This window comes from Wyeomyia smithii, chromosome 2 (genome assembly GCF_029784165.1).
Source record: "Wyeomyia smithii strain HCP4-BCI-WySm-NY-G18 chromosome 2, ASM2978416v1, whole genome shotgun sequence".
Taxonomy (NCBI): Eukaryota; Metazoa; Arthropoda; class Insecta; order Diptera; family Culicidae; genus Wyeomyia; species Wyeomyia smithii.
In genome coordinates this window covers 186,882,004-186,992,990 of record NC_073695.1, presented here as the reverse complement: position 1 = coordinate 186,992,990, position 110,987 = coordinate 186,882,004, and the positions used below count along the sequence as shown (strand labels likewise).

At 40.6% G+C, this 110,987-nt stretch overlaps 4 protein-coding genes across 22 annotated transcripts; 2 read left to right on the top strand and 2 right to left on the bottom strand.

The window, feature by feature from the left end:
- Nucleotides 1-17,086: 17,086 nt before the first annotated feature.
- On the bottom strand, nt 17,087-46,166 carry LOC129725828 (histone-lysine N-methyltransferase 2C-like). 12 transcript variants are annotated; one of them, XM_055682103.1, is made up of 18 exons: nt 45,402-46,166; nt 43,137-43,749; nt 42,570-43,076; nt 42,266-42,512; nt 39,255-42,203; nt 38,395-38,906; nt 37,716-38,056; nt 37,443-37,645; nt 34,484-36,487; nt 32,814-32,952; nt 30,539-32,649; nt 30,348-30,466; nt 29,933-30,284; nt 29,264-29,608; nt 27,952-28,071; nt 19,080-27,236; nt 18,296-19,015; nt 17,087-18,240 (listed from the first exon to the last, which is right to left on the bottom strand). In XM_055682103.1, the coding sequence occupies exons 2-18, from the start codon at nt 43,274-43,276 to the stop codon at nt 17,965-17,967; spliced, it is 19,242 nt and encodes a 6,413-aa protein (XP_055538078.1). In that variant the 5' UTR covers nt 43,277-43,749; nt 45,402-46,166; the 3' UTR covers nt 17,087-17,964. The 12 variants fall into 12 exon arrangements, with proteins under 12 accessions (XP_055538078.1, XP_055538068.1, XP_055538070.1 ...); XM_055682093.1 differs by having other exon boundaries at nt 43,137-43,569; XM_055682095.1 differs by having other exon boundaries at nt 29,264-29,578; nt 43,137-43,569.
- Nucleotides 46,167-53,711: 7,545 nt separating this feature from the next.
- Nucleotides 53,712-55,199, top strand: LOC129724039 (eukaryotic translation initiation factor 2 subunit 1-like). The gene is made up of 3 exons (XM_055678628.1): nt 53,712-53,869; nt 54,102-54,581; nt 54,766-55,199. The coding sequence occupies exons 2-3, from the start codon at nt 54,121-54,123 to the stop codon at nt 54,851-54,853; spliced, it is 549 nt and encodes a 182-aa protein (XP_055534603.1). The 5' UTR covers nt 53,712-53,869; nt 54,102-54,120; the 3' UTR covers nt 54,854-55,199.
- A 1,286-nt stretch (nt 55,200-56,485) lies between these two features.
- LOC129724037 (eukaryotic translation initiation factor 2 subunit 1-like) lies at nt 56,486-58,373 on the top strand. The gene is made up of 4 exons (XM_055678627.1): nt 56,486-56,638; nt 56,871-57,353; nt 57,538-57,770; nt 57,824-58,373. The coding sequence occupies exons 2-4, from the start codon at nt 56,890-56,892 to the stop codon at nt 58,147-58,149; spliced, it is 1,023 nt and encodes a 340-aa protein (XP_055534602.1). The 5' UTR covers nt 56,486-56,638; nt 56,871-56,889; the 3' UTR covers nt 58,150-58,373.
- A 5,022-nt stretch (nt 58,374-63,395) lies between these two features.
- On the bottom strand, nt 63,396-106,550 carry LOC129724816 (uncharacterized). 8 transcript variants are annotated; one of them, XM_055680018.1, is made up of 4 exons: nt 83,102-83,443; nt 66,138-66,501; nt 64,089-66,073; nt 63,770-64,030 (listed from the first exon to the last, which is right to left on the bottom strand). In XM_055680018.1, the coding sequence occupies exons 1-4, from the start codon at nt 83,139-83,141 to the stop codon at nt 63,957-63,959; spliced, it is 2,463 nt and encodes an 820-aa protein (XP_055535993.1). In that variant the 5' UTR covers nt 83,142-83,443; the 3' UTR covers nt 63,770-63,956. The 8 variants fall into 8 exon arrangements, with proteins under 8 accessions (XP_055535987.1, XP_055535991.1, XP_055535992.1 ...); XM_055680012.1 differs by lacking the exon at nt 83,102-83,443 and adding an exon at nt 105,864-106,550 and having other exon boundaries at nt 63,396-66,073; XM_055680016.1 differs by lacking the exon at nt 83,102-83,443 and adding an exon at nt 83,700-83,724 and having other exon boundaries at nt 63,396-66,073.
- Between the last annotated feature and the right edge of the window lie 4,437 nt (nt 106,551-110,987).

Genomic DNA, 110,987 nt, shown 5'->3' with positions numbered 1-110,987 from the left:
CCTTACTGTATTACTTTTCAAGTGATTATCAAGTAAGGATAAGGCACTGTCTCCTTGGCAACTGTGGTTGTATATTGATTTTAATCGCGCGTAATAAAACGTCCCATGAATTTTAAATTGTGTCACTTTTCCACGTATTGAGCTCCGATGTTGACGTTATGAATTCCCGAATGTCCACTCCAATTTGATCCGAAAACTTTGTGACCCCACAACCTGTATCGTGATTCACTGAACAAATATTGATTTCGTTTCTATTTTATAAACATACCGACAACGACATCACTTGTCTTCCCCAAGTAGATAAACAATTAGCGTGATTTACACGTGTCACTCAATTTGGGAAAACATTAGTACGATCAACCTAACGCCGACGCTCTGTCTGGTAGTCCACATAGAGATACGCTAAAAATGCCGATGCGAAATGTACACCGATGTTCTGATTTATCGGTATGGCCGTCAAGGGAAATGCTGTCAACTGTGGACACTAAATATTTGATTGCGAAGGTGATCAATCAGTCGCTACAAGCTTTGTGTTTACGAATGTTTACCTATTGTCAGCTAACGACACACGAAAAATATATTCGTAGAAAAGGTTGCAGTTTTTGGTTCATTATTTGCAAACCAATTGCAACCTTTATCAGGCCACATAATTTATTATATCCTGTCGAATACAACTGACAGCAACAGCAATAGTAAATCAATCAGGGTTCAATTAACCTCGCGACTGAAGGTCAACTCTGTGCACAACAGCAATGAATTGAATAGATTCTGAAAATTATACCAACGCAGACAGCTGACGATAAGTTATCATGTGGGGTGCCGACCTCAGGTAACTTTAGTTTTTTGTCAATCTTGCTTCAGTTTGTTCGGTAATTAGTTTGTTTGGCGAGCGTTTAGTTACCTTTTCTCTTTTTTCGAGACATCAAACAATACGGATTAGTTAGCAAAACAAACGACAGCTCAAGAAAAATTGATTTATTGGCACAGAATAAAAATTCGTAGGTATAACTTAATTTAGACTTGGGGATTGGTAGAGTTGAAAAGTAAACCACGTGGGCTTCTTGAACTTTTCGTTTCATTATTGTCATCGAACATCATCCATCAGATCAAGAAGACAAATTAGAAAATTCATCAGTACAATCAATTACTGAACATATACATCAAAATTGAATCCAATCCAATCAAAGGTAAGTGAGCAAACGTCTCATTACAAAAAGATTGTTTCTATTATAAAGCATTCTCTGGTAGACTAATCAGTAAAAAACCACTTTCAGTAATGAAGACATCATTCATACATGATTTGCTTGGATGTTATCTCACATACCACCAATAAGTATCGTCACTGATGCGAGAAGAAATCCATTGGTAGATCATTACGCAGGGCATTATTCGGCAGTTTATGATTTGTTTGTTTTGCCTTACTTACTTGATTGTTATTTTTTGTGACCCAGTCGAACGAAAAGCTATCCGATGTGCACTTAACCCTCTAGTGCCCAAGCCCGCCTTTAGACGGGCTCCGATAAAATCACTATAAATCTATCATAAATACCTAAAACATATTTAGATTTATAATGATTTTACCGAAGCCCATCTAAAAGCGGACTTGGAAACTGGATGGTTAAGAAAAGCCATAAGGCACTGTTCCATTATTGATCGAATGATTAGGTTCTCTAAATAAATGAAATACAAAATATGTTTACTATTGTGATTTCTGAAATCCAAAATATGTTTACCATTGTGATTTCTTCATAAAACCGTGGTGTTTGGAAGAAGGGTTATATTATTTAGGATATAATAATTTGAAAGAAATCCAAGAGCCAACACACAGTTTCAAAAATGTAACATCACAACGCAGAATAAACATTCAAACAGTGAATCATGAAAAACTTTATTATAATTGTTTGTATACGTACTTCAACATGAACAGCTAGCATTTTTCTAAATCCGCGAATCAACAATCAATACGAGCTACACCTACTAACCAATTAAAATATGCCGGAGCACAGGCGTAGCCAGAGGGGGGCAGGGGGGGGGGGGCTTGCCCCCCCCCCTAAATGTTGACATTGGTGCAGAATTTTGTTTCCAATAATTCTAATAGCACAAAACGACATCTTTAGCCCATAGAAACATCTGTGTTAAGTAACAGCCAGATCAAAAATAATTGATTGAAATGCTTGCGCTATCTTGCGTGGGATTGCACAGGTTTTTCAGTTGATCCACCAAGGATATTGCAGCGGCAAAAGTACCGGGCAATCCGCCTGCAGCTTGGAGTATTGAAACCGAGCTGTGACAATTCCTTACCTTGATTCTCTTGTAACCTCACTGGAAACACGGTTCGATGAAGATAGTGCACCTGCCTACGCGTTGTCCTTGCTGCATCCCGCTAACGTAATACGCATGTCGTTGGAAGAGTTCAAGTGCAAAACCGAAAATTTCGTAATTTTTTATGAAGTTGACAATTTTGTTGGAGAGGTGGAAGTTTTGTATTAACATTGCAGCAGTATGAGAGCAGATCGTAAGAACTTGGAAGAGTTGGATCTTATAGACCTGCTAGCTAAAGCCCGTTTTTTCTTCCCTGCGACTGAGAAAGCAGTTAAAATTGCACTTGCTCTACCATGGAAACATGCACGATTGAACGCTCGTTCAGCACATTACGTCGGGTGAAAACCTGGCTGAGATCAACAATATTTGAACAGCGGTTGAGTGCTCTCTGCTTGCTGAGTGTTCATCGGCAGATGGTCAACAACAATCGTGAAAAGACACATGAACCGCTTCCGGAACGTTTGACGTTTGATGCCCGAAGATTTTATTGAGAATCTTGACTGTGTCTTCAATCTTCACGTCCTTGGTAAGCTTTGACAGGATGTAGTTGAGATAGCGGCTGTGCGAATGGGTGTCTAGCTTCCGGAGAAGTAAACGTACCTTCGCCGCATCATTCAGCTGGCCTTTATCGTTCTCGAAAAGGTCCTGGTAGCGGTTAAACAACAACGTCCGAACGTAACGATGATGTTCGAAGAGAGAGACCCCAAACTCTGCTCCGGGGTTTGATACTGACGCTGCTGCTGTTGGACCGCTATCCGCTGTAAAATTTGGGCCATCTTGTGAATCATATCTTGAACTCCCGGTTGCGGCTTGGACAAAGAATAATCAAATTTTCCACTCTGATGTCAAGGACAACTTTTCACTAGTTGCCTTGATGTAACAATCACTAAAGACTAGTATTTATTTCTAATTTTCAAAACACACTAAAGTCGCTTTTTACCCCAGGAATACGTGCCGCGTAAAAAAACGCGTAAATTCCGGAATCCGCGTAAGAAACGCGTAAATTTCGAAATCCGCGTAAAAAATCCGCGTGAATTCCGGAATCCACGTGAATAAAGCCGCGTAAAAACAACCGCGTAAAAAGCGACCTTAGTGTACCATTTTTTTACTTCTAAAATTTTAAAGAGTTTCCCCCCCCCCCCTATTTGAAATTCTGGCTACGCCCATGTGCCGGAGGGTGTGTTTTAGTTTTTGGAACTTCAATTGCAATTAGAAAAAAAACCTGAGTACCACCCAAAAGTTACGTAATTAACTTGCCAGATGACCGCTCGCAAATACCTCCGCTTGGTGACACAATTAGTACGAGCCACTGATGGAATGTGTACGCCGAAAGCTGCGAAACGAACCCAATTTATTGGAGCCAATCGAAAGGCTCGGATCTGCAGCACGGAAAAAGTTTTCCACTGCGCTATGGCTCTAAATCAACAGACCATCCGGCAACTGATGTGCATTGCAGAGCTATACCACATCAGTGGCAGTCGGTGGTTCCAAAAAGGGGCCGCACGAGAAAGTTTTCAGTTGGTTCGTTTTTTTTGCTGTAGGATAACTATATATAAAATGGGCCAACATGTTGGAAATTGCGGGGCGAAGAACGAGATAATTGAACACTTTATTTGCTGCGTTTTGGCAGCGGAAAGCACTTTCGCCAATTCGGTTCGATGACCAGACATTTCTGAGTAGTTCTTCGCTTCTTTTATGATAGGACTTGGCTGCTCCTAAAGGATGAGCGCATTACAAATTAAGAAAATAAAAGCGACGATAATGATGACAGATTTGCAAAAGAGGTTAGCTTAATCGGGTAATAAATCTGTTGATACTGCAACTTGGTGAGCCATACGGGAATGCACGAGTATCATAATGGGCACTTTACCAAATAGTATATTTCTGTTTTCTGAGCCTCTTGGTGGAACTTATTTGTGATAGAAAATTTCAAAAGTATTGATAGAATTCCCGGTTTTGTGTTATTATGTTACCAGCTTATAACCTCCTCTACTGCACCTTCCAGTTCAAATACGGCTACATTATACTACTCATGAATTATTACCAATGATGTTTTTCATACTAAAACCTGAATTGTAAATGAAGAATGAATGTTGTCAGTTGCATAATAGCGTAGCAACAAATGACAGAGAAGAGTTTTACAATATCAAAAGTAAGAATAAGTTTTGATTGATTGTACGTGTATTAAAACTGCTCCTACAAGTTATTGTTTTGCAAGTGATTTCTGTTGGCAAATTTGCTGAAAAGTGAAAATAAGTGTTCTTTAATTAATCATTTACATGATAAAAGTGAAGTTTAAGTGTTATTCGCATGAAAGTGATAGATTTATTTATGTTTCAAAATTGAAAAGCCAGCAGGGTTTTGTTGGTGTGAGTGCAGCCGTCGCGCTGGTTAGCGCTGCGTTATGAACGACAGCTTTTGGAGAGCGGGGAACGTCATTGTTACCATATCGCAGGCAAGGAAAGCAATTATAAGATAAGTACCAGATTCAATAATACATTGATATTAATAGTGTTTTGTGTAAAAAAGGACAGTTTTATGTGCATTAGTGTACATTAATCATATTTCGGTGGAGTGTAGGGAGACAAGATTTATTTGCCTGCGTGGACATGTGTAGAATCGGTGCGGTTGTTACTCGGCGGTGGTATGTGTGTTGGCGCGAATGAAGTGGTAAATGTGGAAACGAATATATTTAACGCTTGTTGTTTGACACGTGGCTAGTTCGCATTGGCAATGGGCTACGTTCATATAGTGCAGAGTCTATGTTTATAATAAGTGTCCCGCAAAGATGAAACCAAAGGAACCAAATCAGTGTCAAACGAGAGTACCAATCGAGCAATGTAAATAAACAAGGTGATAGTGTTAGGAGTGGATGAAAAGTGTTGTAATTGAGCGTAATTAAGAATATGTGGTTTTCCGAAGTTTTACTTACACATTTCAATCCAACATTAAACCTGTATACTGGTTCACTCAAATTTAACAAAACATTACCGGTGTAATCTTTTAAAACTGTGTACCTTGTGAAGAAGTTCAAAAAATGATATTCGCTTATGCATGGTGAAAAACAGAACTGGTATAGTTCTTGGCAACAAACGGCACAAAAGCTGTGTTGCCGAAACGATAGATTTTCTCTTCGCGCGACTCTATATGCACTAGCGAACCTATACATTAGAGAAATGACAAGACACTCACCGTTAAGGCAACTGTCAACATCAAAACGGATAACGGCAATGCAAAATGATACAACTCGCCCGTTTTGATGTTGACAGTTGCCTTAACGGTGAGTGTCTTGTCATTTCTCTAATGTATAGGTTCGCTAATATGCACATAGACTCTGATATAGTGGGCATCGCGTTGCCATCTAAGATTGTTTGGGATAGCGATGAAAAATATCGAACGTAATCGTTGATGATGGCATAGAATGTTTTCGAGTTTTTATCGATATTATCGATAAATTTCCGATGGCTTTTGACATTTTCAATCGGACCTCTCTGACTTTGATAACAGAGTGCGCGGGTTACAGGAGCAGGGATGGTTTTCGTTTACTTCTGATTTTTTCTTAAGTCTGCTTGACTATTGGAGGGCTGGGAGCAGCATTTCATGTTCCTATATGATGCTTTTCAGATGCAGGAGGTGGTTCGCATGCTTTGTGCCACCTGCGACATTTCGATGGTTGTCGTTAGCACTAGGACTTAGCGATGTTATCGATGAGAAGCGGTTGTCTATGTTAATGATGGGTACCGACAACTTTCCCATAATATAATGGAAATTATGGGTTTATGGATAATGGGAGTTTGACTTTCGATGATTATTTATTCAGCCTGAATCATGATTGGCTTGGTCTTGTCAATAATTTTAAAACTTTTGATTAGTATATACATCTACACCTGATGATTGAGCTTAATGTTTTAGATGCACCAAGCTTTGCCATTTTTTTTTTCATTATAAGGTAATGAGTAGCTCAACTTAGTAATGAGCCAACATGACGCTTAGTAGGTATACTTCGAATCCGTCATCTACCACGGTTTTGCACGGTCAGGCTTCAAGTAGGATTTATCAGCAAAACATGTTCTCATCTCGAGAGCAATGGTGTGGTTTGTGGAAGCTGGTGGTATAGTGCAGTGATAAAACAAGAAATCTTATGCTTCACTTTTTCGATTTTTCTAGCTTTTGGGCTGTTTATGTTTTGAATATTATGTTCCAATAATGACTAGGTCGGCATTTTGTTAACAAACTTAAGACTCTATATTGGTCAATATGGAAATTTGCATTTTTCAATTATTAAGGCTTTGTATGCATGGAACTTTGCCAATTTTTCTATTTAAAAGGCAACATTCGCATCGACAACTAAGAGAGAATCGGCATGAAATGTCGTGTCCCCGAGTGTCTGCGTGGAGGGGATAGAGCGGTCGTGCATAGTGCTTCGATGTAAACCGCGTTTCCGGCTCGGGAGAATTTTACTTATATGAACGTTTTCGGAATATAGTAATTTCGAGGGCTATACCCAGATACTTGTTCATGTCTCGCTGTGATTGTTTGACCGAAGATTTCGTCCGGTCGATAAATATCGCGATCGAATAAATATCGCAAAGAATCGCGTCGGCCGACTTGCGTTCGTTTCTTCGAAAGTACTCGGGATTGACAAATAGCTGATTGCTACGAGTAGCATAGGCTACATCGCGTGCGTCGTACGCAGAGGATCGCGATGTTTGGCAAGAAATATACTCATGGTTAGTTTTCGTAATAAGCGCGCAACATTGTTATATTCTGTTTTCAGATGTGTTTTTCGCGGGATCAACAATAAAGTATCACGTCAACATTTTACCTTACAACTTCCTTTTTTGACCTGCATTCGGATGCGGCCGGCGCTGGTATTGCCTGATATAAAGATTAAGGTCGCCAGTTTTTACACATTGAGGATGCATGTTGGTCCCAAGCATCATCTGTTGGTTCTCTGTGTAATTACAGCTGATCTGGCAATAACGGAGTAGCAACCGCGGGCGGTCAATCATGCTCATGCTCATGCTCATGCTAAAACCTGAATTGTAAATGAAGTAGATTTCCATTAATTGCGATACGTGACGTTTTTCAAATTTGTTTTCATATTATTTTTTGAATAAATTACCATCAATATATCTTCTGAAAACCGACTTCATCGGATGAGGTTTGTAAAAAGCGCCAAGTGCCAATTTAGGGCCATCCCCAACACCACGTGATCATTAAGAGGGCGACGGGAGAGTATGTCAAAACACACTGCGAGGGAGTGAAGGGGATTCTTGAGTAAACCATGTGATTTTTATTTTTTCTGACCATTGTATTTTGTTGTTTTCACCAATCGTCCAAAATTATCTTTATTTTTACAAAAAAAAAACATTCATGGTCGATTTAGCGCCAGAGAGGCGTAGGTATCAGCAAAAATTGAAAAGTGCTTGAAGTTTTTACCTGCAACTAACGTAAACGTTCCATTTTAAACAACAACTTTATCAGATCGGTACAGCATGAAGCATTGCTGGTCTAAAAATCAATTTCTATTAATGGAATTTCTATTAATGAGAGAATATAAACATCTCGTATATTTGATGCACTTTGCTTGTATACTCTCAATGTGCTCTTTGAAAATAAGTATATTATCGTAAATTAGTCCAAACTACTTAACCTAGTCAGACCAACTTAAAATAACCCCATTCATCTTGACAACGTGATTATTGTTTGGCTTGAGGATAGAAGCCTTAGTCTCATGGGGGAAAATTATCATTTCAGTTTGAGAAGCATTAGGAGAGATTTTCACCTTTTGCAATAAGGAAGAGAAAATGTCTAAACTTTTTTGCAACCGACTTCATATGACACGAAGATTTTTTCTTTTTACGGAAATGCTTGTGTTATCGCAGAACAGTAACTTTGTGCATCCTGAAGATAAATCAGGAAGATCTGAAGTAAATATATTGTACAGGACTGGACCTAAGACTGAACCTTGAGGCGCACCTGCTCTTACAGGAAATCTATCAGATTTTGAATTCTGGTAGAAAACCTGCAGAGGTCGATCAGTTAGATATTTTTTTTAAATTTTGGTTAGAAAAAATTGGAACATTAAAAGTTTGCAATTTCGCGATCAAACCTTTATGCCAAACACTGTCGAATGCTTTTTCTATGCCTAAAAGAGCAGCTCCAGTGGAATAACCTTCAGATTTGTTAGCTGGTATTATATTTGAAACTCTGAGCAATTGATGAGTAGTGGAATGCCCATGGCGAAATCCAAACTGTTCATCTGCAAAAATTAAATTTTCATTGATGTGTGACACCATCCTGTTAAGAGAAATTCCTTCAAAAAGTTTACTTATCGAAGAATGCAAACTGATTGGTCGATAACTTGAAGCCTCAACTGGATTCTTATCCAGCTCTAAAATTGGAGTGATTTTTGCATTTTTTCATAATTTGGGAAAATATGCAATTTTGAAACAGCTATTGAAAATTTTTACTAAAACTTCCATTGTCCTCTCAGGGAGAAGTTTGAATAATATGTTAAAGTTTCCATCGTCACCAGGTGCGTTCATGTTTTTGAAATTTTCAGTCTCATTCAATTATTTTGCATTTAGTTTCAATTATTTCTGCAGGGAAGAAATCCTTGGAAGAAATTAAATTACACTATGGTCGCTATTTACACGGTTTTTTCACGCGCCTTTTTTACGCGGATTCCGGAATTCACGCGGTTTTTTTTTTTAGCGGATTCCGGAATTTACGCGGTTTTTTTACGCGGCACGTATCCCTCGCGTAAAAAGCGACTTTAGTGTATATTGACGTGTGACTTCATCTTCAATTAGACTCACAAAATTCAAATTCGAATTATGAACACTCTCAAACTGCTGAGCGAGTCTTAGAGTCGTTTGTTCATTGGATACAAGAAAACGTTCACCATCTTTTAAAACTGGAAAAAGCTTTGGAGGTTTCTTAACCCCAATGTCCAAATTAGCTTTTGGACGGACTTCGAAAAAATCAGTATGAAGCTTTATAAACATTTTTTAAGTTTTTATTGAAGCTTTTTAGAGGTTTAACTGAAGGCCGTCTGAAGGCGGCACTGGGCACTAGAGGGTTAAGAATCTTTGACAGTTTCCAAAAGGATTTTGAATATGGTTTCAATTTTTCAACTTAAGTCTCAAAATTTTGGTTTCTCAGAAGAGTAAATCTAGTTTTAATTTCTTTTTGTAAATCTTTATAAAAAGTTTTAAAAACAGGGTCACGAGAACGTTAATATTGACGTCTGCGAACATTTTTCAAACGAATTAGAAGTTGAAGTTTTTCGTCAATTATAGGTGAATCCGATTTTACTTGTGCTTTTGAAACAGAATTGCACATTTTAGTGCTTCCAAAGCGGAAGTTTTATATCTTTCCCAATTGGGTTGTTTAGCTATATCAGTTTTTTATGTCATCTGAAAGAACTGCACTTTCTAAGCAAAACGTGATTTTCAAAAATTTTCTATCGTTATCCTTCGCTTTTTAAATCACGATTTAAAGCTGCTCGAAATCGCTACAATGACAGTTCGCCCATATACCAACTGTCATTGTAGCGATTTAGAGCGAGTTTTTTATTCTTCATTCAAAATCGAAGAATGATGATATAAAGTTTTAAAAAATCCCGTTTTGCTCAGAAAATTACACTCTTTCAGATGATTTATAAAAATCAGAAATCCGTGAATAGCTAAACAACCCAATTAGCCTTTTGATAATTAAAAACAGAGCTCATAGATTTTAAAACTGATTCATGTGATATATAAAAAAAATTTAAAGATGGTCGTAATCAAACCAACATTCACTGCATACATGACTTCGATCTGTTAGTGCCAAATCGATCATTCATGGATTACTTACAGGAGAAAAACATACAGGACTATTCGGAGACAAAACAGAATAATATCCCGAGGAACAATCATTGAACAAAACTTTGCCACAGGAATTACTTTGAGAATTATTCCATGACCGATGTTTAGCGTTAAAATCGCCGATTATAAAAAATTTTGTACGATTTCTGGTATGTTTTTGTAAATCACATTCAAAATAATTTTAGTTCTCGCGTGTGCATTGAAATAGTAAATATTTTGCGGCAATAAATAAAATCCCAAGTTCAATTCCCAAAGTTTCAATAACTTTCGTCTCAAGATGAGGAAGAACACGATGTTTGATTCTGCGATGCATCTCCACCGCCGGATCCCTGAATTGTATCCTATCTGTGAACCACGTAATTGGGATCATATTTTAATTCCATGGTGCTTATTACGTGAGTCACCCAACGGTGAAATCAGCAGTCCTATTACCGGACTGAGTAAGAAAAACGTCGCAAAGTGACATCTACCGTGAAATCTGGGTTATTGGTGGTTATTACGGGAGTCACTTCACGGTGAAATATATTTCTCTCTCACGCTCACTTCACTTTTTTAGACCTATTCCCGATTCCACCTCAAGAGAGGTGACAAAAATCACCTCCGTGAGGTGAGATTGACATCAAAGTGAAATTGAGAATAGGACAAGTGGAATGAGATTGTTTCCCAGCTCAAAAATCCCAGAAAGTCGTTTTTTTTTGTTTTTTAGATAACACCAGATCTTGACGTGTTCTGCATTTCTAAGACATTCGGCATCAAAAAAAAATGTTATTTTCGGTATCGAAAATTTCCTGAACTAGTTTGCATTTTTTTCATCGGACAAAAAAATGAAAATTTTACCGCTTTAAGGCACGGATCAAATTCTGATTCGTTTCGTTACTGAAGAATAAATCCAACATTTACCATTCGATCACAAATCAATCAACTTGAAAACTTATGGCATCTTCGTGGAATCATTTCACCTTTCAAAATGGTCGTGGAATAATTCCACGCGAAACGTCGCTTTTTCCGTTCTCATTTCACTGATATGACACTCATAATAACCCAGATTCCGCAGCAGATGTCACTTTGCGACGTTTTTCTCACTTACGTGAGTCCCGTAATAGGATTTTGTTCACTTCACTCTGATTTCACCGTGAAGTGACTCCCGTAATAAGCACCTCTGTAAAAGGCAATTGGCACAGCGAAAATACTTACTCTCTTTCACAGTACATGTATAATTTTTGTTAGAACAGCTGCCGCAAATGAGGCATTTCTAGGCCATGTTACAAAATTTAGATCCACGGCCATATCGTTGGCAAATACGGCATTGAGTGATATGCTTTTCTCCTCCGCCAAATTTTCTATACGTTGCACGGATTCAATTCTGGCAATCCAGGAGTTGTGGAATGGACACCATACAACGGAGCAGAATTCTAAGATAGACCGCACTAGAGAGAAATACAGCGATCTGAGACAAAACGGATCACGAAACTCGTTGGCTATCTTAAACATGAATCCGAGTTGTCGATTAGCTTTAGCGATGATCTCGTTGTAGTGCAGTTTGAAAGATAGCGCAGTATCCAAAATAACTCCTAGGTCTCGATTTTGCGTCACTCTAGATAGAGGCTGACCGGACATAGTATAATCAAATAAGATTGGCTTCCTTGTCCGATAGAAGGAGATGACACTACATTTCTGAACGCTTACAGAAAGAAGGTTTCTAGAGCACCATAGGCTGAAAATATTCACCAGTTGCTGGAGCTCAACGCAGTCCGCATAATTTGTCACGACTTTATAGAGTTTAACGTCATCGGCGTGCAATTTACGGCAACCTTCCGGAAGTAACAAAGAAATATCATTGATGAATATCTTGAAGAGTAGCGGTCCTAGGTTGCTACCTTGCGGGACTCCAAAGGCATTCGTGAACTGTGCAGAAAACTCACTTTCTATCTTCACACAGAGTGTTGGATTCATCAAGTAGGAACCAAGCCATTGCACGAGAGTAGATGAAACTCCAAGTTTTCCAAGTTTAGCCAAAAGTACCCTGTGGTCTACTCGATCGAACGCCGCTTTTTGATCGGTGTATACTGCATCTATTTGAACGCCGTTACTCATATTTCTCAAGCAAGTTGAAGAGAATTCGGCTTAATTAGTCGTAATCGAGCGTGATGCCTCTGTAGTTTTTCACGTCACGTCTATCACCTTTCTTATACACGTGAAACATAATGAAGGATTTCCAACTGGAGGGAAACACGCGTTGTCGAAGAGATAAATTGAACAGGAGGCATAGCGGATGAATAAGGACAGAGGCACATCGTTTCAGAACGTATGACGGAATTCCATCAGGGCCAACAGCGAAGGATGATTTCAGTTTATCAATGGCAGTAGTGATGTGACGGCTTGTTATTTCAAGCAGATTGAAATCAATAACATATCTAGGAAGGTAACTTAAAGCAGTATCAACCTGGGCATCGGAAGCAGTATGCTCATGAAAATTGTGATGAAAGCTACGGGTAAATAGAGTACATTTTTCAAGCAATGTGCTGCCGTGACAATCACCAAGAAACATCTACTGGGAAACCATCTTCTTTACGCTTAGAATTCACGAACGACCAAAATATTCGTGGATTCCGTCTGAGGTTACCCTGCATTCTGGAGGTGTACCGTTTGTAAAGGAAGCGGTTATATTTTCTGTATAACTTGCTGATTTCATTGAATCGATGCTTCGAAATTGGACAACGCGCTTTACAATAATGTCGCAACGCCGTGGAACGCTGTTTCTTGAGATGCCGAAGACGGGGATTAGACCAAGCGAGTTTTCTTAGAGGTCTTCGAGGAGGAACAATACGGTAGATTGCTGATTTGATAGCACAGTTAAAGTACTCAATAGTATCATTTATAGGTGGGGAGGATTCCAAGAATTGCCCATCGGTGCGAGAGAAAGCAATACTTAACGATTAAAAATCAGCTCTACAAAAATTAAGACATGGAAAGTCACCAATGTTCTCAAATTGTACGGGTGCAGTTACATCTATCGTTAGATCTAATGCAGGGTGATTCGTATCAAGCGGCAGTAAGGACTCACTCGCTTCAGTGAGTTCACATGAAGTGGCGTCATTCACTAGCACCAGATCTAGTAAACGATCGTAGTCGTTAGTAGCGTGGTTCACTTGGGTCAGGTTGTTTAAACTAAACCCGTCTAGCAAAGCGGAACAGGCAACAGATAATCGTGAATGAATCAGATCAATTGAAGGAATGCCATCGCTCCCACGTTTCCAAATTACGCCCGGCTGATTGTAGTCTCCAAATAGAAACGATAGATCATTTTGGTCTAAGCGAGAGGTAACGGAGCTGATAGAGTTGATATGGTTTTCGACAGCGGTCATATCGGATCTACGATCGGGAGGAAGATAGACTACTCCCAAACTAATGCTGCGAGTTGGCATGGAGATTCTAATCCAGAGCTGTTCAATGGTGTCACTTATAGGAGTCGGGTCAACACAGCTATTAAGGCGTTTAGATACAGCTATCAGTACACCAACACCACGCGACTTGCAGCTGTTATGACGATTACGATCGCAGCGATAGACAGTGAATAAACTGCCAAGAAGTTGTGCGGAGTCAATACGATCGTCGAGCCAGGTCTCGGTTAATACAATAATGTCGTGGTCACATTCAGTAGCCGTCAAGAAAAAGTCGTCAATTTTGGTACGAAGTCCACGAACATTTTGGTAGTAAATCCGAAGTCCAGAGGAATGGTTATCAGCCGCAAGGCTACGTTCTGCGAACACTGGCGGCGGGACGTCAGGTTGCCGAAGACTGAAAGTGCATTACGGATCAGCGGAGGGAACTGAAGTTACTTCCATAGTACGTGAGCTAGTGCATCCCAGTGTTCCGCTAGTAGGTAGTGCAGTGTCGGGTGACATTCAGCAATCTTTTCTTTGATTACTGAATATACGGTAATAAACTGTCAAAATGAAAAAAAATTATGTTTGTTGTCCAATTTTTTAGCGCGCACTAAGTGAAAATTTGTGATGTTGAGTATGAGATTATTTAAATAAATGGTTCTGGAGCTTATAGGGCCTGAACGTCAACCATTGAGACGTGGAGGAAGTTATGGTGAATGGAATAATTAATTATTCTTGTTTATTTTTAAGTTCAGTGGAGGGAGATGGCGAAAGGTCATCGGATGGACGGATCGGACTTCGGCGACTCATTACTCGAAAATCAATCTTATCTTTGTGATATGAAGGTAAAAGTTAAATAAATAATGAACAAAAAATCAACTTTCCCTAAGTACCACAGAGCAAGGGCCAAGCTTATGGATTCTCTCCGGAAACAGAAAGTGACGTTTACAATGCAAATAAGGGATGTGCTTGCTAGCCGCAACCCCGCGCTTGTAATACCCATTTACGACTTTTTAAGAGATATCAAGTATCGAATTTGATTATCTCTATGCTTTTTCTCCTAATTTCTCCCAACACAACAATCTTAAAAAGTTTCACGCTAATTTCATTTTTTTTCTTCTTTCTTTCGTTCATCTTTTTTATAGAAACATGAATCATCGCTTCTTTTTGAGAGACATGATCCACCGAACTCAGATATAAGTTTTGATTTCAAAGAGATAAGGAACCATCACCCTCAACGAATAGTAGTAAGGATTAGTATTTAGTTATAAAGAGAAAAACTTTGATGTTAATGTTAGTCGTAGACTTAAATGACATGTATTTTTAAATTGTATTTTTAAAAGAGAAAAGATGGGGGGTTTTTATGCCTGTTTGAGGAGGAGCAGTCGGGATACAGTCTCTACTCAAGCTGGCTTTTCCTTACTCCAAATGATATTCGGCCCCGTTATGCTTCGCGGTTGGGCCTAAATAAATATTAGAGTTAAAAAAAAATCAACTTTCAACGTGTCTCAAAATTTATACAAAGAATTCCCACTGAACTGATATTGCAGTAATCTGACGGACGGTTGCTGAAACTTATCAGCAAAGTGCTGTCAAAATATTCGATATCCGACATTACTGAATGTTCGGGAATGCTTTGAACATTGCTGGAAATTCAGTAAAAGTCCGTCAAACATGAATGACATTTTACATTGCTGAAAATTCAGCAAAGTAGCGTCAAAATGAATGACATGTCATATTGCTGAAACGTTCAGTAATATTTCATTGCTGAAATGATTACTTAAGTTTCAGCGTGGCAAAATTCAGTAAAAGTTTACTGAATTTCAGTTAAGAAAGTTTGGTGTGAGACCCTTTCGAGAGTTGTAACAAAAACATCATATCAAGAAGACTGGCATCTCTAGATCGATCCCATACAAATGACAAGCGTCAAATCAAACAGCCCACTCCAGCTAATAAAGGTGGAAGTTTGCTATGAAAGTGCTGGTAATACATCGCTGCAAAGAGAGAGTGTGCGTATGTGGTAGTCCAGCCTGTACGTTCGGCTTGCATTCGCATCGCCAGCACACATACTAACATGCGTCAGTTCCACTTTTACTCAAAAGACTGCGCTGCCAAAACTGTCGCTCAATCTCAGGCAGAGTTCCCAGTCTTCTTGATATGATGTTTTTGGTTGTAACGAGAGTCGGACAATTATGCTGGTGCAACTTATTTTACAACGCAATAAATCACTGTAGACTAGTAAAACACAGTAAATTTCACTATCTTCGGATTGCAGGCACTCAGATACTACACTTTAGCACGACAAAACCCGAAAAATAACAACCGGTGATATGGTAATATAATCAAAATAACGGAGCTAAATCACGGCGATGTAAACAAACTGAACAGCGTTGCCAAAAACAAAAAAGCGTTGTGGTTTGAGGGGTTATATACCTTTTTAGTTTTCAAAAAACCGAAAAAAAAATATTGTATTATCTTCAAATACAACATCTTGAGAACATTTTCACACATTTTCATAAAGATCTGAGCAATAGGAAGAAAGTTAGAGCGATTTGCAGCGCGCCTCGCCACGGCTGCATAAGCTTAACTTGAAACTTTACACGCGATTATCTCGGAATAGTGTTTTCCGAAAAATGACTTTGCCGTGATCCTGATTGCGGGAAAACTACTGAACCGATTTTCTTCATCTTTTTTTTTAAATTTTCATTATCAAATTCGCCGGTCCTTGAACGATCGCTTTTTGAAACATACAGTTACATTTTGCTGCAAAAAAAAATTTAATGCAATTTTTAGCGCTCAAAACGTGCATTTTTTGGGAAATACGTTCCCGTTTGCACTGAAAACAAAACACTCATAAAAGCGTTCGTTCAAGGACCAGGCACACTTCTAAACTAATGAAATAATATAAGTTTTTTGATTTCGGTTGACCGGCTGAGTCTCTATCAGGATCACCGCAAGCCTCTGCAAAAAAATAGCGTTTCGGGGAAACGGCCATTACTCCAGTAATAATTGGTGTATCTCAAAATCGAACGTATTTTTTTGTTGTTGATAAACTGTACTTTCAGAAAAATACCCCTTTTATGCAATGAAAAAGGTGCTATGCACTTAAAAATAGATTCAAACATCCCTCATTTTTCTCGACCAAAAAGGTATATAACCCCTTAAGGGACTTATTACAGAAGACAAGGCGGGCGGCGAATTACTCGCCTGGCCAATTTTGGTATTACAGATGACGAGTCGGCTAGATTCCGGACGAGTAGCTCGTCTGCGAAACTGCTCGACTCGATCGTGACTCAGCTGTCGCCAACCAAGTTTCACTTGCGTTTCCTAATACCGATGAGATATATGCAGGTGAGGAAGAAAAAGGTCTGTTTAGTAGCGAGAAATAGACGAAAAAGCCCCAAACTTTACGTATACATAACTTAACAGTGCACAAAGTGCCAACGAAATTGTTCGAACAGCGTAATCAAAGGCGTGGTGATAGTATATTATACACAAGAAAAAAATGCTTGAACTATTCAGTTTAATATCGCGTGCATTAAAGCTTATTTACAAAACCTGGTGGAATACAAATACACTTGTGATTGCTCGGACCACAATTGCGCACCTACTTCTACTTGCTACCTGGTTGGATACTTCTCCTTAGAAGTCCGAAGAAATCAATCAATATCGCGAATATCTTGCTCCCACCTGTTTACCAACAACCTTCTTCATAGTATACAAAATATATATATATATTGCAAAATATTTGTCTGAAAATATAGACATATTTCCATTGTGATTCAGTGTTTGTTTTTCTCCCTCTGCTCGTTTGTTTATTGTTCCAAGTACTTTTGTAGCCCCTAAGTATACTTTCTAATAGTTGTCATAGCTTAATCCCAGATTTTATCCGTGTATTTACTTCAAATTTAAAATATACTACGCCTATCTACCGAAGTTTCACTATGCTTGTCTACGTTTTCTATTAATCCACTAATTAGATGTATCGCCCTTCTAAGACTGCTTACTTAGGTGCTTCTAGCTAAAGCATTTTCTTGTGACAGACATTTTTGCTACTGTTTTTACTGAAGAGAACGAACGAAAAATTGCTACTCGGTAACCGACACAATAGAAATGAATAAATTCTTCATACTTCTCGCACTATTGCGTACAAAGAACATTGCTCCAACATAATTCCACTTAAGACTAGCTCATTTTCTTGCTTGCAAATAAACAACTTGTCTTGTCATATCATAGCTGTGACTTTTTACTTAAAACTACGTTGATTAATCTAAACGAATAAGAATATTTAACAGCGATACAACTAAATAAATCTGCAACTATTAAATACACTGTGAAAATTTAAAAAATATAGTACACAATATGTATCATTTGTCCGAGACCTAATTCATCCATTTCTTGCAGTTGGGAGCACCGCACATACAGGAAATCTTATGCGCGTCATCTTCAATATCAAACTTGTAGTCATATGACAGTTCTTCGCCACGGTTGATGCGTCGTTTAGCAAAGATGATGATGCGGAGCTCTCTTTCGACTTCGACGATTTCCGTTACGCAGTTCGGATTGCACGAGTGATTGATGTAACGAGCCAATCCACCAGAAAGTGTCGCATCAACTACGCGTTCCTCGTCCAGTCGGAACATGTAGATACCGCGATTCTATAGAAACAAAAAGATAGGCATTTCGTTTGCAAACAGTACTCTACTCTCTTACCCTCGCTTCATACTGCTTTTCCCGAAGCTCTGAAACTTCTGTACGAATGACTTCCCCGATATACTCAATCACCATAGTATGCTTTTCTAAGTCTCGAGCAGCATACAATCCCAAACCTTGAATCTTCGAACGTGCTAGGAATACATTATTACGCCACTCGAGCTTCATTTTTTTGTATTGCGAACTTTTGGAATGTACAAATTGTTTGCTGTACGGACAGGCTACTTCTCCGGCAGGAGAACTAGTCGGAACGAATGCTGGACGCTGACTGACAGATCCAGTCCGCTGGGTATGAGGTTTCTTCCAGGTAAGTGTATGTTTCAGTTTAGGTTCTGTTCGAGCTGCTCCGGAAGGATTGATCGCCAACGGAAGTTCCAGCAAAGGATTTCTACCGTACTTAAAACGATAGTCAGTTAGCGTCTCAATGCCTGGCAAACTTTCCAAAATTCGCACCACAGCTGGTTCGGTCAGACCGAATAAGTCTTCTCCGGAAACATACTTTGGGAATAGCTGAACAATGTGGTTTTCCTTCCGAAGGACAGCCATTGGTTCCAAAATCCGTTGCCAAACGGCCTTGGGAGTATTATCCCTCAGTTCGATATCTTCTTCTGCAGGTTCTTGAACCAGCACTCGAAACTCGGGTCTGCCACAAACGTCCGCTATGGAACATACATAGCGACAGCGTTTATTGGGTCGTCGCATGGACCAGTAGAATCGCATCTGAAAATAAACAATTTTGGTTTTGTCAAGTAACGGTCTAAAAAGGACAAAATAGTATACTTACGATTTTGTATCCAATTGGATATATATAGTTTGGCGTATGGAAGTTCTGCAGCTGGTGAGGTAATAATTGGCCCACGTTTAAAAAGATCAAACTTCCAACCCGTAAGAGATTGTTGGATTCGGAATGATGCATCACAGAAGCCACCTGTCGACTCTCATCTCTATCAACGTACACCCGCCGCTGAACGCTAAGTGTCGTCAATTCGGAATCTTTTTCTGTTTTCGATGCATGTGACTGACACATCGTTGTTTTATTCTTGTAAAAAACACAATTATCCTTCATAGCGCAACTGAGATGGTACACATTAGCGCATCGGGTCTTGAAACACTTGATTGTTGCGCCCAGGTTATTGCAGAAGGCACATACAGAGCTAAGGCTTTGCTGTAGAGCATTCTCTAGGTTCATTAAAGCACCGTTGATCGTTTCGTATACCCCATCCGACCAGAGAGCGCAATTCAAATGGACCCATTTATCTACGTCATAATTCAGCAATCGCGACGGGCCATCTGCCACCCCATCGCCAATGGTATGACAGAAAATACAGCGACGTGTGTCATCAGGCATTCTCGGAGTCGGTGTTACAGTGATGTTCATTCGAAACAGCATCTCAGTAATTTCCTTTTCTGTTGCTTTTTTATAACGATGAATAATAAAGCAATTTGATGCAAAGAATTTATACTTGACACCTCTAAACTGCTTCAACGGCGGACCTATTTCTTTATCCGCTTCATCGAACTTCTTTTTTCGCTCATTTATTAACGAATCCCGACTGTCGACGGATTTGAAGCTAGCCATGCTTACATCAGCATCATCCATCATTTCTTGTTTAACATCTGTATTGTTAATGCTGAGGTTGTCATCCATATCGAGATCAAACTTCAAAGAAAGGCTTTCACGAAGCTTACTTGCTTCACTACCAAGAAGTTTATCCTCGAGAATATTTGTAGGTCGCCATTGAAACTGACGATAACACACTTTACCGCAGAAATAGAGTTCTTCGGATTCCAACTCCTGATTGCTGTTATTGGTTAGCAAAGGAAATTCCGACGGTTTTGCAGTGATTAATGTGTTTAGTATAACTACATCACAATGCCGACAAAATTTGGCAGCCCCATTTAAAATAGTTTGAATATCAATCGGAGCACCTTCTTTCCCATCGCGTCCTTTCGTCCTATACAACCCAAGCTTTTGACTAGGGGGAGTAGTAGTACGCTCTACGATTTTATATGCCATAGGTGGTGGAATTTCTAGAATGTTGGCTAGGTCTCGTAGCACACCAATAATGTCCTCTGCAGCAGAAGATGTTAAAGTTAATGTTACTGTAACATTGCTAGAATCCTTCAGAGGTGTCGGTGGTCCGAATCTGGATTTAATTCCCAAAGGTTCCTTCGTACCTTCGTTTTCTTTATTACTACCAGGAAGTACGCAGCTAACGGACCTGTCAGCACTAAGCGAGATTCCTTTCTTGAGTCGAATCGGAATAGGTGCCACAATTGGAATCATTGGCGACATTCTCTTGTAAACCGTTGTTTGCTCATCTTCGCTACTTTCTTCTTTTATGACACGTAGACCAGGGAAATGGATAGGTGAATCCCAGCGAACATTTTCCGGACTGGAAGTGCTAACGATTGTATCCGGCGAATCCAAATCACGGTCCTTGACAAAGTCATACCGATAGCGTTCATCTGTTTCGAATTTGATTGGTGGAAACTCTTGGTCATAGAAACCTCTCTGGGTTGAAACAGGTACAGGTTCCGGTGGAGGTTCTTTCATTCCGAAAGGTTTAGTATTATAAAAATCGGCCACATTGGGAATTTGCGCGTTCCCGAATGAACCGAACAGGTCACCCGTTGCAATAGAATAGTCCTTAACATTAGTAAACTTGCTCAGTTCACCAGTACCGAACAATTGACAAACTCCGTAGTTGCGTGGTAAAAGAGGTTCAAGAATTTGCATCGGAGGAAGCTGTCGAAGTTGAAGCATCAGCTGATCGATATACGTATCATAGTCTTCTTCGAATTTGGCCGACTTTCTCGGTTTCTTTTTCGCTTGGTGTTGCTCTTTGTTAGAAAGGATCTGCATTTGACGACGATTTTTCTGATACTCTCGTCGCTTTTTCTTTTTCAACTCATGTGCAATTTCAGCTGCTGTTTTCGCTACAACTTCCGCCGCTGGTTCCGTTATTTCCTGTTTATTCGGAGTTAGTTGAGGTTCACGTTTTATAGAATCAGTTGGGGTCGAAACAGGGGATGTGAATACTGGAGACGGAGCAGTTGTTAACTCTTCTGTAAGCTCTTTCTTTACCTCCAAAGGAGTACCAGGTTTTGGCATTTGAGGTGGCGGTGGTTGAAATTGTTGTTGTTGTTGTTGTTCAGAAGGTCTCATAACCGAAGCCTGAACTGGTGTGGGTTCTCTTTTAATAAAAGTCACACTACCTACTTCAGTCGACGGTAGTGGAGGTTGTTGCGGTTGATGTATCTGTTGTTGCAAAGGTTGCGTAATTTGAGTAACCGTCATTTGACCACATTCGGTTTTGACCGTACTCTGCACTGTAATTTGTTGACTGATAGAGCACGCCGCGGCTGCAGCAGAGGCAGCAGCCGCTTGCATCATTTCCTCTTTTTTTATACTAGCAGCCAGCATATTTGCAGCAAGATTTGGAGTTGGATGACTGGCCGATATCGACACAGGCGATGGTTTAGAAACGAACGACGTTTCTCTTGATACCAACTTATTGCTTGTGGTTGTTTTCTGGTGAGACTCAGGAGTAATCGTTGCACCACTGGTAGTCGTGATGGTAACTGCCTGCGTGCTGATTATTTGAATAGCAGGAGGATTTGCTGAAGGTGGAATTACCGGTCGCGCCAATTGAGCTTCTAACGAACTAACTACGCCAAGGCTAGGGGCCCTTTGGTTTGTCATCAAGCTGGGAACTGGACGAGACATCTGCGGTGGCGTTGGTGAAGGCGTTGAAGTGGATCCAGTGTTCTGAAGAAGTTGCTTAAGCAAAACATTTTGACTGTCCGATTCCGACTTTGCTCCTGATGGAGTGGTCATTGTAGAAAATTTGCACCCTCCTCCCATCTGACTGGTAGATGAGCTGACGGAACAAGTGGATGAAATGTTACTATCTTCTGCACTGTCTACTGGTTCGCTTTTAACCACACTAGAAGCTTCAAGACTTAAACGTTTACCAACCGCCTGAGTAATTGTCTCTCGCGGGAATCCGACAGGGACTTCATCAGTTGATTTTGAACGACGAAATGATGGACTTTGGAGCTGATTCTGCAACAAAGTAGACATTGTTGTGGTGTTTGTTTTCATTGGTTGAGAGAGTGTTGCGCTCAAAATGCTGGTTGTTGTAGTTGACATTATTGAAGAGGTGCCGCTAATCAGTTGAGTGCTTGGGCCAGCACTTGAAATTACACCCGGGCGGGAAGTCATGATCAATCCTGGTGGTTGATTCGTTATAGTTGAAACCTCACTAAAATTAACTATCCTAGTTTGAGGTTGCTGCAGAGTACTACTTAGAATACTTGCTATACTGCTAGTGCTACTGCTATCCACACTACTTTTTGGTACTTCCGATGATGGAATGCGCGTTTGACTTTGAATTATGACACCTCCTTGTTGAATCGACTGATGCTGCATTTGTTGATGTTGCTGTTGCTGTAGTTGGAATTGCTGATTTTGTTGTTGCATTTTCAATTGCTGCTGTTGTTGCTGTTGCTGTAACTGTTGCTGATGTTGTTGATGCTGAGGCTGTTGCTGTTGAGCCAGCACAACTAATTGCTGCTGATGTTGGTGCTTCTGCGCTTGTGTTTGGTTTATGTGTTTTTGCATAGACGCACGTACCTGTTTAACGACTAGAATGTTACTACCACTAGAAGATACAGCAGGCGAAATTCGTCCAATTTGCAACTGTTGATTGAGTAGCTTTGTGCCAGGCATAGATGAAATTGATGCTGTAATTGCTCCTGGCTCTGATTTACTGGCATTTGACGCATTGGCCACAGCAGCCGCTGGGAGAATTGTTTTCCCCGAAACGGTTTTCAATATGCTTGCGATAGTTTCTGGTTTGCTCATGTTATCTCCCTTAGGTGGAATCACGGTATCGAAAGTGATGGTAGAAATTGTGTTAGCACCAGTTGATGGCGCCGTTGAAATAACAGTTCCACTAGGCTCAGATTTGAGTTGTCCAACCGATGATGTAACCGTAGTTGAATTGATCGACGACATAATAGAGCGTACTTGTTGCGACACGTTCATTGCATTTATAGTGAGTTCGTTCGGTTGAGACAATGGAGATAATTGGGGCATGGCTGAAACCAGTCGTTGTCCTGCTAGTCCCAAAATTGGACTCTTAGAATTCTCACGTGATTTGGATATAACGTGAACCGGAATTACGCTATGTTTTTTAGTCTCTCCGGAGTGAGAATCGTTCGAGCCTTCTTGGGACGCCATAGGGGGTTCCACCTCTGATACCGTAGTTTCTGCTCTCGATGCGTCATCGACACATCCTGCGTCAACCTTATCAATCCCCGATAGTTGTTCCACATCTTCTTGACCAATGGAACTATCCGGAGAAATAGAGTCATCTTCAAATATTTTTGTCGGCAATGAGGTGTCTTGGGTAACTGTCAGCGAGGATAGCTTTGCATAACTTAAGCTCGGTGATGGAGCTTTTGGTTTAGATTTCGCAATTACATTATCAATTTGACTGGATGATCCCTGTGTTGTTATTTGTTGCATTTTAAGTTGCGATGTATGTGGTCCCTGGCTGTGATGCTGTTGTTGATGTGGTTGCAGATTGTTCGGCGTTCTCGGAAAAGTTTTTGTAATGAAGGCGGAGGACTGCGGCAGATTTAAGGACGATAGAGTCACAATGCTAGTGGTGTTAATTTTCTGGCCAGCTACGGAAATCACTGTACCAGATGGTTGATTTTTTGAGATATTGGACAAGGAGATTGCTGTTGAATTAACAATCTTTTTAGATTGACTCTGCTTTTGTTGGTTAGAGGAGCCTTCTGCCGGCGTTTTCGGTGGGGTGGCGGTCATCGGAAAACTTTTCAGTATCGGTACAGAAATGGTAGTGTTCCCAATAGATAATTTAGCTGTTGTCTCTGTAGCATCTTTTACAAGTTTCTTGTGTGCTGCTGACACAGTTGTAACAATTGGTGGTCGGTTTTGTAGTAATGTCTGTTGAATAGAAATGCGTCCAGGATAGGTTATAGGCTTTGGGCTTTGCTGAAGACCTACTGAAATAACACTGGTATCCTTAGAAGGAGTCTTCATTCCTATTTTCGCATTATCATTCCCAATTGGCTCTTTACCTTCCTCATCAGATTTTGTATCTGAATCTTTAGGACGACTATCAATCATAGCCTCGAAATCTTCTGTGGTGGCAATATTTCGTTCATTATTTTGTCCCTTCTCACTACTCTCGACTGATACGAATCGAACACCTGAGTGCTCACCGTCCTTCATGATGGCTGTTTTGTTTAAGTCACTCTTGTCACTATCTTTTCCATTGTCAACGCAGTCAACTACAACATCTTGCACAAACAAATCATAATCACTGCTTACAATTTGTGCACCAAGTGGACTTGCACCAATCTCATAACCCGAGTGACTAAATGACTCCATGATGTCATCTCCCTCAGCAGCTGGTTGAGCAACCGAGCTTAGCGAAACTTCCTTTGCAACAAGTCTCTTATCATTCTCATCATCATAATCGAGCACTCTTTGTTTCTCATCAGGACTGCTATCAATAACGACGATATCATCTACGGAACTTTCCCTGGTTGCTGGTTGTCCAGACTTTTGGACAATAGTTAGTCGGTTTCGCATCATCGCTGCAACAGCTTTTTTGGCGGCATCAACCTGCTGCGCTCCCGCCATGGATCCAGAGCTGCTAGCAGACTGAGAGGATTGTTTGCTGACATACGGCTGCTGCTGCGGCTGTTGCTGTTGTTGATGTTGCTGCAGATGACCCATTGGATTGGGAGCCTTCTGATTTCTAGCGTTACCCCACATAGGGGAACCTCCACGAAGACCAAGTTTGATGTATCCATATTTTCCGAAACATGGTAGCATAGGAACTGGATTTCCTGCAATGTTACCTCCACCTCCTCCACCGCTACCATTATTTCCGTTATTATTGCCAGGACCACCGGACGAAGATTCCATCGAATCCTGTTGCATATATTGATTGGACGCACTTGGAGGACGTCTAATCATTTGAGACTGAGCTGTTTGCTGTTGCTGCTGTGGTTGTTGTGGTGGTGGCTGTTGCTGCTGCTGTTGCTGGTAATATAGCATGGGACTCGGCGGCATAGGTGAGGATGATGGTGTGTTACTTCCACCTTGACTCAAAAGTGGCGAAGGTGGTTGCTGATGAACAGGACTCTGTTTAGCAAAATTCATTTGTTGTTGACTCTGTTGCTGCATCTGGTTAAGCTGCTGTTGAATATGTTGTTGTTGATGCTGCTGCTGTAACTGTTGTTGCATTTGTAGTTGCTGAGGATGCTGCTGAGATAGTTGTTGTTGCTGCATCATCTGCGGCAATTGCTGTTGTTGTTGTTGCTGTTGAATGATTTGCTGTTGCTGTTGAAACTGTTGTTGCATCATTTGCTGACGCTGCTGTTGTATTTGCTGCATTCGTTGTTGCTGCTGTTGTATCATTTGTATATTTTGCTGCTGCTGTTGCTGTTGCTGCTGCTGCTGCTGGGGTGTACCAGGTGACATGATCGGTTGAGGACTTCCAAGTGGGGAGTTGTAACCTGGCTGCATTGGTCTTATGCTGGGATTTTGTTGCATTATTTGATGTTGTTGTTGCTGTTGCTGTTGCTGCTGTTGTAATGCATTGGTCATACGCATTCGCACATTTGGATCATTTGGTATAATCTGTGGACGAACGAAGCGATTTTGTGGTTGTTGCCCCATCATCTGATTTTGAACAACGATATTTTGTTGTGGATATTGTCCACCCGGACTGGTTACCATCCGACCTTGGGCAATTTGCTGACCGGATACCCGATGTTGTGGAGAAGTCATTCTTGGAGCTGGTGAAGTCAGTCTTCCAGGTATTGATGGCGACGGGGAGGGGCCCGGACTGAACGGATTATCATCGGCGGCTTGCGAATGCGGTGTTCCAATACGTGGTGATTGCTGCATCGTGTTGTACGGAGACATTGCACTGTTCGAGTTTGTATGCTGACTAGGACTTTGCATAACAGAATTGACACTAGCTGGGCCTGGACTTTGAGACATGAGCGGACCAGGAGAATGCAGTGGACTTTGATTAGGTTGAAGAATTGGGTTATTCAACGGTGATTGCGCCGGCGCTTGATGGATAATATTTTGCTGTGAGCTTGGCGATGGGGACATCAATGGCGAAGGAGGTGCAATTTGTGCTGGAGAACTTCCAGGTGCCGATGCCAAGTTGGCCTGAATCTTCGCTTGCTGTTTGGTTTTATATTCCTGAATAAGAAGAGTGTGTTGTCTTTGTTGCTTTCTAGCATTATCTAATTGTTTTTGAACAATTGCATGATCCGATGTTATTTGTGTCAATTCTTTCATGTCGGCCTCGGAAAGCTCGTTTCCAACTTTTTTCAACTGACGCTGTTTGGTATTCAACTGTTTTTTCACCTTTCTAAGCTTACCAATCTCAGTTTCATAGAATTTAAGTTGATTAGTCAACGAAGTGTTTTGTTGATTCATCCAATTTTCGTAAGTGACCTGAATCTGGCGCTCCTGATCGTTAGTAATATTTTCGGGTGGAACAGGCGGTGCCGGCTGTAGATTTGCCTGATATGTTTGAATAGGTTTATGCACTGGTTCCGCAGCTTGTATAGGTTGAGTACCGCTTGTGCTCGGAGTCATTGGACCAGCCGCTTTATTGAGAGGATTGATTAAATTAGCAATCGCTCCTCCTGGTACCGGAGTCTGAGGACGCCATTGTGGATTAATTCGCTGCTGCTGCATAATATACTGACCGCCAGTAGGAGATTGAATTTGACCCGGTTGTGGTTGTTGTATATGCGGTGGCAGCTGACCAGGGTTTTGTCCTGGAAGTAAATTTTGCTGCACTACTCGCATGCCTTGCTGTTGTTGCGGCTGCTGCTGCTGCTGATTATTCAGCAGAGTTTCGTAATCCTGCAAATAGAACAAAACAACCTTGTAGATTCAGAGTTTTTGTTGATTTACATTCAAACAAAACTAGAAAACTAGCAAAATAAAAACTAAATAAAATATTATATAATTTCTTCAATGCAACATAATTTAATTATATATTCGCCATTGGTAGGTATATTCCGCAAGGAAAACGCATAAGTAATTTTTGTATAGAATGATATAACAAATTTATCAGAGAGTCGATGAAAAGAGATTTTACTTTGAATGCGTAATTAATTATCTGAATTGGTGAAGACTTGATGAATTTTGGGGTGAGTTGCTTTATCACACAAATACGTGTGCCTTCCATGACTATGAAATTGCTTATTTCCATCGTTGCTAACGCGATCACTGTGATATATTTTTTCCGTTTTACAGGGGCTCGTGAGTTAAGAATTTGGGAGTGCTATAAGAGACTGCTGGAGTTAGTATTGATCAGCATCTTGTCTATTGATTTTCATTCAGTGACGATAAAAATAATATCGTTTGAAATCTAAATTTGATATATTATAGCTTACACAATTTTAACTGGTAATGCAACTGCGTAATAAAATAGCACACTATTTACAAATAAAATGTTTAAACAAAAGCAAACCTCGAACTATTTCAAGCTACTAACAAAGAAAAGTATTTCCAGTGTTTGGAAAGGCAGAGATGCACGCATTAAATCGAGTTTTGCCCACAGCAAAACTCTTACCTGTTCGCTTAACATATTCGATTGCAGGGTGTTGTGATTGGTGACATCGTTGATTGCCAGCTGACCGGCCTGCTCTCGTTTTTCTTGTTCCAGTAAATCTTCCAACAGCAGTCTTTGCTCCTGTAACAGTTTGAATTTCTTTCTCAGTGTTGAGAGTAAACATTTGTCTGTAGTTATTAGTAGAAGCAAGCAAAACCACAACGGTGCAAAAGGAGCACACGCAATACAAAAGAAAAAATCGTGATCTAAAAAACGCACGTGCATCTGTGTCATTATTCGTAATGCTATCACTACTGCTGATGATGATGTGCGTATTTTTGTGCAAATCTGTTATTACTACATGACAAGCAGATGCATTCGAATCAGCCAAAAGGGGAAGTATTTTTCGGAAAAGTCAGATTCTTTTATTCCTGTTAAAAAACTTTGAAATAATTTAGGAACGGTTTCAGTATTTTTCTTGTGTACTATTTTCTACATTATTGTGGAAGTGAACCTGAAAAATGATTAAACAAAACTCATTCTAGTCATTGAGTTAAACAATTTAAAGCATGATAAAGATATTTCAATCAGAATTCCCTAGACTTATAGAATATAAGGCAATTTTTTTCTTTGGCCTTCGAACTTTTTGCAGCAAAAAGGAACTTTCGTTTATTAACGACCAATAAGACGACTAGCTTTGTACTAGCAAGTTATGGTTGAACTCAAACAGCGTTGTAAATGCTTATGTTTTCTCTTTGTAGAAAACATTTCAACGTAAATTTACAGATGTTACACAGTTCAAAAGGATTTCGAAAGTTTCAAGCTCATAGATCTAAATCTGAGGCTAAATTTCAACTAAATGGTAACTTGAACCACTTTCCGGAAACCCGCACGGAGAATATTGGAAGAAATAGACAATTGTCAGCAACACTGATGGGTGAAAAATCACATTTTCAAATGTATAACTAATAGAGAAATGTTCTATTGTTCTAGAAAGAACTCTACTCTGCATCACAAACCCGTAATAGGTTTGAGAGAACGCGACTAAATAAAATTTGCAAATTTTTTTATTGTGTACCGATAAACTGATGAAACATCAACTAACCATCAATAATAACTTCAATTTCCCACCCTTCTTTGCTTTTCTGTTCATTTAACAAACGGTTGTGAAAATGAGATGACACTATGGCAAGGGTATAGAGAGAGCTAAGAGGAACACTAGAGAACACCATCTGCAGGACAGTTGATTGCGGTGCGCTTTATATACTTCGTTCTAAATGCTGATTTCCGTGATTTGTGTAAAGGCAGGAAGTGACGGGCTGACTTGGCTCACCTTTAGCAGCAACGAACGTCGGGCATGAGTGGTAGAGAGTGACGTTGGTGAGGTAGCGCCACTACAGTAATAATTACTGCGATGTGAATAGTTGCGCGGCCCCGCTAGAAGGTTAGAATCGGCTAGGACAGGAGAACCTCCAAGGCAAGACTGCTGATATGGCTGCACTGGTCCGCATTGGAAGGAACCCGTTAAGGGAAAAGAAGGAAGTGGTTGTGTTGATGGTATTGGTAGCATAGGTGGTAGTGATGTTGACAAGGGCACAGTTTGTGATTGCAGTTGAGGATCAGGTTGTGGTGCTGACGACGGCAGCGGCTGTGATGGAGGCGTTACTTCAGAAATTTTCTTTACGCAAATGGTTTATGGTTGAGCAAAGAAGAACAACGATTATGTTCAAGTATGATTTAAAAAAAATGTTAGAGAAAAAATTTAGAAATAAGGACAAATATTTTCATTGTATGTACACACATGCATGAAAAGATAATAATTGCAAAAGAAAATTAGTTTTAAAATACATTCACTGCCATTTGCAGTTTTTTAGAAATTAATTACTTATGTCTGAAGTTGTGGGTTACGTATTTATAAAAAAAATTGTCAAACAATCACACCAATCATTCACTGGCAAATAGCAAAAAAAAAATTTGAAAAGCATGCTAAAACGAAACTAACCTGATTAACTGCTGGAGATCCTTGCATGGGAGTCTGCTGACTGCCAGGATATGGTGGAGGTGGTTCCGGATAAGGTGGTGGTGGTGGTTGAGACTGTCCAGGCACAACAGTAGGAGCACTGCCAGCTTGAGGGGGTTGTTGTTGAATTTGAGGGTGTAATGTCGGTTGACCGTTTCCTCCAAGCGACTGCGGTCCGGGTTGGTGCTGATTCGTAACAGTTTGAATTATCCGGTTACCCTGGATTTGGTGAACTATACGCGTCTGCTGTTGTTGACTCTGTACAAGATTTTGTTGCACCAAACCACCTGGATGACCCATCTTCAGTTGCTGTAGGCGTGATTGGTTTAAGAACCTGCATAACATATGCAAATAATGGGTCCATACAACGATTTAGAACAATCTCACTACAACTTACCCTGTTCGTACCGTAACAGAGACGGTGTTATTTGCATTGACTACACCAATTGCACCTTCTTTCGACAGGAGCTGAGTACCAACAGCCATTGGTTTGCCCATTGCGGCTGCTTGCTGCACCTATACACAGACAAAACAATATAACATTAATTAACAATTTAGTTTGTTTCGACAATAAAGCTCAGTCCTGACCTGTTGCTGCATCTGCTGTTGGATTTGCTGGAGGTGCGCAGATGTTAGCATGTTGGGTCGAACAGTTTTCATCTGGCCAGCCATCAACTGCTGTTGAAGTTGCTGTTGTGGTATTTGCTGCTGCGAAGCTATTTGCTGGGCACCAATTAGCTGTTGCAGCTGAGTCTGTTGATGTCCCATCATCTGTTGTGGTTGCATAGTCTGCAGAGATTGCATCGATGATTGCTGTGATAGTATTGTTTGTCCTGATGATATTAGTTTGCCAGAAATTTGCTGCTGAGGTCCTACTGTAGTCGAGCTAGTAGATTGAACTAATGTTGTTACATCGGAAGCAATCATTTTGGAATGTTCAATATTCATCGCACTATCCGAATTATCTGGCTTATTCGACCCAGAACCAGACATTTTATTCTTTTCGTCTGATTTATCCCCATCCGGTTCTTCAAGTTCTAAACTATCCAGTATGTTTGATTTCTCTCCATCAGTTGTATCAAGCTCGGGGTCCGCATACTCCAAAATGTTAAAATCTGCGCCCATTTCGGCTGTCAATGAATCTAACAACTCATCATCGTCATCGCCTAGTCCCCCGAGGATATCGCCGACTCCTTCAACTTCCCCGATTCCAGCGTTATCTTCTTGCTCTAATTTTTCCAACTCAGCAGACACACTGTCTGGTATTTCCGATGATCCGTCCACCGCACCAGACTGTGTTTGATTTGCACCACTGTTCTGTCCACTGGCATTTGCAGATTGAACGGTTGCTGAGTTAGTTGTTGAACTCGTAGATGAAGTTGGTGCGTGAGCCTCTCCTTCGCCAGCTAGACGCTGTGCAATTAACGCTATGTTCTGTTGATCCGTCTGTGATGTCAACGCAGCTTGCTTCCCCATTTGCTGTTGTATTAATTGTCCACCAGAAGTCATTTGCCCTCCGAAAGCGCTATCAGGACGGTTAACACCTACAGGAAGTTGCATTCTTTGTCGTAACAGTTGCTGTTGTTGAAGTACGTTCTGCTGTGTAATTAGCATTTGGTTCATACCACCAGCTCTAACTATTTGTTGTTTTACCATTACTGCACCACCATTCGGACCGGCGCCAGGTACAGCTATCACATTACCACCAGAAGCTCGAATCGCATTACCAGGTATTTGAAGTCTTGGTCTGGTCATCATATTAGGCGGCAAAGGTTGCCGGAATGTACCGTTATCATTAGCAGCAGTCGGTAATTGAGGATTAGATAACTGTTGCGGTTGAAGTTGTTGTTGTGATTGTGATTGCTGAGAAATTGCCTGTAATTGGCCAACTGATTGTTGCTCATCCATGAACGGGGGCTGCGATTGCAATGGCTGTGGCGATTGAAGTGTATTTTGTTGGTTCTGAACCATAGCTGGTGTTTGACCACCAGTTGGTATTTGCTGACGCTGTAGCAAATCCCGTAGCTGACGGTTGCCTTCTTGTGCTGGTTGTTGATGAAATCCGTCGGAGTGGGGCGACGAGAAAGGAGATGTTTGAACCGGTCCAAATAAATCGCCGGGACGGGTGTATACCGTCGGACGAGTTTGGTTGCCTGAAAACTGCGGCCTAGGTGTGCCCGGTGCTTGGGCGTATGGAGTATCAAGATTGATTCGCATGGCCGTCTGTGGATTCGGCACTGATGATTGTCCAGAATATGCAGGGCTTCGATTTGGTGTTTGTATTGGACTTTGGTGACCAACTGATCGGGGAGCCTGTGGTGAATGATGTACGTAGCTATCCGGGACGCCTTCCGATGGAGGTCTATTGAACGAGTCTAAGCCAGTTTGACTAGCCGGCGAACCGGGTAACATGTCATGAGGTGACTGTGGCGGCTGTGATTGTGGCGAAAATGGACTTTGATTGAGACGAGTCTGACCAGGCAGTTGACGCTGCTGCCCCATGCCAACCGACATCGGACGTCCAGGTATGCCCGGATGGGAAAAGTTTGATACCGGACTAGAGGGCGGATTCTGGCCAAGCGGTACCATTCTGCCCTTATTAACCGGCGATACAAATTGAGTGCGTGAGTTCGGCGATGGGCTAGCCATAGGACCCATTGGAGAACCTTCGGTGGATACTTGCAGCTGCATTGTGGGATCTACAAAAAATACGTGTGGTAACAGCAGACTAACAACAAAACAGAATTGCAAACAGAGTTAAACATGTTGGCTCAAAAATACAGTGGCGAAATATGTACGGCGCCTTTTATATTTCTGATTTCATTAACCAAAAAAAAAATATTTTTCAGCAAGTTATACTAACCTTGAACTCTCTGGTCTGATATAAGCATATGCTGCTGGCTTTGTTGTTCCCTAGCGCGTTGCTGCTGCAGCTGTTTCCATTGACGCTCTTGTTCCGCTTCACGCATGCTCTTTTGTTGAGCGCTTATCTTGTCCTGATCCTGTTGATGCAATTAAATGTCAGCCAAGACGCGGCAGCAAGAGCAAAGAGAACAATAAGAGAAAACGGTACTTTAAACGCAGCTACTGATTTCCACAAACTGTATGTTCTTTGACGCCAATATCACATAAATATATGAATACAGAGCAGTTTTTTCAACAGATATTCATAATTAGAAAATAAATACATAATCTACCGTTAATTGAAGCATAATTTTGCTTATTACTAATTGTCATAACCGAAAGTCGTTTAAAGAAATTTTCATTAGTATTATTTCACAGCTGCCTATGCAATAGTTTAAATCCATTTTAAAGCAGGTTCTTTATTCTTTCTAATCTGCAACGGTCAATCCATCTAATGTTTGGTTTGGTTTATGATTTGTTTCTGCCTATGACTGGTGAGACTGTTTAATAGTGGCGAATAAATAGACTTGCAAAACTTCTATAAATAACAAAGCTATTTTGTGAGCGAATACTGATAAAAGATAATTTGGAAAAGTTAATTGTGCAAAGAATTGTTTAGTCGCTCTGTTTTTTTTTTTTTCAAACAATACATTTTATATACAAATCAATATTTACTAGTGTTAAAATTGGCAAACATGTGGCAAGTCATCTAAATACAGGAACTAACGATACAGACTGGAGCTGTTTTCCTGGCTTTGGTAGTTTGGTAGTGAGGCAGGGAAAGGATCGAATCTCTAATACGATTCTTAATGCTATTCTAAACGATTTGGCGGTTCGAGTAAAATGAAAATTTCTTTAAAAGGGGTTTTTATCGAAACGCAACACACTGCGAATGATGACAACCAATGGCGTTGAAGTAGTAATGCTTCAACTGGTACGGTAATCTTCAATGGAAGAGATAAGCGAAACAAAGTAGTAAAACAATAAAAAGAAGACATGCGAGAAAAAATGATTTAAATGAATCAATGAAACGATTAGGCAACTAGGATTGACGTGCTTTCTACTAGCAATACGATACGAATCATGCAAACTTAAATGTTCAAATATCATCAATCTACAGGATATTTTTTTGTTGGGGTACCATACAAGTTATGCATCAATACCGGTCGTAGCCTGAAAGCTCTACAATTGAGGCGTCGAGCTAACATGCTATTGATTAGGATAATTCCAATCAAGAGACCTTTTCAAATGTACCAATCACAGGGAAAAACACTGCTTTGAAAACTAAAACAATTACGCTGGATAAGGATCAATCAAAACAAAATTTATACCAGCCCGTTGCAAAGCAAGTCAGAAATCTGGAATTTTGCTAAAGAGATCAGGAACCGATCAGCAAAGACACCAAAAAGTAGGCGCTATTGGAGTAAACAAATCGTCAAGGATTTAACTAAAGCATTGCATTAGAATAGTCTAGAGAGGAGAAGTAGATGCAAGAAACGGCCAAACACAATCAGCAAAATTTACTGTAGTCAAAACTTCAAAAACAAAAACATAAAACCCGTCAAACAAGGTGTGTAAAAACAATAAAAGTTCAAATCGTTTACGTTTGCTAGCTTTCATGGTTCTCACCGTTTCTGGTGCGGTAGTAGAAGTGGTAGTAACAACATTAGTAGTGGTAGTAGTGGTAGTGGTGATAACAGTAGTAGTAGTAGCAGTACTAGAGGAACTACTGGTGAAAGTTGCAGTCGTACTAGCTCCTAGTAAACATGTGTCGAAGGTGGTGGCAATGGTAGTGGTAGTTTTGGAAGAGGAACTGCTAGTCTCATTATAACCAGTAACAGCATCGTCATTTTTGCATATGTTGATATTATTGGTGGTTAGTGTAAGTGTGTTTGTGGTAAGTGTAGCACTACTATCAACAGCATCGACGTGAGTGTTTTTTTCGGGACTCTTATCACTGGAACTGCTGTTAAGAATGCCTTCAAAATTTTCACCGCCACCAGATTCAGTTGGATTGGGGGTTATGCTACTATTGGCTATGTTTACATGAATTGCACCAGTCACGTTGGTCGGGCATTGGCTATGTGTACTAGACGTGATTGTGTGTGCAGACTGAGATTGCGTCTGACTGAAAGATTCATTTTGAGAGTGCCCTTCGTACGAGGTATCTAACGATGGCAATGTTCGCATAATTTCTGAAGGAGTCAGTACCCGAATGTGCTGATCATTGTTCGCTACATGTGGTGACAAATGTGTTGCTGATCTAGAGGAACCTAACGTTTGTGCACGTTGTGGGCTGTAACCAGAGCCTGGAGTCTCCTGGTGACGTTCTGTGGGTACAATTATTTGTTGTTGCGCTTGTAAATGAATTGGGGCTGCTGCCAGAAGAATTTTAGGTGGCCCATCAGGACAAACATTTATAATTTTATTCGCATTACCTCTCGCGTGAGAATGTTGCATGGTAGGATGCTGTGCTTGCTGCTGTTGCTGTTGAGCAGCTATTTTGTTAATTGTTTGCAATGAAGCTGCCAAAATAGGAGATTGAATAGCGGAACTATTTCCGATGATGTTAAAATTTATGTTTGAACTCTGTGGCAGAAACGGTCGTATATGAGTGAAACCAGGTCGGATCACTGCACTAGAATTCGTGTTGAAGTTTCCATTTGGATTCACCGTTACGTTCGGTGCTGGTCCACTGCGTAAACCATATTGATGATGATGTACCGTATAATGGGGCGAAATGTTCGTCGCTATGACGTTGGGCACAAAGATACTCGCTCGGTTATTGCCAATAGTGAACGTTTTCATTACGTGAGTAGTGACTGGTTGACTGACTACCACATTTACGTTAGTCTGCGAAATGGATTGTTGTGGTGGAGGAGATGGTTGCTGTTGCGACTGTTGAACATTTAAACCCATTCCGACATCAGGTTGAGCACTTGATACTGGAGCAGTGTTTAAATTCGAAAGATTGATGAAAGTATTTGCAATATTTGCTGCCACCAGAAGATTTGCTTTGCTATTCGCTGCATTCAATGACGTTGAGGACTGAGACTCAGCTTCAACAGACGTGATGACATTCGCAGTTGCATTATCGCTCATTGTGTTTGACCGTAGTGGGTTAGTAGTGATAGTATTGGTGCTAGTGGTTGTTGCAACAGTACTAGTAGTTAGCTTGCTACCGTCACCAATAACAGAGTCAGTGGATGCATTTGTGTTAGTATCATTAGAAGAGGAAGGTGTTGTGTTACTATCAAGAAGGGTACTAATAACGTTGGAGCTAGAAGCTCCTGTTAGTTCGTCTAAGCTATCGTTTCCATCGTCCAAAGAATTGCCTTGCACCTCGATTAGCTGCTGTGGTTTGAGGACTTGCTGTGGTGGTTGCTGCTGGCGCTGTTGTTGCTGAAGTTGCATCTGCGTTTGGAGCTGCTGTTGCTGTTGCTGCTGATTCGTTATCAACTGCGGGTGCTCGGCGGCACTGATCAGAACCGAAGAATCAGTAGCAATGCTGCTCTGCTGCGGAACGACGACGGATGATGGTGGTTGTGATGATGATGATGAGGAAGGTGATGGGACAACATTCACTTGACTTGAACTATTACTATTGCCGTCTTTAGGTGACATTTGTGGTACCTGAATCGTTTGAAGGGCGGGAAGTGTGGCAATATATGAACCATAACCGCATTGAATAATCATTGGTTGGAGGTGGAATATAGTATTAAACAAATGGGCAAAGCTACGAATTTATTTAAGATGCTCATTTATTCCTAGATGGATCAATGCTATCGTATATCTGTTCAACCCAAATTAAATGCCGTCTAAAATATATTTTGAAAATGATTCTATTTATATAAAACAGAAAGTGACATTGATTTCAACGTCCAAAGTTAGCAAAGTTTCAATTTTGTATGTGCGCTAGCATCTGCACTATTTTTAATTAATTTTAAAACAGTTTCACATTGATTAGCACGCTTATTACAAGGACAGAGCATTTAATTTGAGTGCAACACATTTGTCGGTCATAGAATTTTCAGCTGTGGAAATTCTATTCTGGAACACTGCGAGAATTGAACCCAAGAGCGAAAAACACTAATTTAAATGATAAAACATGAGATTTCATCTGTTGGCAATTAGTACAAAATATGAAACAAAAAAAAACATTACCATGAAAACAAAACATAAGAATGTTTCATAAAGATGTTACTCAACATTTTTTACAGAACACAAAACTTGACCAGAGATACGGAAGAGTTTGGTGTGTAGGTGTTAGTTACAAAACGAAAATGCGCGATAAAGAATGTGGAAAATTAGTCTTTCAAACAGAAAAACATAAGCACTGAAAGGTTTTTTTTTTTTTTTTTTTGAAAACAGTATGAAACCGAAACTCCAAATGACACGTAGAATCGATACGCTGCAGAGCGAGATGAATATAATGAAAATGTGCGTTTTATGTTTTAGATTCCCTAAAATCGTAACCTCGAAATGAAGTCACCACATCATGTTTTCATACATTTTCCTAACCTCTTGTAATTTTTACCGCGAGACAAACGAAAACACATAGAGAGAGATGGCAATAATGTTTTCTTACTTGTTGAGATTTTTTCATCCTTATGGCAGATCGGTTGTCCCTAGCCTGTTGTAAATAAGGCTGCTTCTGCTCGGTTGATAACAAGCGCCAGCGCTTGAATATCTGTTTACTTCGGTCAGTCCAATTTGGGTAATCGATTTTGAGTTCAGGATGTTGCGTATTACAGTACAATACAGAAGAAATGGTGGCTAACTCTCCAAGGGCTACAAAATAGGTAAAAACAAATAATTAAGGCACATCATCATCAATCAATAACTGGCTTCAGGAACTCACGCTCATCCAATCGCATTCGCTCGGACATTTTTTGTGCAGCAGAAGAGCCCGTTAATGTCCCCATACTGTCATCGATCGGCGCCAGATTTGCCGATAAATCTCCGCTGTTTGTTCCAGATAGCATTGCAGGTGAAGCAGAGGCTATTCCTGCTCCAGTGGGTGTTTGAAGTGGTGGACCTGCTGGAGACCATTGTGTTGGCCCCGTTTGTACGTGAATGGGCGATTGTTGTTGTGGTGGCTGCTGAGGATGGTGCGGTAGCATGCCTGGCATAACCTGATGCGTAACAATATGTTGCGATAGTGGCTGTTGCTGCATCGGATCCGATACATTGAATTGTGGTCTAGATAAAGTTGGCAAATATTATTATCTTATATAGGAAGATGTGCTGAGCAAGAAACGAAAATATACGAAATACCGAAAAAACTAGCGCTTTAAACAGGTGGCAGGGTAGGAATGGAAGTGAATGCAATGCCAATTTTTGGGAGCACGAATTTCTGTTGTGTTCGCAGGTAAACCTAGATGACAACTATCAAGGAAAGTGCAAATATTAAGAGTAAACGTGTATGACAGGTTGTGAAATCGGTTAGATAAGTTGGAAGGGCTAAGCAGTAATTACACATGGGAAAATGTAAAACAAGATCAATGTCAAATGGTCACTCCAGCACACTCCATTCCTACCTTTGCGGGAGAAAATTATTAGAGTAATACCCTCGGTTAAGCTGCTGTTGAGGATTCATAATCATAGCGGGCTGCAACGGTTGAATCGGAACTTGTGGTTGCTGTTGCTGCAATTGTGGCTGAGGGGTAGTCGGTGTCTGAATCGGTGTTCCAGGTGTACCAGGCTGCATTGGTGATGGCTGTTGCATCATTAGGCCTGGTCCCATAGACTGATGCTGAGGAGACTGTTGAATATGAGGAGATGCCATGCCAATCTGACTCATCATCGGAGTTTGCGGGGATTGCATTCCCATGTTCACTTGTGAAGACGGATCAGCCAGCAACGGTTGACCTGTCGGTGTTGGGGGCTGTGGCGATTGATGCACATGTGGCAAAGGTTGCATACCCATTGCGGCAGTGTTTAGGTATCGTTGTGAGACAATTTTTTTGGTTGCATCGATACTATGCGATGGAGTTGACGTATTCGATGTGTAAGGAGTCATTGAATTGGCGAACATAGACTCTTGAGATTCCTGCAGGAAAAAAAAACACAAATATAGTACATAGTTTAGTAGTTGATTATATTAATAACACAGGAATGCTTGGTTCCAAATAATTGTCAAAAAACGTCCAATCATAAGAGGCTTAATAGACAAATACTTCAATTCTTTATGTGTTTTTAATGGATCGTTTAAAAAAAAACAATTAAGTCATCGTTTATTTGACTTTTTATCATAAAGAAGGCTGAGACGATCAATGCATTTTATTCTTTAAAATAAATTGATTGTTTTTGGATTGTTCGTTATACTTCTACTTTGGTACTAACTATTCAAACAATGCAATAAAAAGTATCTACCAAATTGCTATTTGACTTTACTCACCTGTGACTCATCTGTCAAAACGTTCTTAAAAATTTCCTCCACCTCTTTACTGTCCATGTTGCCCAAGTTATCGAGGTTGAAATCAGGACTCAATATATCGGCCAGTTCGTTTTTAGAAGTCTTCGTCAGCCCATCTCCAAGCTCGCCATCTTCTGTTAGATCATCAAATGCTGCCGACGTTTTGGTTAGCTCTTCGTCGTCATTCATTATACGATTTACGAAATCCTCTTCGATCAAATCATTTGGTAACCCAAGGACGTCTTTCAAGGCTTCTGTGTCACTGTTATCATCGTCTTCGGTTTTAATTGCCCCGGCTCCGTCATCGACTAACATACCACCAGCTGAAGGCCCTGGTGTTCCATGAGAAGACTTCACCGCCAATGTCTGAGCTTGTTCCATGCTTTGCTGCAGAGCCTTTTGCTCCTGTAGTAATTTTTCTTCCTGTTTGATTTTCATTTCCTGAACATACCTCAGTTCATCGGCATTCAGTTTAATGGTTTTATCGTCCGATACATCACTCTTAACATCGTCATCGCTTTCATGAGGTTCAAATTTTACAGTGCTATTAGAATTCAACAAAGATCTACCGAAAAATGCATCCTGCAAAATAGTTGGATAAATTTCTATCAACTTATTTTTTTGTTTTCGCCGAATTGGTTTTTTCTTCGGTTTTACTTCCGGTGTTCCTTCTTCTAATTGCGACACAACACCATCCGCAGGTCCGTCTTCATCTTCCTTGCCATCTTTGGTACGAACGGCGCGATTTCGCACGAAAAAACCTCCAATACCAAGCTTCTGGAGATTCCTCTGACGTTTCTTTCGAAGCACTATAATGCCCAGTTCGTTAGTGAAAAGGGCAAATCCTTCAGGTGGCGTTGGATCGTTCCACACCATGCCGTCTTTGTAAATTTCAGCCTCCTCTTTAGGATCAAGAGGCTCCAGTTTAACATCGTCAAACGAGTTATCCAAACTGCTTCCGGCCACTACAGACTCGATGGCGGCCAATATTCCAGCATCTTTGTCTGTCGATGGAGGTTCCAGTTGAAGCTTTGGTTTTCGTTTTCCTCGTTTGCCAAACTCGGCTTGCAATGCCTTGATCTGGTGTAATCCATGCTCGCTCAGACATACTCCATCGACGTAATGATTTCCTTCTAGAGCAAGAGGAATTATTTTCTCCTCTGGCTTGGGAGTGGATCTCGGTGTTGATACAGGTGTTTGAATAATTTTCTTTTTTGGAATCAAATGAGGTGGCGGTTGATCAAAAGGCCGACACAGGAGACAGTTGTAACCATCTTCAGCGCAACGTTCCGCATCGTTTTCGGACTTGATTTGATCACAAGCACAATGCAACCATCGTTCACATTGATGACACTGAATAATAAGCTCCCCTTCAGTGTATCCTTCACCACAGCATGGACATTTTACCTGGCTAGCACATGGACCACACTCGGTGTAACTATTCAACCAGCTGCAGTTATAACCAGGATCATTCGAGCCACACTTCAAACATATGGCACACCACTTGCACTTCCAGTTTCCTTGTGGAACATGTTCCAAAGGTGGTTTCATACAGTATATATGATAAGAAATGTCACAATCATCACAAAGAATAAGCCGAGCTTCATCATTGCGTTGTCCGCATCCTTCGCAAATTGTACAATCTAAGCAACGCCATCCTTTTTGCAGTATCACTTTTGTCACTTTTACGTTGGTACAATACGGATGATAACACTGACCGCACTGGGTACATGCAATCAAACAACCTTCTTGATCAGTTCCAATGGCCCCACACATAACACAAATGTCCTGAGTAAGAACGAACTTGTCTTTCGCTGAACATAGGACTAGACGATTGTCGCCTCCAGGTTCATCTTCTGTCACTTTAGATGCAGAAAAATCTGCCGTGGGTCGTTGTAAACCCAACCCGGGAACGCCGAAAATTCCTCGCATTTTCGCTTTCGGTCCACGTTTCCTACTAAAATCGGCTAAACGTGATCTTTTCTGAAAACCTTTTCCACCTTTTGGACGACTACCACCGGAAAAAGAGAACCCTAATCTTTTTTTAGCAATTTTACTAGCAACAAAAGGTTTCCCTTTACCGAGACCTATATCGCAGGATAAGTTTCTTTCCCGAGGTTCTAGATCCACATCCATGGGGTCGTCATTTAAGCTTTCTTGCGATGCGGTCATACTTTCTTCGTCAATACTGCTGTTCCGCCGCATAGCGGCTATCCGACCCGTATGAATAGCCGATTTACACGGATTGCAAAGATACTCATACTCTGCATTATTCTCCTTCTTAACGTGATAAACAGCCAAATCAGCTTCCGGATCACAAGTACTATGCACAAATTTATTACAACCACTGCATTTCACCATCTCACGATGGGCTGCGGCTCGGTAAGCTCGATGACAGATTGGACAGGAAAATCCTTTATTTCTCTGCTGATAGCAAGAATCACACACCGTATAGTGAGCATGCCACCGAGATGACGTTCCTGCTCCCGGTGTCCGCGAACCACAGTCCGAGCAAACCCTACAACAGCGACACTTCCAGCCGTATTTGGGAATCGACGTCATCACTGGCCGCAAACAGCTTGCATGGTAAATTTTATCACACTGTTCGCAACCAACTGTCCGACCTTCGCTTGAATCTGGTACACGACAAATTTGACACTTTTTACAAGACGAACACTGCCAACCCGCTCGCACTCCTGGTAGCTGAGCCAATCCTACACACGCTCCATGGTAGTGATCTCCACAAATCGAACACATCATCAGATTGCCAACATCCCCGAGCGCTGAACATTGGCGACAATTGATGTCCTCCGTACACACTAAAGGCACTTGTCCGAGATGCTCCTTGCAGAAGCAGTTGTACGACTGAATCACTTGAAACCCACCAGCAGCTGCAATGCATGGGTAGTGAAACGACTTCGGGCAGGACATCTGGATAATAAAATGTTTAAAAAGTTAGTCAATGTTTCTGTAAGTAACAACCCAATTTTTACCTTGCATGATAAACTAGCTCCGTACCGAGAACAAAAGTAGCACTTTTTGTTTAAGCTTTGAGCGACCACCACTTCTAGATTGCTCAATATTCCGGTTACGGTATCTCTACCAACACCGAATGACCAGATAGCGCAGGAACGATGGATGTAGAAGAAACCACCATCATTAATTGCAGCAAACTCTATGGGATCGCCATGACCGATCTTCTCCAGTTCATCTACATACTCTGCCGTCACCACCGGGTTTCTGTACCGGAAAAAATATTATTATTTTAGGTATTAACACTCGCATAAGGGTTCTTACTTGCACTTGTTCAGTCCCTTTTGCCTCTTGTTACTACTCAGCAGCGGGGGGACGCCAAGAGCAATGCTTCCACCAGGTTTAGGGCTCTTGTCGCCAAATGTTTCCATCGCAGATTTATCCTCTTGCGACAGTAGAACTGCGGCCACTGCCATTTCCACGTCGTCTTTAACTTCTATCCGTAACATTTCTCCCTGCCCGAGTTGACTACGTTCACCGAGATTACACAAAGCGCATAATTTTCCGACGTATTTTTCCGGGAAATAAGGTGACTCCTCCGGTGCTGGCATCAGAGCAGCTGCATCCGTATCCATTTCAGCTGTGGGGGTAGACGCGACCGAGCTATTGGCAGTGCTGCCTGCTGGAGTTTCATCGCTCGGCGAAGGCAAAATCAACGATGTTAGACCTCCTGATCCCCCGTTGCCGTCGCTCACCAGGCTGGCAATGCCGGACATACTGTCCGATTTCCTTTTAGGAATACTACCACGAACAACATTAGTACTTTTAAATCTAAAATGCGGGGCTAGAATAATTAGGAACACTACACTATTTACAGGGGGATAAATGTACCTTTTCATAAATTTTGTTTCCATGCTTCCCCCGGAGGTAGAACTTCCCGTCAAAACTCCACCGCTGAATTTCAACGTTGGACCAGACGTGTGCGGTGAGGTACCACCTCCAGTGCCGCTGCCTGTTGGTGTAGTGGACATTTTTACGAACGGTATAAAATCCTTTTTAGGTCTCCCAGGGCCACGACGCAGCGCCGCGGCAGAGGGTTTTCCTCCGCCAAGACCGTACCGACCAACAACGGGGATCGTTACAGATCGAACTGTTGTTAGTGGGCCGGACGGCGGTCCTTGTAGTGAACGCGGTTGTCGTTGTACGCCACCACTGCTATTACCACCGCTCGATGCTGCCGTAATCTGTAATGGCAGCTCCAGCGGTTCCTCAATGGGTGAAGACTGGCAAGTTATTGGAGTGGTGGTAGGATCTAGAATTGCGTCTAACAAAACGGGAAAGGTACGGGGAAGAGAGAAAGGGTTGATTTCTTCTAGTCGGTTGCGTGAGAGCGCTTCTAGTTTAACGGTGTATATTTTGTTAAGCTGTTTAGCACTACTTCAGAGATGGAATTTAGCGGAAAAAGCGTTCGGAACGCTACACGATACGAATTGTGCTTGATAGTCTGCAAAATTATAATAGAAAAAGCAAGTGCGAAGAATTAATACCGGCAACTTAGGAGTAACGGAACGAATCAGATATAAATACATAGTCAAGCGGATTGATATAGAAAAAAAATCAAACGTATCCTGGATAACAAAATCATCTAAAGAAACATTCTTTTTTTCTTTGAGAAATAGGTTAATCATTGTTAAATTTGATTAATAATAAGCAGCTAAGAATCGTTAAAAATAACCGCCACTGCAATAGTTGGTCATGAAATAATCGAAACCTTCATTATTTATTCTGAAATTAAAATATCATCAATATTCGTGACTTCAAAATATAGCCAAACTTTTTCATTGCCGTCATTGTATGGATTACCGACATGTAAAAGTCTTCTTTCAATTGAAATCGCAACCGTCGTTAAAAAAAGCTCAGAACTTTTTTGAAAATAGAATCATGGAGAGGTTCATGGAACAGCCTACTAGTACATCTTTCGATCGCAGCTCAGCTTGTAGAAATAAGCGAAGTCATCGGCAAACAAATTTAGTGATATTTTCAATATAACATCAATAAAATGCACCTCACCAGATAGGTTTACACAATTATTTTTTAAACTTGCCGTTGTACTAATTCGGCTTTGAAAATTCAACTTTGAAATCTAAGTTTGTTTCCAAGCACGATACTTGTCTTACAAGACAGTTTTCTAATGTTGAAATTGCGGGTTGGGATAATCTGTTTAGCACCCGCAGGATCGTAGCACCAACACCGACTCTAGGTACAAAAACAACAAACTAAAATTTATTTTCGTTTGTTCTTATAAGCGATAATGGTGCAAGTCTGTTAGAATTGAAGGAAATACCAATTTTGGAATTTGTACAAGGTCGAGGCAAAATGGATACTTGCTGATACACGATGAAGCTTTAGAGATAGTTACATTTCGCTGTCCCAGTTTGCAGCCAGCTATCAGATCATATTGATAACAGTCTCTCTGGGATTCGAACAAAAAGTGCAAAACAAATGATACCTGAAAATAACGTTTTTTGATTTGTGAAGGCTCATAATCGTTTTAGAAATTTTGGGGCAGATTTAGCAAGCTGCCACTACCAGTGAGGGGTACATTAGTTATAACGAAGTGGATTTCTTCGATCTTTGAACAAAACATCCAAAAAATTAAAATTCGTAGATCACCTGTAATGTTTAATAAGCAAAAACGCTGAAAGATTTGAACATTGAGAAAGATAAAGATTTTTTAAGTAACTCTATCTAGTAACCTGAATTGCACGGTTTTAGCTTGATAGTGCTTAACAATTGAATTAAACTTTTAATATTATCCCTGGGATGATTCACATGAACAAATCCCTTTACTTAAGAAATCTATTTAAATAGGTATATAACATCACATATGACTGATAAGCGATTGTAGGTAGAATCTATCATTACATCATTGCCAACAATTTTCTAGCCCTAAAATTCCTAGTTTTTTTTATTTGCTGTTATTTCAGGTACGGTGTTACAATCCATAAAAATATATCAAACTACTGATAGAAATAAGCATGCATTAATATTAACTACGCTAAAATAGATACATTAAAAGGACCAGCAGAGCTAAAGAAAATAATGTAATAGCAGTGGAAACGGATCAGGTCGATTTGTAACATTAAGCAAGCATACCTAGTGGATTAGTTCCAGTTAATACATCTTGTTCCTGTTGCATAAAATCATAATCTCCATAGCCTCCGTCCGTGGACCCATCATCAAAATCGTCATCAACAATTATCTGCTCTGGATCCATGCTACACTTTATTCAATTTCGAAATGATGATTTTTTTTACCACTCTATTATGCCGTTCGGAACGACGCAATGTAAACACTCGACAATATTCAGAAATTAACTTTTTCCACTGTCACTGTTGTTTTCAAACAAGCGCCATTCCTTAATTTACACTTGTATTCATATTAGTCTGTTTTCATTGGTTGTCTACGTTTCGAGTAAAACACTTGGATTGATCTTTTTCAATCACAATAGGGACTATGCCCTCCTAACCCTCTGACAAATTCAGCACTCCTTTCAAAACCACAGTGAAATCAATTGTTAACCAATTTTCGTTCCGTAATTGACGAGGACGGACCCAAACTGCCACTGTAAACGAAACCAAAAAATGCTTCAGCTTCGAACGCCCACAGCGGTGGAGACAGCGACGAAAAAATGGTCGCCGCCATTGTTGGTTTTCAGATTTTTCACTGGTGTCACTGTGAATTTTTCCGTCGCGATTTTTGCTCCAAAACAAATTGACCCCGATCCAGAAATACCACCAAACGCGAGTGGGGCACGTGTGCTACCACGAACGCCTGTTTTTACTACATAATATTGAAGATTTCCGACACTTTTCCGGATCGATCGCGGAGCCACAGCCAATCGTTTTCAGGAACAGTAATCACTTTAATGACAACACACAGCGTTAACGAGCGGGGCTTGTGCGGTTGTGCTGTTGTGAGGTTTTAGTACATTTGCAAGATAATTTTATCACAATGATTGGCAGCAAGTAAAATGAGCAACGAAGATACATCCGAGAACAGAAATCAAACCAAATTTTTAACAACAATTTTTAGCGTTAAAATTTTAAATTATGAACAATTTGAATTCATCACAAATAATTTGAGATTAGAACATATGCAGGTAGTTAGTTTTTAAGTCTATTTGATACTGTACAGGTAAAAACCTCCACACACTTAATTTATCTCGGCGAACTTCCCAACAGCTGATCCAACTCGGCGAATTCAGCAATATATTTGGACGAACATTCGGCAAATATATCGATTTACCATGAACCAGCAATCATTGACGTTTTATTTGCCGAAGTTCATGAACATTTTGCCGAAAACTTGTAGAATATTTCGCTGAACTTATCAGTTGTTGAGTTCTCGGTAATAAAATGTATTTGATGACACACACACTCAATTTATCTCGGCAAACTTCCCAACAGCTGATGAAGCTCGGCGAAATTTCTAACAAATGTCAGCAATATATTTCGACAAACATTCAGCAAATATATCGATCTACCGTAAACCAGCAGGTATTAAATTTCGTTTGCCGAAGTTCTTGAAAATTCTGCCGAAAACTTGTTCTTCAAGTTTCGCTGAATTTATCAGCTGTTGAGTTCTCGGCAATGAAATCTAAGTGTGCAGGCAATAAAATTCTCAGCAGGTTTGTTCAGTTATCATCCGGGTGGTTAATAAAGCCATAGAAACCAATCTTTTGCAGGAAGATGCTCTGCAAAAGATTGGTGGCACTCATGCGCCACCATGTGAGCTTATTGCCTACTAACTTGTTTTCGTAAAACGGTTTTTGTCTTTGCTAATGAGAGTACGTACTTGTAAAGCAACATGTCAAAAGGGTCTACCTGCTTTGATCGATCGGTTTCTTTCAACCGCCACGGCTTATTAAACACGATCATGATATGTCCTTAACACCATTTGATAGCGGAGAATTTAATCTAGCTTTTGATATAAAAACCACGTTGGGAATAGTTACTTTAGCTGAACCATTAAACAAATGAAAAGTTAATCAAGAAAATCGATGAAAGTAGATAGATCCTTTTGACATGTTGCTCTACATTTGCTTAAATCAACACTAGAGATACTCATGTCGTTTTCGTTTTCGCGGTGTAGCTACACTCGGACTACACTTTTGACACCGTAAATGTTTTATTTCACTTTCCGGACTACACTTTTTCTGTCTCCGACTACGCTTTTCTGTCCCAGACTATACCCGAAAAACGCAGAGTGTACTGTAGGGAGTTAACAACACACTCACACGTATGTGTCAAAACTGGTTTGTTTTAATTCTCGTTCCACGTGGTAAAGTATCAGGTATTTTTGTTCAGCACAATTGCGAAATGGACATATGAAATGGAAATGAGACTAAACGACGATGGCGATAATGACCAAAACTCGAGGGGCGAGACAGCTTTTATCTGAGTTACTCTTATGCTTGGGAGTTACTCTAATTTACTCAATATTACTCCGAAATTCTCAGCTGATTCACATCTTTGATTATCTTGAGAGCATGAAATATATATGAACGGTGGGACCGAGCAACATTCATGTCTATATTTGCGGTGGGAAAAATGTTTAAGGATGGATATTCAGAGACACGAGAGTTACTCCGATTTGCTCTTTATTTTTCAGGTTTTCTCAGAAAAACTCGTAAAAACCTCAAATTTACTCACTGTCTTACCCCTCGCCAAAACTAAACAAATTGACAACTATCCCTATTATTACGCATACCGATGCAACTACACTAAGAATGTTCGGACTTCGGCGAATTCATAACAAATAATACCACCAATAAGAGCTGATTCATATATTTCCAAACCCTCTGCGATTCTGACGTTTGGCTGAAATTATTGTGGAATATTGATATCTGTTGTGTGTAATATAATTTAATAAGAAATTGTTGTTTCGATGACAGATTATATACTTACTGCTAGCCAATGAATAGGAGCGATGCCAACTGTTCTTCGGATGATTACTCAAAACTGAGTTAACATGGTTATTACTAAAATCTAAGTAAATGTTACCCATCTTCACATCTGTTCAACTGAAGAACCAAAAACGAGGCAAAATCTATTTATTTTAAGTATCGACATCTAGCGGTGGAGAGCATGCATTTTACACTCGAAATTTCATTACGCTTATATTCCATTCATTCAACAAAAGGACTGTATGAGCATTCGCCGCTTTTTCATCGAGAGAATCCTTTGTTCTCCCCGGTACTGGTATAGCGAGGGTGCCTTTTCATGATAAACGTACAGTACCACCCGCATACGTGCAACGGTTTTTATGTAGATATATTTTTAATGAATTTCATTGTTGCCCAAGTTGAAAACTGAATATCTTGACTAACGACAATCAATTTTTACATTGTACCTAATGAAGTGAGCAGTGCTTGTACAGCGCGTCTGATATGCATTTCTAGCCATGTTAGGTATAAAAAACGGTACGAGAAATAAATATTGTCGTTGATCGAGAAATTCGGTTTCTAAGTCCAACGAAAATATTCAACTAACAGGTTAAAATAGTTCTAGCAGTCGTGAGGTGTACGATCCAAGAAAATTTGTTAGACAATGTTTGAATGGTTGAAAGATTTTTAGTTTAATTTGTTTCATTGACGTTGATTGTGAATTGTTACTGAATTTCCACTTTAAAGATCTCTTGAATGCGATCCTGTCTTAACTTGATTTTGATAGATTCAACTATTCAAGATCACCTTTTTGCCTGGTCATTGAAGCAAAAAAAATAGTTTTTTGGTACATGTTCAAACTATTGGAGCGAACTATTCGAACGATGCACTGTAAAATCAATGTAGGATGGAACAGCAAAAAATGAATGCGAAAGCTTGGGCACCGATTTGCTGCAGAGTTTTGTTCGAAGTTGCATATCTGTTCTGTGCCATCTTGGTTACTCACTTTTTGACATTTTGCATAAGAATACCAAACTGAGTAGATTTCAATCAGATTAGAGTAAAAACAATGGAGCGTGTAGACAACTAGGTTTCACATGTCAGAGGTGCCAGATCTCTTCTCAGAGCGCAATGTTGACTAACTTTTTCATTCGACTCGTATAACTGATGGTGACGGTGGAAGTGCTGGGAAATAATAAAGTGCATCACAAAAACCGTGAAGGTGGTAAATTTTATGTTCATGTTTAATTTTATATAGCGTCCGCCATTATGGCGCGCAAAAAACTGGATAAATAAATCTGACGATAATAGAGCCGATACCCTATATGCGGTTCAAAATAATCTGCAGCTTTTATTAAATATTATGTTATTAACGATTGGAACCATCAGATGGCACATTTTCACTGTTCCTTCAAAAGTATCATATCAAGGAGACTATCCAGCTTTTTACACGGAAAACGAAAAGTACCCATTTTCATGTCAATTTAACTCAACGGGGTCGTTCCGTGCAGGAAACCAATTTTGAGTAGTTGCAGATTTATTCAATAGAAGGTATATAGCTGGGAGGGAGAAACGGATACTGTGAGTGTCAAAATGAACCAGAATGAGCTGTCACTGACTGTCAATTTGAACCAAGAGCAAAAAGCGTTTTTCTGTAGAGTATTGTTAAAACTAAACGGTATCGCGTTGCTTGTAAAAATACTCATCGCAAACAGTTTTTGTACTCATTGTCGTTTTACAAAATATTTTGATTTATTTTTACGTAAAATAATAAATTTCATAAGCTTTAAGTAATAATCATGTTAGCGAACTTTGATTATTTCTAGATTTAAGGCGTTGGTTACTATTTCGAACACAATTCATCACGGCCGAATGTTGATTCTCGTTTCACAAAATAGTGAGATGTAAAACCTGCCTCACAGGTTACGCTCGCGTACACATTTTCAAAAAGTCTGCGCCAATATATATAAACAACTCTGAAGACACCGTCAAATTGAAAAAGCGCAGACTCGAAATATTTGTATTTTACAGACAAATTTGCACATTCAGTACTAAAAACTTCGTTTGAGTCATGCATGCGTTACAGCAAGAAAATTGCTACACGCTATCAAAAAACGACGCATGCCCGTGTTCTCTGTTTTGAGTGTAGTATTCGTTTCTCCCTCCCAGGTGTCCAGCTTTTTACGCGCTATAATGCAAAGTTCGTAATAAATTACCAACCCTTTTGACAACTCTGCTTACGTCAGTTTGAAGTCTTCATATATTTTATCAAAAGAAAAATACATCTGGCAACATTTTTGTTGCCAATTTTTCAGAAATCCCAAATCTGACGTAAGCAGAGAGGTTCGCATATTACGAAAACGCATTATAGCGATAGCCATTATGGTGCGTAAAAAGCTGGATATAGCACTAAGAGTAATAATTGTCCGAAATACCCAACCTTTCGTTTAATCTTTTAAACTATCCTCTGGATAGATTTCAGTTAATTTCATTCGATTGAATTAATATTAGTTGCAAAAAGCGTGGTCCCCGTGGCTCTGTGGTTAGCGATGTCGGTCGGCTAGCTCCCACACGGTTGTGATATCGGGTTCGATTCCCGATCGAGTCGAGGATCTTTTCAAGCTGGAAATTTTCTCGACTCAGCACTGGGGCACGCTGTATCGTTGTACTTATCCTACACATACAAAATGTGCCAAAAACAATATCGATAACGAATTCTCTCAACTAATCTAGTTGATCGAGCCCGCTATAAGCCCCCAGGCTAAGCGTGCGATATTGTATATTGAAAAAAGCCAATAATTAGAAGATAATTTATAAAATGTATCTCAAAACTTACTTAAGTACCTTCCAATTTACTGTAATGGCTTCAATAATTTCACCTTCCTCTCAAGTTTGTAGACCTCTTCGCAGTTTCTTGTTCAGCCAAATCGTTGTCATCACAATCAAAAGCAGTGGTTGTCGATTGTATGTCTTGGAAAAAAATTGTTGTTAACATGTACTGTATAAATTTTTTCTTCGCAAATCATTTATTTGACACGGCACAAATACAATTCAATGTTTAACGGCACCAATTATATCGGATGACTTAAAATCTATAAGCAAATTTTTTATCCTCGCTGCCGACTACGAGCTGATGTACTGTATGAAACCCTTCACTTTTATTTACCGAACGACATTTCCGTTTGCTCTTATCGTATTCCTTCTAGCGTTTTTTTTGCACATTTCTAAACTGTTTCTTCGATTTCTTCGATCTTCGAGAAAACATATATCCTCCTCTATTGTACCTTGTAAAACGTAGCTCTTGCTACGATTCTAGACAATTCACATTTTGAAGATAGCATCCTTTCCAGCCATATCAAAAAATCTATAAAGATTAGAGATAAACTTCACACTTAATAAGACAATAAAAGTTCGGTAATTATTAGTACAATTTCGATCGGTACGTTTGAGGAAATACATTGCAGTTTTTATGTTACCTGAATACTGCTTAACTATCTGCTGAACTGCTCGGTAAACTGGACTTTTACCGAATGTTGGTAAAAACTATTGGAGCAACTGTAAAGCTGTCCAAAATTTTCTATTCCACGTCAAACCTTCTTATAAGTTGTTTCTACTGCCGAGCACCTGTTGCAGGCGACGAAAATAATTTACACCGCCATGTTCACGAGCACATCAAGAAGAATCATTCTACAGTATACAGCTGCTAAAAACGCTTAAATTCAATACAAGCATTTGACGTTTCCTATTTTCTTATTTTCCATTCTCTCTCCTACACTCGTGTTCTCTTTCCGGAGGAACAATGATGTCTATTGTAGAAATGTATTAGAGGACATGGCGTGTTCACTTAAACAGACATCTTTCGCATTGCCTTTAATCGTATACACAGGGTTGCAGTTGTGCACTGGGGTGATATTGCGCATTTCGTTTCGAGTAACCCGAACAAAACTAAATGATCGCTGGTGGGCGTTATGTTTCGTTTTTCGTATTTTTTTTGGCTTTCCGGTTTAGATGAGCCAAAGAACAAATAACAATGATAACTTCTTTTGAGCTTAAAGTAAAACTGGCAGTATGCAACGTGCTCTAAAATAGCGAAATCGTTCGAGTCGAGCTGCACAATGCCACCCCTGAAATCGCGAATATCCTAGAATCGGTTAGGTTTAACGCAAAACGGACAAATATACGTTCACAAAATCATATGTTTACTTATATAAGCATATGATTTGTTTGAAATTTGAAACTCAGTAATATATCCTTACAAAGTTTCGAAATTTCATTGCACTTTCTATGTGTGTATGAAATGCCATGCGAAATTAAAGGTGGTTGGCAGAATTGTTTAGAATAGAATATTAGCATAAAGCTAAGCAAAGCCTTGGTGCTACATTCCGATTCGGAACTCGACCTCCTGTTTATTATACACAGACTTCGCAGTCAACTGTTAAGTGTACAGGACAATTGGCCCTGACAAGAGTAAAAGAGATTTTCAAGGCTGTTCGCACCTACGCGAATTCTCATATGCAATTGTCAATTTATGTGTGAAAACAAAAGCAAAAATATTTCCGTCCTTCACAATCGCAAGTAAAAACCAAACCAATATCAACAGAGTCGTCAGGGCCAATTGCGGGGCTGACGCTACGATTCTACTAACACTAACAGTCTCTCCCGAGTCGAAACTCGAATTTACGACGACTGGTTTGTTAGGCCACCATAGTACTCGAGACCCAATGAGGTATACAAAGGTGAGGAGGGAGAAGACATTTGTCTGTATTAGTAACGAAGAAGAGGTAAACAGAAGCACGTGTTGGGGTTGTGACGTAGATCTCCAAAAACAAGAAAATGCCATTTGGAATTGTGTTCCGCATTGTTTAACAACGCAAGTAGGCATTTTCAGCCGTAAACTGTCATAATTTGTGAAAATTTGTTGAAAAAAATGTACCGAACATTGATTTTTGGGCATTGTTTTTTGACTTCTACGTCATCACTGTTAACAAAAAAGAAGCCCTTTAAACCCGAGACTCAAACTATCTCCGTACCTTTTCTATATTCCATTGCTCGAGACCAGCTGGGAGGAGCAGGGGACTATAAACGTCAACCTTTTGCCTACCAATCATCAATTAATTACGGCGTCAATATTTCACTTCAAATGCTTACAAAACCTATCTTATTCATTGGAAGTGCACATTGTTCTGAAAACAAATGTTGAGTTCTTGTTTTTTTCATCTAAAACAATATATATTCGAGAATAAGTTTACCGACAATTTGAGACGTTTACTCTATTGCACTAGTTTTAGGGCAAACCAACCAGAAAGTGGGTACCAGAAACGCTGGTACCAGAATCAATGAGTGGTAGATGAAAAATGTATGGAGTTTGACAGCCACAAAAACCCCTTGGGGAGGAGCAATATTAGCAAAGGGTTGCCATATATACGCCTAGCCTGAGCGAAACAAAGCGAAATTGGCACATTCCTTGGTAAAAATAATTAAACGTGTAATACCCACTTTTGTATTTGTTTTAGTACAATTTTCTTGATGCATCTCTGTGCTACGCGCATTTGACAGACGTTAAACAATGTTTTCTTCGGTAGCTTCTTTCTGTCATCGTTGATTCGGCATTTGCCACATGTATATTACATCAGTGACAAAACTCCCTGAAATTTAAGTGAAATCTTCATCAAAACGGGTAAAAATATCGAAGTTTTAAAGTGTACTTGCGTTGCCGTTATTTGTGTTAATTTACGGCACCTTCAAGTTGCTATTACTAACATAAAACAGCATAGTTTTCTTCCCTATTAGAACTTGGTTGGGGCTGAGCTCCCCAAACAGCATAAAATGAAGTTCATAGTATCAATCAAATATACCGCAACCCAAAGCAGCGAATGTCCAACATAATTCAACTGTTGTTTCCTTTCCAGCGAATCCCTACTAAACAAAATGGTGTTATCATGTCGGTTCTACAAGCAAAAGTATCCAGAGGTCGAGGATGTTGTCATGGTTAATGTTCGTTCTATAGCAGAAATGGGAGCGTATGTGTATCTGCTGGAGTATAACATCGAAGGGATGATACGACTTCCGGAGTTGTCCCGTCGGCGCATCTGTTCAATTAATGAATTAATCCGGGTAGGCAAAACCGAACCAGTCGTCGTTATTCGTGTTGATAAATTCAAAGGTTATATCGATTTATCTAAACGACGTGTTTCACCGGAAGACGTAGAAAAATGTACCGAACGATTTGCCAAAGCCAAGGCTGTAAATTCAATTTTGCGGCATGTTGCCGATATGATGAAGTTCAATAACCAACAGCTCGAGGAATTGTACGAAAAAACTGCCTGGCACTTCGAGGAAAAGCTTAAAAGTAAAGCCGCTGCGTATGATGTGTTTAAGCAGTGTGTAATGTATGTATAACATAATATGGGTATTCATGTCGAGCTCGTAAACAAATACCCAGCCGTAAAAATACTCACCTCCATTGACGAGTAATGGAAGATACACAGTTTACGGCTGGGTATTCGTATACGAGCTCGATGTGAAGACCCCTAATGTGTTAAATGTGTGAGTTACGATGAATGTTTATTTCAGTGATCCTTCTCTACTTGACGAGTGCGGTCTTGAGCCGGAGGTACAGGAGTTACTGTTAAGCAACATTAAGCGAAATTGCGGATATTGAATTTAATCGTATACACAGGGTTGCAGTTGTGCACTTCGAGTAACCCGAACAAAACTAAATGATCGCTGGTGGGCGTTATGTTTCGTTTTTCGTATTTTTTTTGGCTTTCCGGTTTAGATGAGCCAAAGAACAAATAACAATGATAACTTCTTTTGAGCTTAAAGTAAAACTGGCAGTATGCAACGTGCTCTAAAATAGCGAAATCGTTCGAGTCGAGCTGCACAATGCCACCCCTGAAATCGCGAATATCCTAGAATCGGTTAGGTTTAACGCAAAACGGACAAATATACGTTCACAAAATCATATGTTTACTTATATAAGCATATGATTTGTTTGAAATTTGAAACTCAGTAATATATCCTTACAAAGTTTCGAAATTTCATTGCACTTTCTATGTGTGTATGAAATGCCATGCGAAATTAAAGGTGGTTGGCAGAATTGTTTAGAATAGAATATTAGCAAAAAGCTAAGCAAAGCCTTGGTGCTACATTCCGATTCGGAACTCGACCTCCTGTTTATTATACACAGACTTCGCAGTCAACTGTTAAGTGTACAGGACAATTGGCCCTGACAAGAGTAAAAGAGATTTTCAAGGCTGTTCGCACCTACGCGAATTCTCATATGCAATTGTCAATTTATGTGTGAAAACAAAAGCAAAAATATTTCCGTCCTTCACAATCGCAAGTAAAAACCAAACCAATATCAACAAAGTCGTCAGGGCCAATTGCGGGGCTGACGCTACGATCCTACTGACACTAACAGTCTCTCCCGAGTCGAAACTCGAATTTACGACGACTGGTTTGTTAGGCCACCATAGTACTCGAGACCCAATGAGGTATACAAAGGTGAGGAGGAAGAAGACATTTGTCTGTATTAGTAACGAAGAAGAGGTAAACAGAAGCACGTGTTGGGGTTGTGACGTAGATCTCCAAAAACAAGAAAATGCCATTTGGAATTGTGTTCCGCATTGTTTAACAACGCAAGTTGGCATTTTCAGCCGTAAACTGTCATAATTTGTGAAAATTTGTTGAAAAAAATGTACCGAACATTGATTTTTGGGCATTGTTTTTTGACTTCTACGTCATCACTGTTAACAAAAAAGAAGCCCTTTAAACCCGAGACTCAAACTATCTCCGTACCTTTTCTATATTCCATTGCTCGAGACCAGCTGGGAGGAGCAGGGGACTATAAACGTCAACCTTTTGCCTACCAATCATCAATTAATTACGGCGTCAATATTTCACTTCAAATGCTTACAAAACCTATCTTATTCATTGGAAGTGCACATTGTACTGAAAACAAATGTTGAGTTCTTGTTTTTTCATCTAAAACAATATATATTCGAGAATAAGTTTACCGACAATTTGAGACGTTTACTCTATTGCACTAGTTTTAGGGCAAACCAACCAGAAAGTGGGTACCAGAAACGCTGGTACCAGAATCAATGAGTGGTAGATGGAAAATGTATGGAGTTTGACAGCCACAAAAACCCCTTGGGGAGGAGCAATATTAGCGAAGGGTTGCCATATATACGCCTAGCCTGAGCGAAACAAAGCGAAATTGGCACATTCCTTGGTAAAAATAATTAAACGTGTAATACCCACTTTTGTATTTGTTTTAGTACAATTTTCCTGATGCATCTCTGTGCTACGCGCATTTGACAGACGTTAAACAATGTTTTCTTCGGTAGCTTCTTTCTGTCATCGTTGATTCGGCATTTGCCACATGTATATTACATCAGTGACAAAACTCCCTGAAATTTAAGTGAAATCTTCATCAAAACGGGTAAAAATATCGAAGTTTTGTAGTGTACTTGCGTTGCCGTTATTTGTGTTAATTTACGGCACCTTTAAGTTGCTATTACTAACATAAAACAGCATAGTTTTCTTCCCTATTAGAACTTGGTTGGGGCTGAGCTCCCCAAACAGCATAAAATGAAGTTCATAGTATCAATCAAATATACCACAACCCAAAGCAGCGAATGTCCAACATAATTCAACTGTTGTTTCCTTTCCAGCGAATCCCTACTAAACAAAATGGTGTTATCATGTCGGTTCTACAAGCAAAAGTATCCAGAGGTCGAGGATGTTGTCATGGTTAATGTTCGTTCTATAGCAGAAATGGGAGCGTATGTGTATCTGCTGGAGTATAACAACATCGAAGGGATGATACTACTTTCGGAGTTGTCCCGTCGGCGCATCCGTTCAATTAATAAATTAATCCGGGTAGGCAAAACCGAACCAGTCGTCGTTATTCGTGTTGATAAATTCAAAGGTTATATCGATTTATCTAAACGACGTGTTTCACCGGAAGACGTAGAAAAATGTACCGAACGATTTGCCAAAGCCAAGGCTGTAAATTCAATTTTGCGGCATGTTGCCGATATGATGAAGTTCAATAACCAACAGCTCGAGGAATTGTACGAAAAAACTGCCTGGCACTTCGAGGAAAAGCTTAAAAGTAAAGCCGCTGCGTATGATGTGTTTAAGCAGTGTGTAATGTATGTATAACATAATATGGGTATTCATGTCGAGCTCGTAAACAAATACCCAGCCGTAAAAATACTCACCTCCATTGACGAGTAATGGAAGATACACAGTTTACGGCTGGGTATTCGTATACGAGCTCGATGTGAAGACTCCTAATGTGTTAAATGTGAGAGTTACGATGAATGTTTATTTCAGTGATCCTTCTCTACTTGACGAGTGCGGTCTTGAGCCGGAGGTACAGGAGTTACTGTTAAGCAACATTAAGCGAAAACTTACCTCGCAAGCCGTGAAAATTCGTGCGGATATTGAATGTGCTTGCTATGGTTATGAGGGAATAGATGCTGTTAAGGCAGCTCTTCGTGCAGGTTTAGAGTTATCCACCGAAGAACTACCCATAAAAATAAATCTGATTGCTCCCCCGTTATATGGTAAACATATTTTGTTATTTCACATCATGCAACTAAAAAAATCCTATCTTCAGTCATGACAACCTCTACGCCGGAAAAGGCCGACGGCCTGAAAGCGCTGGAAGTAGCAATCGAAAAAATAAAGGAGACAATTGAGGATCTCGGCGGTGTGTTCAAGGTACAGATGGCACCCAAAGTTGTCACGGCCACTGATGAAGCTGACTTGGCCCGCAAAATGGAACGAGCCGAGGCAGAAAATGCGGAAGTGGACGGTGATGACGAAGAAGATGAGAACGAAGAGGGTATTAAATATAATCCGGACGGCGAAGAAGATGATATCGAAGGAGATGATAAGGAAAACAGTGCCGAGGAGGGTGAGGACAAAAAAGAACTAGAGTGAATTACAAATTCTAGCGTTAGTTGAATGCAAACAAACAACAGCGAACGCGTCGTTTCTTCCGAACGCCGTTGATTAATTATTTAATAGAGATTTACAAACAGTTCACATCAATTTGTTTTCCAAGATCGAAGTTTTGTAATTCCGATGAAGGCAGTTTGTCATTTTTGTTCGACTACCATAAACAATGCATACCAGACAAATGAAAGAAAGTGTATTAACTAATATTCTACTGGATTTTTGTTTTACTGATGACTTTGCTTTGCTGGATATCACAAGCGCTCTTTTACATATCTCAGATTGCTTCTGATCGGAAATGTAAAAAAGAAGTATGTATGTACTTGTCTTCTCCGTCTACGCTAGTACTCAATTAAAATTGACGTTTACTATCAGTTCTCGCATCATTTTATCATGCTTTAAATCGAAATTTTCATTAAGTTTTTTAATGTTCCACCATACTGCCGTTCTAATCATAGTAGTCCCATGTTCTACACAAATCTTTTGCACGCTGGGACAACTATGCTTGGAACGGCAGCATACTTCACCGTAGCACATACACTAGGGTAAGGATCCTATTCTAAGCAGTTTAACAGCCTCCTATGCATTGAGAACAAATACTCGAAAATGAATAAAGTGGAATTCAAACATTACTATATTAACTTGTTCACTATATTTTTCTCTATCAGTACTCTTGTTTTCAGATTATGAAAATTGATCTACCAAACGTTAACCATGGCGCCTGAATGGCGAAAATTCGATTTTTTCGACCGATGTTCATTCCAAGATTTTTCTTTGATGAATGGTACTTTATATATTCGTAAAATAGCTAGATAATCCGAGTTTTAGTTTCGATCATTGAAATTGTCAATATTGATAAAGTTTCAAGAGTTCGAGGCTCGTTTTCTTGGACTGATTAAAATAAGCGCCACAGCTTAAGCATTTTTGTGTAAGGTGTAAATTCACAACTTTACCTGAAAAAAGTTATTAATCTTGCCTGTGCAATGCTTTCCAAAAAGACTCAAGAGCATTGTTATTTCCACCCGCGAATCAAGAAAAAAATCAGTAAAAAGGAAAATTGTCGGTAATTGGATTAAGGAAACTTAATTGACACTGTGAACAAATCTCTCAATAGCTGTTTTCATGTTTGTGGCATGAAATTTTGAAAACAAAACTTTCGCGCAATTTTTACTGGAAGGTTTTTTAGTGCTTGTTTTCCTACAAGAACCATGATGTGAATCCGTCCAATTGTGTCAGGGACGAATGACCGTTTGGGGTTAAAGTCTCTTCAAAAGAAATCAATCAATCGTCCCATTGCGTGTCAATGGTTTTGCCTCATGTTGTTTGGTTTATCATTTTGCTCATGAGATGCTATGATAAGTTTCCAAGCTTATAAGAAATCCATGCACGGTGTAGTAGGTCAAGTTTACAGGGTTTTTCAAAGGAACTTAAGCCAAAAACTCAAAATGCTGAACCTTGAGTTATACCAGTATTGTACAACACCGACGACATCAATTCTTGCTGTTCGTCGCCATTTTTCAATAGCTTGTGCATCCCGCAAGGTAGCAAAATAAGCTTTATATTGTTTACAATGTTGTTTACCTATGGGTTTTCTTTACTTCTTACCAAACAGTCTTGAACAGTACAGTCAGGTTTTTTGACGCGAATTTTTACGCGATGCCGCAATAATTCAAAAATCTTCACTCGGATTTTCGAATTAACGCGGGTTGGGAACCAAAAACGTCGAAGTGTTTATTGAGTAGAAGACTAAGTCGAAAAAATCCTCGCCCTCCGAAGGAATCGGAATGACCTAAAAGATTAAATACTGGTCGTAAACGTTTCAGGTTTTTTTAAATCCTTACTTGATGGTTTACTTTACGCAGATTTTTCGAATACCTAACGCGGACTTTTGAATGGACGCAAATTTTCGAACTAACGCGTTTTTTACGCGGATATTCGAATTACCGCGGTATTTTAGGAGGTGTGTACATACTTGCTTTTTACTTCAATGGCGACACTAGCTTGCCACCGAGTAGTGATCACAGGATTTTACGCTCGAGAAACCCCAGGCGCTCGTCGATCGACCTCCTTCCACGTCCATGATTCATGCCCGTAGAGCGCCACCGGGAGGATCAAAGGCTACGGGATCTTAGCTGGCTACGCAATCCATAATACGCCCTATTCGCTGCCGCAATCCGCAATGTCACGAGAGTACCAAGATAAATAAATTCGTCGACCACTAGGTATCCCCAACCATTTCAGCACCAATATTCGCAGAAGCCCAGAAGCATGTGAGACTTCGTGATGATGGTGCCGCTCCTCTGCACACCTGCCCTTCGTATTGCACCTTCTAAAGCTATGTTGAACAGTAAGTTCGAGGGCCCGTCACTTTGTTTCAGTCCATCTAACGTCACAAACGTGACTGAAAATTCACTCGCTGTCCTGACGCTCGATGTGAAACTGTTCAAGCATAATATGCCGCAGCTCGTTGCGTTCACTGTATCGTTCGCCGCCTTGAAGTCAATAAACAGATGATGTGTCTGCAAGTTGTGTTATCGAAACTTGTGGAGGATCTGTCTTCAGGTGAAAATCTGGTTCGTTGTAAATCGTCCCGCTCCCTGAAACGGCCTCAGTCGCTGGAGCAGGATACAGGGGAGAATTTTATAGGCGGAATTGAGGAGGGTTATGCCTCGATAATTACTACAGTCGAGTCTATGTCCCTTTTTGTAGATAATATATGAGTCCTTCCAACCAGTCCGTAGGTAATTGTTCCTTAGATCATACCCTTAAGATAATCTGATGAATTGCACTACACAGCCGCTCGCTCCCGACTTTGAAAAGTTCGACCGGTAAGCTGTCTTGTGGTTTGTGGTTCTTCAGCGCTCTGCAAACATTTTTCATCTGGTCCAACGTTGGAGGGTCCACAGCTTGTTCGTTCTCCCCAATTTCTATCCTGCTTCCCTCGACGACTCTTCTACCTTTTTCACCGTTCAACACAACTTCAAAACATTGCTTCCAACACCTGGCCACATGAAATTTATTGATAATCAGGTTCCACTCCCTGTCATTACACATGGTAGGTACTAGCGCAATCGTAGTGTTCACGTTTCTTACGGCGGAGAGACCGCTTTTCGACAGCTCTTGCACCCGTCTAGGTCCAGTTCCAGCTGGTTTAACGTTTCGTCATAGTCAACTTTCTGAGTATACTCTGTAGCAATTCCTTCCGCTGATAACCTCTGGATTTCCAGACGTATCTTCCTCGCCGATCTCGATTTAAACACGTTGGACAGCCGGGCGCAAATCTTGCCCACCACGAGATAGTGATTCGAGTCGATGTTTGACTCTCGAGAGGACCGCACATCTATGACGTCTGAAAAGTGCCGGTCGTGGGTGTCTCCAGGTGTGCTTCCGAATGTCGTTGGTTGTAGAGTGAAGGCTTTCCTTACCAATAACGGGACGAAAGAATTCCTGTCGTCTGACTCGTGCGTTCATATCTTCGGTGACGATCTTTCTGTCGTTTTGTAGGTACTTTCCATACATTTTTTCAAGGAGCTCATAGAACTCCTCCTTTACGTCATCGGCTTTTATCGTTTGACGACGCGTACACGGTGAAAAGGCTGTAATTGAAGAATCTGCCCCTCAATACGCATAGATGGTCACTAATAGGCCTCGATAAAACAATAGGCCTCCACGATTTGGTTTCCTAGTAGCACGAAACCGACGCCTTGTTCCGCTCTGTCGCCGCCACTGTAGTAGATGTGGTATCTGAAAAAAGTGCCCGCGGTCGGATCAACGAATTTACGTTCTCCGGTTTTAGGCCAACGTACCTCTGTAATGGCTACTACTTCTACTTTTGCCTTCCGTAGCTCTCTGGCCAAGATGCCTACACGTGCCAGTTCGAGCAGAATCCAAACATTCCTAGTGTCAAGTTTCCAAAAACAATATCGCACGCTTAGCCTTGGGGCTCATAGCTGTCTCGATCAACTAGATTAGTTGAGAGAATTCGTCATCGATATTGTTTTTGGCCCATTTTGCATGTGTAGGATAAGTACAACGATTCACCGTGCCCCAGTGCTGAGTCGAGAAAATTTCCAGCTCGAAGAGATCCTCGACTCGATCGGGAATCGAACCCGATATGACAACCGTGTGGGAGAGCTAGCCGACCGACATCGCTAACCACAGAGCCACGGGGACCACAAATCGTTGTCCTTTTTTGCTAGCCTAGGTCTATACCGATTGTTGCAGTTCGTATCATTCTCTGGATTGTTTGTAGTATGTTTATTTTGGCATGCTGCCTTACTGGGGTTGCGTTGCCTAGTCTTGCGACGGGGATGCCGTCTCTTGGATGTAGCTGGCGAGACACTGTATTTCATAGTTCAGCGGTTCGCTCCGGATCAGTCGCTGTTTGAGCCGCCTCCAACCTGGAGAACAGATGCTCAGGCAAGCTGCTCTCCAAGGACAATAACTCCTCCTTCCGTGTCAGCATACGACCAAGTTTCCACCGGTTGACCGATGCTCGTCGGTATCACGTGAAGGATAAAAGTTACTGGGCATTATGCTCTGGATCATACTGGAGTCTATTTTATGCCTACTAGTACGGATTGTACTGCTGGTACGCGATGCTCAGACGTTTACCAACCAGGAGGTATGTATCCCCCGCGTAAGAAACTACACTACGTTCTATCGACGACTCTCGTCAACAGCAAAAAGTTTTGGATGAGTTCGATACTGTTTTAACATTGGGAAAATATTAATATGAATAAAATCATTCAACTTTTTGATCAATATTCATTAATCTGAAAATCGGATATGGCCAGGTAATAACTGCGCGAAACAATCAACAATTGCGAAAATATTATACATGTCTGAATCGACCGTCTATCTATTCCGATGCTTCCGTCAATTCTACAACTCTACAATTACAATTAAATCTAAGCACATATGAGTTGAAGTTTTACGTTGCTGCTTCAAACCAAGACCTTCGAGAGAAATTTGTTTTCAGAAATATCGGTAAGCGTTACTGATGTTAGGTAAAACAAATTTTTCAATAAATTGCAACAAATTTCTTTCTCTGTAGTTTATCTCATGAATTTAGCATACTTCGGATGTGGCCCAAAGCTGAAAATAGTTGCCCTAAAAGGATTATAGCTTTTCAACCATTCCCGTGAATTGTAGGGCCTCATTTCGGATCCAAATGTTTTCATCGTGCTAGTTATGGACAGAAGTTTTACTTCACGTTTATTTGTTTAGTAAATTACAACACAGCGAACGAAGATTTATGAGCAGAGAAAGTATGACTACTAGCAGTAAATAGGATTCTCATTAATAAAAATTTTAATTACTAAACTTCGAAGGTCTTTACAATAGATCGACTAGACTTTTTAATTCTGTACAATCAGGGTTATTATTTTGCTTTTCTTAACATTTCCGCAGGTGTTCAAAAACCTAATTTTATTTTATTCTGATTATAAACTAACGACTAATCTTTGGCGCGATCTTATACTAGAGGTCTAATCGTTGTTCGTCCGACCATTGTCAGCTATGTCGACCTCGATTCCTATCAAGCTGGTTGGAATGCAGCAGCGACGAAGATTCAACGGATGATGTCGGCAGTGATGAGACAATTGCAGCAGGATGCGAATGCGATCGCACCGGCAGCTCCATTTGAGCCGGTGACAATGACGCTGGCGAATATGTTCTTTCACGAGGCGTCTGATCGCTGTAGGCGGCCGAAGTTGGAGAAGGACTCGGTGAGCTGTCCATCAGTAATGAGCTTCCGGAGTCCAGTAGTAGATCTTCAGGAACCGAAGAGTTTAAGGACAGCCCATCGTGAGGATGCTCTGACCCGGATCCCTGTTGTAGCTCTCCGGGAAGATAGTCTTTCCAGCTTCGGAAGAGATAGCGAGTAAATTTACGTAATTGTCTAAACTTACAATAGGTCGCACCTTCAGCCGATTGAAGTTGCTGAGTCTGAATGAGAAAGCCTTTCTCTTTGAAAGTCTTCTCTAGAGTTTCACGCTGAGTTGAGCGACGTGACCGTCTTCTTACTCGACGGGTCTCGCTAGATTCCGAGCGCAGCAAATGTCTATTGAGGGTACCACCAGGTGAAATCAAACCACTCAAGCTGTTGGAACTTGGGAAATCCGGGATCTGTAAAACCTCATTACTCAGACCAAGTGAGGGAGGTGGTAGATCGCAAGCAATTTTTTCCACCGGTGGTGTATTCAGAAAAGCTCCCGTGGTCGTCGTTGCATGAAGGCTGCTTTGCTGCAAACTTTCACGAGGGAAAAACTCGTATCCACGCATTGATTTATCTCCGGTTCCGGAATAGTATCGAAAGTTTCCGCCAGAATCAACACTGAGCATCTTTTTCTCCTGAAGGCATGGTTTAGCACCACCAGTGAATTTGAACTTGCAAATGCTTACCTCGGTCGCAGGATTTGTGCTGTTTTCCGCAGGTACAGGTGGAATAAAAATGGCCGACCGTTTACGCTTTTGGGCTGGGGGGGAATTTTTGTTTGTGTGTTGCAAACTGTCTGTAGTGTTTTTACTTGACTTTTCAGGTTTTATCAGCTGTGAGATAGGTTTCGGAACCAAAATCTGGGGTTGCTCCCGTTTCGAAGTAACTGGAGATGAAGGTGGCGTAGAGTTGATGAGGGAAGCTTTTGGAAGTAGTGTTTCTGTAGAAGTGCTTGGTATTGAGTTTGAAGTTGACGAACTAGACTGCCCTAAGGCGACTGTATTGTTAGTACCTACCAGCTTTTGATAGTACAGTGCCATTGGGTGGATGAAGTTACCCATATTCGGCCAATACATATAGCCGGGAGGAGTCTCAGCGGTCGATGGAGTATCTCCGCTTGAAGACGTGCCTATATCTGCGCAGTTAAGATTGGGTAATGACATTTTCATGTTCGCGGCAAGAGCTTGATCCGTGTTGACATCCGACGGCGTGATAATGGGTGTTGGACAGGCAGAATCAAACACCTCATCACTTTCGTCTTCTGAACTGGATAGGGTAAGAGGGTCTCCACCACTATCTCGGACACATAAATTCAAAGGTTCTTCGCGCTTCCCTTTTATGTTCCCTGTGACCCCATTTTCAGAAGACATCAATCTCCTCTCTAGTAAACTACTACTTCTCGTTTGTGTTCTGTGACCATTGTTGGTTCGGTCTGGTGTGATCTCTGCTTTGGGGGTTCCAGGGAGAATAGTTCCATAGTTTTTGTAAATCAGATGACAAATATCCGCCTTTTTTGGTTTTCTACCTCTCCTGGGTTTAGAATTGTCCAATGTCATCTCCCCCATATATGGTAGGTCTGTATAGCTAATGACTTTATTCCGCTGGCTTTGCTGGTTATTGGAGGTACATCTTGGAGTAGATTCCCTGCTAGCTTCTATATCGTCCTTTACAGGCGCCAAAGATACGCCTTCCTTCTGCAGTTCTAAAATTTTCTGCAACCAATTTCTGACAGTTTCGTTGGTTTGATCTTCACGCTCCTGAGCCACGTGTTTCTCCATTTTACTAGAACGGGTACCACAATTATTTTGTTGTTGCTGTTGATTCCGTCTGGCTGTTGCGTTTTGAGTTGCCTCATAATGGTCCAAATATTCCGGCGGCAATGCCTGATGATGGAACCGTAATTTGAGCGGTCCCTTACGCCGTTGCCGTCCTGCGCTACTGGCTCCAGTACCACGCCGGTTTGATGTATTCGTGGAGCTTTTTCTAGCTGTTGGCAAGGGTGAAATCGGTCTGTCAGAGAGTTCTGGTGAAAGAATTGAAGCTGGTACGACGATGCTGTTTCGATGTTTATGAGTGGGCGGAGGCGTTGGCGATGAACACATTGACTGAGAAGCAGTGGCAACACTGAGCTCATTATCGTTTTGATTGTCGTTGGTGCCGCCAGAGATGAGAGGATCATCTGAGCTCCTTCTATAAAGCAAAAGTAGCATGGCTATAAATACTATACTCAAGCTTAGAATGATATTACACTCACAAAAATTTACTTCCGATGTTTGTCGTGCTCCAGGGATAGAGGTCCCGATCAGTCTCTTCCAGCTTACCGCTATCGTTTGCTTCCAACAGATCACTAGGCTGGCTCAACTTGAGGTCGTCTACTAACACTACTGTAGAGTCGCTTGTTGAAACGGTAACGTTTTCATTAATCGCATCTTGGTGGTGATTGCCGTGATGATTCAGTACTTGTTGATGATTGTGGCTTAAGTGCAAATTGCAACTCTGGCTATGGCCAGCTGAGATAATCAGTGAGGAAGCCGAACTAAGATCTTTATCACTGCCCACGACGCTTGTTCCAAGAAGACCATATTCTTCCTTGGAAAAGTCTTGCATACTACCGCCAACTGTAACAGAAAAAGGATAAAAAAGAGTTTTTAGGAAATCGGTTATATCAGAATTGAGTAACAATAATACGAGTATTACACAATCAGGTTCACAATCAATGTTCATTTAAAAACCTGCAGCCCGACACCATTTCACATACTTTGAATTTTTTCACCTTATGCCATCGTTTCGCTGTTACAACTCCACCAAATACGTGAACCATTCCTCCAAAACTGCAAAAACCCACTAATCTATGCAGCGACTTTCCGCCAAATCCGAACTTCCTTCTAACCGTGTAGGAACACTTGGCGCGGTGCGAACCGCGCGTTTTCCATATTTTCGCCTTCCGGTAAAATCGTAAAACCACTCTCGGGTGTGCACGTTTTGTATGCTACACACTCCGAAACGCAATGAAAATTCGTAAAATGGATGAAAATAGAACAAAACAGTGGTTAGTGGTGGCATTTTTTTCGTTCACTCCACCCGCAACGCAACGCATCGAGTAGTAACATTTTTCATAATGCGCTCGCTTCGTCGCTCGGGTAATTCGAGCACTCTCAAGACGGCGGCATACGGGCGAAAACATTTTCGTGGCACGGCATAACCAAGTTACACATAGTGCTGGTCATTTACTGCCCGGATCCGGGCTGAGCCGTGAGCCGTTCGGTTGATCAGTCGGGTCAGTCGGTGGCGGCGGCGATGGTGGCTGTGTGATTCACCGCCTAAAAATATCGTTAATGCTCTCTAACACTTGGTGTGATTTCCCCACCGAGTTCGTGATAAATCACTGTTTCCATGCAGTGCAACTTGTGTGCAGTTTGTTCTCCATAGCGAGGGTTGGGTTTGTTATTAATTTGAGATTTTTTTTATTGGAAAAGTTACTGTTTCATTGAACTCAGAAAATATGTTGACTTTCACTTAATATTTCAGGTTGATTACCCTAACGGATCATTTATGTAGTAATAGAAGCCGTAAATCATTTTCAAACTGTTTCGTGACAAAGGGATAACCATTCAGCCATTTCCAGTGATCTTACTGAGTCATTAATAATTGCTAAATGTTTAATGTTATTAAAGAAGTGGTCCGAGTAGTGCTCAAAATCGTGAACTTTTTTTCATTTACTCTTCAAATACTGGTTTAATTGACATCCTATCTTAAAAAAATTAGTGTATGAACAGCCCGAGAAAATGACGATAAGTTAAAGCTCGATCTGTGTAGGAGGTATCTTTTTTTGTGTCTTTTACAAAGTTATGTGCTCAGATGATACATGTTTCATGTAGATACTTCCTTCTAAATGCAACTTTAAAAAAAAATCTAATTTTAAAGACTAGTTTAATATCAAACGTTATATCTCCCAAACAGAAGAGTTCGAAGAAAAGCAAAGCATTTTGTTATTGCAGCACCATTAACGGTGGAGCTCCGAACTTATTATCATTCTTTGAGACTTTTTGCACACTTAATATTTTTTGGAAATAGTGTGTCAATAAAATCAGTATTTAGAGAGTAAATGAGAAAAGTTCATGATTTTGAGCTCATTTTTTGGCAATAACTCGGTCTTTGTGGAAACTTCCTGTTTCATGTCTTCTACCAAGTTGTATGTTTTGGTTGTATACAAATATATGCTGAAAATTTCCCTTCTAAATGCTACAGTTTGCATATATTAAAAAGGACTAGTCTGATATGAAACTCTAAAATAAAAAGAGTTCGAAGAAAACTGTCTTCAACAAAGTTGTTTGTGATAACATTATCTGAAGGCACCATTTCTTTTAAAAGCAAGAAAAGATAAATTTCACTAGCAGAGGAGCTCCGAACTCAAACTTATCGTCATTCTCTCAAGCTTTTTGTATACTAAATATTTTCTGAAAACACCGAAGAATATGTAGATATTATCAAATAAAAAAACTAAGTCGTGAAAACCTTACATTTTCGACAAAAAATGAGCAGATTCAAACTGGTTTCATTCAATTTTAATTTTTTAATTAATATTTTTATCTCCATTCTTATATAACAAAATACACAAGTTGCTCTTCCCAATGAAACCAGAAGATATTTTTCATTTTCCCCATTCAGAAATATCAACATTTGAAAAGGGCGTATTTCGAAAATTAAAACGTTAATAGCTTTTTATCCGTAAATGATATCTTGAAAGTTTAGCCACTAAAAGTTGAGTCTTTTGAAGCTTTTAAAGCTTTTTGGTTGGCAAATGGCTGGACACGTGTAACTTGAGACCCTAATGTGGCCATTCACCACTGTCCAGCAACTCCTATCCCAACCTCCACGTGGTGCCGACCAGAATACGAGTAACCTTAGCCGAGATCGGGTAACCAACCCCGGTGGAAACTATGGTCGTATGCTGACTGGGAAGGGGGTCGTACGCGACTATATCCCCATAGGGGCGGCCCGGAGCGGGCGGCTAAATTATGGAATGCTGTATCCCGCCAGCTACACTTAAGATGGCAGCCCCATCAGCAGGATGTAGGTATCGCGACCCTGGTAAGGTAGCATACCGAAACCTTTCATCAACCACGAACAACGAATTTAGAAATACGGAACGGATCAATCTGCAAAGACCTAGGCTATGAACACGGAAAAAGATTAAGGTAAACGATTGGAAATTGGGTACTTGGAACGTCCGATCTCTCAATGAACCGGCGCGGGCTGGCTTGCTTGCTCGAGAACTACAGCGGCAGGGAGTCGAAATCCGGCGATTCAGGAGGTTCGGTGGCCAAATTCCGAAGAAAGGGAATTCCGTGCAGTAGACCCTATTGCACGCACCTCTTTCAAGTACCACATCTACTACAGTGGCGGCAAAGCAGCGGAACGGGGCGTCGGTTTCGTAGTGCTGGGAAATCAGAAAACAAGAGTCATCCGGTTGAGGCCCGTAGATGACCGTATATGCGTGTTGAGGATTAAGGGCAAATTCTTCAACTACAGTTTAATCAACACCTACGCACCGACAAATGACAAATCCGATGAAGTCAAAGATGAGTTCAATGACAAGCTTGAGTGAATCTATGACGAGTGCCCAAAACACGACGTAAAAGTCGTCATCGGAGACGCAAAGGCACAGGTTGGGAGGGAGGAATTCTTCCGTCCGGTCATTGGAAGGCATAGCCTCCACTCGTCAACCAATGGAAACGGCCTGAGGCTGATAAACTTTGCCGCGGCCAGAGGAATGGCCATATGTAGCTGCCATTTTCCACGTTTGAATGTTTGGAAACACACCTGGAGGCATCCAAATGGAGAAGCCTGCTCCCAGATCGATCACGTACTGATTGACGGTCGGCACTTTTCGGATGTTACTGATGTTAGGTCTTTTCGGGGACCAAACATTGACTCTGACCATTCTCTCGTCGTTTGTAAGATCCGCGCACGGTTGTCGAACGTGCTGAAATTTCGCACAGAGAGGACGACGCGTTTCAACATTCAGCGGCTGAGGGCTGATGACGTGGCGGCAGAGTACGCCAGAGAGCTGGATCAACGGATCGCAGAACAGCAGGAGGAAGGAGCGGAAGACATAAATGGGCTGTGGATCAGTATTCACGGCGCCATCGAAACGACTGCGAGAGAGGTGGTAGGTACGACGCGTGGAAGACAGCCTAACGGCTGGTTCGATGCTGAGTGCCAGAGAGCGACAGATGAGAAGAGCCGCATGCTCACTGCGGCTACGCGTCAGAACAGAGAGAGGTACAGGGTGGCAAGAGCTGCCGTAAATATAAACCACCGTCGGAAGAAGCGCGAGTACGAGGAGCAGGTGCTCGTCAGCGCAGAGGACAGCTATGCTGAAAACGACGAGCGGAGATTCTATAGAACTGTCAACAGAGTCAGAAGCAGGAATTTACCTGCGCCGGTCATGTGTAATGACAAGGACGGCAACCTGCTTACTGATAAACCGACGGTTGCAGCCAGGTGGAAGGAGCATTTTCAGGCGCTATTGAACGGTGAGGAGCCGGATGAGCAGAGCAGGAACAGGATGACGATTATGAGTGACGAACAGGCTGTGGAGCCACCAACACAGGAGGAGGTGAAAAAGGCGAATAGTGAGCTGAAAAACGGCAAGGCCGCTGGAAGGGACGTTATCCCGGCTGAACTTCTAAAAGCGGGAAGCGAGCGGCTGTACTATGCGATCCACCAGATAATACTAAGAATCTGGGCGGACGAACAAATGCCGAATGACTGGTTGGAAGGCCTCATATGCCCTATCTATAAGAAGGGCCATCGATTGGATTGTGGCAACTATCGAGGGATAACGTTGCTCAACTCCACATATAAAGTGCTCTCCCGTATCCTGTTCTTCAGATTGAGACCATTAACGGAATCCTTTGTTGGCGAATACCAGGCTGGTTTTCGATAAGGGCGTTCCACGACGGATCAATTCTTCACCCTGCGACAGATCCTCGATAAGTTCCGGGAGTACAACTTACCGACTCACCATCTGTTTGTGGACTTCAGGGCGGCGTACGACTCAGTGAAAAGAAACGAGCTGTGGCAGATCATGCTGGAAAACGGTTTCCCTACGAAACTAATAAAGCTGAGTCGTATGACACTGGAGAGATCAAAATCGTGCGTGCGGATAGCTGGCGAGACATCAGCCGCGTTCGTAACGTTAGATGGACTGAAGCAGGAGGATGCGCTCTCCAACCTACTGTTTAACATCGCTCTTGAGGGTGCAGTACGAAGAGCAAACATCGAAAGAAACGGTACGATCATCACGAAATCTCACATACTTCTTGGCTTTGCGGACGACATCGATATCATCGGTATCAACCGTTAGGCCGCGGAGGAGGCCTTCGTACCTTTTAAGAGAGAAGCAGCGAGATTGGGACTTGTCATTAACTCTGCCAAAACGACCCAGCAAACCAGAAGTCGTATAAGGATGTTAATTTTAAGTCGCTCAAATGTGCATATCAGGTTTGAAATAACATTAAATGCAAAATTAAATTTGTTTATATCGTATAAAACTTAAATCCTATAAAACGCAATATCAGGTTATATATGAAGCCATTTAACGTGTCATACAAAATTGTAAAATGTGTCAATCTTCTAAGTCGTATAAAATGCAATTTGAAGTTCCGAATGTGGCCATTTAAGAGAGCATGCGAAGTTCTAAAAAATCGTAACCAATTTTTTCTTACAATGTACGTATATGGCCTCCAGATTTGTACACATAGGCGCATTTCATGCATCTTGTATGGTCATTTTTTACCAAATAAGGGTTCACTTAACAGAGTTGAGCGCGAGTTATATGAACCAATTTGTTTGCTGGGGAAGTACATGGTAGCTGGCAGAGAGCGTGGGAGTCCCCATGGTGTTGGTGCTGAGGTGGAGATAGATGGGGAACGATTTAAAGTGGTTGACGAATTCGTTTATCTTGGTACGCTTGTGACATGTGACAACGATATGAGCCGTGAAGTGAAACGACGAGTTGCAGCTGCGAACAGGGCTTTCCACGGACTGCGTAACCAGCTAAGGTCCCGTAGTTTGCAAACTTGCACAAAACTAGCGCTGTATAAGACGCTGATACTCCCGGTGGCCCTTTACGGACATGAAGCATGGACGCTGAAGTAAGCTGATCGACGAGTGCTCGGAGTTTTTGAGCGTAAAGTTCTGCGATCGATACTTGGCGGTAAACTGTAAGATGGAGTGTGGCGCAGACGCATGAATCACGAGTTGTACCAGGTATACAAACATGCTGATATAGTGAAGGTAATACAGCGGGGCAGGCTTCAGTGGGCTGGACATGTGGCCAGAATGCCTGACGAGAGAGCCGCCAAAACTATCTTCAGTAGTAAGAGGCCGTCGACTCCGTGGTAGGCCTCGCACGCGGTGGACGTGCGCTAGAGGGAAGAAGATGCACGATCTGCTGGTGTACGGGGAGACTGGAGAACGGCTGCCCAAGACAGAAGAAGCTGGACATCTCTAATTCGTTCGGCTCTAGACCGGTGAACGGTCCGTTAGCCAAAAAAGTAAAGTAAAGTGAAGTAAAGCCATCCAAACAAAACTTTACTGAGAGATTTGAATTGAAAAAATAGAGCAAAAAACAGTTCACCCTAAGCTAAATTGCTTTGATCGAATTCGATAGCTACAAGAAAGTAGTCTTCTACAAATTTTCCTAGAATAACGTGATCTACAACTTCACCGAGAATAACATTTTTCCTCAAACAAAAATTTTAGTTGTTTCATTTCGCTGGTTTAACAATCACCCTAATCTTCACTTCAGTTTTAATGAAGACCTACTTTCAAGGAGCAACTTCTCCATCTTAAAAAGCACAACAAAAAATCGAAAAGTCCATATCCGCCTACACTGTCGTTCAGTAGTACTGTGCACTGTTTTCGATTGCCAGAATACAACCTAAAAGGCCGAATTTTGCTAAACATGAGTATTTCCGGAGTCGGTAAAAAGCAAAGCAAAGCCTTGGTGCTACATTCCGATTCGGAACTTGACCTTCTATTTACTATACATAGACTTCGCAGCCAACCGTTAAGTGTACAGGACAATTGCGGGGCTAGCGCTACAATCCTACTGACACTAACAGTCTCTCCCGAGTCAAAACTCGAACCTACGACGACTGGCTTGTTAGGCCAGCATCGTACCTCGAGACCAGCTGAGGAGTCGGTATGATGGCCAAAAATCCAGGATGCTTAAAGGCAAACCAGCAAAAAGCTTAAAACCTCTTGAACATCAAAGAAAAAAAATCCAAGAATGCGACTTTCAGTTTCTGAAAAATAGCCTAAAGACACTAAAGGGTGTACGAAATCAAATTGCATCATTTTCAAACGGCTGTCACTTTTTACTCATTAGGTAAAAGTAGTTGGGGTAAAATTTGTTCAATGTGTACTGTTGACACTGTATAAGTTGCAAACAGCAGCAAACTGGGAATAGTTTAATCTACGGTAACTCGCGTGTTAAATTGGTACAACGAGCGTTTGACCATCGACCGGAAAAAGTGGTTAAAATGTATCTACGTGTAGTGTGAAGGACCCCAAACGGGTAGTTCAAGCTTTGAAGAGGAATCCGAACAGTTAAGTTGGAGATGTGGCTAAAAAGTAAACTTTCGTTCAAGATGCGAAAAAACGTGATGGATTGCACACGTACAACGTTCAGAAGGCACCGAATTGCAATGAACGGCATAATACGATGGCGAAAATACGTGCACGTAAGCTCTACACCCAGATGTTGACGAAACCACATTGCCTCGTTATGGATGACGAGACATATGTAAAAGCAGACTTCCGGTAGCTTCCGGGGCTCCTGTACTTCACCGCTCACCATAAATGCGAAGTTCTTGAGGACTTCAGAAAGCAGAAGGTGTCAAAGTTTGTTAAAAAGTACATCGATTGGCAAGCGATTTGCTCGTGTGGAGAGCGGGGCATCCCATTCGTGACAACCGGAACGGTCAATGGGCCGGTATACTTGAAGGAATGCCTCCAAAAGCATTTACTTCAACTTCTGAGGTCACTCAATGGTCCTACAACTTTTTGGCCTGATTTAGTGTCATTACTCGAAAGATGTTCTGGAGTGGTACGAGACTAGGGAAGTCAATTTCGTACCGGAGCATCTCTCTCCCCCGAACACACCTGAATTGCTGCCAATTGAGAAGTACTGGGCCCTCATGAAGCCGGCACTTCGGAAACATCTTAAAGAAGTAAAATCGGAGGAGGATATGAAAAGAAAATGGATTTCCACACAAAAACTGCGGTTCCAAACGTGTTGAGCAGTGTTACAAGGAAAGTTCGTGGATTTGGATACCTTACCTTACCAATCAGACGAGAGCCTTGGTGGCTTGTGCTGTATCAAGAATTTGTCGCCATGTTGCTCGGTTTTGGGCTGTGTTTCGCCAGTTCCCCAGGCGTCTCATCACCCGCAAGTCTCCTTCGATCTGGTCGAGCCATCGTGCACGCTGCGCTTCTCTATTTCTGGTGCCGGCAGGGTTGCTGAAGAGAAGTGATTTCACAGGGTTGCCGTCCGGCATCCTCACGACATGACCGGCCCACCGCAACCTATTAACTTTCGCCAGGTGTGCAATGGGATTCTCTCCAAGCAGCGCGTGCAGTTCGTGGTTCATGCGCCGTCGCCATTCTCCGTCGTCCGTCTGTTCTCCACCGTAGATAGTCCGTAGCACCTTCCGTTCAAAAACTCCAAGAGCGTTAAGGTCCTCCACGAGAAGCGTTGTCGTCTCGATCCCGTAGAGGACTACCGGTCTTATCAGGGTTTTGTACAGCGTCAACTTCGTGCGTCGTCGCACTCGATTCGATCGAAGTGTCTTCCGGAGTGAAAAAAAGGCACGATTTCCTGCCTGGATGCGTCTCTGGATCTCTTTGCTGGTGTTATTTTCGGCGGTCACCAGTGACCCCAAATACACGAACTCATCGACCACCTCGAGCTCATCACCGTCCACAGAGACTTCAGTTGGGAGGCTGATGTTGTTCTCCTTGGAGCCTCTCGCTCGCATGTAATTTGTTTTCGACGCATTTATCCGCAATCCGATCCGTCCAGCTTCGGCTTTCAGTAGGGCGTAAGTTTCCTCCGCCGTCGCAAAGTTACGTGATATGATGTCGAAGTCATCCGCGAGGCCCAGAAGCTGAACAGACCTTGTGAAAATTGTGCCCCTCGTGTCGATACCCGCCCTCCGGATCACACCCTCAAGGGCGATGTTAAACAGTAAACAGGAAAGTCCATCACCTTGTCTCAACCCTCTGCGCGATTCAAAGTGACTCGAGAGTATCCCCGAAACACACACGTAGCACATCACTTGCGCCATGGTAGCTCTGATCAATCGAGTCAGTTTATCCGGAAATCGTTGTCGTGCATGATCTGCCATAGCTGTTCTCGATCGACTGTACCATAGGCCGCCGTGAAGTCAATGAAGATGTGATGTGTGGGCACGTTGTACTCGCGACATTTCTGTAAGATCTGTCGGGTTGAGAAGATCTGGTCCGTGGTGGCACGGGCTCCCATGAAACCCGCTTGGTACTGACCCACGAACCTCCTGGTTAAAGGTGATAGACGACGGAACAGGATCTGTGAGAGTATTTTGTAGGCGGCATTGATTAGCGAGATGCCGCGGTAGTTGCGGCACTCCAGCTTGTCGCCCTTCTTGTAGATGGGACAGATAACTCCCTCCATCCACTCGTCTGGCAGTTTTTCCTCCTCCCAAATCCTGGAAATGACCCAGTGCAGCGCTCTAGCCAGTGCCTCTCTTCCATGTTTCAAGAGCTCGCTCGGCAGTCCGTCTTTGCCTGCGGCTTTATTGTTTTTCAGCTTCCCGATCTCACAAATAACTTCGTGAATATCGGGAGGTGGTACTCGGTCATCCGCTGCTGGTGCTCCTAGGTCAGTTCCTGCTCCGCTTCTGTTTGCTGTTTCGCCATTCAGGTGTCCATCGAAGTACTCCTTCCACCTGTCGACCACCTCGCTGGCATCCGTGAAAAGGTTCCCATCCGCGTCGTTGCACATGTCGGCTTGCGGCACATAGCCTCTGCGGGACTGGTTTACCTTCTCATAGAATTTCCGCGTTTCACTGGCACGGTATAGCTGCTCCAGCTCCTCATGCTCACGATCCTCTTGCTGGCGCTTCTTCCGTCTGAGAATCGCGGTCATGTCGTTCCGTGCCCGTTTGTAATTGACCTTGTTCTCTCTCGTTGACCTGCACAGGTATATCGCCCAGGTCCGGTTCTTCTCATTCACCGCTGCCTCGCACTCCCCGTCATACCAGTCGTTTCTGCTACTCGGTGCTTCCACTCCTAGTGTCGCCGTTGCGGTCTCCGCGATAGCTGTGCGAATGCTGCACCAGCCGTCTTCGAGAGGCAATGCGCCCAGCCACCGTTTCAAGCTGTTGCGCGTATTCCTCCGCCACCTGGGAGTTCCGGAGCTGCTTAATGTTGAGCCGCGGGATTCGGCGATGTCGCGCGTGGTATACGGTTGACAGTTTTGAGCGCAATGATACCGCAACTAGGTAGTGGTCCGAGCCAATATCCGCACCGCGATAGGTACGTACGTTTGTAATGTCAGAGAAGAACCGGCCGTCGATGAGAACATGGTCAATTTGATTTGCTATACGTTGGTCAGGTGATCTCCAGGTGGTTTTGTGAATGTCCTTACGGGAAAAGAAGGTACTTCGGACTGCCAGTCCTCGGGAAGCTGCGAAGTTGACGCATCTCTGGCCGTTGTCGTTCGTCACGGTGTGCAGGCTATGTTGGCCGATCACCGGCTTGTACATTTCTTCCCTACCGATCTGCGCGTTCATGTCCCCGATGTCGATCTTGATGTCTCTACGCGAGCAGCTATCGTAGAGTTTCTCCGGCTGTGCGTGGATTTGGATATAGGGATGAAATTGAGTAAAATGAACGGTGAAAAAAAAACCAAAATGAAAGGTTTTATTTACTACCTGAATGTAAGAAGGCGATTAGTTGGATGAGTGAAGTTTACCAAATCTTTTTTTGTGATGCAATTTGATTCCGTACACCCTTTAAATGAGTACTTGCGGAAGCAGGATGATGCCCAGGAGCCAGAAATCAGATACAGATACCTTTTGGAAATCGAGATCTTAAAACATACAAAAGGTTTTGATGATTACAAATACTTTCAAAATTAGAACGGTTTGCTTGATCGGTGTGACGTTTTCAACAAAGTTGTAGATAATATTTTTTTGTCTCCGAAAAAAGTTTAACGGTGCATAATTTGAGAAAAAATTGCATGTAAAAAATATATACCCTAAATAAAAGAAAAAAACATGAAAAAACACAGAAATCTTTCAATTCTGTGTGATTTTAATAATATGACTCGCAACCTGAGGACAGAGGTTATGGAACCGGGCGGCTACTTTCTACCAGAGTTGTGTCATCATCAACGAGCTGGAAACCGGCTTCATAGTACTAGGCAAGATAGGTCGGCGCGTGATGGGGTGACAGCCGATTAACGCAAGGATGTGCAAGTTGAGAATAAAGGGCGGGTCAACTACAGCATCATCAACGTGCACTGCCCACACGAAGTAAGACCCGACGACGAGAAGGAAGCGTTCTACGCGCAGTTGGAGCAGATCTTTGACAGATGCCTGCCAAAGTCGTCATTGGGGACATGAACACTAAGATAGGACGGGAGGCAATGTACAGACCAGTAATCGGGCCAGATAGCCTGCACGTCGTGTCTAATGATAATGGCCATCGGTGGGTAAATTTTGCGGCCTCCCGTGCTATAGTAGCCGGAATTACCTTCTTCCAGCGTAGCGATGGAAGAGCCAAGCACACTCGGAAGTTCTACCAGAAGCTGAACAGCTCCCGTAAAGGCTACGTGCCGCAAGTCGATATGTGCAGGAGCATGAACGGTAACCTCCTCCAGGACGAGTGTAATCTGGCCTCAAGGACGAGTAATAATCCTCCTCAAGGACGAGTAATAATCTGGCAACACGCCAATAGCTTATTTACTTTGCTCCAACCGTGATTTTCTTTTCGACGTTTTTCGAGTAATAATTGCACTTACGAATATTTTATTTTACCAGTTGCTTTTTTAAATCACCTTTCGCGTGTGTGATATCGAGTACAGAGTTATTCTAGACGTTCTGCTGCAAAATCTCCGTTTATAAGTTGGTGCCTACCGGCATCGTGCCTCTTTTGTTCGAGTCATGGCCTCTGTCTGTAAAACATGCAGCTCACCTATCAGCGGAATCGATAGAGTTGCCTGCCGTGGGAGTTGCGGTTCCATGTTTCATCGCACCTGCATTTCGGGACTGCAACGTTCCACTCTGGTCGTGATAGCCACCTTCAGTGATAATCTGTTTTGGTTTTGTGACGAGTGCGCCAAAAGTTTCAACGAGTGGTTGCAGTACCCAGCTCCCCTTACACCCTCCGCTGCCGATACATCGATGCTGTGTGAAGCCGTCGCCAAATTGAATTCAGTCGTATCTAACTTATCGATCCGTATATAGAAACACTTCCCAGCCAGCGCCGCTGTACCAGCTCAGAAGATTTTCTACTCTCAGCGACAGTCCGGAGAACAACCGACACTTAAACGGAGTCATGAAGACGCTTCGAAATTTCGGGCTGCAGTGGCCGGTGTCTATGGCACGAGAACAATACAATGCAAAATAAAAACCATTGCTGATGAACGGCAGCAATTTTGGCTTTATTTAAGCAGGTTAGATCCCAGCCACACTGTTGATGACATCGTTGCGTTGACTCGAGAGTGCCTCGGTATCAATGAAACGCCTAACGTCATTATGTTAGTGAAAAAAACGCAGATCCCGCGAAATTGAATTTTATATCTTTCCGAGTGGAGATTCCAGAGAACCTTAAGGACGTTGCTTTACGTGCTTCTACATGGCCCACTGGAGTTTTCGTCCGTAAATTTGACTTCGACCAGATACGACCCGATAGATTTCGTCAATAGTCCGAACTTCTCTTATGCTTTATTATTGGACAGCGAGAGTCAACTGACTCTCGCACAAGTTAAGTATCCATCTTCGTTTTATGCCTCTGACAACGAATGCCAACATTCCGATTCGTGTTCTAGCATACTAAACTTAACACCCGCGCCGCCAGCTCCGCTGCCTACCAGTCCCAGGGCGATACGATCTCGCAACCCGAATTCGATGGTTCAGCTTTATTACCAGAATACTTGCGGCATGAATTCAAATATCGAAGACTATGTGCTCGTTTTTTCGGAGGACTGTTACGATGTTATTGCGTTTACTGAAACTTGGTTGGACGATCGTACCGTGTCAGGCTATTTGTTTGGAAACGAGTACGAAGGTTTCCGTTGTGATCGAGACTCTTTCAACAGCCTGAAAAGGACTGGTGGAGGTGTACTCATTGCCGTTCGTCGACGCTTGAAAGCTCACGTTATTTTTGTGGGATCACAATAATTGGAATACGCTCGAACAGATTTGGGTGTCTGTCCAGTTGACCGATAGAAAATTGTTTATCTGCGTTGTCTACTTTCCACCGGACCCACCCGCGACAAGCAGCTGATCGATACTCATCTTCTGTCTGTTTCCTCGATTACTGCTAGAGCTAATCCGCGTGACGAAATAATAATTATTGGTGTTTACAATCTACCTAGTCTATCCTGGCGCCCTCCTTGTGACGGCTTTTACTATCCCGACCCGGATCAGACTACATTTCACGCTTGTGCTATGGATCTTCTCGACGGGTATTACGCCGCTGGCCTACAGCAAATCGATGGCAATCCCAACGAAAACGGACGTTGCCTAGGCCTTTGCTTCGTCAGCATCTGTGACACGGCTCCTAAGATTGCATACGCACCCGACCCGCTTGTCAAAACCGTACCTCACCACCCGGCTCTCGTTCTGTCTCTCGACAATCGTTATAGAATCGATCCACCGATTTCAGCAAACTCGATTCGATTCAATTTTCGTCGAGCTAATTACGATGGCTTGTCAAGCGCGCTACGCAACATAGATTGGATTATTGTTTTGAATCACACCGATATAGACCTGGCCGTGAACGATTTTACTTCTGTCTGTACCGAACTGTTGAACGTTTTGTTCCTAATGCCCGTCATCGAAAGTATCTCCCCTGGCAATCTTCCACACTACGTCGTCTAAAATCAATGAAAAAATCTGCATTGAGAAGGTTTTCAGCAAACTTCGATGAGCATCTGAACAGCGATGCAGTAGACTACGAGGACGGTATGGCAAATGGTCTTGGTGCATGAGCAGCAGACATCAGGATTCCAGCCTTCGATCTCCTAGAGATAGAGGAGGAGATTGGCCGGCTGAAAAACAATAAAGCTGCTGGGTGGACCAACTTCCCAGTGAGTTGTTGAAATGTGGTGGAGAAACATTGGCCACAAGAATTTTGTGACATATTCCCCCTTTTAATCTTACTAAGTCAGGATAACGTATCACTATTGGAAGAGGTCGTTACAATCTGACCAATAGCATTAGTCCAGTCCGGTATTACACTTCGTATGAAGCGCACAACCGTACTGGGATTTGTTCTTCAGATTTCAGAGGGTTTACGCAACCCTCTCTCATAGAACTTATATCTTTTATAAAAATTGCCGGGCATCGGCATAGCAGATTTTCCGAGTCTTCTTTTTCCACGCCACATACTTGGCATGTATCATCTTGAGGTTTTTTCATAACCTGCCCTGTTATTAAACCAGTATACGTGCTAAGATCTTTCTTTGAATGATCCAGTATTTTGCGAGTCATAGAAACGTTCGGTGTGATGAAACGCTTCGGCTGCCTACCAATGATAGTGTTTGTCCAGTTGGATTTTACTTTCAGAGTTTTCCATGCTTTCAGTTCCATTTTAAGGGAACAAGCTGATAGACCACAGAAGGGTTCTGGTCCTGTGAACTGACGAGACGATCCAAGTCTTGCCAGTTCATCGGCTCTTTCATTCCCATCTATTCCACAGTGACCAGAAACCCAATATAAGTCTACTTGATTATTACAACCCAGTGTTTGAAGTGATTGAACACACTCCCAAACTAGTTTTGATGTGCTTGTCGCAGACTTCAAAGCCTTAAAGTGTCATTAGAAGAGCGGGCATTAACACGGGTGGCACGATATTCCAAAAGTCGGTTCAACTGTTTGGTTTCGCCGACAATATCGGCATTGTAGCTCGGATCTTTGTGAAGATGGCGGAGATGTGCATCGGACTAAAGACCGAAGCCAAATGGTTTGGACTGGTCATCAATGCATCGAAGGAAGGGGTTCACGAGAGGACAGTGCCAATCTCTCGAGGTATCAGAAAGGACTTGAGCGTGGGTTTGTTCTCAGGCTCCCCACCAGTTCCCTTTCCAGTTCCCTTTCCTTTACGCTGAAATCTATAATACCTTTGCATGACTTCCTCTTAACAAAAATAAATCCCTTTTATCCATAAAACTGGCCAGAAGGACGCACGACGAAACTTCTCCAGGGAATTATAATTGGTGATATTTGGCAGGAGGATCGAGGCTCGGTATAGTAGAACAGTAAGCGTGTAAAAGTAAACATTACACACAAGCACTGATAAAAAAATAATAATAAGCATGCCACTTCTCAATAGGGGTATTTCTAATAATAAAAGTGCGGGATACACCGGATACCCGGGCATATCTCACAATAGATCAACGATTCTGGTCGCACTGAGAAAGTCCATACAGGATAAAAAATCTCTCGCTCACTGCTAACTGCCAACAACGAACCAGCAGAGAAATTCATTGGTTCATTATGTAGAGTAGAACTCACCACTGCACCAACTTAACTCTCTACGAGATGCTGATCAGACCGGTAGTCCTCTACGGCCATGAGACATGGACTATGCTTGTGGAAGACCAACGCGCCCTTGCAATCTTCGAGTGGAAGGTGTTACATACCATCTTCGGTGGAATGCAGATGGAGAACGGAATGTGAAGAAGGCGAATGAACCACGAACTGCAGGAGATGCCTGGCCATATATCGTCCACAACGCCAAGATTTGCAGGTAGCGGTGGGCTGGGCATATCGTAAGGATGTCGGACGACAGCCCGGTAGAGATGGTTGGATGGTTGAAACCAATATGTCAAGGATGAGACGGAGAAGGGCACAGCGAGCAAGGAGGATCGATCAGGTAGAAGACGACCTTTGTACCCTACGCAGACTGCAGGGCTGGCGAAGTGCAGCCATGGACCGAGTGGAATGGAGACGACCCTTACGTACAGGCTTGGGGCTGTTTGGTAAGGTAAGGTAACGTGACCTGATCTCTGAATTGATAGCAATCTGAAGAAAACTGAGAAAGTAATCCTGCACGCCGATTGGCAAATTGTTGTTTCGATGATTTTGAGGTATCAATCGTATTAATGATTTTGAGGTACATAGTAAAGTAGAGAGAGGAATTACAAGGAAGCGGCCTAGGAAGCGGCGGTGAAAAATATGAATGAAGCCTCTACTGCTATAAAATATTCAACAAATTGGGCTAGAGGCTTTGATGTTTCAATTAGGATTCGAAAAATCGATTTAGTGAAACTACAACGGTGACATTCGATCTTTAGGAATGAAAGTATATCAACTCAGTAATTTTTCTCGACAACGACCTAATCAATTTGAATGTTGCTGCATATGAAGAATTTTACAATGTTTAAATCATTTTTTAAGAGTTTGAAAGTAATGCATCCAAATGTGTTTTTCACTTGCGTAAGTTTTGAACTACGATCGTAAGCTCCAACCGTAAGTATGATTTAAAAAAAAAATGTATGACATGTTTTATTTCTTTATGCAATCTTGATTTGATTTTGTTTTGGGACTCTGGGACTGTGCGTTCGGGATGCTAATAAAAATACGGCAAGGAGGATAAGTGGTAAAAATTGTACTAAAGCAAATAAAAACAAATAAATGTTAGACAACTGATAATTATCTCAGTGGGAACGGTAAATCTGATGATATTTCGAATTGCCGGAAAATTCCATACGCCTTGTAGGAGATAAAGTAAACCAAAGTGGCTATCAACAGACGGCCGGTTGAAACTCGAGCACCAAAAATGTTCTATATTCAGCTTTTTCGAGCGTGTTGAAGATTGCTGCACTAGATATCCCTGTAACTTGAGCCATTTACGACAATCCCGGGCTATTCAGTTTTGTTTTATATTAACACTATTCGAAATGGATTCAACGATGAAACACGGACTGTTATTTACCCGAAAAGAGCAGCTCTGGCAGCATCTCCGATACAATCATCGGGTTGGAATTTGTAATTAAACTCAACTTCACACTCAAATCACGAAACGGATGGGCCGGTCACCAGCAACTAAAAGTAGGTTAATCAGAATCGTCCACTAGTCGTGTATGGATTCTCTTGGCATTCTCATTAACGCCTTCACTTGCTCTTCTAAGTTGAACGGTATAGAAATAAAACATCCAGCACGGGTAACTGCCATAAAAGGTAATCACTATCGGTGATGTGGAAAACGGGAAAATCTTGCACCACACACCAGATCAAGATTCTGTCGTGTATTTTCCGAACGTAACGTCGCGACGCTTTGCGAGTCAAGCTAAGACTAGATCTAGCTGAAAATTGTTCGAAATAACGTTTCAAAAGGGAATCAAAACACACACCGCCTCGTCCCCCTTTCGTTTCACCGAGGGCAGACACCTGCCACGTCGCCAGCACCCGCCGCTTCCGATGTTCGTATTATTACATATAACCAGCAATGCTGCTACTGTGGCCGGTTAAACACATTTTCCTTTTTTTTGCTTCGCTCCCGGTGTATTATACATACCTATTTGCCTACTTACCCGCTTATTCATTAACAGCTTCGCAGACCGTTGTTGGTGGCGAGTCGTGCTAGTATTCGTAGTGGAGGCGCGTTGTATTCTTTTCTGCGCGATAGTTTATCATTTAGAGTAGGACGGCGCACCATGCGTTACCATTGAGCTTAGATAGTAACAAGCGATATTTAGATGCAAAAACATTGCCTGTTTGATAACTCCAATACGAGGAAAATTATCAGTTCTAACGAAACTGCAATAGTATCAATAATTTCGAATACTCTTTACGCCGTGAAGTGTTTCTATTCAGCAGTTTCCTCTAAACATCTTATTTCGAAAGCAGCTGCAGGATGGGATAACTGACAAATTCGGATAGGGATATAACTTGGCTTCTAGTCAAACTCAGACGAAGCAATTAGCTATACTATGTTCGTATACATTTTCCCAATTTAAGTGAGTAATTTTACAACATGCTCCACCGGTTCGTCGTATGCAACATTGTAATAAAAGTATGATCAATAGGGTTGGATACTTTTGCGAAGTCCGCTATAAGATTGAATTTTAAATTTTACGATTTAATTATTTAAATTGTGAAATATGAACACTCTTAGGAAGGACGAGATAAACATTACCAAAACAGAACAACTGTTGTGTATTATGATCGTAAAATTGTAAGTAAAGCTTAATACCCTCATTCAGAAATGTCATTCTGTATCATTACAGCTGCGCCTTCACGGTACACATTAGCTCAGTCGTAAATCTACTCCCCGATTGCACAACTAACACATGCTATTCGTTGCATATTCGGTCAAAAACATTTACTGCCAAAGATTGCCGAACACCGTCCCACACGCACAGTAAACTGACCTGAAGCAATAGTGCTAACATCGGACCACGTTACAATTCTCTAAAAGCACTAATTCAGTCAATTTTGTCAGCGGAAAACATCGCCGGACCTCGCACGATTGGGATCGGAGCCGGCAGGCAGAGATTCCCTTCTGGCTCGGACCGGCGGCGGCCGCAGAAGCCAATTCACACGAAAATAAACCAGAAATGAAAATCGGTGTTTTTCTACCGCTGGCTGGTCTCTGATCGAGTAAAAATAGAATAACTTGGTTGGACTTCACATCTAGCGTAGTCGAAGAATGGTAATGGTTACGCTCGGTCCGAGGCAGGAGCTTCACATGTGTATGTTTCGAGGATTGTCAGCATTTCACCAAATATGGTATTCATCGATATATAGCGAGGAAAATTCACGACCACAACATAAGTTTTAACAAGCGGCACAGCAGGATTATTTAGATAGTGTTTTTTCGGCGTTTATACGTATACATGATTATATTTGTAATGTTCATCGGTTATCACATTTCTAGAGTCAACAGATACAAAAAAAAACTGCATATCAGGTGAATGTATCCTTACAATTTATGTTAAGTGTCGTATTTTTTGTAAAATTTATTACCATGTCCATCTACAAAATACAAACATTGCACATGATTTAATTTAAAAAAAGGAGGTAATTTATCAATTTTCGGCAGTCCAAATAGTTAACAATGTTTAGATTTTCATCGAAATGAATTTCACAAAATCGCCAACTGTTAGTTTCACTAAGAAAACTTACTAAAAACTTCACTAAAGTTGTAAAAATTACCAGTTTAGTTCTATTATTGGTAGGTGCATTTCTATTTTTGTCAATATTTGGGTTTCTTCGTCAATTGGAAAGTTCAAAGTATGTGTAGAACCCTGACACTATCAGTCCCTCATTCTCCAAGGGAAATTAATATTGGTGATCGGGGTTACCACCCTTGCATAAAGTCTTGTAATAATCTAGTATTTCGTGTTCTTTTAATTGTGCGTTTAATGCGAATTTTGATAATATTGAAAAGAGAGCAAATTGAATCAAGGACTATTATGTATCAGAATGAGATTAGAAAAATAGTGGTTTGGTGTGCTCACGTCACTTACTTTTGATACGGTTTACGTTGTAGTATCGAATATCGAAGAGCTAAAATAAGAGAGAACAACGTAGATAAATATTTCGTATATTTCCAAATTTTGAGGGGGTAGAAATTATGTGTCCTCTACGAAATTCCATAGAATTTTATAATCTAAAACTTTGTCGAAAACTGCAAAGCTCTAGCAGCGAATAAAAAGTTGATGTTGAAACTCCATCTCTGTGGCGAAATTGCGAACTAAAATAAACGTCACATTGAAGCTCTTATTACACCAAGAAACTTTGCTGAAGACTGCAAATCAATTGGATAGAGTATCAGAGCACTAAATCACGTATTCCATGCAATAAATACATAGCAATTGTATTTTTACATGAAATCTGTGGTTATAGTCGATTTGAAATATCACATTCTTCAAAATTTCAGAAAACAAAGATTTTTTAAAGGACATTTTTAGAACAGATCATGGTTTGGTTTGATCATACTTGCTTACCGATGAGATATTTGATTCACAAAATAATGTATTTTTTTCAAATGTCGTGTCATATTTTCACTTAAGTACCGTCTGCCGGGGTGAGATTGTGCCAAAAAAGGACACGTTTTTGTTCCTTAGCTTGTAATGCTAAATGTGTGCATTGAGTTTGGCGATGAGTTTGATCCAAATCACGTCAATGCAAACTTTAATGTATAGTTAACGGCTGCCGCAAATATGGTTAAGTTACAATAAACTATAATTTTGCTAAAATTATAAGAACTTTGGCCTAATCTCACCCCTTCTATGGGGTGAGGTTGTGCCAAAAACAAAAAGTTGAATTTAATACCTGTTAAATGAACAGTAGTGTATCTACGAATAATTCACATGAATAACATGATAAAACAGTAAGTATAGGGACGACCATAAACAACATAGACTATTAAGGGGCTATAGGGGGTTGACCAGAAATTACGATTCATATGAATTATAGAAAAATGTATGACTGGATCAAATCAATATCTTGAGTAACCAGTTATGAGAACGTGGCTCATGGACAGTCTCTAAGCACATCGTGGCGCCTCCAGGTAGCTTAGAAAGGGAAAACGTTAGGACATAAAGCCTGCGAAGACTTTTCGTTTCAATTATTATGTGTCATTGACCACTGTATATTCCATTGGAGATCTCAAAACTGCTGGAAACGTAACCACAACCCTCCTTCCTTGCTTTAAAAGTCATCAGTTTATATAGAATAGGTGTACAAAATTTTGTTACATTCCATAAGTAATTTCAGTCATTTTAAGTTTCCATCTAACAGTTGTTAGCAACTGTTCTCAAGCATTTAGTCATTATTTCAAATAATACCATAGCTAGACAACATACCCTATGTAAACAATGCAAGTGTTTTGGTGTATACTGATATAGTTTTGTCGTAAATGTGAATTCCGCACACTGTACCGTTCATTATAGCTTGGCACAATCTCACCCCAAAAGGGCTCGAAAAGTGTACAGTTTGGAATAACATTTTTTTATGAGCCATCACAGGTTCAATGCATAATATTTCCTCAACACATTGGAGACGACATCCTAACGTACCATCTGAACAGTAACTTGATGTAATTTCTTGATCGGGTTGGTTTGCATGGGACATTTTTTGGTAACGTTATTTGCGCGTGTTTTTTAGCCTGTACTTTGGAACATTATTTAAGTAAAGCAGTTCACTAATATTATCTATATTCTATTTCAAGTTGTGACTAAATATGTCATGTTTCATACAGTATTGAGTTTGAGGCATTAGGTTCTAGAAATCTCAAGTAATTTAACATACAAACATTTCCCGTTTTTGAGCGGGGGCCTAGTGTAGTTGGTAACGTCTCCGCCAACCACGCTCGACGGCTGGGTTCGAATCCCACCGCCGACATATCATATCAATCCTAGCCGACACCGGGAGATTTTCTGAGGCGAGAAATCTCTGGGATCACGCCTTCCATCGCATGAGGAAGTAAAGCCGTTGGCGCCGGTCCGTTAATAAACGGGTTGTAAGTTAGGGTCCTGGGTGTGGAGTCGCCTTCCTGGGCGTCGGTGATTGGCAACAATAGTGGCGGAACTAGACCGACGGAATATAAGCGAGAATAAAAAAAAAATTCCCGTTTTGGCTCAATCTCACCCCCGTGGCTTAATCTCACCCCGGCAGACGGTACTTAAAAAACTTCTGTACTCGGAAAATAATGACGTAATTATGCCAACTTGGGTGTAGCTGACGCGAGCAGCAGTTCATGTTCAGCCGCTTGCTCCGAGACAGACGCTGTTGAAGCCGCCTCTAATCTGGAAAACAAACGCTCTGTTTCCGCACCCCCCAGCTTAGCTATACAAGCACGAGACAGCATTACCGGGTATGGCCGGCTAAGTCATCATTCGACATAGGTCCGAGGAGGCGCTAGGTGGGGGCTTGGGTTGGCCAGAGCTGTGTAAATTTGACCGTTTACGGTTAGTCCGAAGCGAGAGCGGGTTTGACATCCTTTTCTCTTTGATTATCAGTCACAGCCGCACCTTCCTGGGGAACTTGGTGTTTCCTTCGTGAGGCAAGTAAAATACGAAATGTCCTGCCAGTCGTTGTCATCCAGGGTGAGACAGGTCTCGTCGTCCATCACCACTGCCGAGTCGCGATTTGCTGGGAAAATTACCTTGACCATCTTATTTAGCCACAGCCGCTGCGTCATCGCCTGCAACTCCGAGATCAGTGAAAGGGACTGCCGCACACTGGTGCAACCCAATACAAAAGTTTGGACAAAACGTAATTTTTTTTCCGGGATTAGATTCGAAACCAATATTTTGCAGAAACTAGAATGCCAATAGATCAAGAATCAAGCATAGGCTGTAAAAAATTTGCATGATTTAGTACATCGTGAGGTAGAAGAAGTTTAAGGGTTTAACATTTGATAAAATCAAAAAAAAAATATTTCGATCATCTTTACCACCCAGCAAAATGTGGGTTCCCCCTAATAATTATTATTATGCATTGAATCTCTTCAATATGAGTTATATTATAGGAAAAAACTCAGATAGATAAGTAAATTCTACCATGCCACGATTGAGCACAACGTTTCACACAGATAAAAAACCCAATATTTCACTAATTTTAAACATTTGAAAAAGTGTTTTGCCAGCGAGTACCATCTCTATGTTTTTCTCAAATTTAAAAATTTCAGTCTCAGCAGTTCAGAAAACCCAACTTTAGCTGCCGATTCAAAAGTTATTTAATTTTTAGCAAAGTATCTTTTACGTATATGTTTATACGTGCACCGAATAATAGGGCTGGGAAAAAGTTATTTTTGAGAATTACCGAATATTCGGATCAGGATAGATTATCGTCGATAATCGTCATCGCCGATACCGATACCCGATCAGAAGAGCATAACTAAAAAAATACAAAATTCTATCAACAGCAGATACAAATAACATGTTTTGAGACGATTTTGTATTTTTTCATATGCTCTTGATAACAAAAATGAATTTGAATGCGTTATAAAGGGTGTCCACGATGAAATTGCCACACACAAAATTGATTCGCAAAAGTCGAGTTTTCATCCGATTGCTATCAAATTTTCAGGGATTGAAAAATAATTATTAAAATTTATTTTACCATTTTACTCGTATTTTATTTACAGTCCATACGCAAATGCCGGCACCTTGGCCTTAATCCCGGTCATAAGATAGTGCACAACCTGTGAACCAACCGTTTTTTGCATGTAAACCCATACTTTCTTCAGTTCCTCGACTGTCTTCGCTACCTTAGGTTGTTTAAGAAGGTCCTGCTTCATAATCGCCCAGTACTTTTCGATGGGGTGGAGCTCCGGAGTGTTGGGAGGGTTGAACATTTTCGGCACAAAATTGACCTTATTGTCCGCATACCACTTCAGCACGTCCTTGGAGTAGTGGCATTAGGCCAAATCCGGCCAGAAGATTGTTGGGACGCTGTGGGCCTTCAGGAAAGAAAGCAGCCGCTTCTGGAGGCACTCTTTTATGTACACCTGTCCGTTCATCGTGTCCTGGGTCACGAAAGGTGCACTCCGCTTCCCGCACGTGCAGATGGCTTGCCAAACCAGGAAGTTCTTCGCAAATTTGGACATCTTCTGAGTGCGGACATGCTCCGGAACGCTGAACTTATCCTTGGCCCTGAAAAACAGGTTGCCGGGGATCTGTTTGAAGTCGGCCTTCACATATGTTTCGTCGTCCATGATGCTCCATTCAACTTTCGTCAGCATGTTGAGGTACAACTTCCTGGCACGGGTTTTGGCGGACTTGTTCTGCTTCTCGTCGCGATTAGGGGCCTTTTGTACCTTGAACGTTCGAAGCCCAGCCTTAGTTTTGGCCTTCTGGACAAAACTTCGGCTTAGGTGCAGTTTCTTAGCCACATCCCGAACGGAGGCGTTCGGGTTTCGGTTGAAGGCCCCAACTACGCGGTTGTGATTTTTGGTGTTGTACGGAATACGTTTTCCTTCACTTCTGGGCTTCCGATCAGAGTCAATCGTTCTTCGAACCGCTTAATCACTCGCGACACCGTGGAATTCGCGATTCCCAACGTCTTAGCGATGGAACAATGCGAGAGATCCTTGTTCTCGTGGTGAATGCGCAAGATTTTATCACGCACGAGCTGTTCTTTCGACTCCATTTCCGCGAGTTTTGATCACAGGACTTCAAAACTTGCAGAATGTAAATTATGCATTATGAACTAAATCCACCCAAATTTTCATTAAATTCTACCCAACGGTTAAAAAGTTAGAGCAATTTCATGGTGTGGCAATTTCATCGTGGACACCCTTTAATAACAAATCCTGAAATGAAGTTTTTCTGAACCAAGTAAACAAAAAAATTTTTTTTTTCTTAAAATCTCTTGTTTCTAACAATGGTTGCTATTGTTGGCCCTGTATAATATCTTATTTTGCTAGGAAGCTGATACGTTAGTAACAAAGTTTGATATAGGTTTTATACTAGAGTATCACTTTTGTTATAATTTCTGTTATTTTAACATCTAACGAGATCAAATTGAAAACACAATTTGAAAGTTTTTTCTCAGAACAAATTAACTGCTTGTGTTACATTTTTGTTTTGCCTTTCTGATCGGGTAACGTTTGCTATCGTTATTGACGATGACGATTGCGTCTTTAAAACATTAACGTTATCGACGATATTGATATTTACCTGACGTTATCAGCTCACTAACGTCTTTTTCATGTCAGAGCAAGTGGCTATATATCGGTTGCTAAAGCTAGCTTGACAATCAACAAAATATGTCCACCGAGCGTTGCTATTTACTTTTGAAAAATAACAACTCAAGGAAGGAAAAATTCTGAGTAGCAACGAATTCATATGTTTGACAATACAATAGCAACTAACCGATCCGTTGCTATTGGACCAAATGCTTTTTTGTTTGTGTCGCTATCCAAAGTGGAATCAAACTGCGGATTCGTTTATCAAACGTTATTGATTCGATACCATCCAGTAGCTATCGTCCTTGGCAATGACGCTAATGTTTGAAGACGTGAGCGTCATCGTCGATAACGATAACAGACAGTATCGTCATCAACGTTTACGATAAGTTATTAATCAAAACTTGATTCGGATTATCGAATAATGATTTAAACTAGACCTAGTCTAGGGTAATCCACTTTAATTCATGAGTAATTTGGCTTTCTCATATTCTATGGCTTGAATTTGAGGAGTTTTGGAGTTTTGTTTTGTGATTAATTAAAATAGTTATATCTCGTTAACAGTCAATCCTACAATGTTTTCGACAACTTAATGTCAATTGATGACCTAAACAGCTTTTTTGAAGAAACAAAATGTCTAGCACTATTTATTCAGAAGATAGATGTCAGCACTATCTATAAGAGAAAATTAAAGCTACCTGAATACGTTTCCAATAAAGGTATTTTTATGCTGAACAACACTACCAAAGACATGAACACTACGGAAACAACCATTTGGGAGTTATGAGGTTTTGTCGCACCAACAGACCAATTCGCCCCACTGTGTGCTGCTTTCTGACATGTATGTCAGTGCGTGTGAAGGTAAATACATGAAAAATCGGCAATTTTTGTTTTTTTTTTATGCAAACGTTAACGTGTTAGTGTAGACTCAGCCTTTTTCTACCTTTACCTTGAGACACTCAACGTAGAACCCACTACGCGTGGTTCTTTCTGCAATGCCTATCACCTCTCGCGCTGTTTCAGTGATCGCGTCGTGAATTTTCTTTCACTACTCGTTCAGGTCCACTTCAACAGATTCATCGATCCGTCCATCAACTTTCCGAGTGTACTCTGCAGCAACTTTTTCCGCTGAAAGCATCTGAATGGTCCGTCATATCTTCTTCTTTAATTTTGGGTCGAATACGTTAGACAGCCGGGTGCCAAGCTTGCGTGCCACGAGATGGACGTTTGGTTCCCGAAAAGATCATACATCGATGACGTCTGAAAAGCGTCAGCCGTCTGAAAAGCGTCAGCATGTGGTCGATCTGGGAGCAGGCTCCTTCATTGAAGTGACTCCAGGTGTGCTTCCAAATGTTCAGACTTGCAAAATGACCATTCATCTGGCCGCTGGGAAGTTCAATATCTCAAACCATTGTCGTTGATGGTAAAGTGAAGATTTTCCCTACCAGTAACGAGGTAAACGGGTTCGTCCCGTCCGACTTGTGCAATCATATCTATGATGCTGATCTTTATGTTTTCTCAAGGAGCTCATAGAACTCCTCCTTTGAGCCCTGTAGATCGATTACATTGATAGGTTTACTTTTTGTATACATCACTTTTGAACTAGTTTTCTGGTCAAAAATGTGTTGAACAACAAATCATCCACTGAATGAAACAGTTCAAATGTAACCGAAACTGGTTGAATCGTTAGTTGAATCATCAAAATTTAATAAGTTGATTCTTTTCACAACTTTTGAACCAAGTCTTATCAAAAAAGTATTTAATTGTGTACAGATAGACTCTGTATGAATGCAACTAACAATATTAATTCGTTATCTGGCGAGAAAGATCGTCTTACTTTTGCAAACAGACTCTGATAGCGCTCAAATCAGTGTTGTTATTACTAAAAAAATGCACTTAGTAAACAGCCATAAAAACTTTTTATGTTACTAATATGTGGATTCTGCCTTTTGTTTTGATTGGTTAGCGATGGATTAGAAAGTTGGCCGACTTTAATTTAGTTAGCGCTTACAATACAGTCGAATCCCTTTATAGCGACATCGCAAGGGACTGTCGTTATAGCGAAATGTCGCAATAATACGAAGAATTTTTATATATGTAGAACAGAAGGTACCGTTAAGAATGTCGTTATAGAGTTAGCAATGTCGTTGAAGAGAGATTCAACTGCACTATTGTCGCAATAAAGAATGACAAGTATGAATTTTGGTATGCCGTTATATAGGATGGTCGTAATAGCGAAATGTCGCAATTAAACCGAACAATTTTAGTATATACTGAGAGGCCTTTGAGAATGTCGCTATAGCGAGATTTGTCGTTATAAAAAATGTCGTTTCAGAGGGATTTAACTGTATAACCTACGAAACACCAAATTGCTAAATTGTGTGTATTTAACTGTTGCTTTGACATGTACATCTTTTACGACAAGAATGACTCTCAGAAATTCTATTTCATCCAAACATCATTATTAAGATTGCTTTCTGTAACTTTTCTTTCTTACGAAATTCGTGTATGCCTGATTCAATGAGTTTGAAACTTCAATTTCTTCGACATTTGCTCGCTTTTTCACTTGACGTAATCAACAATTTTCACTCTTCGAAGTAGGAATATACAAGCTGTGTTTTGCATACATTCTGCTTATCTAAACGTCAATAAATAACATTATCAAATATCACAATAACATTAGGAAATCAAACTGTAAATTTTTAAGACAGTTATAATATATATTTTATAATATTTTATGGATTGTCTATGTCTCCAAACTGACTTTCTTTGGCCATTTTCGCTTGATTCTTTCCAAGACCAATAAAATGTTGAACTTAGGATTTCATGTGCCATCAAAACACAATTTTTTAAGGGGGTTTGTATGTAATTTGTGTATTTTATATTGAATCATTAATAAAATATTTGTGTCACGAGTGATGACTTCTCAACACTAGGCACTGTACAGACAATATATATCATATTGTATTCATAGAGACCAATCAATGTTATATGCAGACATAGAAAAATAATTTTGCAATATAGTTTTTCGATATTAAAAAAAAATCTTTTTCGAATTTCTTGTAAGGATGGCAGCGTTTCTTTTCCAGTATATCAACTGTATTTTAGTTATTAAATAGCAGCATAATCGGTGAACTCCTAAGGTTTCATTCGGAAATTTTCAAAATGAATAGATGCAAAGTCTGAAACTTTATTCACATTTTTGTGAATAAGTTACTGCTTATTTTATTATTGAAACATCCAATTACAAAAAAATTATTCTGAAGTAAAATTGATGATAATCCTACTTTTAATACACGCGCAAACAAGGTGTTCTAGCATAGTCTTATTTTGTAGTTTCGCACACTCATCGCGTCATGATGTCATGTTCGCTAACTTTGGTCAAAATCACTTCAAATTCTTCGATGTAATTTATTGTCATAAAACATCATAAAAACCAAATCTCCTTCAATAAAGAGCGCACCTCTCGGAATCTTACCGAGTCGCCGACACTTGACCGCTGGATGGAAATGGTCAGCCAAATTCGGCCAACGGTTCATTAAAAACCAAATAAACTCTTCAAATATCGTCAGTTTTAGATAAGCCAAATAAATTCCAAAAACAGAACCTATAAGAGCACGTCTATCGACGACGGGCCGTGAAAATATTGCTTGGGACTGAACGCTCACGCCTGCACACCCCCGTCATGTTTGCGACATGTGACGAAAATGGAACTAAATGACCCGCTGGGACGAGAGTCCAACCAAACCCCGAACAGGTACGCGAGTCACACGAATCGGCACGACAAAAGGCACTTCACTAGGATGACTGATGAAATTGACTAAGATTGACTGAGATTGACCGAGGCGTCAACGTCGGTGGATCGTAAAGCGAATCGGTTGTCGGTTTAGCGAAAATAGAAAGCAAACACTAGACAAATGGGCAGATAAACTAACAGGAATGTGTTTCTAAGTCTTAACCTAAAGCAACTCAATCTAATTATGATTTAATTGTATCACTTAAAGAAAAAATCTATATGGTGTGTTATGATGAATTAATTTGCTTAGCATTCATGATTAGAATTATTGAAAGCAAAATTATAATTTTACGCGGATAACGAGTCTATTAACAACTCAGCATAAAAATAAGCGGTGTATTAACGGTTTAAAATACAATTTTGATTATTAGAGGTGTAAAGCCGTTCGCATCATCACATGATAAATGTCTATGCATTTTTTCCTTTCATTTTGCTAGCATCATACCATATATTTTAGTTATGACTCGTGGGTGCAGAAATCACGTAAGTTGCACGGCCGCCCTCCAGGTGTGTGGAGGCAGATAATGATGTTTCCATGGGAGTCAAATCACACTAAAACCTTACACTGCTGATGGTTTAGACAAACATGCAAGCACACGAACCAACTCTGTGTGCTTGATATTGGGAACGGTGGCGATGGCGTTAAATACCACTTGTTGATATGTCGGATACAAATTGATGGGTGCGTTCGATGAGAACGGTGATTTCACAGCACGGCTGACGTGAATTTTATTACCATAAAATACAGTAAAATCAGGATTATCTTCAATGATGTTTCTAAGATGACTTAAGGTAATGAATAAAATATGTGTCGGCATATTTCAGGTTATGTTTTTTGCATTGTGAGCAACGCATTTGGTTCGCGAATGTCAAAGTTTAGTAAAAAATGACTAATATTTCAAACTCGCGATCGATAAAATTAATGATTACTACTACAATGCTTATTTATTTCAAAGTGTCTTTAACGTTTCACACGTCGTTTTTACGCATCTATGTAAATCAATTTTTACAGGAGTACATTCACTCAGACTGAGCTGTAAAAGTTTAATACTGTTATTAAGTGAATGAAACGCTTGATGGGCACGTTAAAATAAAGTTATGTACCATGTTATTTAATATATATCTTCCAATTTTAGAAAAAAAGGTACTCTCAGTTTCCATTTTAGTTACAGTATTTTTTCATCCCCCAATATTTCTGAGTATTTTTTGTGAATTTCGAACTACTTGTTTTGTTATAAATCGCCCTCGAAAGTAATTGTATTCGTTTGTTTTGATGAGCAAAAAAAAAAGTTTTATTTATTTTTAAATGTCATTTTTGATTAAGCTGAAACCTTGCATAGATGTTTCCATGGGCAAAAGCTGCCATTTTGTTTCATTGTTTTTTTTATCACAACTCATTTTTGAGAAGCTATATACTATGCATGCTATGTTAAAAAAATAATATAAATTACTTAGAATATAAGAGCCAAAACGGTTCGTTTGATCGGTGTGACGTCTTCGACAAAGTTGTTGATAATAACTTTGTCTTTCTAAAAAACATTTTAAATTTTATTTTAATTAAAATAAATCAAACGTCAGCAAATATTCCGATGTTTGATTTATGTCAACACAAAATCAAAAATCGAGTGTTGAGATTATATCCCGCATATAAACGGTTGGTTTGATTGGTAGACAGTTTTTGGTAAGGTTGTTGATAGCAATATTGTCCTTCCAAAAAATATACACTGGGGTCGCTTTTTACGCGGTTGTTGCAAACAATCTTCCGAATCGAGCAAAAATATCACGTTCAACAAAACGCATAAAAACAACCCGCGTGAAAAGCGAAAAATTTTTCAAGTTCAGTTAAGACAGGGTGGCGACTACCGGGAAAAACCGGGAGAATCAGGGAATATCAGGGATTTAATTTTTCGATCAGGGAAATCAGGGAATATCAGGGAATTTGAAAAGTCATCAGGGAAAATTTCAGAGGCTTGGGATTTTTTTACAAAGTATGTTCTGAATTGAATTTATTTCAGAGCATTCGATGTGGACGCTCTCCAGCAACCCTACAACAACCCTCAATAATAATTTGGTTGCTTGATTTGCTTTTTCCGACGCGAAAACGAAGGTACCAATCAGTGCCAAACGAGTTCAAAATATGCAAAAAATAATCGATATTTTTGTAATTGATTGAAACTATGTACTCGTAGTTGGTTCAGCAAACTAAGTATTTGTTCTTGGTAGAAGAATTTGTTGTACAGTAAAACTTTCTGAGAATGAATTGCAAGGAACTGATGATGTACCTTGTACAGGGTTTGTTAAGGTTAGACAATGCAAGAGTAGTGACTTCAGTGACCAAAATATCAAGAAAAAGTTACTTTAAACTTTCCGAAAAGTATCCAATTAAGTACTAACAAGTCATTCAGTAGTGTGCGCATTTTATGCTAATTACGACATTTTTTTCGTAAAAACCAGTGGTTAGAGTAGATTTTTTCCTAGTTTCTTGCACTTCATCATCATCACGTTTACAATTTCTTCAGAACTTTTGACACACCTAACATCGCCTGAGCAAGCTTTACTATCGCAATTGTCATATTCCAGTAATCAAAAATGGTGATTACATTCTTGGAACCAATTGACAGAAGACTCAAAGCTTGCTCAATAGTTCGAATGTGTTCATAACTCGGAATATAGTGAGTCCAATCAAAGACGAAGTCACACGTTGATCTTTCGAACTCAATTTCTATTTTTAACAACGGCTTTTACTCGTTAACACATAAGTTCATTAGGCAGACAGTATGTGCAGTAGGGAAAGCGAAAAATAGCGATCTGAACATATGACCACACGTTGATATTCTCAAATTTCTTTCAATTGGATTTAATTAGAACTAGCTTAAATGAGATTCAATCTATCACTAAAATTGGTGACATTTTAATTAAAGTTTAGTTTAGTTTATTCATTGTCTGATAGCGTAAGGCAAGCCTTTTTAAATGCTATCTCCGGAATGTCAGCGTTTGTCTATTACAGGTGATTATAATTATTCTTATTTGCTATTACTATCTGTTGCAATACTCTAGTAAGCCCCTCTTAAAAAATGCTTCTGACGGTGCACGCTTTACAGAGTTTGGAAGAGCGTTCCAATTGACCACACCAGCCACTAACAGCGAATTGGCGTAACCCGATGTACTGTTAGCTGGAACCACAAGATTTCGACACCGCTGTCCACGGAGGAAAGTAAACTTTCTGTATAGTGGTCCCGGGGATTGTAACTTGATGAGCTTATATAAAAATACACAGGAACGGTAGACGAAAAACTGCTTCAATGGACATCCCAGGAGGTTCGGCTGCAGATGGGTTACGGAAGAAAAGCGATTCAAATTATATACGTATCTAACGCAACTGTTTAAAGCCACGTGCAACCTATTCATAGCAGCTGCGCTAGGCTTAACGTGCAAAACATCAACAAATAACAAATGCGGCAGGATAAGAGCCTTGAAAAACTTTAACTTAGTGCCGGTTGACGTTGAAATAGTGGTGCAACGCAATGTTCGCAGCGCCGCATATATTTTTCCGCATTGTTGATAAACCATACTATCCCAGGAAAGGTCGCCACAAAACGTAAATCCCAAATTATTCGCAGTTGTAGAATATTGGATACACTGGCCATCCATCACCACTTCGGGCATGGTCGTTGAATCCGAACGGTTGTTTCGGCGGTTTTTAATCAGTAGAGCAGTACTTTTAGAACTGTTTATGAGTAAATTATTTTTTCGTGACCACGAGGATATTCGGACTAAGTCGGCGTTAATCATGCTTACGATATCAGCTGCAAGGATGTCAGTTTGAGTGATGTGCAATTGAACGTCGTCAGCATACATTTGTATGGAGCAGTACCTCAGCACGTTGGGAAGATAATTGATGTAACAGCTGAAGAGTACAGGCCCAAGCACAGATCCTTGTGGAATTCCAGAGCAAACTTCGGCACTACGTGATAGGCGCTGGCCACATAAAACCGCTCGCATGCGTTTTCAGAGATATGATTTAACCAGTCGGACAGCCTCGGTAGTGAAGCTAAACTGAGTTCTTAGCTTCCTGCACAGCGTATGATGGGATACCGTGTCAAAGGCTTTCGAGAAGTCCAGCAGAAGCAACACACCAATTTCATTTTTATCCAATGAGCGGCCGATGTCGTCTGCAACCTTTAATACAGCGCTTTTTACACTCTGCTCTTTCTGAAACCCAGCTTGATGTTCGGATAGTAGGTTGTACTCTCTAAGAAAGGCAGATATTTGCTGTTCAATGAGTTTTTCGAAAATCTTGGACAAAGCACACAGAATGCTTATCGGTCGCAGATTCGTCAGCGTGTTCAAGTGAGTTTTTTTCTTAATTGGCAGAACGATTATTTGTTTCCAGGTGTCAGGGAAGGTTGCAGTTGTAATAATCTTGTTGAACAGAAATGTTATATGCTCAACAATTAGAGGTAGAAGAATTTTCAGGAACTTAATTGGGATGCCATCGGAACCTACAGCATTTGACTTACTTTCCCAGGCAGCATTAGTTACTTGCCATGGTGCAATGGTACTGAAGCCAAACGAATCGGAGTAAGCTCCTGCGTTGTCTGTGTGACGATACGGAGGTTGCACTGTAGTGCAGTTGGAAAGAAAAACATCGTTCACTTCGTCTGGATCAAAGTTACAGTCCTGTGCAGAAACCTTTCCAGTAACACCTAGGCTCGAAAAGATCCTCGACCTGATCGGGAATCGAACCCGATATGACAACCGTGTGGAAGAGCCAGCCAACCGACATCGCTAACCGCAGAACCACGGGGACCACGTTGGTTTACATTGGTTTTACAAACAAATGTTTACAAACGTTTTACAATGTTTTACAAACAATAGGTGTCGATGGTTGTGGGGTGGCGTGATCCACTCACAGTCACAACCAACCCAACTGGTCTAGATTTAACCCTAGCCAACACCGGGAGATTTTCTGGAGCGAAAAAACACTGGGATCACACCATCCATCGCATGAGGAAGTAAAGCCGTTGGCGCCGATCCGTTAATCAACGGGTCGTAAGTTAGGGTCCTGGGTGGAGTCTTACGTAAGATAATCAATTAACCCCCCTCCCCCCTTGTAAGATAACGTAAGAAAATGGCAGTTAGAATGTGGAGGCGGATAGGCGATGTCACCCTTTAACAATTTCAAAACCGCTTAGCCGATCATCATTACATTCGGTATGGGAATGCTATGGAGGGTCGTCGCCCACGATTTTGAATTTGTTGCTAATAAGTAATAGAACAAACATATTTAATTTTGTAACATTTTTATCCGTTTGTTTGACTGATTAGTCGTAGAGCTTGAGAGAAGTTATTATCGTGTTTCCATCACCTCAAACAAGACATGTTCGTCAGCCATTTGCTTTAGAAAGCTACTAGTTACATCACATCAACCTTTTCCGAGCGATATTGCGAGAAAGTGATATTCAATAAAACTCAAAAAATAATCTAATTTAAAAAACATACGTTCGAATAGATCTGAAATGACCGTTTTTTGTGAAATCAAATTATATTTTTCAAATCGATTGGTTTTCACTTTTTAATCTCAAATTTGAAATGAAAATCCATACAAATTTTTGTAAGGTATATTTTGATCTAGCTCTTTCCATTTTTAGGAATGTCAATTTATGAAAAATGTGTAACACATCCAACCTTTCTAAAGACTAGTCGCAATAACTTTTCGAAAAACCTATGCAAATTTGCTTTGTTCTGTAAGAGCTACAAACCTACAAAGCTTCATCAAATTCTGAAAGGGTGCTGCCAAATTCGGATTGAGTTGGCACGAAACAGGTCCATAATAGCGATTAGCGTCAGTAAATTTTTGGTTAGCGGTGCCCGCCACGCTAATAAAGGGTTCACTTGACACTTCACCCTTCCATACAATAACAGTTCGCTAATAATGTAATGTGGAAGATATAACATTTGCGTAAAAAAATGGAATAAAATTGCAGATCCCGCTATGTGGCACTCACGTCAATGATAAACCAAGCACTGATATCGATAAAATATCGATACGGCATATTTATGTAGTGCAACTTCACATATTTTGATTTAAATTTTTACACACGATTTTGAAATTTGTCTATAAAACATAAATGTCTGTAGCCCGGTTTAGAACGGTCGACGACCCTGAGCGACAATAAGCTCCAAAGGAAACTGAAGATAAAGAGGAGTGCGCACGGCCGGGAGGTCAATGCAACCGGACAAACAGTGAAAAAGTAACTGGCAAACATAGACATACCCTGACATGTATGCAGACATGTAAGCGGCAGTCCCAGCTACTAGTCTCAGAACTGGTAAAGACGCAGCGGCAGCGGCTTAATAAAATGGTCAAATCGATTTTCCTGGCAAATCGTGACATAGTGGTGGTGATGGACGACAAGACCTATCTTACCCTGGATGGTAACGGCTGGCAGGGCATTTCGTATTTTACTTCCCCCACGAAAGAAGTTAGCTCCGAGGTGAAGTTTATTTCCCCAAGAAGGTGCTGCTGCGGCCCGCTCTTCTTTCGCTCCGGAGTCGCCATGAACGAGAAAATTTATAGTACGAAGTACCAGCCGGAAGCTGCCTCGTTCATGTAGAAATAACATTAGGGAGAAGACGTGGTGTTCTGGCCGGATCTGGCGTCAGTGCACTACCCGAAACGACCGGCTGAATATCGATGTGGTGCCCAAGTCGACGAATCCTCCCGACGTCCCTCAACTGCATCCCATCGAGAATTTTTCTGGCAAACCTGAAGCGTAAGATCTAATGCAACAATTTTGTCGCGAAATCTAAGGAGGAATTCAAAAATAAAACAAAGAAAGAACTCAAAAACATACCTACACGCATGTTTTCGTCCTCTATGGCGAATGTTCCGGTAAACTGCAGGAAGGCCGCTTCACAAAACAACATTCTTAAAATCACTAGAAATGGCTCAATATTCCTTGTTTTTGGATCTCCATACCAAACAAACGCTATGGAATACTTAAATTCGCTGAAAAGGGGTAAAATTGCACTTAACCTGATGACACTTTTTACAGTTATTTAGAGGCAAAAACTGCGCTAACTTCCAAGCCCCACAACTAACAATCCTTTCGTAATATAATATAACAATTGATGCCATTGTGAGCTCCAGATTACGAAGGATTCTGTGAGGTGAAGAAATGCCAAAATAATGAAATTTAATGTTTGCCTTCATGACCTATGGGGGAACCACAGTGCGTACATGGGAAATTAATCGAACTCAATTATCTGTCTTAATTAACTTTTATCACCATCCGAAAAAAACATTTCCTAATGCAAACGTTACACCAAGGAAAAATTTAGTTCTTTTGATATGCGTTGCTGCTTTGGACACTGCAGTTTCAGCATAGTTTTGGCAAAAATACAGTTTAAAATTGTTCATTTTCTTCTACATGTTGATGAAATAATGTATTTTGTATCATTTTGCATAAGCTGTTTTCAAAACTCACTGGATCGTGCTTTTCAGAATATTATTAAACTTTATCAGCTGTGTGGCAGTAGCTACTGCAACTTTGGTTTCAAAATAATTGTTTTTAGCTGGCCATTAATTCGTTAGGTTTATTAGATTTCAGGTAAAGATTGTTATTTTGCAACAAAAAAAGGTGGCGGTAAATTTTTTGTAAGACACATTGTAAGGCAATGTTTGTATATGTATGATACGAACGTACCGAAAGTCCAATTATTTCCGAAAATATTATATTTAATTTGAAATGGCAAAAGTAGGCCCAGCCGAACCCAACAAACAACTATTTTACCGCAATATTTTCTTATTCCTCAATGAATTCAACTCAAATAATTGAGCCGTTGCGGAACCAGAGTGGTCTATGTGCCAAATTGTTCAGGAGAAGCAGTTTTCGAAAAATCTCTGAATAAAATTCTGTTCAACGGATTCTTTAAAACAAAATGCTATAATATAAAGGTTATGAAGTGGTTTAACATTGGGATACATAAAATTAACGGTTTCTTTGCGAAATCGGTGATTTTATCTCACCAATGTACATAGACCACTCTGACTTTATATATATTTTACTGGAATCCGCGAATCGTTTTGGAACAGACTGGTCTATGTACATTAGGGTGGGGAAAAATGATCGATTTTCCAGAACCAGGTTTTTTTGGTTCCTTTTGGGGCCCCAAACAACCCTCAACTTACCGGAAGTCGATTGGTTTTGTCTCCGCTTGGCGCATTGCATTTCAAATTTGTATGAAAATTTATATGGGAAAACCTACTTTTTTGCATTTACCTTTCTAGAGAGCTCAATAATGCTCTAATAATGCACTACATTATGTTAAAGTATAGTAATTTAGATGCCTAACAACTTTGCAAAAGACACTGAAGAGCTAGAATGTCCCTAAGAAGAGCCATACCTGTTCAAAGTTGAGTATGTCGATTTAAATGCAGAAAATCTTGTTTTCTGCCAACATTACCAATGTACCAGCGTCAGTAGGATTTCCATCAGAAGTAACCTGAAGTAACGAGTTTATACACTTAGCTGGACCAAGCAAACAAATTTAGGGCAATATTCTAGGCGTAAATAGAATCTACAACGTGTTTCAGAGGTAACTTCTGGTGGAAATCTGACTGACGCCGGTACACTGGCAGTGTTGGCAGAAAAAATGATTTGCAACATAAATTTCGACATACTCAACTTTGAACAGCTCTAGTATTTTTGGCACACCCTAGCTCTATAGTGTCTTCAGCCAAGTTGTTAGGCATCAAAAAACCTACCATTTGAAGTCATGAAACCTATGGTTTGAGCCATTTTGAGCTCTTTAGAATGGATAATGCAAAAAAGTTGGTTTTTCCATACAAATCTCCATATAAATTTAAAATGCAATGCGCCAAGCGGAGACAAAACCAATCGACTCCCGACAAATTCAGGATTGTTTGGGGCCTCAAATAAAATAAAAAAAAACTTGGTTCTGGCTTTCTGCTATCAAGTTTCGTTTTTTTCCATATAACGATTCCCCACCCTGTACATAAACAAATGAAAATGACGTTAACTTGTATAAAATGGCTAGTGTCACATGTTATATGATGTACATGCGTTTTTTGAACGGGATATTTCTACAATAACGCGGATTATTTTTACTCGATTCGAAAGATGGTTTGTACGCGGTATCAAATAAGTTTAGTATGAATATATCTAGTCTAATCTTTTAAATGCGGTATAACCAACCGCGTAAAAAGCGACCCCAGTGTACATGATATTCGACACGTTACATTTTTCGTGTTACATTACGTGTAACATGTTACAAATCACGTGTAACATGTTACAAATCACGTGTAACATGTTACAGGACAAATGACAAGTTACATATCACATGTAACATGTTACATGTCACATATTCATGATGGTATTACCTCGATTTCTGTATATAGACTACTCTGTTCCGAAACAGAATGGCCATTCTGTTTCGGACGAAACTTCAACATGGTATAAATCAGCTTTAAAGTTCAATTTTTTGAAATTTTTCTAGTCTCCTAACTTCAGCTTCTTGAATAGACGAGGTTTATGTAAAAAACTCATTTTTGAAAAAAATGGTCTTTAGATCACTCTGTTCCGCAACGGCTCAATTCATGAATGCTTCATACATGTCCGCGTTGAATAATAGTAAAAATAATTGAATTCCATTTACTATAAATATGAGTTAAAGTTATATAAAGTTGAAAAACATGGAAAAAGTGTCCAGCACGATACCTTAGAAGAGGAGTTGAGGATTTCCCTTGAACTCAGGTTTTATTATTGTCTGTATTATTTTTTAATGATATGGATTAGTTTACAGAACTACGCATTCCTTTATCGAAAAAAATCTACCACATCGTATTTTTTTACTCTGCGGCCAATCCATGACCTGTCTTCACGTTGGAGGTAACCAACTTTTCGATAAACTCTGCTATTCAACAGGCCTATTGCATATATTCGTGTGTATCAAACTTTTTCGTGATGACTCCAAGATTTTACCAAATCTAGTAACTAGTATCCGTATTTCGTTTTGTCGCATTACATTTCAATAAATTCACCGTCCGCTTTAAAACCGAAAGTATGGTTTTTTATGTCATAAGTTAAATTCGAATAATATTTCCAACAATAGTTCTCCCGATTGAGCGAAAAAAATCAACGGACATTCCAATCAGTTATATCTTTGTTAAATAAAACAATACCAGTGCTGCATAATATTCTTGTTCAATTATTTCTTGAGAATATGAAGATGCAACTGTTGTTGTACATACAAGTTTTTCAATAACATTTACGTTGGTTTAATTTACAAAATCTTAACGAGCACCGTTTATAACAAAAGCTTTTACAATAATTAGGCTTGTTGAATTCCATATTTACATCATTTCTCTTTTTATTTTTCTGGTAACTTCTGGGAAGTTCAAATCCATTTAGCGTACACATGCCCTAATTCAGAACTTTACATAAATTTCTAAAAGCTTCTGCGTCAACCTTCGAATCAAGCTGACGACAGATAAGTACAATTTAGGAATAATTCCTTCAATCTTGTCACTGCAAAAGAGCAAACTGTGGAATATAGATCACATATTCAAATGCCCTGAGGTTGTTTTTGACCTGTTTTTCCTATAGCTTTAAAAAACATTCTCGTGAACGAATCAATTTTTGAAAACATAAATTCGAAATACCTTGGAAGAGAGTGACTTCAGAAAGTGGATTACTATGAGCGTTTCGATCGGAAATGACCACTGGACTCAAATTACATTATCGGAATACATTTAGTCTTGAAAAAAAAAGGAATTAAAATTTAAAGTTTGCTTTGAAACTAAACCTTCCATTTTTTACAACCCTGAAACTTTTATCAAAATGTATGTATTACCTTCAAGTTTTTACACACAAAAGTCGTTCTGGGACCGTTTTTCTTGCCAACAAACATTTCTGAGCTACTAAAGATTCAATTAAAGTGTATTAGGTAAGTAATTCAGGTTTAGGTTTTTATGTTAAATACGGTAATACAAGGTTTCATTAAAATCGGAGCTATTCGGAATGGATCGATCGGACATTTAGCCCTTCAGGCAAAAGAAAATTTCAATCTTCGAAAAAGAAATACAAAGTTTGTCTGTCAATTCTTATACAGGCATAATGCCACTTGTCATTTAATTTTAACACAGCCAGTTGCTCCCTGAAGCAATAATTGAAGTTGTAATAGTTACTTCACATCCAATCATAGTGTACAACCCGATTACTAAGAATAGTGAATCACCTTTATATAATCCATATTAATTGTCTAACGCCAATTGTTCAGCATTTCATGCTTGTCATCAGATATAGATCACAGTCACTCAGTAACACAATAACCATGGCGACATTATCCCCGGCGCTTGCCGATTTTTTATCTTTAATGCAAGCTTAACACAGATTATGCTCTTCACACTGATGAATCATCGCTATACATGTTTGCACCTTTTGATTTTCTCTCCACACGAACCATCGTGCGCAATTTTATTCAACATCGCTATAGCTTCGATATTTCGTGGTCCATTCATAAATATTTGCAACACTGCGGCGAGATAGTTTCATTCATTCTTTTTTATCAACGAATTCATTCACAGACACATTTATGTTGTCTTTTAGTTTGGAACGATACCGTGAAGTGATTCAACCGGCACTGCGCTGGCAAGCAATGTAACTGAAGATAATTATTTTAAATTATTCGAGCTCAATCATATAAAGTTTACACTCAACTGTCACACTTGTAATTTGCAATTCCACAATAGAAGGTTGAACGGTTTTCTGAGTAAAATTTGTGATGTAAATTCGTACGCCACGTAAAGTTCCTACATGTCCTTGAACGTTACTGATTACCGCCGCTATGATCGGCTCACCGCACAAATCGCCGATAGACACCTGAGAATGCGATCACGACACGCGGAAACTTGCGACTTGTCTCGAGAAGCGATTCAAAACAAATAAAGATATTACTGAGTGCTTCTTGGGGCGCTAGTCTTGCAAGGAATCGGCGACCGCCGCGGACTGGTTGTAGTTGGTTGCTCTTGTCCGTTGTGTTGTGTTACTTGGCGGTTGGGCAGCTATGAACAAACATTTCGTTCAAAACGACCCTGCCGTAAGAGGCTTGAAGCCCGCTTTGTTCACGGAGTATAAAATATGTTAGAAAACAGCACGTTATTTAGGCTTTCGTTGTCGCTTGATAAATATTTTTTGATATTCAACTGAACAGGTTTGTGGTCGGTAATAGGCTACGGTACAGTATGCCCCGAGCCTGAGCGAGATCTCTCTTGAGCCAATAACAGCGTTAGGAGTCTTAAGGCGCAGTCGAACATCCGACGCTCCGCACACGGACCTGGACGGTCGGGTTTGAAAAGAGAGGAAACGTTGACGTTGTGTGGATTACAACTGGAACTTGAAAATGCGTTGGTGTCAAAATTGCCCCTCGGCCGCCGTTGTTGGCAGGCATTTCATTCAACTAAGTGGCGTTCAGAACGACCCGCAGAGCGTGTAGACATTCCGTGCTATGGGCACATTTTTGCTTCTTTCACCGCCGAGGCTGACTGCATTTAGCTAGCCTACATACAAAACTGATACAAATTTATCGCAGCAAGTGTTGGTCTCTATCCGGAGCAGAGTGTTTTGCAAGTCGGAGGATAGCCAGTTTGGCCAGTGAATCTGTCCAGCACAAAAGTTGCACCAACCACCAACAAATCCTCCAATTGGTTGGACAAATACTAACTATGATTTGATTCGAGTAAAATTTTTTCTAACTTACATAACATTTTTCGAAGTAGTTTTACAAACGTTGACTTGAAGTAGGACAATTAAGATGGCTTAAGATGTTGTGCCAAATTTTTTGACTCAGTGGTTGATATAAAACTAATAATTTCAACTCTTTTCCATTTTCTGTTGGTATTCCGAAAAAGTGAACCTATAATCACTGTTCAACACATGTATACTTTAAAAGCTCTAACCGGGAATAATGAAATATTATAACTATTCAACCATCCCTGTAAATTTAGGTGTCCCTAGCCACCAACTTTTTCACAGACTCAAATGAGTTTTCTCGAAAATATAACGTTGAAGCGATGAACCCGGCGAGCAATTACTACGGGAACACTCACGTAAGTGGACGCGTTTTTGTAATGGATAGGGGCACTAAAATTCAAAGAAATGGTTGAATGAATAGCTATAATCTTTTATTTTTTTCTAATTTAAGCTTTTGAAGTGCACTTTTCATTCATTTTGTTAACCAGTACAGTGAGAGAACACTCAACAGAACAGAAATAATAAAAAATATTGAAACAATGTAAATCTATTGTATCTTTAAGATAGCGAACTAAAGGCCTATAGAGTATATGTTTGCACTGACCAAGGCATATTTTCCCTTTTCCGTCTACAGCTGTAAAAATCGGTAAGCGAAACTGCAACCGTCGACGTTTGAACTAGCAAGGTGCTTTAATACACTATTTCGTACATACATAAGCTGACCAGATTTTCTCGGGATAAAAACGGGACAAATGGGTTCACAGAACGGGACACATGATAAAATTGATTTTTTGAAAAATTTTACCTACCAAAGCATACAAACAATTATTCATTGCTTTGATGAACTTGCCCTATCTAGAAGAGTGGAGTGTGGTTTTTTGCAATAAGGTCCTGAAATTTGTCACATGATGATCGAGATTTTGATTTATCATTGTCTCAACTTCCAATCGCGACTTTCTCATCAATTCACGATAGGGGATGTCCTTTCAGTGGTGCGGTACTGTCAGGAAGGCAAAAAATGTACTCAGTGATATTAGAAAATCCTGGCTGCTTGGAAACTTATTTTCCATTTAGGAAAATTTCAATGCAAAGCTCTATTTAGGTTTCTTTTTTCAAGGAGTACCCGGAAACGGTACAAAATGGCAAAAAGACGGGGTTAAAAACAGTCGAAAAAACGGTACTGTCCCGTTCAAAACGGTACGTCTGGTCAGCCTATACATACATTACGTACTAAATCCAATAATGGCTGGTTGTCTGTTGAATTGTGGCAATTCCAAGTGAAATCGTCCTGAAAATACTAAAATTGGAACCGAACATTTTGGATTTCTGTAAAATTTTGTTAAGGCGACATCCATGAAATGGAAGCCTTGCTGCACCGGGTAATTCTTTATACGTGTAATGGTTTGAAGCCCATTAATATATTAAAAATGAGCTAACGCATCAAATGCGTTATGAACAACACACATTCGGTGTACTGGTTTGAAAGTTAATCAATAGTTGTAATAACTTCGCTATATAACTTCGGGTAGCTAATACACTTTGAACATGCATATATCTTGGTCACAAAATAATAAAAATCTAGAATAATAGCTGATAATACACCCATTATCAGCAATAATTATATAATTATAGCATATAATCTCCATACAAGTATTCTAAATGATAAGAGCTGAATGGTAATCTGGACGAAATGTTTCATAATTACAGAAAGAGAACATAACTTTAAAACTATTGCCTCTTGAATTCCATTTTCCAGCCACAATTAGGAGGAGCAGAGACAAACCGACCTCACTTCCAGAAACTATAAATCTTAATAAAATAGCAACACCGATTCAGGAAGTTCGGTGGACAAATTCCGAGGAAAGGGAATTCCGTACAGTAGACCCTATTGTACACACCTCCTTCAAGTACCAATCCAGGCTGAGGAAATGTTCTGCTGGTACGCTACAGCATTCACACGACAGTAGCAAGATTTTTGCGATTACTACTGTGGAATAAAACACTACACGACAGTAAACTATATAGATTCAAATCTTCTGGTTTACACGATTGGTGATATTTTTCGCAGTAGAGTCGGGAACATATTCTAAGCAGCTTTAGGAACCGCCTGTGTATTGAGAAGAAATACTCGAAATGTGTTGGGTGAAATTCACTTGCAGTGCTGATAAAAGTCATTTTCCCCAGCAAAATTCTTCGAAAATTACAGCCAATCATTTTCAGATTTCACTTCCAATTATCGCAGCACCCTTTCAGATACACTAGATTTTCGTCCTCGTAACGTGCTGTTATACTCAGATGAAATAGATCGTGCGCATCGTTCACGGTTACGGAATAAAATTTGACGACAAATCCAACGAAATGATCTTCACTTCAAAGCGGAAAATAAAACAAACAGTCCACTCAACCAAAATGAACCTCACCGAAACACTTTTTCAATGACACTGGCCGATGCCTTGACAATCTTCGTTAACTGATAAACTGATTTTGTTGTCTTGCTTCCATCGCATGAAATATAATGAGGTGTTTTGACAGTTCACTTCCATGCAAAAAGCGGGAAGGGAGAACTCTGAAAAGATTGTAAAAAAATAACGTTTATGGATTCTTTTTTTCACTTTCACTCAACAGTGTCAACAAATATCAACCCTAGAAGTATATCAATCTGTTTTCTATCTTTTTCTCTGTCAGAACTTGTTTTCAGATTGTAAAACTAAGTTAGAAAAATTTAACAATAATCAATTAAAGTTACCAATCCAGGGACACTATTCCAATTACCCCGAACGTATTTTTAAGCAGTTTCCATCTGTTTTGCAGGCGTTTTTTTTTCAGCACCCGAAGTAGCTCCCGAATGGCTGCAATATAGGTCGATTTGTTTTGAATGGTGATTTCTTTGTGATTAACGGTATTTCTCATATTCGTAAGACAGCTAGACAATCAAAGTTTTCGTTTCCATCATTGAAATTGTCGAAATTGATCAAAATCCAGGAGTTTACGGCCTGCTTTCTTCGACTGATTAAAATAGGCGCTAATGCTTAAGCCGTTCCCTACCCTATATAGAAATTATTTAAATTTATTTATTTATTTATTTATTTCGTCAATCATATATGTAAACTGGTTACAATAATTTCTAAACTATACACGAACATAAAACAAGTTAATTTTGTGTCCTCAGCCTCAAGGACTTGAAATACTGTTTCAGTTTATACCGGGACATCGTAAAGTCAATGGCTTCGCAGTGTTGATTATAAGAATTCATCATACTATTTATAGGTCCATTTTTTGCGTATTCCGTACGATGATGGTTAAGAGCAAATAAACTACGGTGTCGAAGTTGTCGAATGGGTGCATAAAAGTTCAATTTAGAAAATAGTACTGCTGAGTCAACGTTCTGCGAAACGATATCGTTTACAAATGAAGCCATCGCGTACTCTCGCCGTTCTTTTAATGTTTGCATGTCAATCAACATGCAGCGTGCTTCATATGACGGAAGACGATGTGCGGTCCAACCTAGCTTACGAAGAGGATATAGTAGAAATTGCTTTTGTACTGATTCTATTCTTTCTTCATGCACGCCAGGACGAGGAGACCACACAATGCTACAGTATTCCAGCAT

What these genes read in the sequence shown, in the direction of transcription:
- LOC129725828 (XM_055682093.1), bottom strand. Translation starts at nt 45,522, where the DNA reads ATGGATCCAGAGCAGATAATTGTTGATGACGATTTTGATGATGGGTCC. An exon ending in CTACTACCGCACCAGAAACG is followed by an intron (nt 32,953 to 34,483) that starts GTGAGAACCATG and finishes TTGCATCAACAG; the next exon opens with GATCAGGACAAGATAAGCGC. An exon ending in CGAATATGTTAAGCGAACAG is followed by an intron (nt 27,237 to 27,951) that starts GTAAGAGTTTTG and finishes TTCTATTTGCAG; the next exon opens with GATTACGAAACTCTGCTGAA.
- LOC129724039 (XM_055678628.1), top strand. Translation starts at nt 54,121, where the DNA reads ATGGTGTTATCATGTCGGTTCTACAAGCAAAAGTATCCAGAGGTCGAG. An exon ending in GTGTTTAAGCAGTGTGTAAT is followed by an intron (nt 54,582 to 54,765) that starts GTATGTATAACA and finishes TGTTTATTTCAG; the next exon opens with TGATCCTTCTCTACTTGACG.
- LOC129724037 (XM_055678627.1), top strand. Translation starts at nt 56,890, where the DNA reads ATGGTGTTATCATGTCGGTTCTACAAGCAAAAGTATCCAGAGGTCGAG. An exon ending in GTGTTTAAGCAGTGTGTAAT is followed by an intron (nt 57,354 to 57,537) that starts GTATGTATAACA and finishes TGTTTATTTCAG; the next exon opens with TGATCCTTCTCTACTTGACG. An exon ending in GATTGCTCCCCCGTTATATG is followed by an intron (nt 57,771 to 57,823) that starts GTAAACATATTT and finishes TCCTATCTTCAG; the next exon opens with TCATGACAACCTCTACGCCG.
- LOC129724816 (XM_055680011.1), bottom strand. Translation starts at nt 83,141, where the DNA reads ATGATTGTATCGGAGATGCTGCCAGAGCTGCTCTTTTCGG. An exon ending in GCCAGAGCTGCTCTTTTCGG is followed by an intron (nt 66,502 to 83,101) that starts GTAAATAACAGT and finishes TTTCTGTTACAG; the next exon opens with TTGGCGGTAGTATGCAAGAC. An exon ending in AACATCGGAAGTAAATTTTT is followed by an intron (nt 66,074 to 66,137) that starts GTGAGTGTAATA and finishes TTTGCTTTATAG; the next exon opens with AAGGAGCTCAGATGATCCTC.